The sequence below is a fragment of the Oxyura jamaicensis genome, chromosome 3 (genome assembly GCF_011077185.1).
Source record: "Oxyura jamaicensis isolate SHBP4307 breed ruddy duck chromosome 3, BPBGC_Ojam_1.0, whole genome shotgun sequence".
Lineage (NCBI taxonomy): Eukaryota > Metazoa > Chordata > Aves > Anseriformes > Anatidae > Oxyura > Oxyura jamaicensis.
Window position 1 is genome coordinate 20973428 of NC_048895.1, and position 144179 is coordinate 21117606.

Genomic DNA, 144179 nt, shown 5'->3' on the forward strand with positions numbered 1-144179 from the left:
GGAGCTTCTATTTTTCCAGACTTCAAAAGGTTTCCAATCAGTTTCTGATTGTGGAATTTGAGCACTGGGATTTAAAAATGAAGATTATGAAAACACCTTGTAGATTTCCATAAACAACTTCTAAGTCTGCTAAATTTGTCTATCACATTGTTTTATTTTGTTGCTTGATATGTAAAATATTTTCATTTGTTGAGTGCCTTCTCTCTAATTGGACACCCAAATCGTATCTTGGCGCTTCAGTAATTTTTGGATGTATTAAATGTTTTGCTATGTAATGGGTATTTTTCAGTTTGACAGTTTCAGCTTTCAATATACATAGAAGCTTACTTTGCTGTTTTCAAAACATCAATTCTCAAAGTGCAAATGTCATAAAACAACACAGGTGGTGTCCATTTCGAGGATCTGTCTTGTATTTCTTGCTTCCAGAGAGCATGTACCAAAGGATTTTTCATGATCAATATCGTAAAGACTTTGCCCTCCCTCAGTGCCTTCCTGCTATTAATTCCCTTAAGATATCTGTATTTGGTTTTAGTGGTTGCCTATTGACAAATGTGGAACAGAGCTATGTACACTTGGTACCTGTTCCAGATGTATCAGTAATCTTGACACTCTGGAGTTTGGCAAAGTGGATGTTGTACACTTTTTGTCAGAAAATGTATTAGCAAATCAGAACATTTTGCACACAGCTAAAAATGTCACAAAAATGTTACTTTTTTTTTTTTTTTTTTTTCCCCATAACAAACTGTCCTTAAAAAATCCTCATCCCCATGCTGGGAGAAGTGAAAAATTAGAGGAGAGAAAGTCAGCAGCAAAAAAATGTTGGATTTTTAACCAAATGACTTTTACCAAAATGAAATTTTTCTATAAAAATTGATTTTGTTTAACAAGCTATTTTGATTTGATTATTGTTTTTATTTTTCAATGGCAAGTTATTTACTGTTTTCTTTTCTCCTCATTGTGTGGCCCTGGGCCTTATTAAATGTGTTCTATTCAAACCCTGCTCTGAAGACAGAAATATTAATTTCCACATGGGCTTTTCTATAGAACTCATTGCTATGGTAACTGAATGTTTCATAAACATTAATGAACTTATTTTCACTGCACTGCAGTGAGGCATTGGGTGGTGGTATTATCCCCATTTCATGATGAAGAACTGAGGCAGAAAGAGATTAAGTACAAAAGTATTCACTAATTTTAAGTTCCCAATCTGAGATGCATGCTCTGATTTTTCAGAGGACTTTAGCTTGTTATCTGTTCAAAGCACAGCTCCCATTGCTGTCAGCTGCAGCTGTGAGTTCAAATTTCTTTGTGCTTTCTTTAGTGGGATAGAGACTGCTTTAATCCCGTTCATACGTGGCCTTTTAAATTTCTTTCCTCCACGATAATCAGAAAGAACTGAAACTTATTAGGTACTGGCCACATACTCTTTCTACATGTTAACTGAAATGACAATACTTTACATAATTTTATCCAAATACCAATTCATCGCTTTGGTGTTATATCTAAAATAAGAAACAAACTTATTCTAACTTCTCAAAGATTAAAAAAATATTTGCTTTGGTATAGTTCATTTTTAACATTCACAAAAGAGAGAAAAAATCCTGGGAATCAGTTGTTTCGAGGTTAATCTGGAGGCTAGTGATGGAGCTACAAAGAGTTAAATTGGTGTTTGGAATCTCAGATCTTCATCCAGAGTAATTCATTTTAAAAAACAAATTCTGCTATCCCTGAAAGCAAGGATACTACCCGTTTGTGGGATTTTACAAACAGGTGAATCAAATGTTTCAAACACACCTGGGCTTTGGCAAAGTTCAGGTTCACAATCCTTGACCTGCAGACATCCTCTTATATAGGAAGGGGTTTTAAAGGATAGTTTTATGCTTTTAGACAGCAGAGCTTTATAGTGGCTTTGGATATCTTGAAAACCCACCTTTCAATTTGCATCTGAATATGTCATATGGACAAATGGCTACTTATTTAAATCTAATTTTGCAGTCTCCTGTCCCATTCTTTCCTTCAGGCCTGCAAGTATAAACAAAATGCAAAGTTTACTCTCAAATCTTCCCTGAGAGATTTACTTCTGTAGCAAACTTTCTGTAGGTGTTTTTCTGAGGCAGTGGTTTATAAAGCAAGCACTGACCCCATCTTAGCCACGGAGGTGCAAACAGGCTACTGTAATACCATGTTGTTGAATTTTTCTTCCAATGCGGAATGAAAGAGAGCTTGCCCTTTTCCTCAAATCTCTCCCTGATTGAGAGATGAGTGAGCTGGTAACTACAATATCCAACAGCTTCACCAAGTCGAGAATGCGATGTCTGTGTAATAACGCTCAATTTTGCACACTTCAAATCCATTAGTAGCAATTACCTTACCTGAGGTGTTTTGAGTTAGTTTTAGCACAGCATTCTTGCAGTTGGTAGATAATGAGCATAATAATGTATACAGCATTTTCAAGTCTCTGTTTTTAGCTACAATAATGCCATTAGGATTCTATTTAGCAAATGTGTGCTTCATGTAAAAAGTTAAGACTTTTTTGTTCATGTTTTTCCCCCCACCTCTTTCCTTTGCACCTCACGTCCCAGTCTATGCAGTGCTGGTTTTTCTGCAAGAGCAGGAAAGTGTTTTGGCCACCATGTGTGTGCAGAAGCAGTGGGGCCTAGCACATTGATGCAAAAAACAGGACACAGGAGAGCAAGGCCTTGCCCTGCTGCAGCCTCCTGGACACCCCAGGCAAGCTGCATGTCTGTGTTCTGCTTTGTCCTGCTTGCCCATGAAATGGGGATGGTGACATACCTGCAGCACCCCGTGGCAGCTGCCCCGCTGGTGGGCTGTGTGGTGGCAAGAGGTGTAGGCTGAAGCACCTTCCCCTAGGGATGCGGCTTGGTCCTCCATGCTGGGGGTCCTTAGGCACCATGGATGTGCTCCATGTCTCCCCTGCCACACTGGTCTCTTTCCCAATTTGGGCAAAGGATTTATAGCCTAAACAGGGGATTACAGCTGAGAGGAGCACAACCAGGGCTGGGGGATGTACAGGGTGGATATGAACGTAAAGTTGGCTGCAATGCATAAAGTCCCAGGCTTGCCTGTTTCCCGATGTAAATGGGGACACTCGGCTCTGGTTTGGGTGGGATAACCCTGCCCTTGCTACGGGCTGAGGAGCCACCCCAGAACACCTCCATATCCCTCTACATCAGGTAAGTGCCCCTGTCCTTGTATGGATGTAACTATTTTTCAGGTTTGGGTTGGGATAACTGGAACGCTGCAGCGCAGCCAGGGTTTCATTCCCTCTGCCCATGGAATAGAAAAACAAGAGTCCTGATTTTGGCCATCATGCGAACCAGAAGATGCTGCTAAGCTGCCCAATTACCCCTATAGTTTTCTAAGATATAAGATTTCTTTGGTTTTATCTTTCCAAAGAATTCCTCACCAGAGAGCAAGAAAATTGCTGGGGAAATATAATTGATGCCTTTGTAGATGTCACTGATTAGGTCTCTGGCACAAATCGTATCAGCACATTAAAAATCACTCTAAAATGTTACAGTTCTCCTTTTGTATTAAACTGATTTTTATTTATTTATTTATTTTATGTTTTAATGAGCCATGCAAACTTCAGAAGCAAAAGAGTATTTGGGCAGCCACCCAAAATATTTCAGGAAACCAACCTTTATTTGCAGTTGATGTGTTTAGAAACAGCTCATGGTAAGAGCTTGATGAGCCTTTGCTGTTTTAAAAGGGAACTTGTGAACAGGTCTCTGGCAGAAGTGCACCTTCTCTCCAGCTCTTTTGCACTTAGATGCTCTTTTGAGAAAGCCAGTTCATCCTTCCGGCATTGAACTGGTATTTCTCACTCTTCAGTAGCTGGGGGGCTGTGGGGTAGTGTGATGAAGAGGAGCAGAGCTCTGCTGCCGTCCCATTTCCCTGCCTGCAGAGCTGCCTGCAGGCAGTCAGGCCATGACTGTTCCCGGGGCTGAGGTTTTTGCTCACCACCTCCCGTCCCCTTCACTGTGAGCATGACTGTCACCTCCATCCGTCTGCTGCCCCAGATGTCTGCTTACTTGACAGCCGAGCCCAAAAGCTGACCCCATCCGCAGCCTGCAAACCAAAGGGGAGCTGGCGGAGGCAGATATCACCTCTCAGTCACAACGTGCCCGGGCTGCTCCGGGGGCAGTGCAGCAAAGCGCTGGCCCTGATCTCCTTGCGTTGCCATCACCTACCCTGAAATTAGTAACAGCGCATCCAAGGTTAGCGGCAAATTCAGAAACCCAAGCCACAGAGGAGGAGGGTGAATAAAGGACGGTGGCTGCGTACAGTATGAGCGGTTGCCTTAGACAATGCATGACCTCTGAATTAGAAAGACTGGGATTAGCAAAGTGCTTTTTGTGTTATTGGGCCCATTTACAAAAAACGTTAGTCCTAATTGTACGGTACCACAGAGCCTTAACTCGAGCACATATTGGATTTGTAACCCGATCCCCATATAAATCGTAGTCGGTGAGAGCGGAACAATTAGTGCCTTAATCTACTGGAACTGCACAGTATCTTTAAATCTGATTTTTCCTGATCATTATGGGTATTACAAGAGTCAATTAATTTATATTTCACACAGAAATGTAATTAAATCCCACGACAACATAACTGTGAAGCGGATCGGGGGGGACGAGGAGCATGGAGGGAAAGGCTTTTCCTCGTGAAGCTGCCATCAAACTTCGTGCCATTGTTAATGGAAATGAAATGTGTCCTGTTTTGCTTTATGAAGTACAAAGTCTGGTGTGTGTGGGGGTGTGTTTCTAATTTCATATTGAGCAGCAGAGAGGTCACAAAAAAGAGTTTGCTGCTCTGTACTTTCAACTCAGTCTGCTAGAAAATCATATAGTGCTTGCTAACTGGTGTAAGCACTTGGAAAAGATGAAGGCCTTGATGTTGCGGAGAGCCCAGTGCCGGTAGTTGGTCACCTAAGGGAATCCACTTATGACTCTATTACCCAGTAAATTAGCAGAGTGGTTCAGTCAGGTATATTTATCATGAAGAGAACTGAAGATAATTAATACACTGCATTGAATGCAAATTGCACCCACAGCACTTATCTCATTTTCAATTAGCACAAATGTTACAGCACTGCAGGCTTGTTATGGTTTTACCATGGGCTGGGTAATTAATTTCTGTGAGCTACATATCAGACACCTGATAATGCCGTTTATTAATAAATGTCACCCCAGGTATCTGTTAGGAGAGGTAAATAAATTAAATGTTCAGTTGTCTGCCCTGTGCAAATCTATTCTTACACCTCATTGCATCTTTTCACTTGTTTGTTTATCAACGAGAGTGACTACGGAGATTACAACGGCAAACAAAGGAATATGAGGAACAATAATCTGTGCCGAAAAGCGGCGTTGCTCTCCGAGGCAGCCCAGCCGCCGATGGCAGCAGCAGCGCCGTCACCGCGCTTCTCCTGCCTGCCCAGCGGGACCTGAGGTAACCCTCCTGTCAGGGATACCCTGTCCAGCATGGGAGGGAAGCTGAAGCGCCCCCAAATCCTCCATTTTCAAGGAATTTGAGAGGCACATGTCAGTATATGCTGCTGTCTGTGATCTGTCCTCCAGAGCAATTTAACTGCCCCTGCCAGAGGCTGAATTTTAAGCCATAATGGCCGACTTCCACACAGCTTCTCACGCTATTTATGTTCATCATCTCCTGAGGTAATTTAATGTATGTGCTTTTCCTTTTAGTCACAAAACTTGAGAAAAGGAGTGAGGGCGTGGGTGAACCTGCCATCTTGCACCCACAAGCCGGGGCACCCAGCCATGCTGTGTGGTGCCACCCCTGGGCGTGCCATGGCCCTGGTGGAGGTGAGGGCCCCACCATCTGCCTCAGGGCCAGGGCTGGCATGGCACGGGCCGTGCAAGGTGCTTCTGGGGGGCTGGCCTTGCCTCATGGACAAAATAGGATTGATTATAGTGAGAATGAAGCAGCCTGTGTTCTCTGATCTTTTCCATGCTTTGGAAAATGAGGGAAGTGTGAGGTAGAGTGTTTACGGCAGGCTGGTAGAGGATAAAGCTGGGTAAGGCCCTTTTGCAGGAATACGGTAAGGTCAGGAAATGCCAGTTCCCAAAAATCTGGTGGTTTTTTTCTTGTTAGTGGGTAGATCATGTCTGGCAAATTTTATGGCCAACTGTTGCTTTTACGTTTCAACATCAGCCTCATCACCTTTGTGCAGAAAGGTTTTTTCCCCTCATTCGATTTTGAAATTTTAGCAAGTCACACTAATAAAAATAGTTGAAAATGCTCCAACTAACCTGAGCTGAAAAAATACCAACCAACCGAATAAAAATCCCCTACTGAACGTTAGTAAGGCTGTTAGGATTGGAAAATGTACATGGTTGAACCAAACCTGTGGTGCCTCCCAGCTTCTCCACCAGCTTCTTTTGCTTGGTCTGTTCAGAGTATCTGTTGCTGCTTCCATGTTCACAGCAGAGACCTGTACCCCTGGAGATGGTGGTGGCTTTGGTGATCCCTCTCCCTAACGAAGGTCACGAACTGGTACCACTAGTCAGTTTAAGCAAGCTTTACTTAATCTGTCTCAGACCACGCAGGGCTGGTTAAATCATCATAATCCTCGCTGCATGGGTGCAATTCTGCTGATAGATTGCTGCTTTATTACAGTAATTTCTTATTGCAAATACAGAATCAAGGCAAGTAGAGCTGTACAGTGTAAATGCTTGTATTTTGATGTACATTAATGAGTTGCACTAGTCTGAATATATAGGGAAAAGAAATACCTCTAACTGATCTTTATATTAGCAGAAATCTGAGCATAAACTAATCTTCAGTGTTTCCTGAGGACAAACAATAATTATAGCAAAATAACAACAACATAAAGGTGAAATACACCACTCAATTCCATAGATATAGACATACTTAGTAATAGCTCCACTATCAGTGACTTCTAAGTTAGCTGTGGAAAAGGAAGCCTCTAGCAAGTGACTCTTGCCACAATAGTTTAATCAGTATGAATTTCAGCAAACACTGCTCTTAGGCAAAGTGTTTTCGTCCTTTACGCAGATCTTCATTACATTTCATAGTCTTTATATGGTAAATAATTTCCATGTGCTTCTTGGTAGCATGACCTCCCGTCTTACATTGTCGGCTGTGATCTTTTCAAATTGCAGGACTCAGAGATGTGATTGCAGGACTCAGAAGATGAGATTTAAAACAATGCTTCTTTAAAAATACTGCAGCACTTGAAAAAATCAATTTAAAAAAGTCTTATTTAGATTAAGGTTCATACTCCAGAGAAGAATATGTGGCTTTAAAGGCCATATGACCTGCAAACATCCTCTATTATGCTGAGAAAAATATATAAACTCACAGTTTAAACAATTATAATAATATTCATGCTGAGGAGCTGGCAACGTATAGAATTCCTGCAAATTCCTTATTCAAAGAGGAACAAACTACACAATAAAAATGGATACGATGAGCTCACTTTAGTAATTGGGTGCAACACATTTCTTTCTGGACAGATTCAAGTTAACTCCCAGGCATGACAGTGTGGACCCCTGCCCCTAGTGTGTGCCCTGCACGTCAGCTCCCCGTGGGCAGCCACCTTGCCCCAGGAAGCAGAGCACAACTTGTGCCAGGGCCATGCCAAGTCAATCATACTATGCTGGCCAGGTATTGGCTCTGCTGGTGAGACTGGTGCTACCTGCAGAGTGAGGATCTGTCAAGGGGAACGAGCACTGTGGAAAAGTTGTACAAGAAGGGAACCTGTACAATTTGTCAGGGCTTTCAGATGGAATTCCCTTCTCACCTTCTTCCCAAGGGAGAAGTAGATGCAATGGAGCACCTTGTTTTTGTGTTTCTGGTGTTATTATTTATGCAAGTCAGAGAAATATACCTTATGATAGAGGGGAAATTTGGTGATGGTTTGCGTTCCCTGAAGATGTTCAATCCACAGACTGAAGGCTCCGGACAGATGTGTTCGATTCTTTCTGCAGAGACATCATAGGGCTAGTGGAGCGAATCTGTCAAAGGGCTCCTTCGTTGCAGCTTTACACAGCTTGTTAGATGTGACGAGGATGACAAGAATGAAGACCATGAACTCAATTAGGAATTCCATGGGAAGCTGGTACCAGGCCCAATGCCAGGTTTGATATGCCTTTGTCACTGAAGAGATGCATTGCAGCAGTAAATGAAGTTTTCAAAGCATGAATGCTGCATGCTTGCATATTTCAAATGACTATAGTCCAGCTGAGAAGTGACACGGCCATGAATAACTGAGACAAGGTCATCACCTGCCAGGATGGGAGAGAGTCTCCTAGCCAATGGAAGAGAGAGAATAGAAGTGTTGCTTGCAGAGGTTGCTATAGGAAAACTTAGCATCAGTAGCAAATCCAAGAGCACTCCTAAATTATGAAACAAACACCCCACTTGTGGAAATGCAACCTCATGCCAGGCATACTGCACTCGAGTGACAAGCTCTTAAAGATGTTCTCCTGTCTCCCATCCGTCTTACCTCTGTCTTGCTTGGATTTAACCAGCTGCTTTTCTTCCACTGCCATGTTGGTGGTAGCAGTGTGTTTATACACACCGAGATGTAGATACAGCCATATTTCACCTGCCTACTTCTGGCAATTCAATCCGTGTCAAGTCACCTAGCAGCTCTGTGCAGACACAGGGAAGAGCTGTAAAGAATGCAGATCAGAAGTCCCCAGGAGAGAGGAGTGTAGTGCAGAAGATAATGCTTTTTCAGTAGTTACGGGGTGTGTCTCAGCAGGAAGGACTCAAAATAATTTTAGTACATTACCCTGGACTTCTGCCACCTGTCAGACAAGACAGCAATATCTCATGGTTAGTGCTGAAGTCAAGGAGGATGAGGATGGATGGATGCCCTCTCCCTGCTGACAGGAGGGTCTCATCCATCAATGCCATTCGAATAGCTCCACTTCCACATGCTGGCTTGAATCCAGATAGCGCTGGATCTAGAAGATTCACTTCTAGCAGATTTAGCCCAAGCTGCCCTTTGACTAGTACCTGTAGGAGCTTTCTTGGGAGCTGGAAAGCCTGTTGGGTGTTAGTTGGGAAGAACTCATGTCTGTAGTGTGGATTTCCTCAAGGCTGGGTGACGGTCAATTCCCAGAGTGTTGGTAAATCACAGCTGGTGTCCCCAGCTCCCTTCTTGCAAGACTTCAGCCTGCTGGACTGATGGCAGCGTGAGGGAGCCAGACTATCACCGGGTGAAATCCAGAGCAGACAGATACTGAAGTGGGGGGAGTTCTGTGGTGCAGCCACTGCAGCCAGAAGCCCTGTCCTGTTGACACACTGGCAGAGGTCTGTTCCTCCAGCCAGCTGCGTGAGAGTGCTTTTGGGGATTTCAACATGAAGATAAGCTTGGCCAGATGTAAAAGACAGCCCTTGCTTTTTCGTGGGATAAGGAGAAGGGAATGGGAAGCCTGTACAGAAGATAGAACTTGGTCTTTGGATAACGTAGTGCAGCTGGGTTGACTTCCAGGTGTGAGGAAGGGCTGGGTCCCTCCTCTCGGTTAAGTTGTAGGAACATGGCCTATGGGAGGGGATAGCGGTCATCAGAAAGGCTGAGCAGCTCTGCTGGAGGAAGTGAGACTGTACTGGAGAAACAAGCTGTTCTGCTCTATGGGCCAGCGTGTGCTGAACTGCTTTGGGAAGGGAATTTCAGCAAAGAGGGAGTCTGTTAGCTGCCTCCATTTATCTCCCTGTTATTATTTATTGTCCACGTGTGAGCTTCCTTTTGGCTCCTTGGTTATTTCTGGCTGTTAATACTACTAATACTGGATACTGATACTAATTATATAATAATAATACTACTAATACTAATACTGGAGGTCCAGGGTGGAGGTTACCATGTGCCACTAGGCTGGGACAGGCACACTTGGCACTTAAGGAAAATGACCATGAATAACCCAAATATGCAACAACTTTTTCCTCCCTGCCTTGTGGGTTGGTGTCAAAGCCTTTAAGTCGTTATGTTCCAGTAGTTATTCTGTAGCTACATGTTTATATTCTTACAAACATGGATTAGCATTTACCTGTGTTTCAAGATGATTATTGGGTACCAAGCAACTGATTGCACTTGCAGCCAATCATGTGCTATTAACAGTGAAAAATGGCAGGCATTGTTGTTTCAAATCTCGTTTGGTTTGGCAGGGGTACAATAGTAAAAAATAACAGCTAAATCAACTGCTTGAATATACAGTTTTTAATTTTTCCATCCTCAGGCATCTTTCTCAGTTCTGTACACTGACTAGCATATTCCTATTGCCGTTTGAGAAAATTTAATAGTCTGTTTCCTGCTTTTCTCGAAGGGGCAGATTTTAGAAAAAAAAAACCACACAAACACATAATTTTTATATTTAAAGGAAGTCAGTCAAAGTTGAGACACTAATATTTGACCCGCAATCTGAGGAATTATTTGCAAAGTTCAGTGAGCTACTTAGTTTTCCAAATTACAGCAGTGATTATGTTTATTTTACTGAAACAAAAATTCCAGGGAAATATTGTTTGCCCCGCTACAAACAGGTCAGATTTCATAATAAGCCCCCATGTAATGAAGGTAAACTAATATTAGTAGGCAGAAGAGAGGGTCAAATGTTTAATCTGTAACTGAGTTCTTGGTTTAAATATGCAGTTTTCTGTCAAACAAAATGAATCGTGAATTTGTGCTGCTTTTAGTGAATTGTTTCAATTTGTGGAAAAAGGTAGAAAAATGCCAAAAAAGCCTCAGGTTTCATTTCAACATTTCTAAAAGCTCCAAGATGCTCTACAGTGAAATGCATTGATTTTCCATCTTAAGAGATTGTTTAATTTTCAAAATGACTTCAATTTTATTTAAAATAAAAAAAATGAAAGAGATAAAATGTAAATTAAAATATATTGTTTTGGAGTGAATGAAATGTTTCAATGGAATGTATATATACATTTTTTAACAAATAAAACTTCTGGAAACTTGTTTTAGGTCGGGGCGATGAATAATTACATGCTATTTTTTCTTTTATTTAGTTTTGATTCTTTTGGCTGCCTGTACCCACTCAAGCTAGTCTTGTAGGAAGAAACGTCGACTTCAAGTTTGCCGGTTACTAGAAGCAGGTAAAGTGCTCTGATTCTCGGAAGCACGTATGAGAGTTAGTGGGACGGTGGGGACTTCACTGCCTCCGGGGCTAGGAACTCGGCAGTTTAATGCTGCTGCTGTGAAAGTCAATGGAAGAATTCCTGGGTAGGATCTAGCCTGTTGTAACTAATCCTGCGAATCAGAAGTCTGCGTTTCCAGGCACTTTACTGGTCTTCTTGCTAATGAATTTACGGTGTAAGAAAATTACCTTGACCCTGTAGTACACGCACTTCTTTCCTACCGTTAACATCATTAAGGTCCTTGCAATCCTGCTCAGTCCTGTAGATATCATGCTTCACCACTCATCTGTTACCGAAGGACTTGTTTTTTTGGTAATCTTTGCTCTAACAAGGAAGCGAAGGTTGTTGTGTGTGAAGAAGAGGATGGGGGTAGGGAGGATTTTAATCAGCAAGTGATCTGAGAATAAAGAAAGGTTACCTGTTTGTTTGTCAACAGGATGAAGTAAATAAGAGTTAAAAAAATCTGAGACACCAGTCAAAGGCAATCAAATATGTATTTAATTAAAGCAAACATAAAAATTAAAGTTACATGTTGAATCAATAAACAGCACTTTTTTCTACATGCATTTTGAACAAGACAGATCAGAATCTTGCATGATGAAGACATAATGTGTCATAATAATTAGGAACACAGACAAAAGAACAGCTAATCAACATGCAAATTTATGCAGTTCTGGCGATTCAGATGAGGCAGATTTCTACCTCTTTTTTTGCTTGATTCATCTTCATTGCTAATCATCTGAAGGCTGCCAAATGTTCACTGACACTAATGTATTATAGGTCAAGAGAGGCAGGTCTTCACCTATTACCCCCACAAACAATATGCTTTCCTTCCCTGTTTCCTCTTCAGGATTTTCAGCAATTACTGCCAGATGCAATCAGACTCCTTGAATAGGAGCAACTGGGGCTTGTTTGTGGCTTGGATTCATTAGAATCAGGAGGATGAAGAAAGGAATAAATTACTTAATTGCACAAAAAAGTTGCAGCCAAAGTGATGGTGAGAGAAGCTGATTGTGTAGTTGCGTATTAGGCCACTCTTGGAATGGAGGATCTTAGAATAGCTGGTAGTTTGGCCTTCCTGATTCAGACAGATTTGGGTGTCCTCCAAAACAGATGGCTCCACACACCATCTATTCTTCTCTTTGTCAGGTTTTACCATTTATTTGATCTTGTTCATCTATGATGCTGGTTGTATTAGATGTAACACAAATATGCATTCAGATCATATCCATTTAGTCTTGCATCCCAACTTTTATTCTTTTAGCCCTGTTTGATGAGATGATCAAGTTGAACAAAGCCCTTGTTGTCCTATTCTTGCACAACATCTATACATAAAACACCAGGAACCGTGACTAAAGCCTTGTGCAGACAAATAATGCTCCCGTGTCACAGGTTTTAAAGGTTTATTTCTCCCTGGTTTACCAAGCAGCCCCCAGCTCAGACAACTGATAACCAGACACAACAAATAGTTAATTTTTATTTGATCCCTTAGAAACAAACATTTGCATATGCCCAAGCAAAACTGCCCGCCTCCCATCCTTATGCTGAGACCCCTGTTCAGATATTCTCTTCAGGTTCCAGGCCATGTGTTATGCTTGTGGGTGGTCTTAAGATCTTAAAGAAAAGCTTTGCTCTGTGAAGTCATGCAGCACTGTATGTAATTAAGTGGCTTTTTTTTCGTTGTTGTTGTTTGTTTGTTTCCCCAAGCCCCTCTATCTTTCCCAGTTTCGTTGTTGTGAATGATCAACACTTTGTGGAGGAGCTGCCTTTCAGGTAACGGTTAAAATTAACTTATTAAAAATGAGATGTGGGGATAGGGATTCACTTTGCAGGTGCCCCGCCGAGCACAGTGCTGCTCCACAGTACCATGCACGCGCTGGGGTCGGAGCAGTCACTCGTATTTTGTGATCGCTGGGTCTGATGTGCATGTTGCTGTGCGAGTATTTATAGGAGAGCCTGAGCAGCTGCTCTAGGTCTTTCAGGTGGGAGAGATGGGATATTCCTTGTTTGTCTGGTGATCGTGGGGTCTGGGTTCAGTGACGGGCAGGTCTGTATGTAATGCGATGTGGTTCTGGATTGCAATGAACTTTTAGGGTTTGTGTTTGGTTCTGTTCTGGCCCAGTGTCTTCAGTTCTCTGTGATGTTATCCCAACATCTTCTTTACTCTGTGATGGTGTTTAGGTCTAGAGTGTAAAACAGACTTTTTGGGTACCTTTGAGGTTTAAATTGGAATATGTAAAAGGCGCTAACATTTTTTTTCAGTATGACAAGTATGACAAGTATGACAGAACACTGATGGGAATGGCAGCACATTCACAACCCCAGAGGGAGAGCTCAAGCTCTTGTTTTCCACCATCAGAGCTGCAGCCCCCTGACCACCCCATCTTTCAGAGAGACGTGAGATGAGGAGACGCACTGGGACCCACCTCTTGCCAAGGCTGGCATCTAACAGCCATGTGCATTCTCATCTTTGGGGCAGCCATCCCAAGGATTCAGTTTCACTTGCCTCCAGCAGAGTTTTTTTCAGAGGCCATGTGTTGATATGGATTTGTGAAAACAGTGTATCCTTCAGAAGGCAGCTTTACTTTTGGGCTTTAAGCTGATGGAAATTTTTGGCCACAACCCCCATGTGGCTGCCTCTTCCTCCTCAGCCTTCCCCTCAGACCCTCTATGGTGCACAAGCCCCCCTTTGGCCTTGGCGCCGAGATTTCCCTACTCCTCTCTCCAGGTGGTAGAAAAAGCACATCGTGCCCCAGCCCCGTGTGCTATTTTTGTTCCCCAAAGCCTGATTTTTATTCAGGGTGTTTCATAGGGCACCAGTGAATGCATTTTATTGCAAGTCTTGGAGACTTAATTTTACTGCTGTGTCACTAGGGGGAGATTTTGAAGGCACAAGTGCATTTAAGTGCTTACCTGTCCTTTGAAAGTCAGCAGGAGTTGTGCATCTAAAGGGCCTTTGTGTCAGAGGGAAATATTCACCGTGAAATGGGGAGAGCCCACGTACCAGGTGCAAGTGATAAGGAAAGCCAATGGGTGAGGCTGCACACAAGTCTGTTATTTTTTTTATTGTCCTCAGATCCTTCATTTGTCACAGGCCAGGGCATGGCTTGTTACAAAGCACTGCGATACCTCATCTCCTCAGCCAAAATCCTCCGAGATTGTTTTGTGATAAGAAGACTGAGAAAATCCACACAAGGAACTTCTCTTTGTGCAGACGATACCTGGCCGCTTTTCTCTCTGAAGTGATAGAGGCTCAAGAGCTGGTGGTGTCTTACAAAGGCTCCCTCTATCTAAGGTTCCCCCCAGAAAGGCAGGGAGGACCTTTGCTTTGACAAGCTTTGAAGTCTGTGTAATCTCTTGCAGAATGGCCTTTGCTTTCACAGCTCCTCATGTTGCACCATGTCCTGATTTCTACACTCGTGTATGTCACTGAAACATGGCCTGAGCAGCCTGGGTGAACAGCGCTCCGTCTGAGGGCTGCTCACTTCAGGTATTTGCCAGTTTCTATTCTGTTGTGAAGCTGTCTCAGGATATTACTGATATTCCCGGGTGACTAAACTATTCTGAGCGGAAATATGAGGGAAGGTGAGTGATGCAAACGAATCCTCCAGTGTGCCTGGAAGTACGGGAGCACTGGCAAAGCTTTAGACAAGTAAAAGGCTGTTTGTGGAAGTGTTAGTGAAAAGGCTATGGTCACAGCTGGAGCAAAAAGTCCTCTGCATATTTGCAAGTGATGCTTTAATTAGGCCTAAGCACCCACCCTTGGCACCTGTGGCCGTAAGCATCTGCATTTGCTATGAGCGGTGTTCTTTAAATGCTGATGTTTCCTATCAGAGTAAGGCATGGGACTCGGAAAATGGAGCTAATGTTCCTGTGTGGAACAAGCCTGTCTTTGGGCAGACCACCATACTTCACGTGTGTGCAAAATGGAGGTTAAAAAGGTTGCTGTCCCTTTGTGGCAAGAGGGGCATACGTCACCTTGCTGGTCTCCAAAGGCTCTTGAGGAACTTCTGCCGATCAGTGAACTCATTCGTCCTGATGGTCTATTACCTCCTTTGTTTTGACATGTTTTCACTCTCCTCTTAATGTTTCCTGTTTTCATGAATCTTCCCCTTCTGCTGTATTTTCCTGTGAGTGTTTTTTGTCTCCCAGATGTTGTATGGCTGGCTATTTCAGTAACTCTTTGCGTACTACAAACTTGAAAAAAAAATGGAAGTGGAAAAAACCCATGCTGGAATGATACTGTATTTTCCATGCACATGTCACACGTTGGCTGAAACATGTTCATCTGATAGGTTAAAAATTCATCTAAAATACTGCAGTACAAAGTGCTTAATTAGTGGATCCGTTCAGTACATGAGCTGGTATCTGTTATTTCAAAAAGTAAGAGGCTCTTCTAAAATAGCAGTGATTTGCTAGCAATGAAGAATTTGATATTTGTTCAGTGCTTGAACCTGTTAGAGCACAGATTTGTTTCATACAGGCAGGCTAGGACTAAGGCCTTCTGTGGAAAAAACACGATCCGCTTACTAAATGACCAAAAGATATGGATGTGGGGCAGGATATTTGAAGATGCACCCAGTAGCCCTTACTCTGGCTTCCTGATGTTTGGCATTTCTGAAAGTTAGGCTATTTATTTAGGTGCCAAACTGCACATTTCTACACTTAAAGATGCCAGCCTGCGTTGTAAAGTTCAGCAAAGCCAAATGACTTCGCCTACCAAATTCTGTCTGTATCCATGCAGAGTTATCAGGGGTAGGTTCTTGTCTTATATGGTCTAGTTTATATGCAATATACCCTTGTGCTAGTATATAGTGATAGGTATGGGAGCTGAAATGGGATGTCTCCTTAGTTCTGCGTGTCTGTATTGCTTATCTGTGACAGCTGCATGACGAAAACTTTGCAATAGTAAGTACAAATAAACCTGGGTCCCAGGCTCCAAAGGTTTAAAGTGTCAAGCAAAATTTCACACTGGAAATGGATAAGTAATGTAAAAAAGCAGGCCGTTTGGAACAGACAGTGACTGTCTTCATTACAGCTCTGTCAGGAATCTTTACCTTAGTTTTCCATGTGAATGTGTGCTAAGTGAATGTCCTTAAAATGTTTCTTCCCTCACTTCACTTGCCTCATGGATGGGTGTCACTAGCTAAAACAGTTCTAGAGGCTACACGTACACTTGGCAAGATTCCCTCCAGATCCTAATTCTTGGTGTAACCATTTATCCAGTGGATTAATCCCTGGAAAATGTCTGTGGTGCATACCCAACTTTTCAAAAAAATCTGGGGTGTGAAAATCATGCTACCTTTGAGCAAACCGAGAAGATGTGGGCAGCGAGTTGTGTGCTGCTGGAGCGTGCTGTAAGGCTTCTCATGCCTGTATGGGCACAGCATTGGCCGAGTCCAGTAGTGGGGACGTCTGCCCTGTCAAAATGGCAGAATCAAATTCCTCGTTGGCACCTGGCTTGCCTACAGTCTGAGAAATCCTGTCCTGGCCGTTTGGTGAATTCAGATTTAGTTCTGTTAAGTAAGAGCTCTGATGAGGTTTCTTTAGCCCTGCTACTTTTCAGTGTACCTCCTCCTGTTTTGAGAAACTGCCTCTGGTCTAAGCTTGCTGTTCCTTCAGCAGCTTTATAATGCCCTTGTTGGCAGATGAAAACGGGCATAAAGGACTCCTGAGAAAATGTTTGCCACAAGGCAGCATCCCAGAATTTCTTCCTATTCCCTTTCTTCTCAGGTTCCTACCTGAGCACTTCAGGATGCTGGAGATCAGATGAATTCAGTCTATAAATGCAATTCAGTTCTTTGGAGCCATAACAGAGCTGTACCTGCAGCTTCACACGTGCTGCTGACCAATGGTGGCATAAGGCCCTTTCCCCATGGAGCTAATGGGTAACCCCACGGAGCAGGAGCAAGACCTCCAAGCTGTGACGCACTGCTACTCGTGGCATGTGGGACACCTCAGAGCAGCAGGTAGTGTGGCAAGTGTAGAAGTCGGTGAGGGGATTGGCGAAAAGGGCGTCTCTTGATTTAAAACCACAGCTGATGTGGTTTTGGAGGATAGTCTCACCGACGTCAGTCTTCCTAAGCCTCGCGTTACTTTTTGTATTTTGAAAATGCCACCTGATGTTGCCAAGTGGTTGGGGTGCTGTCGTGCAGTCACCTGGTTCCCTTGCCAGATGGGCTTGTTGGCCGATGAGTTACCGAGTCTGGGAGTTTGGACCCTTGATGGCAGTAAAATCTTCTTCGCATCTATAACGTGTTTTCTATGCCCTCTTAAAAGACAATGGTACCTGGGATTTCTTTCAGATCCAGATGGAAAGCTTTTGTTAAAGGGAGTGGTAATGAGGCTTAGTAAGATTTGTTTTTTGTTAAGAAAAGATCATCTGGCGCTTGCTTTTGGAGCTGGTTGCTCATGAAGGTTTCTAATTCAGGGTCTTAATTTTTGTAAAGCGTGAATTACAAGAAGTCAGAAGAATGATGCGAAGAGCATTTAATAATGCACATTCACAAAGAAGTGGTGTAACTACATTAATTAGGCAAGTCTTGCGTAAAGATGCAATGTAATTATATATTTGAGACAGTTAATTAGGGAGCTACTTGGAAATTTCAGTGAATATTAAGGTAATTATACATAAATACTATAACCATTAAGACTGCACCCATAATGAAAGCAATAACTAATTACATAAATAACAGCATACTTATGTTTTTACATTACCAATACCTAACAATACTTCCTCTCTTTCCCTGCTCTCTTTGCCATGCAAATGACAAAACTTCCATTTTTAATTCAGATATTCTTGCAAATTGTCGGGGAGACAATGAACTTTCCTCTTGTTCTCTTTCTCTAGAGAAGGCCAGACAACTGGAGTTATGCACACCTAGCAGGAAGACATCAAGAATACTGCAGATGTCTGCAAGCTACATGTGGCAGTTTTGGTGGCTGCCCTTGGATCTCACGCCCAGGTCTGACAAGCTTAGTATATAAATGATATAACTGTAAAGATGAGGATTTAGACCGTTTAGGCAGCTTTGAGTGACTCAGTAATGAGGGTTAGGTGAATGGCTCTTTTAGAAGTCGGGCTCTGCATTTCATCATGTTAGTCCTATGAACAAATGCCTGATCCTTGTCAAATACTTCTTTCCATTTACTTCTGTCAGGGGTTGGGGTATCTGCTTTCACCTTCATCTTCTAAACCGACCAGCTTCCAATGACAAGTGAACGTGGCAATATTTCATGTGCTATGCACCTTGCTATCCTTACCTTCTGCTGCCACAACAAGATGAAAATTCAGGCTCTCTAAACCCATAAGAACTTCTTCTAAACTAAAAACTTTGTATAAGAAGCGGCCCTACTGCTGAAATAAAGAATTGTTGAATCCAAATATGCTTATTGAATTGATAGTTTCTAGCAACTAAGGATCTAAAAGTGCCTCAAAAGCTCTAACAGAGCTCAGTGTGTCTCTAATAGGTCTCAAAATAAGTCTGTTTTTGTGAACCATCTTGATGGAGACTTTATAGGCGGGGAAGCCGAGTCATGAAGTGATAAGTGACTTGTCCAATGTCATGAAGAACATCAAGATTCCTACTATAAGTCTCTCAGCTGTGTTTTAGTCACAAAATCATCCTTTCTTCTGCAAGAGGGACCTGGCACATGGTTTGGGGTCTAGCAATGTTACTCTTCTCTCACTTTATTAATCTTCTCTGAGTAATTAAATTGACCTGGTGAGGCAGCGGAGTTCAGAAAGGAACGTTATTTTCAGCAATTTGTCCGTATTATTATGTTTCCATCAGACATCACAAGTAGCTGTCTGAAAGGGCCCACAGCAGCATGTGCTCTGTGCATGTCTGTAATATCGAAGTCACCGTTCTGCAGAACAAGGTCATAATTAGAGCTGGGATGGCACCTGGGAGTTCTGCACGCTTGCTAAGGAAACAGTGAAGGCAATTCTATCTCCTTCCAAAAATTCTGTTTCCACGAAGATACCTATGTTAAAGTATAATTCTGGGGCAAAGCCAAGGATAATTTAGGACAGCATATCAAAGTTTGCTATACTCTCTTTGCAGACTCCAGAGCAACTAGCTCTGCACAACTGTTCCCTATTTTCTCAGCTCAACAACAGTGACCAATGAAGATGCCTGCCATAAACTTTAAACCAGTTAGAGGCTGGTGGGACCTTTCAAATTATTTTTATTCTAGATAGATAATGGCATAATTTTGAGGTGGCTAATCCTTTACGTAGTTATAAATAATCCTACTCTTATGGGTTTACACTGTGGCTCATGTCCCAAGGCAAGTGAGGTCTCAAATCTTTTTGTTTGTGTTTAGTACTTCCAGTAACTTTCTAAACTTTTCATTTGTACTGGAGTGGGACTGGGGGGAGGTGACCTTTGTTGTCATTATAATGCACAGGCACTGAACTTTGCATAGATCTGTTGGAAGAAAGATTAATTAGCAAATATTGTAGTAGATAGGTTACCAAGGATAAAGTATGTCAGATTCCTATGGTATCTTTCTCTGAGTTTGTGACCAAGAGAAATATGGTAGCTCTAATTTGTCAACACTTCTGTAAAACACTTAATGCAGTGCTACATGAAAGAAAATAATTTGGTTGGGAGAACATGAATTTTAAAAGAAATGTAAAGAAAAGGCTAAAGGAGGATTTCTGAGAACTGAGTTGAAAGAACTGTCAAGGTACAAGAACAGTAACTATCAGAGTTTATTAACGATCAGTCTTATGACCTATCTTAACATTTTTATTTGTGGCCACAGCAGAAGTGTGCAAATAAAAAGTTTTTAAGTGACAGAAAGCTGGGAGGCCTTGGCAATTCAGAGGAGGACTGACCCTGACAGCAGGAGAAGTGGAAAATGGATAAAATTAAGTACTAATAAAGCACAAGGTCATGCAGATGTTTTTTTGCTCTGAGCAGGAGGTTTATCAGCTGGAAGTAAAAGAGAAGTGTTTTGCTGAATCTCACAATGACTGACAACTGCTGGAGCTCTGCAACAGCAGGGAAGGGAAATATTCTCTGAGATGTTCCCCTGGATGTTGCATCAGGGGAAGCATATCCAGGAAACATGTGGGATTCCTGACTACTTTTGTACAAGGCACTGGGGAGATCCTCGTGAAGTTCAACAAGGAGAAGTGCAGAGCCCTGCACCTGGGGAGGAACAACCCCAGGCACCAGTACATGCTGGGGGCCACCCAGCTGGAAAGTAGCTTGACAGAAAAGGACCTGGAGGTCTTGGTGGACACAGAGTTGAACGCAAGCCAGCAAAGTGCCCTTGCTGCCAAAAAAAGCTAGTAGTATCCCAGGCTGCATTAAGCAAAGCATTGTTCGCAGGCTGACAGAGGTGATCCTTATTCTCTGCTCAGCACTGGCGAGACCACAGCTGGAGCATTGCATCCAGTTCTGTGCCTCCCAGCACAAGAGGGACGTGGTGCTACTGGAGAGTCCAACTAAGGGCCACATAAAGGAGTCAGGGACTGGAGCACCTCTCTTATGTGGACAGGCTGAGATAGCTGGGACTGTTTAGCCTAGAGAAAAGAAGGTTTTGGGGGGATATATCTACCCAAAGGAAGGGTGCAAAGAGGATTGAGGCAGGCTCTTCTCAGTGGTGCCCAGTGCCAGGACAAGAGGCCACGGGCAGAAAGCAGAGCACAGGAGGTGCCCTCAGCACCAGGCAGCCCGTCTGTGCTGTGCGGTGATGGAAGCACTGGCACAGGCTGCCCAGAGGCTGTGGAGCCTCCTCCTTGGAGATGTTCAGCATCCAACTGGACACGGCCCTGGGCAGCCTGCTCTGGGTGTCCCTGCGTCAGCCCCCAGAGGTCCCTGCCAGCCTCACCCCGTCGGAGATGTGTGAAATCCTGAAAAAGATAGAGTCCAGGAAAAGGGTTGCTGAACTGAGATAGGGAATGGGAAATGAAGGACTGTGTATTTAGTTTAGCAAAACTAAAACTGAGTAGGGGTATGTTGATCCCTATAAATATATCAAGGGTAAATGGTAAGAGAGAACTGATTAAAGTAGAGGTATACTGAGTGCCATAGGAACAATTGATAGGAACCAGTTCTGAACAAATGTTCTTTGGAAACTAGGTAAAGATTTCTAATAACATGAAGTTTTGGAGCAGCTTTCCACTAGGAGTCACAGGGGCAAGAAAACTACCTGGTTTCAAGAAGAAACTTGAGAAATTTATCAATGAGATTGTGATGTTGTGATATCAATGAGATATGATGTGTCAGACGTAGCAGGGGATGACCTGGGAGGACTCTTCTTGTCGTATTTCCTATGTAAAACTATTCAATAGAGCTCCTGGCCTCCAGAGTATTTTTCTATTAAAAGACTTCAATAGCAAGCAAGGGAAAATGGCCTTTGCTTTGGATTCTTTGTTTGCCCTTATCTATACAGGAGACATGGATCCGATCAAAGTGCCAATGAATCTTGTGGTAGGTTGGATGCAGATCTCTATTATCCGTATGACAATACATCTCAGAGGTCCTGCTCATTACTGGGGCCCAGCTACTTTCCACGACCTGACTTTTGTGATCCCAGTTCATCTCTCAGGTAAATCTATCTGAAGCTGTGTTTCCTTGATAGCCCCTTTAACATTTTATAGGTTTCTTACAGCTCCTGTATTCCTGTAATCTTCTGAGGTCCTTCACAGCAAGCCAAACAATCTCCTGCCACTCGCAGTGCCACCAGCTAGCCAAAGCCATGCAGTAGATTGCTAATTCTCAGAGCCAAGATCAATAGCAAATCACCCTTCTCTGTCCTGAAAAGATCTGACAACTCGGTCTAGTTGTAACAACCGAAAGAACTGTTAATAATGGGCGATGACTGACCAGAAGCATGGTATTCATGCCTGCAGCTTGTTGATTGACAGCCCCGGCAGGTTAGAGGTTACCCATGGAATACAGCCTTGATGGCCTAGGATGAAATGTTCCTTCTGACCCTCCTGTAAGCTAGTGATATACAGCACTGGCTAACATATCATTAACTTGCAACACCATGATGATGGGATTAGGACCCAGAGGGTTTTATCTCTACCTTATTAATGGCAATTAAAAGCTGCGTGACAGTTTTAAAACTTGTTGATGTAAAGAAAGTTTGTACCTGTCTTATAGTAGCACAGTAAATAATTGTCTGGTTGCTTTGCTTTTCGTAATCTGTCCGTGCAGCTGTATATTATCATTATTTTGCTGCAAATACAGCTTTTCGATTTATCAACAAAAGAGCAGGTAAGGCTCTATGTAAATAATAATGAAGGACACTTCCAGGTTGGACTTTTTCCCATTCAGACTGCTGAGCGTGGAAGAAGGAGAGGATTTTCAAAACTAATGACAGTATCTGTTAGAGGTGTTTTTTAAAGCCAAATTATCCAAAAAAAAAAATCAACCAAAAAACAAACAACGTTTTAAACCCAATTTTAGTTACTGCAAACTTCCCCTGGCTAATTCATAGGGCAGGTGCTAAAAATTCTCCCCGCTCCCCTTTATATGGAGGTGGATAGTTATTCCCTGGTTAGGGAATCCTGGAGATATGCTGGTTTCAGGGCAAGAAGTTTCATACCTCTAGTCCTTCTGCATATTCAAGGAAATGTGACTACTCACAGGGCAAAGCTGTGAATGCTGTGAACCAGTGCTAGCTCTTTTACATGCAGCTTCTGTTAGACTCTCAAGTTGTATTGGAAAGAAATGATCAAACTCAAACGCGCACGCTATCTGGAAAGTCTCCTCTCCCTCAAACATTTAGTGTCTGGTCTTGCAGTCCTGTGTATCCTCATTATTTAACTCTTTGGTTTTGGCCCCTCACTTTCAGGGGGCTGTTTCTGAATCACCTTTTCACTCCTGTTTTGTTGCCCAGACATGCCTTGGGCACTGTTTCATGAGAGCTTGCTGTTACGGTGTTGGGGGACCTTGCATCCTAAAGGCTTGGGATGCTCAGTCAGGCTTTGTGTCAGGGCTCCCTAGAACTGCTGGAAGGCAGTTCTCGACTCTGCAGGGTGACAGAGCAAAAGTCATCTGTGAAGCCCCCAAAGATACAGCGAGCCAGGGAGCGGGTCGTGGGTCTACCTCGCTCTGTATTAAGTAGATTTGCTGGTGCTGTGCCCCAGGGCTATAGAGGCTGGAGACCCTTTATTTGGTAAGACTTGGGCCTGCTTTGTTGTTTCTGATAAAGGGAGGGGTCCTTAGCTTTTCCCAACGCAGAGGTGGGCAGCTGCAGCTGCCTGTGCCGGGCCGGCTGCAGGACCCCCGCTGGGCGCTTTCTCCTCCCGGCTCCCCAGGAGCTGTGGGACTGGGAGACGGCGCCTGTCATTTTAGCCCCTTGCCACTCCAAGGCAGAAATTGCCTTGCACTTGTAGTTTATACAGCCCCAAGCACAATGTCAGCATTAAACGTTAATTAATAATAGTGGCTTATATTGCTAATCACATAATTATAAATTATGTGTGCTGGTTATGCCTGCCATCACACATTACTTTGTAGTTCATAGCTATACGCATAGTGTAGCTGGGCTTTTGTAAATCAGCTTGTAGTTGTTCAGTGATACAAAGGCTATGCCAGCATATAAATCCGATGTAAACTGCTAATCATTTTCAAATGAAGACAAAGCAATCTGAGTTTTAAATCCATAATGCAAGAGAATTACAGTGCATGTGCCTGAAATTTCCGAAGAGAACTTGCTTTGCAGACATTTCAATTGTAAGCAAAATTCTGACGTTACGCGCATTACATGGTATTTTACTGAAATCGCACTCAGTGGCAGATTTGCATAAATGAATGTATTGTATTTTTTATAACTGTGAAAGCTTTAATTACCTAAACTCTAATTAGGCTTGCATTTTTCAGAAAACACAAGATATTAGCTTATTTTGTAGTTGGCTCAACTTTAATGTTTTCACACATTTGTAACTCACACGCAACAATATACTATAAAAACACAGGGAAAACACAGAGATTAAGGCATCCCTGGAACTTCTGAAGCTGATTGGTTGTTTCTTTTCTTGGTGTGTGTAAGCCTCGATGCTTTGACATTTTCTTGAATGATGTCCTGGGGCCAAAAATCACACCTGATGTAAATTTGCCACAACTAAATTTGGCAGCGTTGCATCAAGGGTGAATCTAAATGAGTATATTTTAATAACTTCTAGGAATAAAGGTGTTGTGTGAAAGGGGATTATTGATGGCATCCTTTTCTAGTGGAGTTTGTTTGGTATTTTTGGGAGTCTTGTGTAATTGTACAGATATTTTTCAGACAGTGAGGTAATGGCGGTTACTTGGCCTGTTGGGGTTCCAACAAAGATTGAGGCACACAACACAGGCTTTGAAGTATGATCCCTGCTTGGTATCTAGTGAGTCATCGTGGGGCCTTTCATAAAATGAGAAAAATAAAACAGTTAAGCAAAACTACCATTAATCATTACTCCCCCATTTGCCAGACCTTCAAAGGAAGAAGTACTAACGCATCTTGTGTTAATTCTCTTGAATTTTCTCATCTGCTTCCCTCTTAACATTCCTGTTCTGTGTTGGGTTGTCTATATCGTGCCCTCCTCTCTGACACAAACCCGGTGACAACTCTGTGCATTTGCCACTGTGAAGCGAGACTGCTGCAACGTGCTCAAACGAGAGCTACTTTTACAGGCAGTTCAGCAACCTGTGCTGGAGCAGAGCATCCTGCCCGGCGTTTACTGAGGGCGTGCTGCTAAGAGCTTTAAATGTTGGTCCACGTGCTGTTGATGTGCTTGTTGTGGTGTGTAGCCTTCCAGATGCTCAGGACTTCTGCCTTTTCTAAGGAAAGGAAGGTGAGGATGCCTCCTCTTGAAGGACTGGGTTGAGAGAAATTATGTAAGTCTTCCAGTTTTGTTTGAAGCGCGGCTTGCAGTGTTTCCGTCAACTGGAGCCAAACAACACTGCAGCCCTGGCCGGGTCTGAACTGAAATAAAAATAGTAGTAATATTTCACCAATCTTGTTTCTGAGGGTTTGTACTACATCTTGTCAGGAGGAATTAAAAAAAAAAAAAAAAAAAAAGGCAAAGGAACATCTAATGCATCTCCATATTTTCTCCCCCCTTTCTGGTTATAATTGTCGCATGACTTGCAGCTGTCAAAATTACATGACTTGCAGTAGAATGGAGGAATTCTAAAAACGAAGTGGTTGAAAGCAGAGTAAGACATAGAAACAATTAGCATCTACAGGTTACATTTCTTATTTTCATCTCTAACCTCAAGGTTTCTCACCCTTATAACGCTGACTGTGCCTTTCTTTTAATTAAGCATAGTGCTCTGGGAGGCATTCTGCTGTTCAGCGCAGGACTGGTGGGAATGTATTACAGTTTGTGGTATGTTATTGTATTTCTGCTAAGTAACACCAGCTGGAGTGATGACAGCACAGTTTTTAAAACTTCTTTCTGCTTTTCTTACACATTGCAATACTGTCCTAAACATGTTATTTTTGGCCCGAGCAGATACCCAAGGCTGCAAGTTACCAAGCTGCTGTACCAGGGTGGACCTGTGAGCGGATTCAGTCATATGTCAGCTCTGCTAAGAGCAAACAGCCTTTAGAAGGTCTAAAGGTCCAGCAACCTCTGTGTCCCTCCCCCAACCATCTGCATCATGTCTCTGGATATTTTGCAAGCTGGGTGTGCATGCCTACCTGTGGGCTGATGCTCCTGGTGTGTTCCTGTGCAGAACCACGTGTCTGTACTTGAATTCTGAAAAGTCTGGCCTTCAGACAGTGTAGACACAGCTATTGACAAAGTTGATGCTGGATGGTATGGAGTGCACAGGTGTATCCACCTCCTGTTATTTCATGAGGGTTGTGTTCTGCTAGACTCCTCGTAAGGGGCTGTGACTGTAGGCTCAGATACACGTGGACTTTGGAAGCTGGCTGGTGGAAGACCATTGCATGGTGTTTCCCCTCAGGCATAGACTCTTTAATCAGCACTATTTGCTGCCTTTCTCTTCTTGGGATTTTCAGCCTCAAAATCTCTCCTGAAGCTTGATGCTTGGTGTCTGCCTTCCCTCTCAAGAACCAACTGAGAAGGCAGCAGCACTTTATCTGGTACTTTACTGGTTAGCACGTTCATCCAAGACATCCGAGTTCACTTTCCTTTTCTCCTACCTTAATTCCTGCATCTCTTTTCTGACAGGATTGCACATCAACCTATCAGCTAGTCTTGGTCAGGGTGATGGAAGAGGACATTCTTCGTGCTTCTTCCTGAAGCAATTCTTGTCATAAGGTTCAAGATTAACGGGGACAGGAAAAGGATGTAAGAATAGTCCGACTCTGTAGCACCGTGGTTAGCTGTGCTCATTTGGGAAAGGGAGGTTGTGTGGCAGAGACCGTGAAGCACGTGATGGGAATCAAGTGCTGCCATGCTAGGCATGCCTTCCTCCTCTAGCCATGCTGCATGGGAAACAGAGAGCAACAGTGTTTTTGTATGGAGCCTCTTTCAGTAGATGTGTTCCAAAGGTGCCTGCAAGACCAGGCTGTTCTTCTGAGGTAGATGGAGGTGTGTGGATGCCTGCTGGGGCGTAAACACTTGATCACCACTGAGTGATAGAGCCTTTTAAAGACAGCATTTTCCAAGCACGCACGGAAGCAAAATTGTACAAGCTGGGGAATATGTAATGCATCTGACTGATGTGCCAAAAGACTCCTGGGTGTTCTGAGGATTATATCTTTTCCACACAGGCTGGGTATATCTGCCCAAGCCCTGCTGTGGATCTGGTCCAGAACCTCTTTGCACTGGAGTCTTCCACCAGTAAAATGCAGATGGTGTCCTTGTCTGTCCAAGGAGTTCAGATATTCTGCCCCATTATTGGGTAAATATCTAGCATGAAAAGGACAAAGAAAAGTTAATGGTGTCCCTTGCAGCCTGCACTAAGAGGTGGGTAAATACCATTCCAACTTAACGTGGGATGTTTTGAAAGGCAGAGAGGTAAGAGGCCAATATTTCAAAATTGCTGGTAATTCGTGGGGAGGAAAATTTGTGTTTTTCCAAAGTTGGTTCTGGGTGCTCCTGAGAAGCCAGTAGGAACTGCTGATTCTCAGGCTTTCTGAGACCAGCCCGTACGAGCAGTGCTTGAGTCCCCTGGAAATGGAAGCGTCTGAGATTACTGCGAGAAAAATTTTGGCGGACTACCCTATGTCACACAGTAGGCTTGTGCCGAAGCCAGGGCCCAGCATCCTTTCTCCAAGTTCTTGTAACAATAAGAACAACCTCCTCAGCAATTGCCTTACAAAAGGTTTGAACATCAGGTTACCCAGAGACATGAGCAGATAGTAGAGCAGTGATGTACAAATGAAAGTCCTACACTTTGACCTCCAACCACATGAAGCCCCATTACAATAAATATCCAACAACACATCCCTTTCCACACCACACGGATGCTGCCTTAGGTACAAAGGTACTAAAATGACTGTTCCATGTAATAAAACATGGTGGGAGAAATTATGAAGTATAAAGTGAGGTTATTGCCTTCACTGCTAATTAAAGTTTACTGTATCTTCTTGCAGCTTTGTTTAATGGGCTCCAACATATCATGGGGTGTTTCTTTAAAGAATTAAAAGAAAGCTCTTTTTAAGGTCACTCACTTGACCTCAATTCATTGTGTTGTGAATGCGGTATTGTAGCAGCACATATTGTGTGGGGTACAACACCATGTGCTGCTCCAAGACTCCCGTGGTAGCTGAGCACAAAGGGCTGCGTTAACGATGGTGTGTCAGCCTGAGCTTTGAATTTCGTTGCTTGAGTGCTAGTTTTCATTACTGACATACAATATATGGCGTTAACCATTTCAGCGCCAAGCTGTGTGCCAGGGACGCACCACTGCTTGCTCTTGGAAATGGTCATTTCTGAAGTGCCAATGATCTGAGGTACGCTTATTAGTTTATTACTTAACGGCATCAATTAGGGCAAGCATTGTCATCTTGCACACAATGATCCCAGCACCACAGTGTGATATAACTATTACAGTCAGCATCATAGCCTGATACTTATGCCATATTGGGAATAAAAAGCTTTCAGGCTTTTTTTTTTTTTTTTTTTTTTTGTCATAAATTCTGTGTTCTGAGATTTTCACTTTTCTTTTTGTGCCTTCATTTTGTCCTTGGACATACTCTGCAAAGCTCTCTGAGTGCTATTTCTTTATAACATTTCCTCCTATAAAAAATTTATTTGTGGTAACTCGTGTGGCCCTGTCCTCTGGGTATTTTGAATGTCTAAATCCCTGATTATTTTCAGTTTTCTCTTACGCCCTTTTCCCAATATGCTAGCTGAGTCTAGGTCCGCGTTTGGATCATGCATCTCAAGCTGCAGCTGCTGTGGATCCTCTTGTTTGGTGGAACTCTGTTACTTTGGTATCTTGGCTCTTCATCTGGCTCGGGTTGCTTCCTCCTCAATACATGTTCCACTCATGAGGCGGGTGATCCAAAGCCCATTGAAGTAAATGGAAAAATTGCTGTTGATTAAATTATTTCACATCTGCACTCCCTGGCTCTACCAGCTTCTTCCATTGTCCACACATCCTGATTCACAAATGTTTTAAATGACAGCTTTAGGAACATGAAAGCCTTTGGGGCAATGGCCTAAAGACACAGCAGAGGGTAAAATCTGTGAACATTATAGTGCTCTAGCTGTAGTACTCCCATTAATCAGTACTGAGCATCTAACTGAAAAGCCTGCCTAGTCAGGCAGGGAAAGCTGATATTTCACACAATCAGACACACAGGCAGCCCCCGGCCCGTAGCGTAGTTCATCAGGAGGATTATTTGCTTCAAATGCGAACTGAACATGGACTTTGTTTTGCTAGCGGATTTGGTTTGCTTTGCCATTTCCATTTCCCTTTTCCTTGTGAATGGAGGGCAGTAACAACACCCAAGAGCAGAAATGGGCAGACTGGGAACAACTGGGTATGCAATAAGCTCCTGCTCTCAGGGGATGTCAGAGCACAGAGGTGTGGAGAGGTGGTGCTGAAGCAGCTCTGTCACCCTCCTGAGCTCCACGGGGATTGTCGTTGATGGGGCCCAATCCTGCCACTAACAACTGTGTCTAGCTGTGGGACCTATGTGTGTGGTGTCCAGCTGCTCCCTGATGGCAGCTCTGGATGAAACCCAGAGGGCTTCATCTGCCTCTCATCCCCAAATCCTGGCGTTCAGCTGGGGGAAAATCTGGGGGGAAGCCAGATGTGGCTCCAGCCCATGGTCTGCTCTGGGGATCAGAGACCCATGGAGATGGGGTGTGCCTGCCTCTCAGTTAAGTGCTGCTTCTTTAAAGGGACACCCCCAGGGAGATCCTTTGTAGGATGGAGTACGGTTTATACCTGGGTTTCAATGCACTCCTCCAAACAGTTAAAATGGCAGAGATGGGTATGGGTAAACCTGATTTCAGATGTCAGTCATGGAAATTCAAGCGCATTTTTAAAAAGAATGGGCTGCTTATAGACAAAATCATTTTTGGAAGCAGACAGGATGCAATGTACACTTATGGCAACTGTGGGTGTACATTTGGTAAAGAGCATGTGTTTATGTGCTCAACAACTCAGGTATCACCCCCAAAGTTTTCTCTCTCTCTCTCTCTTTTTTTTTTTTAAATCTTTTTTTCCCATTCTCTCCTCCATGCCTATGCCCACCGTCTCTCCGAGCTGGAGCATCATCCCAGGCACAAAGACTGTGAGGTACTCACACACAGCCAAGCACAGATGTGGGGGTAGAAATTCAGCACTGTGAGTGCACCTCGCCTTCGGAGGAAGTTTACAAACATTACAAACATTTAGATGCAGTTCAAAAGCATTTACAAATCTTTTGAGGTTTGCCATCTTCCATTAGGACATGGATTCAGCTTTACCAATGGAACAGATGCTGGTTGTATGCCCGAATTATATAACTTTGTAGCGAACCTTTCTGTTCATCACTAAAAGAATAGCAACGTCATTACTGTTATAAATATAGTTACCAAGGAAACCAGTTTATCATAATTGACGATTTATCCTTGTTTCATTCTTTATCACTGTTTCTTTCCGTTCAGTATCCCGCTGCACCTGAGCTTGCTTCTTTATTTATTTATTTCCAGTTAAAAGGTATGGTAAAATGCTGTTGGGCTGGCTAGCTTGTTAATCTGCATTTTAATAGAGATGGATCTATCTTGCCTGCAAAGCTTAATTCTAGATTTTCCCTCTTCTCTGTCTTTAGCTTTTGGGACTAGCAGAGGAGGCTGTCAGTTTATTTTATTGCTCCCGTACTATTGAAAAGTGACTTGAATTTATAGTATTTCCGAATTTGTATGCTGCCACTAAAAATGTAATGAAGGAAAGAGGAAGGAATTATTGGATGGAATTCCTGATGGAATCAGCTCCCCCAAAATGTTTAAAATCCTCAAGGAAAAGGTGGCATCGTATCCTGTGGCAGAGGAAGGGAAGGACTTGGCTTTCTTTGTCAGGACCTTGAAGCATTTCTTTCTGACAGCGATTGTCTGGGGTTGACTTTGTTGGATGTCTTTGGTCCTGGTTTCCTACCTGTGTGGCAGGTGTAAGGCATGCCCTGGTGTGTTGGCCTGTTGAGATCCCAAACCGAGTGCAACACCCTTGTATGAGTGGTGATGGGAACAGTCCCTTTCCTTGAATTCCCCTGCATTGTCATTTTAAGATAGGTGAAAGCTTTAGCTTTAACCGAATGTCACATCAATTTTATTATGTCTGTAGGCGTCTTTGTTTTTAAAATTCATGACAAGTTCCTTGCAATACATTTTTACTGCATTACAGCCACCTGTTCTACCTTGGTGGGTGGCTGTAAATCTGGGGCTGTCCTTTTGCGTGCGTGTACATGAATGATTGTTTTTTTATACAGCGTATTAGGAGCTTCCAAAATGTATTCATAGCCTGAACCATCCTGGGGAGACATGGCCATTTTGTGGATCAGTTTTCCTCTTCTGCTACTGCAGAAGTGTCGCCTGGGGTCCCAAAGCAAAATCTTCTTGTCCTTCCCATGGGCCAGGAATCCATTTCTGCTCTCTGCAGGGACCCTGCTTCACCCCGGGGCTCAGTGGTGCCATTTGGGCTGAGGTGCTGAACGTGAACCCGGGAAGATCTGCATTCACTTCTTGGCCCCGGATCTGCCTTGGAGCGATCTCGTCACCTTCACGTGCCTCAGTTTCCCGTTTTTAAAATGAAGATCGTGATGTTTGCTGTCTCCTTTTTTCCTCCTGCCACTTCAGTTGCTACCCTTCCTGGTGGTGTTACACCTGAAAAACCCTGTAAAGCTGTTTGTCTCGATATTGTAGCTTTTTAAAGCCCGTGAAAGTGCCAGAGGCCTAAGAAATGGATGCATTTGTTTTATGGGATGAATTACAAACAATCTCCATACATTATTAGGACCCCCGGATGATCTCAAGTAGAGGTTTATTGGCTTGCTTTGTTTGAAGCCAGTGGAAGCTCCTGGGGGCAGAGTCTTCTCTCTCTGTATATGTGCTTGTAAGTGCTGCGAAATGGTGTCATTATGCAGGGGCTGCCCAGTTTCTTGCACAATATTACAGCCCAAATCTGCGGGCTGCATAGAAGGCTCATGATGATAGAAGGCAGTCTCAAGAGTCAATGCTGCAGGCTAGTCTTTTATTAATCTCCTGCAAAATGAGGTCCCACAGCAGCAAATCACACGGCGCTGACACATTTAGTGCTTGTCTTCCCTAGTTCACATAAGGGGAAGAGCTCTGCATCCCCATTTCTGAGAGAATGAGGTGCAGCATGCGCTGTGTCTAAGGAAGAGGTTGGGTTTGCCAAGAGCACCAGATGAGACATTGATGAAATCCTGGGAGCGCCTGTGTACTTCTGGTGGTGGGGATTGTAAATCACAGTAAGGGATGTCGATGCTTTAATTATGTGTATGTGATGGTCTATGTGTTTGTGCTTGTGGGTTTTTTATAAGTACGGTAAATGGAGGAGAGAATCTGGCCTGGCTCTGAGGCTGCTGCTGCTACTGGCGAGGCAGGAGAACATTTTGGCAAAGCAGTATATTTATTTTTTTAAACCTCCCTCCCCAGCCCCTCCTGCCGTACTATATTTTCCTTTTTTTTTTTTTTTAGGATTTTTTTGTGTGTGTGTGTGTTCCTTATCTGAGGTGCTGCTGGGACTGGCCGTGCGCTCCAGCTTACTGAGCTCTTTCCCATTTATCTGGTGTGGTTCCCAACCTATGATTTAGCAGTGGTGTGTGCGACAGAAAGAGAAAAACAATGTTTGATCTGCTAAAACGTACCTTAAGAGCAAACACATACACATTGATGAAGGTATCAGCTGGGTTCTGCCTACAGTTATGTCAAACAAAGTATGCTAGGAAGTGCCAACTTTCCTTTTGTGCTGTGACACCAAGCGCTGCCAAAAGATATTAAAAAGCTTGCGTGAACTAGGTGATGGCAGCTGTAACTATCTAAGTTATTGCCTGGCAGCTGTAATGCTTCTTCAGTGCTGCTGGCTGCTTTTTATATTTGGTTCCCCATTTGTTTGCCCTTATTCTAGCAACCGATACCACCAAAGCAGGCAATCAGTGTGTTACAGCACATGGCCACTTGCTACTGCAAAATAGGCAGCTTAGTAGTGGCAATTGAGAGACTCTCATGCAGCAGCTGATATAAGTCATATTTCTTTTGGAAGAGAACCAACCCAGTGTTGTTTTTTTTTTTTTTTTTTTTTTTTTTTGGTGTGTGTGTGTATGTGTCAGCGTGAATCCAAGAAACCTTAGATGAGTCGATGGCAAAAGGCAAACACACACACACGCACGTACACACGCTGCATGCACACACACACACACACACACACCCCAAAATGCAGCTTTCCGTGTTCTTTCCGTGTTGGCTCTCAGTGTGCTAGAACAATATAGCCAGCTCCCAGCCCCTGCCAATCCTACATCTGCTCTCTAAAACCTCCAGCAAATAAGAATTACTGTGGGGTTGTTTAACCAACGCTTACAATATACACACTTTTCATTTTTCCGCCGCTTCTATCTGTACACTGGTGGCAAAGGTTTGAGAGATAATGGAGAATGATACCCATTGGGCACTTGCTTTTGCAGTGCTGCGAGGTGGGCAGTAGCCACCCAGATCTCTCTGTTGGCATGTTTTGGGGCAATATAAAATGTTTTTCATTGCCATGGGCTTTGGGGAAATTGGCTGCTCCACGGGGGTGGATTTCTGCTGGTTTTAGTTTTTTTTTATTATTATTATTATTTTGTGAGAGGAAGGCTGTATATTTTTCTTTTTCTTTTCTTTTTTTTTTTTAAAATTATTCATTTATTTTTTTCCGTTTCCTCTTTTCAGTCATCTTTTAAAGAATTTCACCAGTTCATTAATGTCATGTTTCTGGGAGGTATGCTTCTTCATTTCTCCTTTCTCTTCCTCATTTCTGACCCAACCTATTTTTGAAAGTACCGTAACATGGTCATATTTTTGTAGTGTGATCAGCCTCAGGTTTCCCCAGCATGGAAAACTGGCTGAAGTAGTAGCTGCATCTTGCGGAGCACAGGGCAGAAGATCCCAGTTGAGGTTTTGGATTTTTTTTCCTTTACCGTTTAGGCTCAGCTGTTACAGAGACCTGAGACAATTGCATGTTGTCTCACAGTAATAAGACACCATAATAATTCTTTCCACCAAAGAGTCCCAAAGCATTCATGAGTGTTTAATTACCTATTCCATTTCACAGATGAGGATACTGAAATGCAGAGCAGTTAAGTGATGTGACAAAGGACACCTAGGTATTCGATAATGTAACTTGAAAAAGAAACAGCATGTTATTAATCTGATTCCCACCACGGTGCGTGGACTGTGCTTTACCATCAACGTGGCTAAAGAAATTTGTATGGCTTTGGAGCCTTGCCTCCAAATTTATTGCTTAACTTTATTATTATTCTTTTTTTCCTAGTGTGTTATGAGTTTAAAATCCCCAATCACTTTGTTTACTTTGTGCTTTTTTCAAGAAGCCTTACTCTTACTTCAGCGCTGAAGAGGATAAGATTTACTGAAAGCGCTGTGAACGGCAGCGTGCTGGTCAGACTGGAGGCAAATTTGAATTTACCCCTAGGCAGCTCACATCTGGCGGTACAGATTATGGCAGCCCTAGGGTGAGTACCATGGTGCTAAGAAAAGCCTGTGCCATCCCTCGCAGTTGTCAACGGATTTCCCTCCGTAAGGAGAGATTTCTGGAAAGCTGGAATTCCCTCCGTTTGTGGTAGAAGCCATACCTCTCTGCAGTACTGAAGAAAACCAAGCGAGAGGGGTTTTGTTTTGAGATTTTAGATGAATTACACTGGTTCAAAGTTCTCTTGCACCAGGTGGAAACCTGCACATGCACAGCAACTTCATGTGGAAGGACCGGCATAGCTTGATGGGACAAAACACCTGTGGGGGCTGCCAAGCTGCCCTGTGCTGGTTAACTTGCTGTCTGTTGCTCTTCCAGAGGGTCTTCATTGCTGAGATAAGCCGACCTGTTCTCTAATTGCCCCAGCACTTGCCTTGTTTCTGTCCACTCTGCTGGGTAGAAAGTGATGCTCATGAGTCAGACACGCTCACAGGCAACAGAGGCTGCAAAGTGAGAGGGGAAGGAGCCCCTGTCCTGCAGACTGCAGCGAGCATCACTCCTCATATCCCACACCTGCCAGCGGGGCTGGGAGTGCCCACCTGTAGGCTCCCTACCCCTTCAGCTAGCAGAGACCTTACTGACCCCAGGGTGTGTCTGGCTGCCTGCAGAAAACAACGTTCATCTCCCCGTTATCCCTCTCATCTCAGAGATCTGGGGCACCTGTGATGCATTTAGAGTTGGTCGGCTACAATCAGTGGCCCATTAATTGAATCTCATCTGGAATGTTTTTAAATTAATATCCTACCATCTATATTAGTCACCTAAAAACTGACAAATGGGGGTGTTTGGTAGGGAGCAGTTACCTCTAACGGGGATGTTCAGTAGGGAGCAGTTACCTCTTTCTTTCCTTTTTTTTTTTTTTTTTTTTTCTCCCCTTCCTGTTTTCTTTTTGGCATGGTTGCTTTTTGTAAGGCCAATCCATGCAACAATCCATAGAAATTTTTCACCATTATTTTCCATTAATAAATGCAAACCAGCATTACTCGGAACCTCTTGTACCTTCATTTATTCTCTCAAATAACAAAATAAAATATATAAATGCTTGCTTAGAAGACTCTCATACCATTTTCAGCCCCCGAAGTATTCTTACACTCTTTTTTTTTTCCAGAGGGTGATTTGAGCTGCCCCTTCCCTCAAGAAATGCGTGCGTGTGTGTAATGGAAATGCTGACAGACCCTTAACTATAACAGCACGAAAGGCGCCACTAAAATAACAGTGGAACAGATGCTGTCACCACTGCCCCTGGTGGGGAAAGAAGATGAAACAGAAGGGCATTAGAGTTGGTAGATGGCAAATTAATCCTATTGTACTAGCAGCTGCAACCACCGAGATGCTCGCATTCGTGCTTAGACACTTCCAGTACACCAAGCTCTAGTAGGGGTGGTTGGAAAGGATGAGGCAACGAAAGGTCACTGGAGCTGTTTTCATCCGAATAGTAATAATTAAAATGTTGGGGTATGTTCTCTACTATGACTGGGCTCTTTTTGCTGTGGCAACCAAATCGGGGCTCTTTCTGGTATTTTGACTCTTGCAGTGTTTCTCAAATGCTAAAATACAATCCTAATGTCATTTGGTTTTCTTTCTTTTTTTTTTTTCCCCTAAGCTTTCAATACTGAAACTCTGATTTTAGAACATGGGTAATGACAGCTCAGATCTCTCTCTTACGCTTATATTAGCAGGCAAAAAATCACTGTTATTTTAAAACAGTGAGTAAGGAAGTTATAATTATAATTCCTAAGACAATCTGGGTGATTTTGTGGGGGTGTTGCAGAAATTGAAACTCAGAAGGACCTGTGGCCTGAAATGGTTGGGTTAAAAAAGGAATCTTGTTTCCAATGAAGGCTGAACGGATGGTGCAAAGCAGAATTTTAGGGGCTCAATTTATCCCTACAAGATTTTTTTTTTTTTTGGGTGAAAACTTGTTGAAGAGAGCTGTGCAAACAATAGCTTGTGTAAGCCAAAGCTGGCATCCAGCAATTCTTAATGTCTGAATGAAAGTGCTTTTTTTTTTTTTTTTTTTTTTTTTTTTTCCTTCCACAGTACATGTTGCCAAGAAAACAAGGAGTAGTTGCTTTAAGCATTTACAAATGGTAATGCACCAACAGCTGGTCTCAATCCAACTGAGCTATTGTAGGGGTATTAAAAAGACAGGCCAGAGTTTGAGATCTACTGCCAACCTCCCTTGCAGAGTTAGGGAACATTTTACTTGGAAAAAAAAGGTCTTCTCTTCCTGCAGAGATCCACGGCTGTATTCTCCTGCAGAGCCTGAGCCCTGCCTGGCAGAGTAGGCAAAAATACATCGGTAGGCCAAATGTTTCATTGACATGAAAGTGTAGAATCCAATAGGTCTCCAGCTAGATTATTTATCTCAGTCTAATATTACAGTCTTCATCTGCATTTTTTTTTAATGTTTTGTTTGTTAGACGAATAGTTGTGACGTGACTATTTCTATGAATATTCTTGTTTTCTGAGAGAAATCTTTACAACTAAGTGAATACAATAGTAATATTAATGAAGTTAAAGCAATTCTTCCAAACTGAAGTATTGTTTTGAAGCAGGGGCTGGGGAGGGGGTGCCATCTGAAAGGCTTTTCTGCTTTCTGCAGGTAGTGCTCACGGTCTCTCCCATCCAGCAGAAACTGTAAAACATTCTGGGGGGGCTTTTAGGTTTGTAGGTAATAATACTAAAAAATATTTCTGTTCTAATATAATTACAGATGAGCCCTGTTTAGAGCAAATCTCCTAGAGAGAGCAATAGAAATTACTATTTTTCATTCTAAAAGCCTTTGTTATTAGCAGTACATTTTATATATGCTGCCTTTTCTGAATGGAAATGCAGCGTTTGGCTTTTCCCTGAAAGATAAATGGCCCTATTTGTTGATGTGCCACACTTGAGCTGGACATTTATGTGAAATAAAAAGGGCTAAATTAATTGTGGAAACAAACAACAAACAAAAACCACCAACAACCAGGCAAATGGGAAAAACGTTACCTTCTTTCTTCCTTGCTACAGATATCTGTATTTCCAGGGTGTTCGCAGATAGTGGCACAGTGCCCATTTGTTTAGGTTTGTGTGTGTGTGTGTGTATATATGTGTGTGGGTTCTCTTTTTTTTTTTCCTTAATCATATGGCTTGGGTCTGTTCTCCAGATCTTGTCCGTGAGCTGCTATTTGAAATAAAAATGTTTGTATCCGTTTCCTCATTAATCGTCTCATTGTAATACAACCTGCTGCAGCTAAATGACAAAACAGATGCAACGATGAAAATTAAAAGTGATGGATACTTATCTTTGGCCATAAAAGCTGCTAACAATTTAGAGAGCTAGAGTGGCTTTTGGAGCTAGAATGTGGCAAATGAGAGAAACAATAATAGGGCTAAAGAGTTTGCTGTTTCTGAACCAGATAACTGCGAGGAAGCTGCATCGCTGTCTAGCACCTGCTTTATGTGGTTTGCCTTTTCTATCACGCAAGATCAAGTGAGGTATCGTTCTAGTGTCAGATAAGCCTTGTATGCCATTGTCGGGACTGGATGTAACCCAATGCCAACAAAACTGCTGGAAACGTGACCTTGCTTTTGTATGATGTTTTGAACTTGAAAATAGGCCTCTCTTTTTTTTTTTTTTTCTCCCTCCACCACACACACTGGCATGGCTTGTGAGCTGTGCTCTGTAAAATGAGTTCCTTTTCTCTAATGAGAGCAGACCTGCTCTGACATGAAACACGGTTTTGACATATAATGCTCAATCTTCCTTATGTTCTTGGCCAAACTATCTTTTTTTAAAATTACTTTAAAAAAAAAAATAAAAAAAAATTAATGGGGATTCTGCCCCTGGAGGATGCAAAAAATACTAGACTTGAAGTCTTATGGTGGAAATACTTACGGCAACTCCTTCCTATGCATTTGTGAACTCCACTGCTCTTGCAGTAGGAAGTATTCTCGCATCCATCCCGAGTTGCTCTCTTCCTGCAGCTGAGATCCGAGCCTGTTCTCTGCTGTGATGTATCTGCAGTCTCTGTGATTTGGCTGAATGCTTCCGCAGTGCCAATATACGCCTCCCAAATGCTGCTGCCAACCAAAACCTTCAGGTGCTTGCAATGATTGTCCGGATAAATCTAATGTAAAAACATGACAATAGCTATGCCTGTACTTCAGACCTATGCTGTGCGTAGTCCCTGCTTGGTTCTGTATGAATATCTTTGCAATGCCCTGTTCTTGCATGAGAAAGATGTACGGGTACCTCCCAGCCAGCCTTCTTGGAGAGAGCTGGAAAGGGGTCTCTGGTATGTGGGGCTTGGGGTAGGTGAGGAAGCAGAGTGAAAGAGGGGTGGGGGGAGTGCAGCTGCGGAGGCTTTTAGGGGTGTGGGCTGAAGCATGAAGTGCATGGAGCAGGACTGCAGGACACAGCTTCCTCCTGACAGCACGCCTTGGACTCTTCTCGCAGCAAGGTGTAGTCAGTAGCTGTACTAACCCTGTGGTGTTTTTGACAGATGTCAGGTATGTCCTGGGCTCAGTCACTGTAGCTAAGAGCAATTGCAGCAGAATGGACGCTCCTCATGTTCTGTACCCAAAGCGTTCTGTGGTGCTGTTGCAAACAGCAATGAGACACATTCACTGTCCACTCCAGAAGGAGTGGTACATCAGCAAGAAGGAAAATAGTGCTGTTTCTTTTCTTAAATCTTATTTATTTCTTACGAGACAGTGTGCCCTAACAGGGGATTAAAGGTGCCATGGCAATGCAAGTCCTCCTGCTCGTTACTTGTGCTCTGTTTCAGATATTTTAGCTCAGTGCATTTTTTTTATCTACAATGAACTCAAGTTTCTCCTGAAAAAGGAAGTGATCCAGAGAAAGAGGAAAGATTTTGATTTCTCTGTAGTCTTTTATCATGATTTATGTTTGCTGCCTTTAATGCTCTTTATGTTTGAGAATAGAACAAGTATTGCCCTGCAGTGCAAACCAGTCAAATAGAGGAAGAGCAAAGTAGATTAAGGCATTTCTAACAGGCTTAGAAATCTTTTTTTTTTTTTTTTTTTTTCTGTAGGTCATTAGTTGGAATCCACCCTGGGGAATCTAAGGTGGTGAGTGTTTACCTGTCAGTAAGGGAGAAGTGATATCAGATACTGAGCAAGGAAGTAAGAGGATGGCGTGCATGGGAAATGATAAATAGGGCAGGGCAACAGGTGATGGAGGATGTGACATGGAGCAGGAGGGTCCTTCTTTTATTTCCCCATCTGTCACTAGGTACCCCACACTGTTTAGATTCATTTCAGATCAGTTCCTAAGTTGCTTATTTCTCCTTGTATAACCTGTGGTCTGTGTGAAACATGCCGATGTTCTGGATACTAAACCTAAGAAAACTGGGCATCCTTCTGGATGTGCACCAGGTGTCCCTGTGAAGGAGAAGTGGAACAGAGAGCTCAGACCCTGCTCTCTGAATGGATGGCTTTTTGCTTCACGTGACTTCCCTATGCATAGCAGAAGTGTTTCATAGTGTCCACCACAGTGTATTATCACAATTCAGTTCACTTTGTACCCTTGGTGGAAGAGGACTGGGTCAGGGAATACCTGAGAGAACTGGATGTTTGTAAGTTCATGGCCTGTGATGGGAGGCACCCACAACTGCTGAGGGAGCTGGCAGATGTGATTGCGAGGTCACTCACAATAATATAGAGGAAAGCAAATGTCACCCCTAACTTCAAAAAGGCTCCCCAGTCCAAGAGGGACATGGACATAATGGAAAAAGACCAAGGGAGAGCCATCAGGATGATCAAGGGACTGGAGCACCTCTCCTACGAAGAGAAGCTGAGAGCTGGGACTATTCAGCCTAGGGAAGAGAAGGCTTGGCGGTGGGTCTTAAAGTATATATGTTTCTGTCTACATCTACCTGAAGGGGGTGTGCAAAGAGGATGTTGCCAGGCTCTTCTCAGTGGTGCCCAGCGCCAGGACAAGAGGCCATGGGCATAAAGCGGAGCACAGGAGGTGCCCTCGGCACCAGGCAGCCCTTCTGTGCTGTGCGGTGATGGAAGCACTGGCACAGGCTGCCCAGAGGCTGTGGAGCCTCCTCCTTGGAGATGTTCAACATCCAACTGGACACGGCCCTGGCAGCCTGCTCTGGGTGTCCCTGCGTCAGCCCCCAGAGGACCCTGCCAGCCTTACCCTGCCTGTATAAAACACCCAGCCTGTGACAGCTATAAAACACAGGTCACTCAGCATCAGCCAGTTCTGACCTGAACCTATTTCTTCATTCACTCTGTTGAACTGCAAACTTGCTGCTTCAGATCTTATTGCAACTAGCAAAGATCAACTAAGAATTGACCTCTTTTAATTTTATTTGTTAAAATAAGTCCAAGTTAAATACATCTTTTGATGCTCAGGGGAATTGTTCCCTCTGCAAGATCTTGATATGCTTTATCCAGTCTCACCATTTCTGGTTACCTACAATGAAGGATCACTCTGAAAATTATTGCCATGTGTAATGCAGCACTACAGTTTAACCTGTCTCTGGCCCACAGAGGAGAATGTTTAGAATACTGTGACTGAAGTTGTCATTTAGTGTTAAGGCTAATGATGTTAGACTGTTTTAGTAGGCATGGGGAGTTTCCAATGAGCCGTGCATTATTTCAGAGGCAAACCTTAGAAAATGTTGTCAAAATGTAAGCCACTTCCCCCTTTTTGGTCTCTGCTCATTTTAACCTTCCAAGTAATTTGGAGTTTGTGTTCAACTATTGTAATTCCCTCAGTGTAAATGGAGAAATTTGGGCTATGAATTACACATAAATCCAGAGTTGGGCTTTACCCCCCTTCAGCAGCAAGTCAGGGCTGAGTTTCCTGGCTTTTAGAGCTTTGGTCCCACTCATAATCAGGCAAAGCATATATTCTTGAGGGCAGAGAACGTCTGTTTCTTATGTGAGTACATGCTCAGCATGATAGATAGCCAGCATCTACTCGTGACCTTTGAGGAACAGCCACAGTACCAGGCAATAACAGCGTTACCTTCTGAAATCCCAGAGAAGCACCCTGAAGATTTCCCCTCTAAGCTTTCAGTGATCAGGGCTTCAGAAATGTCTTAAACCAGAGGCTGCTTTGTATTTAATAGTACCTGGCAGACTTCTCTCTCTGTTAATTTGTCTAATCCCTTTTCAAACCCATTTATAGTTCTGGATTTCACAACATCCTGTGACAGCAAATATCACAAATGGTGTTATGTGAAGAATTTTTCTTTTTTTTTCTCTAAATTTTGCTACCTGATAATTTGATTGAGTACCCCCAACTCTGTGTATAATGGTATAATGCATTAATTCCCTGCTCACCTTCTTAATACCATTCATGCTTTAGTAAACTTCTATCAAATTCCTCTATTTATTTATTTATTTATTTATTTATTTTTTCCTTCCCCCAGTATGATGAGTTACAGTCTGTTTGGTTCCTCACTGGAAAAAACAACAACAACAAACCCTTGTGTGCCTGTGGTCAGGTTTCCCACACTTCCTTATAACATTTCTAGGCATTCCGTGCTCTAAAAGAGACTAGGGGTATTCAAGGTGCTGGTGCATTGTGGATTTATCTAGCAACATAGCCGTGTGTCTTTGTTATTTCCATTCTGTCATTCTCTCAACTTCTTTCCTAGCAGTTTCCAAAAACCCATCTGGGCATTTCTGACAGCAGCTGAGCACTGAGGTGGCCTTTTCTAATTATTCCAAGTGACTCTAAGATTTCTCTCCTGAGTGGTGCTGAGCACTGTGTACCTATAACTATTTTTTTTTCTTCCCCACATGCAGTAGTTGGCATTTACCGCTACAGAATTTCACCTGAGTTCATAACATCCTTCTTCAGCTCTTCACAGCTATCTCCAGTTTTGACTGTTCTGAGCAGTGCTGTACCATCAGAAAGCTTTGTCACCTCACTTGTCCTGCTTTCCCACATTGGCCATGCTCATCGAAGATTTCATTAAATCTGTGAGACGTGACTTCTTTAACAGAAACTGTTGGATCCTTCCCCAGCATGTCTTATTTATATGTTTCTACCAATCTTATTCATTATTGCTGTTTCTAGCAATTTATCTACTGCAGAGGTCAGGCTTACTGATCCGTAGTTCCCTGAGCCTTCTACGGAGCCCTTGGAGGGGGACACAAAGGTCTCATTTTTTTAACTTTTCTTCCTCAAGATACCGAGGTAGAACTTGGGACTTGGTTACAGGCCTCCATCAATGGCTTGGTAACGTCTTTGCTTTAGAGCCCTTGGACATGTAACTTCTAATCCCAGTGACAGGTTACTATTCATTTATTGATTTGTTCTAAAGCCTCTTCAACTCATCTTTCGCTTCTCAAGTTCCTTTAATTATTTCAGGTGAGCTTGGCTGATGCAGCAGCTATAGCGGGTCCTCCGAAGGCCTGGAAAACGAGAGAGATTTTCCCCAATAAACTGAGGATGTTTTAGGCTGTTTCTGGACATCTATGCTTTAAGAGTAGCGATTACTGCAAGTACTTTATTACGCTCAGCAAAGTCTCCTGCTAGCCTTTCTATATTTCTGGGGGAATTTTGTAACCTCACATTCTGCTTGTGCTTTTCAGGAGCAATTACATGTATCACAAAGTGCTGTTTTGTCTGTTATCTAAACACTTCATCTCAGGCTAGAACATAGTCTCTCTCTCTTTTTTTTTCTTTTTTTTTTTTTTGCTTACGCTTTTCATCACGTTGAATATTGTTCTGTATTTTAATGCTTGTGTCTTTTTCCAACACTGCTGGAGAAAACAGTCTTTTGCTTTTAGCAAGCGTATCTCCATTAACTGATGACTGGATCTTGTTTTGGAGTTTAATTCTGTTGCTTCTGTAGGCTGTCTTTACAGAATTATAAACTACCTCTCAGATAAATTACTGTGGCTTGGAATACAGCTCATTTAAATAAACAAGAGATCTGCACTATTACATTTTCTGTATTTGTTTATATTACGCTGATGTAAGATGGATCCCTCTCCAGATGAGCAAAGGGTATTTTTCCTCCCCACTAGTATTCTGCACTTTGCAAATCTAACATCACGTGATGAAAAATAAATTTTTGAAACAAACTCTCCATTCGTTTCAAATTGGCTTCTACAGTTACCTTCACTTCTAAGCAAATGCTGGTAGGATTTAAGTCAGCTGTGCACAATTTTCAGCATCGTCATCTTTATCTTCCCTCTCCCTTTGGGGATCTTAAGGAAATTGCAGCTGGGTGGTCCCCTTGCATATGGCCAGGACCTGATCGTTCTGAATTTTGAAGGTGCATCTTCTGGCAGCGCTACTGATTTAAGTAAACCGTGTTTCTGAACCTGGTGGATTCATGATCCATGTTTTTAAGTTATTTAAGTATCTACTTATAGCTGCACCTTACACCAGGCAAAGTTACTTTGTAACATATCCTTAAAAAAGTGATGAATCCTGCCGAATATTTTATGCTATGATTAATTTCCGTAGATTCCCCCTAATTTTTACTTAATTTGATTACTAATTAAGACATTCTTCACTGAGTAAAAAATCAGGAAAAATTAACATCTGTTGGGACAGTCTTGGACATACAGAAAAGATAGTCCTGTCTTGGACACGAAGAATAAGGTGAGTGACAAGCTTTTGCAGAAGCTTCTTTTTTGTTTTGTTCTGGAAATTTTCAATCTCAAATTAAGTTTTCACAGCCTGTAATGTCACAGCCCATGAAACTTACAGAATAAAAGTATCTTGTCCAACAGGCAATTAAGCCTCACTTAGCTGGTAACAAAGCTCTACATAAAGAAGTGAAATATTTCTGTTTCTCTAGGACTTTTTCACTCAACGTTTCTTACGTGTCTCTGGGCCAGAAAAAAAAAGTTTTGATTGTTGAGTGAAGAGTTTTCTGTGAACATTTTTCAAACCCAAGTAGCAGAAAGGAAATGCTTCTGGCTTTGGTGCAGTGGTACAAGTAAGAAAATAAATCTCCAGCTGGTAGGAGGACTTCCCTGACTACGAGATCTACTTTGAAATTTCTCAGGCTTCCATGAAACATCTTTGGAAACTGAGGTCAGGCCACCTTTTGCCTGCAATTCCTTTTTCTTGTCTTGGTACTTACATATGGAGCTCTTGACAAGTGTCCAAGCATCAGATTTGCACTTTGTTGGCCTTAGAATTTCTCTGCCAGACTTATTTAAGAGTAGGCAACTCTGCCTGTCTTCATACAGACAAAGAATGAAGGGGCATTTAAATTAGCAGGTTTACATGGGAAAATTTGGTGACAATGTTGATGCTCATGGTTTCCTGGCTCTCAATCCTGTGATCAGAGCTGTTTGCAATTCTTTTTCTGTCCTGTAGTTGTGCTATCCTGGTTCAAAATGAGGCCAGACACAAGTCTGAATCTGTCCTCGGACACGGGGCAGTAGCTCGTATGTTCTCTCTTAAACATCTTCAGTGTGATGCAGAACGTGTACAGATCCCTGGAGAGTAACTTGAGTTTTCATTTTCTCTAGTCTTTTTTTAGTTTTACTATTTTTTTCTGGTCAACATCTGAACAGTTTGATGATTGCAGGTCTGGGCAAGGGCTGGAAGAAGTGAACAGAAGGTTGGTACAAACCAGTGACAGTGATTGCAGTGAGAAGGAGAAAAAGTCTGATGATAACTCTTCAGCTGGGCAGCCTTTGAGGAAAAAGAGATGAAGTCACTTTGGCTAAAATGGATGTCTGCAGCTTCATTAAATCTCTCACAAAGAAAAGAAAAAAAACCCTTGCCCGATAGTTTTCACAAAGGCAGGAGCAGCCAGAATGCCAACAGAAAGCTCGGTTCAGTCAGACTTCACTGGTATTTCAGTGCAGAAACCCCACTTTCTTCCTTGTGTTGAAAGAATCAAGAGCAACACAAAGTCTCAGAGCTACAATTCTTTTCTAGTATTTTTTTTTTCTCCTTTAACAGCTTAAACGCAGACATGAGGCAAATGCTGGATTTGAAAATGCAGCTTTCAGTGAGCAATGAATCTGGCATCCACGCACTGCATTGTGCTGCCAGTCCTTTTTTATATTACCAACTCGTGTGCTTCCTACCGCCTTATGAGCTGGGGCTGCCTGTGCCATGATGTAGCTGTTATGACAGTGATATCGCCAGTTGCCTAAACCATCCCATCCCTTTAGATTTGGAGTTCTAAGAAACAGCAGATTGGGAAAAATCAAGTAAATGTCAACTCTCTGGACTTAAAATTAGACCTTTCCTCAGAGCATCTCAGTGAGCGCTGTGCACCCAGGCCAATATTCCTGGGAATTACGGAATTGGATGTTCTCATCTCTTATGCATGAAGCATCACACAGCTGAGCAGCTTGCCTGGGAGCATACCTGAAATGTGTTCCCTCCAAGAACAGGTCCACCTCTCCTTATTCCCACACTTTTCTAGCCTCTAGCCAAGTGCTGGTCTCGTCCTGCAGTGCTCTGAGCTGTGGCCTGATTTGTCAACATCAGGAGGAAAAGTCCAGCAAAATAACTTTCAGGTGCAGCATTGCAGGACAGCTTTTCGGGGGAAAGCAGCTGCCTTTGATAGCTGTGAGACTTCAGATTAGGAGCTCAGGCCTCTGGAAATCAGAGCCTCTGCTAATATAACATCCTGTGCTGAGATACAGGTGGTGCTGGCCTGGGATCCCCACCTCAGCTGTGGAATGATTCACACGTGCTATCATCTATCTGCTCTAACAGTGATAAATGCTCTAACAGGGAGAAAGAAAAATACATTTACTGCATATCCTTTGCTGTTGCCTTTCTGAGCCTGGATGGCAGATCCCACTTTCCTGTTCCTTGCAGGCTCAGCTGCCTCAAGCTGCTATCTCTTCCCTGTTATTTGCAGAATTTGTTCTTCCCTACCCTGCTGGCTATCCACAATTACCTCTGACTTACCTGTCAGGTTTTTTTCTCTTTTCCTTCCCTCCTAGTTCTTCACCCTCTGTCTACATTCAGTTTTCATGTCTCCTCCTTCCTGTGGTTTTATATCTTTTCATCTCTTCTGTGTGCTGTGGACCTCTTCAATCCTCTCTGCCTTCACCCTGGGTATCTCCCCTAATATCCTGTGCCTTCAAGTTGTCTGCTGAGGTGGGCTGAACTGTGGTGAGGGGGCTTCCCTTACACAACCTCCCAGTTACTCAGATGCCTGCCAGCTCTCCATGTGTGTCCCCCCAGGAGAGCTGAGGATGTAGCTGGAGCAGGGGGAGATCTCTGTGAGCAGATAGGCAGAGGTCAGCACTCGTGTAGTAACCGAGTGATGCAAACACTGTAAACTGGGAGAACGCCCACTGAACCCTCACTGAACTGTTTTGTGTTCACGTACTTTCAATGTGCATCTGCTGAAAGTGGGTTGCATAGAGTAGTTTGCAAAAAATGCTTTCAATAAATGAGCTTGTATAATTAGCAAATAAACTTTTCCACCAACTTTCCAATAACCCACTTCATTTCCCTGCAGTGTTTTCTGAGGTCAGTTGCGAAAGAAGTCGTTTCACTTGAACCAGCTCCTGTTAAGCTCTTTTCTCTGACTCATAATAAGATCTGCGGATACAAACTCACATGATTTGTTTTCACCCTTCCCTTCATCTTCTGACTGGTCTCTTCTATTCTTCTTTTTCAGTACAGGCTATTTTCTTGGGTGTTACTGGCAGGGCTGAGTGAAGACACCTGAGTAAGCCTGTTAGCTCAAGTAGTGAAAGCACTATGTTGTCCTTCCTGGACTAAGAAATTCTCAGTTTTTTTTTTTTTAATATATATATATTTTTAAATTATTATTATTTTTTTTTAATTTTTATTTTGTTTATTTATTTATTTTTTTTAGTGCCTGAGCCTGATTGCTAAGAGCTATCTCAGCTATTTCTCTGTGAAGAACTGCTGTACCCCAGTCTTGACTTCATACCCATCTGTGTGGCATCTTTCAGGATATCCCAATGGCTGGCTTCATCTTCCTTCAAAAATCCTCTGATGCTTCACTTCAAAGACCCATGTAGGTGACGGCTTCACTGACAGGTAAAATCATTAACCTACTGATAAAGTAACTAAAAAACACGATAAAACAACACAAAACCCCGACATTTTTTTATATCCTGGGAACAGGCACTGAATCAGTATAACCATTTGCTGATTTTCTTCCTGTAATTCTACGTTGTCCATTCTTGTATCATCTAATCCACATCATGGCTGAATCCATGCTTTTCTCTATGTATTTCTGTGTATTATTAATATGCATGGGAGTCCTGGTAATACAACATGTACATGTATTGGAGAATAAATGCATGTGAATATTGCCTTCCAATTGAGCTACGTCCAGAGAGAGAGACTGGGAAGCAGATCTTCTGCTCCCCCAGCTTGTATGTGTATGCAAAGTACTGGACTGAAGGAGCATCTATATTACTGCTTGCTCAAAGCAGCAGAGACTCTGTCATACATAATACAGAGACATCATTACTAATATAAAACACTGCTGGGGAGAAGGGACACATGGGCGGGCCAAGATGGCAGATGGCTTTTAGTGGCATGCTGCTTTCAGTTCTTCTACCTTTGTAATTTGTGCAATTTAAAGCCTTTGGTTACTGTTTTTAGTCTGCTGTCCATTGGCCCTACTGGGAGCTTTTGTTGTTGTGCAAGAATGCAGTGTATTTTTAGTGAGGGCCACAGCCAATAGTATGTGCTGTGTTCTCCTGGCGACTGGTGTTACAAAGGCAGGCTAGTCAAGAATAGCTTTTACGATCAGCTGGTTTGCTGAAGAATTGATGAAAATAGCAGTTGTCTTGGCCATATAACCTCTGCTCTGCTGTACTGCAGGATTTTGCAGTTGCTCTGCAAGGCTCTAGTACTGAGGTAGAAAGCTCTTTGGCAGTGAAATAGGGAGGATGGAAATAAAATATACCTCAAGGAGGGGCAGTGTCTAAGTGGGGATTGGGACATATGAGAGTATCTTCCTTGATTTTGTGTAGCGGTGGAAAAACTCTTGGTGGGGGTAAGGAAAGTGAAGGAGCCAAGTGGCCCTTCCTGTGCTGCAGGAATGGTGTTCAGGAAATCTGAGGTTGCTTCTAGCCTTGTTGTGTGGGCCAAGGTCACTCAGGTTCCTTTGCCCTCAGCCTCCCATCTGTAAAATGAAAATAACACTTTGCCGTTCGGAAAGGCATTAAGTCATTCTCCATCCCTTCATCCTCTGGGAACTCTAACGCTCTCTGAGACCCATTGATGGATGATGCTGGTGTTGGTATAGGTGGTGCCAACGATGGTTCCAATGGCCAGGACTGTGACTGGGCTCTGTGTAGCTGTGGAAACTTTGTCGTCCTTTTTGCGCAGATTGCACAGGGGCAGTCATGGTCATAAATCCTGCCTTTCAAATCGCTGTTTGCAGGCAGATGCAGTGAAGGAGGCTGACTTATTTTCTATTCCCAAATTCTTTTTTGGCTCACTTCAGAACCATAAAATTTAGCACCTATTACATCTTATAAGGAGAGGGCTCTTCACTTCTAGTTGCTACAATAAATTTCATTTTTTAGATGGCTGAACTACTTTGTTGCAGCTTGGCCTGTAAGTGGAAGCACAGAAGTACTGCTAAGCAGCCCATTGCAGATGGGAGAACAGGAATGGTGAAAATCTTGTCAGGCACCCTTTCACCTGTCAATAGCTACCTGCTTTAATTTCTAGACTGAAGAAACAGAAAGAAGCAACCCACCTTGTGAGAGCTTCTGTGGAGGCTTCTGATCTGGGAAGAAGTCAGAGATGCAAAGGCTGAAATTTTATCTCTCTATGCTTTTCCTCCTCTGTACATCCTTTCCACGTTTTCCACGGTTTACTTCCATCTCTGATTTGACGGGTTTCTGTGAGGCCTTCTCTAATTAGAACAGGTAAAAACAGCTCGGCTGAGCACAAGCTTAACTGTATCACAGTGTGGTTTTTAACTTTATGCAGTACGCTTTGCATGGCAGTTTTAATAGCATGCCAAATCTGCATACGTATAAATTTATATGCATCTGTTGCGAAGTGTGGGCCTCCTTATACTGAAAAGCCAATGCACAAGCAAGCGATATTGCCAAGGAGTTTTGTTGCATTTCTGTAATAACTAGAACTGTGGTTCAGACTCACAGTTCAGAGATGCATTTTTGGAATACCTCTGCATATGTATTTTAGTGCATTTGAGCTCACTAGAGTATTCAGCCTGGGCTCTAAGTACCAGATGAATCCCTGAGATGAGTTGAGGAATTTCTTAGGCATGTTTTGAATTCTTTAGCTTCCTGCTTCCTATATTTTTATCCATTTCCCTATGCTCTGAACATACATTGAGAGGATTTTTTTAATCAGAATGTGAGTGAACATGAAACATGAATGTAGTAACCTATTTTCAACTCTATTTTCAGGAGTTGTTTTCTTTCGAGTTCACAATGCATACAGTAGCTATAAAAAGACATTATATTTTCAAGGTCTGTCATATTATTTACAATGTGTGAACATAAAACCTCTCTGATGTTTCCTGATAAACAGTCAGACCCAGTAGCACAGCTGAACAACAGGCTCGGTACATCAGGTGCATAACCAGCTTCAGGTGGAGTAAGGAAGCCAAGGGTATAGGAACATGCTCTTTCTAGAGGACGAGGGTGTACTCAGATCTCTGCAGTTTCAAATGCTGGCGTATGTGGGTTAACACAAACATTTCTGGTATGTTGTGGCCTAGCACTGCTACCTTCCAGGCAGTCAGTCATCTAAGCAAAATTTCCACATGGGTGGCTGCTGAAAAACACAATGCCCCTTACCCTAGGCTGAATCCTAGTTTTGTTGAAGTCAATGACAAAACGGTCTTTGACTTCAATGGGGTCAGGACTGGTAAAGTCTGACTTCCATTTGAGCTTGGGGTTGGAGATATCTTGCAGGAAAATAAATCTGACTTTCACTCAGGGGGTGGAATCGCTCAGCGGATTTGCAGATCTTTCACCTCTATGCCCAAAGAGGGCTTACTCTCTTCTGGACTCAGATGTCTCTATAGAAGAAATTACTGCCTTCCTTCTGACTCCTTAAGTTGTTTTAAGGGTAAATTAGCCAGCTTAGTTTATACAACTGGAAATTGTGGTTTCAGCTGGGATATTTGACCTGGAGTGAATTAGGGAGTGCTCACACAAGCTGCATAGCCTGCAGAACATGGTAAAGTGAGAACCAGGAAGGAGGTGCAGGGCTGCTGTGAGTGTTAAACTCTTGGTCAGGAAAATAAGATATATATATGTGTGTGTGTGTGTGTATATATGCCCATGGTTTAGATAATCAGAAGAGTGCCACCACCTCATTGCTCCTGCATGTGGTGAACTTTGATCTCTAGGTCTTATATTCATGATGGAAAAGCTTTTCCTTATGTTCCTTTCCAGTTGGTCACCCAGTGATATCTTCTTGCACTGCGGCCTGTGCAACACAAAAGCTGTGTTGCTACAGCCACATGAGACCAGCTTAACTGTAGCTTCTGTTTTCTGCTTGTCTTCAGTAATGCTCCAGAAGGACATGTCAAACAGCAACCTGAGAGGAAGCTTTCTCCATTTACACTTAAGAGCCACCCTCAGGCCCAGTGGGTGCTCACAGAAAAACGGGTGTGCTTACATGCAGACAATGGAAACAGAAACAACACTTAAAATGAGGTGTTTTCCACATGTGAGTGCATGGCCCCTGTGGGCATAGCTGGGTTCGGGTGCTGCTGGATGCTGTGGTGCATGGAACTGAACTGCTGGGTTACTGTCTGGTGTCTGCCTTTTTAGTGTCCCTGCCATATTTTAGTCTTCTGTAAAATGGATGCTGCTGCTCATTGGAGAATGGTACAAATCAGACAAAAATGGAAAAAAAAAAAAAAAAAAGTAAATACAAGTTGCTGGAACAAAACAAAAGTGCTCCTTCAACAGTGATCAGAGCCTTAATTTATTTCACGAGAAAATGACTTTCTCATTTGAGCAGTATTCTCTCTGCTTTCTAAGGGCTAACAAACCCAGGCTTCTTGACTTGCTATTGACAGAAGTGGTTATGTTATGCAGTCTGTGTTGCAGGACTCTGGCGTCAGCTGTTTTACAGAAAGAGAAGGCTTCCCTTCATTTCGTATAGTTCTTCAAAGCTAGAATGTCCTCTCTTTTTTTTTTTTTTATTTTTATTTTTTTTTAATGGTACATACCTTTGTACAGAATGAACAGTACTTGTGGCTGACCATAAACAGCATTTGGTACCTCTGATTTGTCTCCCTGTCTGTGGAAGAAATCTAATCTTATTTGCAGAGAGAATTCTGTGAGCACTTACGTATCTTACAATTTAACTTTCAAAATTATTCCAGAACTCCATAATTCAGACTGTGCCACTTTGGTGGCAGCGTTTCTTTCGCATCTTGTTTATTTGTTTGCAAGAAGGTTCTTCTGGCATTTTTTGAATAATAAGGTGGCAAACAATATTTTTTTTTCCTCTCAACTTCAAAGCGAACACAACAATATTCAACAGCTGGATCCTTGTGGGAAGCCTGCTGACACCTTATTTAGTATCTGACTTTAAATTATGTTAAGAAATCAGAAGAAGAGTGAACTTTTTTGAAGTACTTTGTGCCATTCAAATTTTGACTGTGAAGTCCTATATTCTTTTAGAGCAATAAAAATGTGGTCCTTGGTTAATGCAAGGTGGCTGGGATCTTAGGGGCAGGATGGTAGGACGTGTGCTATAGCCCTCCATTGCCAAAGCACGTGAGGTTTCTGATCCCTGTGTACCTGGGGAGGTCGTAGGGCTTGGGTGGAGCAGGGTGCTGGGGCCAGAAGACTGCAGAGAGGGCAGAAGTGATGGTATGTTTGTTTTTCTTGTGGCTTTTGTGCTGAGCGTGTATAGATCTGCTGGTTAATCTCCAGCACAAACAATCCAAACAGCAAATTCACAAGGGGTGTTTGGTACTCTTCTGTGGGGGTTTTTGAGTCCAAGTTGAACAGCTATCCATCAGAGGAGGTCTAAGTGTAGTTGATCCTGCCTGGCAGCAAGGAGCTGGGCCAGTAGATCTCTTGAGGTTCTCTTTGGCTGTAAACTTCTATAATTTTATTATTATAATGATGAAATTCTGGGCAAGAACAACTGAAAGGGAGACAAGAAATTGTATTAGATGGGCAACAACAGAAATGGGAAATGCTTCTCATTTTTCCTTCTCCTATTAGGTGATCACTCTTAAAAAGGACACTTTTCCTAGTACTTGTCATCCTTTCCATTAAGATTTCGTTTGTCACGTATGGATGTTGGGTCAAAAGATGACCCTAAAAGACTCTTGCAAATCAGTGAGTTACAGCTGGCTTCACTGAGGAGTCAACTTCCCAGCCTCAGGAAATTCAAGGGGCTATTGGGTTGCTTGTTACGCTTGTGCATCTATGGTCGAAGTGCAGCGGAAGGTTGGGCAGCACATCCTTGAGCTGATTAACTTTTGAGCTGATATGTGGTAGGTACTGTACTAGCTGCATGCTTCTGGCAGAGAGCTTTATTCCTGTTCCTTTCCTGCCCCGTTCTGGCCTTGGCTGTCAGGTGCTGGTTCAGGTGTTGGGTAGAGATGCCTTGTGTCTGGATCCTGCCTGTCTGTTGGCACAGAGGAGATGGACTCGAAGGCTGTAATGCATTGTTGCTGATGTGGGGCCAAACTTTGCCTGGGGTGCACTCTTAAACTCCCAAGGTACAGCTGGCACAAGGCCCACTAGCATCCCAACTCACTGACTGCTGGCCCTGGGGGTGAATGCTTCATATGGAGGGGAAAAACAACTCTAAAAAGGAGGTGGTTCCACCCCCCCTATGAATGCAAGGTCAGCCTGATCCATTATCTATTTCTGTCTGAGGTATACAAAAATCCCTTCTTACCGAATGGCAGCATCCATATGGGTAATCAATAGGGGGACCTCTGTGGCTTGTTCCTTTGATGGCTGTAATAGTGTCTTCTCTTTTCTCTCCTTTGATATCTTTATCAGAATAATTCATTTTGACAATGTTTTTAAGTTAGTGAGAACAACCAAGGGATAAATAGTTCAGTCACCTTGGCCTCTTTCTTTTCCTAGTATTAAAAGTGAAGCTAGCTGTTATTATGATATAGTATTTTACTCATTGACTTTCTTTTGAAGGTTCATAATGTGGAAGCTGATTTAAAAAAAAATCGATTTGCATAAATGCTTTTTAATAACAAAAATGTGTTTACTCTTCCTTGACTGATTAATCATTTTCTACATTGCAATTATATATAAAAACTTGAGTGCATGTGTAGATATATACATATATATATTCACACAGACTCATATATATGCACAAAACTTGTCTCCTGTAGCTGGAAACAGTTCAACTGAGAAAAATAATGTGCCCACCAAAACAATTGTAATTTTTCAACAAGATCCCAGTGTTTTCTTTGTAAAAAAAACTAGGATTGGAAAAACATGAGGTTTTCCTGCCAGATTCCATTCATTTTCAGCAGGAACAATCTGCTCCTCTCAGCTGAACGTTTTACAGCAAGAATGGCTGGAACTGAGGAACCGGCTCCTGTTTGGAAATAGTAATTGTTTTTAATGAAAATGCCTGCCTACCATTTGGAGCTAATACTAGAACCACGATTCCACTAGGACAAAGCATCAGCTGGACAAAAATATATAATGCAAAGAGGGCAAGATGTCACGTTACCAGGAAAGCAAAGGAGAAGGTCTTTTTTTCCCCTGCTTTTTCTTTTTCTCTCCTTTTCTATTGGTTTCATCTGTGGTTCCCTAAGAGATACCAGATAATAAAAAGGGCAAGGGCCAAAAATCACCTGGTGGTGACTGGAGTCATGCCAAACCATTGTGTGTTTGAAAACAAAGATGATGGTAAAGGAACAGTGTGTTAGACCTCCCTGATAGTTAGGGTTTGCTTGGAAAAAAATATAACCAGCTTGGCAGAAATAATCTGACGTACAAGGAGATAGATGTGATTGAGAGAACCTGGAGTTCAGCGTTATGCAGCCCTGTCCCCTCACTGCACAAACAAATGTCTTAAGACACAGTAAAGGTTTTTACACAAAGGTAGAGATTCAATGACTTTATGAAAGTCATGTTTGGGTGCAGGTCTTATGATTGGCTGCAGATTAGGAAATCAGAGAAGCAAAATATGTCTGGCTAAATTTAATTCCAGTTGAATAGTTACAAGCAAAATGACTCCCAGACTCAAAGTCTAAGGTGGTGCAAACCCATTAGTGGAAATACCTGGCTTTTACATAACATGCATTGCTTGTCAATCTTAGCTTTCTACCCTATAATGTAATGGATTCTGGTGAGGCATCTCTAATGCATTGCACCTCTTCCCACAGCTTCAATGGTCTGAGTTACCATCACTGGATATGAAAGAGATCTCCCTATTCTCGTCAGAAAGTTAAAACAGTCCCTTTTATCTACCCTTACTGTTTACAATATTTTAAGCATTTACTGTTTTTTTTTTTTTTTTTTTTTTTCTGGTTCAAGCTTGGCTGAGAACACTGGATTCCCCTCTCTTTTACTTTGATTCCACTTTTCTAGAATTCACTTTATACCAAACTGTCAACAAGTTCAGAGTGTGGTCTATTAGCACTACGTGTATACTTACTTTCTCTTATTTCTTTAGATGTTATTTGAAGTGGGAGGAGTATATTAGTTGAAAAGATGTGAAGTATACTGTTAAAGCTGTGATAGTCTAAGAATATTAGAGAGGACTGAGAGATTGGTAGGGAGAGGTCTTTCCTTTATTAGATAAGCCGATATAATAGAAAATAACAGGCAAGGTTTCAGGCACATGGAACTTGCTATTTGACCAAATCAGTGAAAAGCACTCTCTAGAACTTGGGCTTTGATTCAGTCTATTAGGGAAAATAGACAATTTAGATATCTTTAAAATGTCTAATACAATGATGACACTATTTATTTTCACAGCAGGTGCAGGATGGCTTTTGATATCAATGACCATTGGAAACAAAGACAACCAGAAGTGTGAACTCACTCTCACCCCAATAATTCCACTGTGATAACACAGGTTAATGCTGAAAATAATTCAGGTCACTGTGTGAATCTACCAGACCATAGCAGGTTCTTTACAGGCATTTCAATTTATCATGGTGTATTTTAAAAAGTCAGAAAAATGCCCCTTAATCTGTAGCTGGGACAGAAAGCTGTCCTATTGACAAATTTGAGTTTTGCCTACAACTCCTCAACTCGTGTTCCTGTATGTTCAGCATAGCTTGGAAGAGAAGAGAGGGGAAATAAAGGCTGTAACCAGATTTACAAATGCGCATATTTCATACTGCTAAGTACCAGATTGGTCTTATGGAGGAACTGTATGTGCTCTTGGGGTGTTCCAGGGGCCACAGGATAGACAGGTTGTGTAGTTGCAACCCAGGCTGCAGCTGCATGATAGAAGTATGAATGGGGACATGTACTAGAGCATTAGAAACACATTCTAGGTTGTCCTGTTTGTTTAGCAGTCAAACACCTTTTAGCCATTGCAATTAAAATCTGTTGGCAAAGTAGTAGTTATTACCTCGTTTTAAAAACCAAACCAAACCAAAAAAAAAAAAAAAAAAAAAACCAAACAACTACAACTACAAAGAAAAAAAAAAAAAGGCAAAAAAAGCAACCCTGCTGCTTGGTAATAAAGTCTTACTGATCCTAGGGGGAAAATGCTGAAGTTAGTGAGACAAACTGATGCCTTTGCACTGTACTAATGAGCCAGCTCTTCTGAAGAATCGTCTCTTCACTTTCCAGGTTTACTCGCAACACAAAGGAGAACTGTGGGGGTAACTATAGGTACACCAAAGTATTTGTGACTGAATTTTCATAGGGACTTACAGAGCAAATGTCATTACAATTTAGTCCTTACATTTCCTTATGAACCTGACCTGTTGATTGAGAATCCAGACTTTGCAGCTTAAGCCCGTATCTACAGAAAGCTGCTCCCAGGAATCTTTAGATGAAGCTGCTGATGGGCCAGACATACTGTCTAGGCAGGAAGGGCTCAGACGAGCAATGCGCTGTATTGGAGAGAGCTGCTATGCCTTGGATTCAGAAGGAAGACTTTTCAGCCAGGATTGCATCTTCAGCCCTGCACAAATGTCAGCCAGTGAATTTTTGCTGTAAAACCTGGATCCTGTGTTGAAGCAGGATCTGGCATTATGGAATGCACGTTTTGGTTCAGGTACTTGAGGTAGTTCCCTGAGTTTGGATACAGAACACGCCAAGACTGCAAAATTACAGGTCATGTTGTGGGCAACCAGCAGATAATTTCTGGTTTGGTGAACTGTTCGTCTGAAAATAAGTTGTTTTGTGGATAATACCCACCATTCAAGAAGGATAAAGAACATGAAATACAGCTTTTCTAACATTTTCCTTTATTTTTTGTTAATAAATCCCAGTTTATTAGTCATTTCCTGTTTTGCTCTAGAAAAGGCAAAAAAGAATCTATTAAAAGCCTCTCCATTAACTTCTAAATGGGAATTAGAAAAGATGATAAACTGCAATTGCTTCTTTGAGTTGGAGGGATTAGATCTGACACTATTTTCTTGTTTGTGTGGCTTGCTGGAAATGAGTATTTCTCCACTGAGTGCTTAGAGATCTGACATAGCTGAGCATGTTCAGATCCATTAATAATAATAGCGTTGAGTATGGAGCAGTTTTATGTTAAATGGAGTAATCTTATGTTTCAAAAGCTTGTAGTAGATTTTGAGGGAAATAATGGTGCAAAATGACAAGGCTTTATGCATAATTTTCATGCATGTTCTTTGAGTTGTATTTGCCTCTGACATTCTGACACGGGTTTTGAGCATTTACTGCTCCATTGGTTGGGCCTGATTTGATTCTTCTGTTCCATGAGCCCTCTGCAAGATTCATGTAGAAGAGCTTTAATTAGGGAAGCTCAAGACTTTTCAGCTCCCAGCTGTTTCCGAAACAGAACAGAGTAAGGTAGGGTCTTCATGCCCCTTTCTGTGCTAGCCTAAGAAGTGGAAGAATATAGCAAATATAGGTCACAATCTTTTAGTCAGGGTCTTGTTGCCATGTTGTACCTGGATGAATCACAAGTGCAAAAAGGATGTTTGTACTGATGTGATTTTTCCAAAGCTGGCCACGCTGAAGTTAAGCAGGGAGCTGCTTCATGAGGAATATTGTGTGATACTGTATTGTAGGATATAGTACTGTAGGCAAGGTTTCTCCTGCTGGACCTGGGGCTGCTCCCCACATGAGCTGAAGCTTTGACCACAAGCTGACTCCACCCTGGGGAGAGACTTCAGGGCATTGCATCTTCCGAAGTGCTCTGGTTCCCATGCAATGTGCGTAGCTTCTGCAGGTGTGCACCTCTAACCCTCGCATCAGCCTCACTGGGACCAATGCCTGCCCATGCTTCAGCAGATATATGACATTGTACCCCTGAAGAGAGGCAGTATCTGCTCCATGTGTGAATACTGCTCTCTGGTTTTGGTAATAAAGTGCCCCTGTGTGCTGTGCATATAAAGGGCTTTCAAAAATAGATTGGCTTAGCTAAAATACTACTTTCTCTGTTCTTTCCTTTCTTCTCTGCTCTTTCCCTTCCCTCTGTAGCTCAGTCTGTGCTGTCTGTATTGTCTTGCACAGTGTGCTCTCCAGACATTATGCTAGCAGGTGTATTTCTATCTTGGGCAATGACAGAGTGTTTCAGTGATTAGTTTTCCATTGTAACAGTGGGGCCCAACTCTAGGCTTAGAGTTTATGCAGACTTCCTCCACCTCCTGTCTGTAGCACTGTCCTGAAGCTCGCTGTTGTCTTGAGTATTCTGAGGTCAACAAAGGTCCACTTATTTTCTCTTTCTTCTCTGACAGTAGAATTTATTCTGTCGCTAGTGACTTATCTTCCCTTGTTCATATCAGGCTGTGGTTTTATTTAAACAGAGTATTAGGAAGAGATGAAACAAATTAACACATTGAACTCATTCTTATCCAATGGTGCTGATGCACTGTGCCAAAATAGTTCCATGCTAGGTGGTTTAACTTGAAAGAAATTATATGGACTTTGTATGAGGTAGTTTGAGAAGAAAGTATGTGTGTGAACTCGGGAGCTGGAGATCATAATTCTGAAAACATGAACTCTGAAGTATCAGCCCAAATCTTTGTAATTACCCATATGAATTGAGAGTTGTTAGATGTTACATTTGGAGAGTGCGTATTGGTGATAGCACTTTCAGGTCTAGGCAGCTCAGTAGGATTTGTGGAAGGAGTAGCTTTCGTAGCACTTCAGAAATCAGGTACCAATGTCATTAGCATTGGCAGGTACGACTCCTGCTTTTTCGCGTAGTTGTCATGCCTTTTGGCATTTTGCCTTTCTGTCTCTCTCAATGTTCCATAAGCATGTGATTTGTGGTTTTCCATTATTCTTCTGTTTAAGCTGCTGAAAAATCTGTCTTATTCTTATTGACATGTCTATGTTTTGGGGTATGAGATCAGTTGTCTCAATTGTTTCATGTGATAGGACTTTTAGTGCTTCAATCAATTCCTGAAAGGTCTTCTGTGTTACTTGAAGTTGTAATAAATCCCAGCTGTGTGTATATATATATATATATGTATATACATGTATTGAAGACTGACATTTCTTGCAGGAAAATGTTTTTAAGGAATTATGAATTAGTATTGTCATTTTCCTTTGATTTTGTTAGATCGGAAATTTTCATTTCAATTTAAAGTTACATTTTCATAGTTTACCATTTTCTTTATTTCTCCTCTCCTATTTGAGATTTTTTGATTTTCAAATGTAGTTAAGTGAGTAATGCCAGGGATCATTTGATCTGTTTTTTCCACATTTCTAAATTTCTCAGTTTTTGAAATGTTTCAAACGGCAAAAGAAAAAATGGAACCAAGACTTTAAAAATTTGCAGGAAGTTGTGGAACACTGGAGTTCACTGCTTTGAATGGCCTTCTGGAAGAGCCTGATTCACCTCTCTTGATTATATATAGTCTTGGTGTGGGCACATGAAGCTAGATTTTTAAGTTAAACAGTGTAAATCCTTCCCATACTGTTTCACATTTATGGTGAATTCATTTGTGGATCAAAGTTTATGGCCAAGCCCCTTAGCTAGCAAACTTAAAAAAGTTTCTATAGAATAGCAGGTAAAAGAGAGGATATTGTGCTTTTAAAAATATGATTGTGAAGTCTCAGACATCACGGGAAAACTAAAATAGAAAATCCTGGACACAGTCCATTATGCCAGCATGAAATTATGAGAACATTTTCTCAGGTTAGAGTTGATATGGGTATTTCCACATCTTTTCATTAGTCATTATGATGCCCTTCTCTAGGTTGCTTTTACCACTGAATTTGCTGTCTGTGAACTAAATCTTGGTTCATGCTAAGGGTTAGGATGATGATGCCCTTTGTTTTCCAAGTGGCTCTTTGTGGATGGTAGAACAGAGTTTGCAGATTTGCCCTTTGTATTGCAACTAAGCCCTCCGATTGGCACCATCTCTTTATACTCACCTCAGTTGCTATGGGTCAAGATATGCATTTCAAGTTTATTTAACAAGAAATACACACATCCAAGAAGCAATTTGGAGAGTTTAGACAAATATTCCATTAACTTTAGTGTTACGATAAAGCAACATACTTAAATATAATTGCAAAATAGTTGGGAGGACATGGAATTTAGTCTGTTACCCAGCTGAGCAGACAAATAGGAGTATTGTCTTTCAAATCAGCTAAAACTGCTGCAATACTCAGTGCCCTCATCACAACTGTCCTACTAGAGGGCACATGTGCATGGGCACTCTTTGCTGTACATTATATGTCCTGCAGCTTTTTTACCCCCACGCTCTGAAGTCAGTCAACCCTTCTTTAAAGTATTTGGCCTTGGGCGGGTACGAAGTTGTGTGGCAGGTGAGGGGTTAATGGCATGCATGCAGCTGCTAATACTTAGCTTCTGAGGCAATATGGTCTTCAGGGGTAATTCACCCAGGCATGGATAAATGTCTGACATGAGATGTGACATTTACCATCGAGCACTGCCAGGGCCATTGCGCATATTCTTAGGGCTATCAAGAGCTCATGCTGGCCTTCTTCCCCTTGGCCTGCTGTATAGATTTTCATTAACCAGTTGGAGTCTCAATGTTTCTACTTATCCTTCTGCTAGACATCATTGTACCTACTGGTAAATCTCAGCTTCCTTGATTAACTGGAGAAAGCTGATGTTACTTCATGACTTAACTGGATATTGAGTAATATATACCTGAAATGTACTGTGGAATGTTCTTGAAGTAAATTAGAAGGTGTAAAGAAATATTGACACTAAATAGTGAAACGAAGGCTCAAGGACAGGGTTGATAAGCACACTGAGGTCTGATTTGGATTTATTTGTCCAAATCTCTAAATTCATTAGTTGTAAGGGAAGTCTACCGTACTGGTGGCAGAGTAAAGGTGGCCTCTGGTATGACTCCTGTGATGCTGGGCATGGGTGGCTTCCTTGGCCAGATTGGCTCTGTGGAGCAGTGGATTACAGTCTGTTTGTCTGCTTGTATGGGTTCCCTCCACTGCTACTGAGGGATCCTGGACCAAAAGCATCTTTAGGGCCAGGCCTGTGCTGTGTTTTTTAGGGCCAGGCCTGTGCTGTGGGTTGAGGTGGGCTGATACACTCAAGATCACCTTTGGTCTAGCTGGTTTGGATGAAAGGGCTGGGAAGTCTTGGGCTTCGTCTACAGGTGCCAGAACCCTGGCAGCATTATCTGGTGTACGCTGAAGTCTGGCCAGTATGTACAGCTACAGTTATTTCACTGGGAGGAAGGCGAGAAGGCTCGGCAGTCACGCCCCTGACCGCAATGCAGATATATCTTTCCTTATGCCACTATCTGGCCTATCGGTTCTGCTTTCTGCTGCTGTGAGTATAAATCTACAAGCACTCTGACATTCAGTTTGTCATACAGATGAAGAATTAAAAAAATAAAAATGAATTGGAATAAAGGGAAGCAAGGTAATTACACTCATCTTCACAATATTCAATTCAGCTCCATCCAGATCTCTAATTTAAGGTCAGCCCAATAATTCAGTGAACAAAATAGAAGTGGATGCCATTAAAAACTGAATATTTACCAGGCTTCAGTGCTCACTGAACATAGCTGTTCTTTACCTTGGTAACTTTTTTTTTTCTTTTTTTCTTTTTTTTTCTTTTTCTTTTTCTTTTTTTTTTTTTTTTTTCCCAGGCTTAAAACTGAAAAATTCTGCAAATACTATACAAAATATAACTGCAGTCTAGATTTGAATGGCACCAGTGCTGTTTTCTGTTTATTTTCACAAACAAGCTTACCATTTTTGCTTAATAGTCAGAAGGGAATATTCACACTTATGCAAAGGATTTGTTTACTTTTCTCAGGACCTGGATAGTTATGGAATGGATTATGGAACCATAGCTAGTTTACCCTTCTTGTGTACCTGATATTTGTTACGCTGTGTGGTTATTCATTGAGGCAGGTGAATGAACGAGTGGTCTCTGATCAATCTTTAATCTGCACATTATTTTAGCTGCTATCTTTGGTGCTCTCAATAGAGAGATGAAGGGCTAAGCAGGTATTGCAGCAGAAACAGCCTCTTTCTACATTAAGATTTCCTACTGTTACTAAATAGGTCCAAGCACAGCTCCCAGAAGTAAAAGTGATGAATAAGCAAAGCAATGTCATCAACCTGGAAACCAGAAAGACTAGAAGGCATAATCATAAAAATGCTGGCAGTGATGAACATCTTGTCTACACAAGAGCTCCCATCAGCAGTAACAGCAATGGGAAGGCTTTAGGAAAATCTCAATGATATGGAAGCATTATAGTTGGTTCCTGGCTCAGGACTGAGGCATGTTTCTGCAGGGCAATTTCAGACACGATTGCCTTGTTTCTGTAGTACCTACCCTTTGGATAAATCACGTTTGGATTTTCTTTGGTCTGACTCTATGAGTATAGAATCCATTTATAAAGAGTATAAAGTTGTCTATAAACTGATGCAGGCCCTCTCTTCCTACTCATTTGTCAACTCCTTTGGGACTTCCATCTGCAGCAAGGAAGCTCCTTGTCCATCCTGCTGCTGGCACTGGTCATGCTCCTCTCTGTGTTGCACAGGGTTGTGCTTAGGACTGGTTTCCAGTTACTGCACTACTGATGTCTGTGGCAAAGAGTGTGAGTCAGTGTTTGTCCACTGCTTTCCACTGGAGTAAATTCATCACATTCTGAGTCTTTGTGAATGCTGCTTATCTATTTTCCCTGAAAACCACAAACTTGGTTCTCTTGCATTGCATTTCAGGGCCAAGCACAGGCAAGGAGTGTTTTTTGTTGGGATGGAAGGCTGTGGTGGGTATACTTCTCTATGGTGTTTGCACATGTATATAACAGAAAGAAGGTATTTCTGCCAGCTCCTGAACCTTATGAGTCTATGGAAGTACCTTAGAACTTCTAACAGTCACTAAAGCTGGAACACCAGATGCTGGAATGGTTTAGATGGTTGGAAAACAGGAACGGGGTTGCAAAACCTCTAAAGTACTTAAGTCCCAAACTATTTGGGACTGATACTTACTGATGTTTTTATTTGGAGAGATAAAATGAATGCACTAAATCTATACCTTAATAGCATCAGACAAAGTTAAATTATCAGGGTAAGTAGGCAACTGGATGTTCCTTACGCCATACTTGCTGATGAGACTTCTGCATTTCTCTCTGTTTCTCTTTCAAAATGCTGAGACTTTGCTCAGTAGTTGCTATTAATGTGGGTGAAGTTGGCCATATGGCAAGCAGAAAACAGTGCTGGAAGAGCTTTCACACATAGCTATTGCAGTGCTGTCATTGCTAAATGAGGATTTTCTTCCTGAAGTCCAGATTTCACATTCAGATCTCTGGGGTAATGCGTTAAACCACAAACAAGACTGAAGTGTTTGCATCAGCCTGTTTTAATGCCTAGGAGAAATCCATATTCTCCTTCTCTTTCATGATATGGAGCTGTTTTTTAAAACCTCTCTGTTCCAATTGCTGTGGAAACTGGGGGAGGGAAGTATTCTGTCAGATTTGCTGTAAAATCTACAGCATTATCATCAACAACTTCTTCACAAGCATCTTCTCTTAGCATTGTCCCTGAGGAATTTCTCTGAATCCTTCAGTTTTGCTTGCAAAAGTGCATTATGCTACTGTACGTTTTAGATGAATTTTTCCATTTCTCAGATCTACAATGTGTTCCTCTAAATCACCTATTTCAGCCAAAGCATCTGTTCAAGTGTGATTGTGTATACATGTTTTTCTTTGTATGACTTAGTTTGTCATATTTATTTCAATCTCTCTGTGGTATCTATCCATCCATATGTCAAGCTGCAAACCAATATTGATTTCAGAGGCCATATGCTATCCTGATGTCTACAAGCATTTCTCCTGGTAGTATCAATGGGAGCACTCCCTGTGGAGACTGAGGACTTTCCAAGCTTGGGCAGCGCTGTTGGTACTTACTGTGTTGGCTGATCAACTTTTCTTCCTGACAGATTTCTATTCAGGAACAACTCAAACTAAAACTTGCTAAGTCCAATAACTATGTATTTGTTGAGAATTGTGTTTTTCCTTTAAGCAAGCTTTAACCGAGAACTTTATGAGCAAAGCATTTCTCTATGAATATGTAATATCAGTTGATGTAATTAACACCAATATGTGTCTTTTGGCCTGTCCGTATATGGTGCCTGATTTAAGCCTGATGAAATCAACAGAAAGATTCATGTGCATTTTAAGATTTTGGGCTTATTTTTACCTAAAACCTGTAGCTGGAGGAGCAGGGTAGATGGCAGTTGTTTCTTCACCGCACTGCCCTGGTACAATTTGAGCACCCTGTGCTACTTCACTCTAAAATGAGTCTAGATTTATCTCCAAGGGCCCACTAGACATGGGTCTGTCTGGAGGCTCTTGGGCAGGGATGGAGGGTAGGAGGTGGTGCAGTGCTCACCAAAGTCACCTTGATGAAGTTCAGGGTCTGTTCGGTGAGACTGACTCCACTGACTCCAAGAGTTTTTAAGAGGCCCAGCCATGTTGGCTCCCTTTATTATTCAGTCATGAAGTGCAAATGTGCAACTAGGAACTAACTGATTTGGAGGTAACAAAGTAATTGGACTCTTTTATGTAGCCCCTTCCCCAGTTATGACAATATCCATAGAATTATAGACTGGTTTGGTTTTGAAGGAATGTCCTGGTTTCAGTTAGGACAGTTATTTTTCCTCCTAGTAGCTGGTAGGGTGCTATGTTTTGGATTAGGATGAGAAGAGTGCTGATAACATGCTGATGTTTTAATTGCTGCAGAGCACTGCTTACACTATGCCAAGGACTTTTCAGCTCCTCGCTCTGTCCTGCCAGCGGGCAGGCTGGGGGTGCAGCAAAAGCTGGGAGGGGACAAACCCAGAACAGCTGACCCAAACTGGCCAAAGGGGTATTCCATACCATCTGACGTCATGCTAAACAATATATAGGGGTGGCTAACCGGGCTGGGGGGGCCGGCTGCTTGGGGTTGGGCTGGGCATCGGTCAGCGGGTGGTGAGCAATTGCATTGTGCATCACTTGTTTGTACATATTATTATTATTATCATTATTATTTTCTATCTTAATAAACTGCCTTTATCTCAACCCACAGGCTTCACTTTCCCGTTTCTCTCCCCCATCCCAGAGAGGGAGGGGGGAGGGTGAGCGAACGGCTGTGTGGTGTTTAGCTGCCAGCCGGGTTAAACCACAACAAGGAGCCTTAAAGATCATGTAGTTCCAACCTCCCACCAGACCAGGCTGCCCAAAGCCCCATCCAGCCTGGCTTTGAACACCTCCAGGGATGGGGCATCCACAGCTTCTCCAAGCAACCTGGTCCAGTGCCTCACCACCCTCAGAGTAAAGAATTTCTTCCTTATACCTAATCTAAACCTCCCCTCTTTTTATTTAAAGCCATTCCCCCTTGTCCTGTCACTCCACTTCCTGACAAAGAGTCCCTCCCCAGCATCCCTTTAGGTACTGGAAGGCCACATCTTCTCCTGTGGGTGTCTTTGTGCTAAAAGCTGAGTGCTACCCTTTCTAGCTTCAGATGGATACACAGTAGAGCCTGTATACATGAAACTTCACAGTCTCAGAGAGACCTAGTGCTTACTAATGCCAGGCTCTTCCCAGTAGTGCCCAGTGCCAGGACAAGAGGCCACGGGCACAAAGCACGTGGAGCACAGGAGGTGCCCTCAGCACCAGGCAGCCCGTCTGTGCTGTGCGGTGATGGAAGCACTGGCACAGGCTGCCCAGAGGCTGTGGAGCCTCCTCCTTGGAGATGTTCAACATCCAACTGGACACAGCCTTGGGGAGTCAGCCCCCAGAGGTCCCTGCCAGCCTCACTCTGTCTTTATATAACATCATCCTTTCTACACTTACAATATTGCATGTCCTTCAGAAAGTGGTGGGCTCTTAACAAGAGCTCAGGCATGTTTTTACAAGCCTCACTACAGAGTTTCTCTCTATAAATTAGGCTTGTTAAGAAAAAGGAAGTTTTCTTCTGCACGTTGTATAGAGCAAAACACTTTGTTTTTTAACTTGTATCACACTGTTGTTAGTGAAGACAGCTTTTTTATTATCCCACAGCAAATGAATAGAAATATTACCTGTAAGATAAAACTTCCAAAGAGAAGAAATCCCAAGGTACTGCCTTCTGGGTTTCTTCATCTGGTCAGTCATATGCTATGAACTCTTATAGCCTTTATCTATTTCATTTATGCTCTGCACATTGCTGCGGTAGCTGAGCACTCTGTACCACAATATAATAATATTATTAGTGACAGCTAATGAGAAACAAATGCAGACTGCTTGGTTTATTTTAAAGCAGCTTTCAGGTTTACCAGCTCTGTCTGTGGAGATGAACTGAAACCAGGATGAAAAGAAATCTCTGTGAAAGGTAGCACAAGTTCTGTTTGCCTGAGTGAAATACAATGAAAATACAGTCCTGGGTTTGCTTACCTCTGCTTATGTTTTCAGTTCTTTATCTAGTTAAAGAAAGCGAGTGCTGGTGGTGGAGGAGGATGGGATGGGTCTGGGAGGTGGGGGGCGGGGAGCAGACCTTCTGAATAACATGCTCAAGAGCTCTCCTGCACAATGAGATTAGCACGATGTGATCATTTTGGTGCCAAGGTGCTAACACAATAATACAAGCGAGTTTGCCAACTTTTCAAATTGAATGTATTTGATTATTTGCTTTTAATTAGTGTGAGTTTTGGAGTATGTACAGGATTGTTAGAGATACATGAAAAGCCTCCTATGGCAGGAGAGTGTATTCTCAGTAAAGACGGTACAGCATTGTTCTTTTTTAGCTGCGTAGAATGAGATTTAACAGCTATGTTAAATGTTTTAGCCCGTTTCTATTGTGCCTCCATTTCAACCTATTGGCAAGCCCAACTGATGCGAGGAAAATAAACCTCTCATTTGATGTGAATGGTGAGCACTTTGCCATAAGAAGGATTTCCAGCCCACCTTCAGGATACAAAAAATATCACTGCTCTATTTACAGGAGGCTCTTATTCCCTTTTTCTCTCTTAATAAGATCTTGAGTAAACTCATGCTGTCAGTTCTTTTTTCCACGCAGTATTCCCCTTTGTGTTCACTTATCTTGAATGTTTACATCGAGATTGTAGATTTTAAAAATCCCTTCAAATGGCAGAAACAGATTGCAGCTCTGGAGGAAATATAAAAAGACAGAAACTGTTTATTTTGACCTCTTACCTTTTTTCCTGAAGTAAGAAGGCAGACTGGAGGTGTCTTGGGGATTGTTTGATGATTTACTACTGGCTCACTTCGTGACTTGCCAGTCACTGGGAGTAACTCACCTCCCTGGACCAGGGAATGCGTCAGCGAAAGGAAAAGTAACACTCATTGTTTGGCACAGACTGTAAGTCAACATCTATTCCTCAGTTTTGGGCATTACCTGCCTTCACAGAGTTCAGTCTTTTAGTTTTCCGCCTTCTGAAGAACAGGGATGAAAAAGATTTGATGCATTCTGTGTGCAGTAACACAGCCTTCTACCTATCATGTTCTTCAGTCATTTGTACACAGTTATATATGCACACATATATATTTTTTAAATACTCTCCCCTTAAACAATAGAGAAAAACAAATGGTTGACAATAACAATGGCAACAGCTCTCCAACAAAAGCATGCAATTATTACAATTATACTATCCTTGATTAGGCTCCCATGCATTGCATTTCAATGTAATTGATGTTGTAGGTTGACACATTGGACACCAAATATTCTCGCCTGTCCCTTCACTCTTTTGTTTCAGAGCCTGATTTGCATTTTCTATGCTTTTAGTAATGAAGACTTAGCACTTTTCCTCCATTAGAAAAAAAAAGAGAGACACAATAATCTGCAACTCGGCACTTGTTTAAGGATTCTGACCCTCAAAAATACCACTTTGCTTCACACATTAGCTGCTTACAAAGAAGGAAGCTAATGTATCATCTAATTGGGCAAACCACTGCATCTGATTTCTCTCAATCAGACTATTAGCTTCGTAATTACCCATCTGCCTCATGTGGAAAAACGGCAAGGCGAACACCCAGCTAATAACATTCTCAAGAGCTCTCTACCACAATGAGATGAGCATGATGTTGTGGGATATAGTCCCTAACCATTTAAGTGCCAAGGTGGTCTCACAATACAGTGGGAGTCTGCCAACCTTCCCAGTCTGAATGTGCTTAATTATTTGTCTTTAATTAGTCTGAGTTTTGGGGTCTGTTCAGGATTGGTGATGAAAAATGAGCGGCAGGAAAGAAAGCCCCTCGAGCCCCCTGGCAGTCTGTTTTACATCCTCCTGTTGGATAACATAGTGGTGTGGAAAGTGGGATTTATCTCCTGAGCAGCTCAAAGTTTCCCCTTCTATTTCCAGTTCAGTAAAACTTTTCTGGGTACCTAAGCTGAGGAGTAGCCTTGTCAGAATTCAGATGGAGGAAGTTCGATGCAAACCTCAGGCCTGAATCTATATTTCCTACTGTTTTAAGCTCATGACCTTTGTGGGGCTATTGCCAAACTGCACTAGTTTAAGTGAGGAGATGCTTAAATCTGAGATTTCCTCTTCAGCAGGGAGAGGTGCCATTCTCTACTTCCACCCCTCGTTTTCTCCATCCTGGGTAGTTCACGGCATCTCTGAGCATGTCTCCCACTCGGTCAGCTCGCAGACTGCAGAAGGCTGGAATGCCCTTGCTACCTGACTCCAAGGTTGAAACCATATGGTCAAGTGGCAGGTGATTCTCCGAGAAGGGCCCTTGGCTCTGTTTTCACTCCCACATGTGGTTTAGTAAAGCCCACATCTGGTTGCAGGTAGAGCACAGAGCAAGATGCATCTGCCTAATCTGTTTTCTTTTCATTGATTTGGAAGCTCAGTGGAGATTCATTAAAGATAAATCTGATATTGATCTATATTGACTAATTGCAAACAATCTAGTTTCCTTTGTGTGTCCTACCAAAGACTGTGCACTAATTCTTCATTTTAGTGTAATTTATTCTTTTGTCACAGTACCTAGAATACTGGTTACGGGCTTGACCATCCAGGTGCTAATAATCCCAGCAAAAGAATTAAGAACTCTTAAAGAAAAGGTTAGAGGATGAGGAAAAACACCCGCCATGAAATAACGCTTAAAAATTCTTGTAACAGAACTGTCACGTGAACCAAATTCTTCTGCATACTGATATATTTCCAGTCAGAAATACTCACACTTGGCCTTCCTCAGAAACCAGTATCTCAAGCGCTGCCACAGCTACTGATGTCAATATTGGTATAGAGGACACAAATACAACTATTTGTTAGTAACTTGGTACTCCAGCAGCCCTCGCTGTCTGTCTAGCTGCAGGACTAGCGAGATGTGTACACAGCAAATGGAAGCAACCAGATGGTCTTGCAGTTATGACCCTCACTCTCTTCTCTCCCATTGTTTACTGTTATCGCTCACTGTGCTATGGCCAAGCCCTTTTACAGGACTGCCAGCATGGATTGCTGGACAGAGGCCCTAAACTGCAAATTCTCCTCATGCCCATTTCTCATACCACGTAAATGCTAACTGCTTAGGATGACCTGTGAACCTGGTCCTCTACGGCTTACCCAAGGTAGGAGCTCTTTGTCGTGTGAATTGCTGGTTGCTTTCATGGGTGGCTGGTGTGAGTCATGTTGTCCCTGTTGTTCATATAGGCAATGATTACACGCAGGCTGGGTTGGAGGTTTCTCAGCATCTCCGGGCACGCTGGATGCTGATGCCCATGGAGCAAGCAGCCAGGAGAGGCCACGCTGCGGGAGGCAGGGAGGTTGCAGCCACAGGGCTCTGTGCTGTGGGGTTGGGAGGAGTGGAGGCTGCTCCTGAGGGAACCCTGTTCCTCTCTTCAGCAGCAGAAAATGCCCTGGGCACTGAGATAATTTATCCTGGAGACAGAAACCACTGGTCTGCCTTTCTGGAGATCTGGCGTAGCCACAGCTATGCTACCCTTGTTCGCCTCTTTTGCCGATCCTGGTAGTCTGTTGCCACAGACAAATGACTGTGTTGCCTTTGCACAGAAACAGCCCTGGTAATTTTGCTAGGTCTCGTATTTTTTGCTGCTTGCTCATTGTGTTATTAAGTAACATTCTGCAGCTGAATGGCACCTAGCTTCTCCAAGTCCTTCACCAAAATACCATCGAGGGATTCTCAGCTGCGCCTCTGAAATAGCATCCCCATTTTATTGATTGCAAAACTGAGGCAAGGCTTTAGGCAATGCTGTGTAGTAATGCAGCTCTGTCAGCTGCCTCAGTGTTTACCTGTTTATCAAAACGAGCACAGAGCCTTAAATAACGCAGGCCCTCTTACTTAGGCATGCTGTCCTTGCTCAAGTGGCGTTCTGCTCTTCAGGGTACGGCTTGCATGAATAAGGATTGTGAGGCTGTTATTTCGCATGCCCGTGTTCTGCGTGTTTTATCTTCACCTTCTCTCTGGTGACCTCTTTGGGGGAAAGGCTGTGCAATCTTTGGGCAGACACATCACTTCAGCGGAGGTGTTGACTCACTCACAGTTTCAGATTAAACTGTTATGGCTGAAGTGTCACTGCTCCCAGCCACCCGCCCTCCACTACACTTCCTTCTCCCGAGACTGCTGGCTCCAGAGCAGGGATGGCCCAGCAGCTCTTGAACTGTTACCATTTATAGCCCGGCATATTACAATAAACTGACATTGGCTCTGTTTTTCTTTTGTATATTGGCCTGTAAATCGCAGCAGTTCAAGGGCTGCTCCTTCTCTGCTCTGAGGTTATTATTCCCAGTCACAGACTGGATAATCCTGGGGCGAGGGGCAGGCAGGTGTCCTAGGGCAGGAATCACTGCACTGTCCCAGCTGATGGTGTCAGCAAGTGCAGTCCAAGACTGGCTCAGTTTGTTGCTTCAGGGCTGTGCTAAACCCGTGCCAGTAACAGCAGGGATCTATGCTGGCCTTGCATGGGCCTGCTGTATGGAAAGGCCAAAGAGCAATTTGAGGATGACACCATAGGTGACAAAACCACACTGCTGGACCAATAGCATTTTTTTCTGAGTCATTTTATGGACTCTGCTGCTGAATATATACATATATTTTTTCATATATACATGCACTAATTGGCACTAATTCAGTGGGAAAGCTGATGAAGGGAAATGTTTCAGGTGGCTTGAACTGCAGGAATGGTCCATGTTATTGCTGAGCAAATGCTTTACCTTGTACCCTCTGTGCTGAAGGTGAAGTAAACTTGGTACATGAGTGAGGAGGTGACGTTTTAGGAGTGGACATGCCATGTCTTCTCATGTTGTCTGTCAGACCAGAGGGTTCTGAACAGGGAAATGTAAGGCTGTCAAATCATGCTGGTGGTTATGAAAGACTTCAAAGCTGCGCTAATTGGGTTGGGGAAAACAGCTCTTGAGGTCATGGTTTATGCTGAGAACCTGACGGGAACGCTTCTCTCCCTCTTTAGTTCCTCTCTGGCTTAGACGATATATTGCAAGAAAAGTCTTGCGAGACAAGGCTCTGCACTTGGCTGGTAGTTCTGTGTTCTCCAGACTAAATAAAAAGAAAAACAGTTATTTATTTTTAAAAGACTGCTGGCTTTGGGTTCTGACTGAGGTTGGGTTTATTAGGTTGCACTTGGTTAAAAAGTTACAGCTCTCATTCTTCAGCCCCTGACCTGTCTCATAATTCACCTGAAGCATATATCCATCTGTCATCTGCCACATGGGCTTCCACCAGATGTACCGCAATGAATTTCAGAAGCTTGTTCTGACGCTTCATGTGAGGTCAGTAACTTTGGTGGGGGCTGTCAGCTGGGGAGAAGAGGGGACAATGACATCTTTTAAAACCTTGCTGCTGATTTAACCACAGCTTGTTGGTGAATTTCAGCAGCTCTCTTCATTCAGATTTATGTAGGCATAGAACAGTTTAATGAAACCAATCCCAGCTCTTGTCTAAACCACATGGATCTTCAGAAGCCACTTCTGTTTGTCACATGCTTGTTTGAAGTAATCTAAAAGCTAAAGGAAAATGAGACTGATTTCAGACCAGAATGACAGTTCACAACTGGCTTGACTTAGTGAACCATGTGCAAGGCAACCTGTAAATGATGTAGGCAGTACTATGTCGACAGTGCACACTACAAAAATGACCTCACTACTAAAGAAACTTTATTGCAGTTTTGTAAGGGCAGAATGGTTGGAAAATATGGAATAGGAAAATATTATAGGGAATTCTTAAAAAGCTTACTGGAAGAAGCTCAGCAACACATTTCTTCCTTCTTAAGGAGGAAGGTGCTCTGAGATTTTTAGAAAAGTTTTCTAAGCAGTTAAGATTTCAGTTTTATTTTCTCAGAAATATGTCTGCTATCGGTGGGACTTTCTTCCTAGAGTAGGATTGAGCTCTTCCACTCTGTCTGGGTATTAGAGGATCTACATTGCAGTCCCATTCAAGAATTTAACATTCCTTAAAAAATGTATTATTTTCCTCATTCTTTCCTGCCTTCAGGATATTATTATTATTATTATTTCCTATGAATGAATGAGGAATGGTCTGGCTTTTATAATTGTTTCTTAGCAAGGCAAGGCAGAGGCTCATCCTCTTCTGGCACTGAGTTCCCTATTAGTTGTTCCCCGTTGGCCATCAGTATTTCAGGTATGTCTGACCTATTCATTAGGGCTCCTCAAACTTGATGGTATGGTTCAATTCCCTGTTTGACCGCAGTGTTTTTGGTGTTGTCTTGGGCTCTACACTTAACTCTTTGTGCAGCTTAATAGAACTTCTCTACTTTCTTGGGATGGTACATGATTCATAAAGTTGTGAGCTTTTCAGATGCTGAGGTGAAAGGGGCCCTAGAAATGTGTAGGATGGGTGTAAGCGGGCTCTCTTAAGAGGTAATTAATGCTAAGGACAAAATCTGAAAGGGACAGGGGTATGGTGTGTATATTAATGGAGTCCCTCATCTCTGCTGTGTTCTGCAGGATTGCAGCACATTTTGTAAATATGGAGCATCGCATAGAGCAGCTTAGATGACTGAGCATCCTTATTGGCCCCAAATTTTCAAGGGATCAAACCATCAGCAGATCCAGTGGTTGTTCTTGAGTAGTGAGACCCCCACAGCACACAAATGTGATAAGGAACATGGTCAAATAGAAGTTTTTCATTATTCCTCTTGCAAAAGAGCTGGCAGGGCAACTGTCCAGGTGATGTGAATCAACGTACTCAATGATGGGAAGCCATTTCTTTCTTTTATTATTTTTAATGTTAGAAACTCTTGGTTAATCAGGCTGAAATACCAAGTGGGCAAGGAAAGCAGAAGGGTGTGTTGTGACTTTAGGCAGAGCAATCTGGGTGCTGTTCCCAGGCAGAGATTAGCAGCTCTCTTGCTGAGAGATTTTGGTGCATAGCCAGCTCTGAACAGCCCGTACCACATGCAGCCACCTCTGGAGTGGAGGGAAAGTGAATTTAGAAGATGAGGCCAGGACAAATCTCTATTCTTATGAGTCACATGAACTGTAATACCAGACACAATTTATCTGTGGTGTCTTATCTAATTCAAGAAACTATTACAGGATTGAAAAAAATCTTTGCTAAGATTTGAACCTTACTAAAAGTGTTAGAAATATCAGACTTAAGCAACAGAATAACCCTCCTCTGCATCATTTGACAACACTTCCTTCCATGATTTAGGTTTATTTTTTAAGAGCTGCTAACAACCAACCAGTTTTGTCTGAATACACAGGATCTGGTGTATTTCACTGAACTTGTGTTTCAGTGCCAGGGTACAAGGTCATGTCATAAAAATAGGGCACTGTCTCTATCATAACCTTGGCCTATTTACAATTCACCCCTTTCACCTTGGCTGCAAAGCTGTTTGTTCTCATCATGACATAAGCTGAATATTTAGAATAATGAGCCCTTATTGAATGGTGGTGTCCAAACCCGTGGTATTACTTGCAGCAACACTTGGGGTAATGAAGAGTTCAATATTATCAGTCACAGACTTGGTTTTGATAGCAGTGTACTGACTTCTGCTATGTGGAGAGACTAATGTAGCTGGACTGAAAAGGACTTTATAAACAGCAGTTTTGCTTAGGGCATCAGCTGTCAATCATTTACTGTGAGAGCTTGCAAATGAGGTTAGTGTGCTGGGTACACGTTATCTGTTGTTTAATCAAGTCCTTGATGCAATCTTCATGGTCTTTCCAGATTTCTGGAGGAGACTCTGGACAGGGATCTAAAAAAATTGTCAAGAAGTGCACCTGGAGTGACAAAGAGTGATAGAAAACTCTAGTCAGATGACATCCTTAGAGAGGTTAGCAAGCCTGACTTGGTGACAGGTGAACTGAAGGATGATGTCTGAGTTCAAAGAGAATGGCTCTTAGATTTTTTTGTCTGACAAAATGAAGTTGAATGAACTGGAATTTACGACAAATATTTTTAGAACATTATTTTAATTAGTAATGAAGTTACCCGTTCCATTAAGTAATATTTCAACAGCTTACACTACAAATGGGCTCTCCTATTCAAACTGCACCACTAGGTCATTAATTAAAGTGTGATGACTTTTATAGTGTCTAAGTTCAGGAGACCTATGTCTATACATATTACAGTAGCAACTACTCCCCTCCTGGCTGTTAGACCAACTGATTGCTTTATGATACAACCTCGCATGCTCAAGGCCAGCCTACCCCCTGGCAAGGGGGAAGCCTTCCTGTAATGCTTTCTCTTCTTCCAGCAGACAAGGCAGCTGCCGTTGTACTGAAGGGTGAAGAAATACCCAAGGAGTTTGCCAGTTAGGTCCTGGGAGCCTGAGAGTAAATAGGACATGAAGAGCCCAGTAGGAAAGTGGGATTTTCTCTCTGTTTAATAAAAAGGGCTGAGCTTTCTCTCTTCATCTCCTTCTGCCCTAGTGCAATGTCTTGATGAGATTTTACTTGGATGCACAGCGAAACCAGCCTTTTGATCTTCAGTGAGACCCCAGGACCTTGCATATTAAGAATCACTTTTTAAGCTCAATGTTCAACAGCAGGATGCTGTCTCCAAATACAAAGGATTACTCACTGGGAAACAAAAATGCATTTGGTCCCACTTGGGCAATGACTCAGAGTCACGGTGTGTCTGGTGCAAGTGGAACAACCGAGAGCGGCAACCTGTGCAGTGGCTGTGCCGCCACCAGCATCCAGGGAACCGGTGGGTCTCGGCCCAGTTTCAGTGGACAGGTGTCATTTCCACACAATGCAAAAAAAACAGTCCTCTGAAGCAGGTGCTAATTGGCCCCCTTGTTGGCAATCTCAGCAGAGATGCCAGAGTGAATGGGCATGAAATCCTGCTCAAACCCTCTGTGGTTTTCTTCTCAGGTCAAGGTTGAGGTGCTTTGGCAGAGAAGTGTGAGGAAAGCTGACACTGCTGCTGTCAGTCTCCAGGTCTGTCAAGCTGCCACCTTTTTTAAGCAGTGAAGCCCAGGGCTTTGGGCTTTTAAGGTGTGTTTTTATTACCATGTTAAACTTTGTGCTTTCAGAAGAGTTGTCCTTTGGATGGACTGTAAATGCCAGTGATCAAGGAAAATTCCTAACCTGCTCTTAAGGCAATACACACAGTAGAAATGTATTAATTACCTAGATTCTCTCTTCCCTTATGTCTTAAACACCCACCCTCACAGTCCACCACCATCTTCTCCACACAGAGTAAAAGAGACCCCACTCCTTTATGCGTGGTGTGACCTGGAATAGTTCAGGCCTACATGTTATGCTTTCATAAAGATGCCATACAGCACCTCAGAATTTATCATCTAAATAAAATGGCATCAAATACATTACTTCAGCTTCAAGTATGTCAAGTGTAAAAGCTTTTTAAGGCAGTCTGTTCATTTTGTGGGGAACTTAAAGATATCTGAAAGTTTGTGAATGACAGCATTGATCTATAAAAGGGCATTTATGTAAGAAAGACTCACTGATTCTTCAATACACAGGAATGGTTTGGAAGGAATGCTGATTTTAAAAAATCCTCCAGAAGATTGTGCTGCAGCATCCCCTGGCACCACGCGAAGGCTTTGAGTTTACGAGAGAGGTAATGAGAGTCTGTGGGGACTGCGCGCAGAGCAGCCAGTCAGCAAGACCTGTGGAAGCAGCTTTGGCAGGGCTTGCTTTCATCCCTGCAAGTTACTTCTGAGAAAAGACAAACAATCCATTAAAAACTGTAAGCAACTTGAATACCTTCCTGCTTTCTGAAAGCTTCTGTAGAGTGACTTATAGTCAGTACTAATGCTGTTGCAGTATGGATTTCTGGCCCATACCCTGAGGGCTCTTTACTTGCTCTTGGACTTTATTTATTTTATTATTTATTTATTTATTTATGCAAAACTACAGAGGGTATTAGCTCTGCTGAGAGTAGGTAATGTTGCAGAGGGAACTGTTTTCTTTGTCATTTTCCCCCTTAATGTTCTTTAAAGCTTTTGAGCTGCAACTAGCTCTGGTAAGCACTTTCCTCTGGAGGTTTTGCTAGATGACAGTTTTCCCAAGCTTAGTGCTCTCATTAGGGGACCCATACACTATCTATACTTAATGCTTTCCTGCAGATTTTGCTTGTCTTTTTGTACACTTTATCTAAAATATTTTGTGAGGATCGATTAAGATGCTGGCCTGCCTAGGGAGATGCTGTATCTGCTCAGAATTAGTATTTGCAGGTCTGTAGTGGCTCCGTTGCCACAATAGTGATACAAATGAAATAGGCCTCAAAGCTGCAGAAAGCTGCTTACAAGCTGTACCTATGCAAAGCTGAGTTCCAGGTGGCAGCAGAATCAAACCAAGCACACAGACTTGTGGTTCTTTCCAGCTTCCTTTCTGTTTCTTTCTAGCTGGCTCTTCTAGCAGCTGAAATCATGTTGCAAGATAGTTGGAATGTGCTGAAGCCCTGGCAAAGAAATTGTAGGTTACAGGTGAACAAGCAGCTGACTGCGGCCAGAGGAACAAATCCCTGGACTTGGAGAGAGGGAAAGGCTTTACTGGGAGCAGCTGCTACCATGTCCACTCTGAGGGACCACACTTCAACATGAAGTTAAAAAGGTTGGAGTTCAGAGAAGAGAGACAGAAACAATTACCTGAATGGAAACCTCTTTTGGAATGTGAGGGTCAAGGCTTTTAATATGTGTTGTTCATCAAAGAGAAGGTTAAAGTGTGATAAAATATCTACAGGGGGAAAATACAGGCGGTAACATTGGTGGAAAGATATATGAGTCCAGAGCTGGAAGGTGAAGCTTGACTAATTTAGACTAGATATAAGGCACATTTTTATCAGGGAGGATAATTAACTGTTGGAACAACTTAAGGGCTGAAGTGGTTTCTCTGTCACTGGAAAATATTGCGTATTGTGCTGTAAGATGTGCTCCAGTTTAATGATGGCTTTTGGATTCAAAATGGGAAATAACAGGGATTCAGATGGTATGGAGGAGATGAAAATAAGTGATAACACCACTAATGTGAAAAACTATGAAGTTTATCAAGTCCTACCAATGTCTGATTTACACAATATTTTCACGTACAATTATTGTCAGAAGCAAAATTTCCTTCTTCATTATATCTTTCAATTTTTTTTTTTTTTGTTTTGTTTTATGACATACACAGTGTCTGAAAGAACAGAACTTTTTAAAAAGAACTATTAAAGAGCTGACCTGCTTTAGCGCCAAACAGCTTTAAGGCACCCAAAATGGAGAAAAGAAAATTCTGTTCCAGGAGGATTAAGTAGCAGCTCTCAGTCTTTTTACAGTAAGTACAAAAACACCAGTATGTGTATGCACTATAAATATTGTCAGGGTACAGTAAATACTAATAGATTAATATAACATAAAAAGGGTGTGGAATAAAATTCTGAAATTTAACAGATCCTAAATTTAAACATTTTTGTCTATGTCTGTCAATTGTTAAATTAGTTTTTACCTCATTTAGCATAGGGAAGGTGCCTATGTAGTCAGGTTCCACAGTACACCAACACTAAGGCTCCTTTACTCCTGTTCTAAGTGATCTTTGAGCAGCAGAACGGTGCAGTGTAAAACTTCTGTAATCTATGTTTTGGTCAGAAGTATCCAAGGATATTGTCTAGAAGGTCAGTGAACGTGATTTAAAAGTAGGTGTGACTGCCAGTTACTTGCACTGTGAAACAGCATGAGTACATCTTTGTATTAGTTCTGATAAAACAAATAATCAGGTTTAAAAAAAAAAAAGCAAATGTTTTACTGGTGATCAGTAAGCATTTAAGTAAAATTAAATTTCTATTGATTTAAACAGAAAGGAGATAGGAGTGATATGAATTATACAAGGGATTATAATAGGAATTACACAGCTGCATTAATTTTATGTACTGGTAAATGTACGAAATATAATTTTATTATACAGTGCTGCTGGGTATAGCGTCATGAATAAAACCTCTCCCGCTGCAATGCCTACAAAACCACGCCAGTTGATATATATTTTGGGTTTATTTTGTTTGTTTGCCTTTCATTGTCGCCTCATTCTCTCTCGGCTTTCCTCTTCCCCGCACGTTTACATTGCCCCTGTTGCATCTGGTTGTAACCTGGACTGTAAATTATCTGAAGTAAGAGGCCATCCGTTTAGTAAGTGTGTGTGTAGTGGCTGATAGAGCGGAGTACCACAATAATTACCTCAGTTGTGCTGCAGTCCAAGGGACTGCTAATGGAGCCCTGCCTGGGGAGGAAGGTTTGTGGAGTTTGCTTGTTAATATCCAGCAGAACCCACAGCTGCTGAGAAGGAGCGGCAGGTAATTATGGTAAATATTGCCTGGCGTTTCTAACACTATAGCACTGAGGTTGGTGTAGTATTTACCTGTAATGTCCACAGATGACCTCATGGATCGGGTGCCATGGGAGAGTGCCACCTCTCTGCTTCTCACTGTGAGCTGCTGGTGGGGCAGCCTGAGCTCCCGCACACCTACATCACGTGGGACTGTTCCTTCAGGCAGTAAAAGTGTCAGAGAGGTAGCCTTGAACAGTGACAGATAACTTGAACTGCTGCAAAACTGTGAGTTAAGCCAAGCACCTGGGAACCTGGAACTTTTCCTCATTGAAGGAACAGTGAGAGAGAACAGGGCAGGGACCAAGCAAAGTCACTGACCCAAGTACCGAGAGAGATCGTTTCTGAGGCATGGGAGAATCATGGGATAAAAATATCTTTGGGAAGGAACATTTACAGCACTGGGTGATGCAAGAAAACAAAGGTGGAGGAAGTTTCCAGAGAAAGCATCCTTTAAAAGTACTACAGTTTTTGATGTGATAAACATCATTCAAAGCAAACAGAACAGCTGCAAAATATGATAAAAATAACTTGAAAGTTCATTGATTTTGCAGTAAAACTGTAAGTACTTCACTTTATAGTAATTGTTCCTCTCATGCTCTCAAATCTTGTACTTGAGCTACAAGAGTATTCAGGTCAGGGCTGCATTCAGAAAATAGGCACAAAAAGACAATGAAGCTCAACTAGAGAGATACTTTAATCATGAGCTAATTTACAAACCAAAGCAAAACAAAATCATTTTTGTCTAAGATTATTAGAAGATGCTAATTCTATGCCTAAAATTATCTTTTTCTGAAACCTAAAAAAAAAAAATATAGAAAAACAACTCTTATCTTCCTAATTAAATTTTGTGCCTTGGCTTATATGGTTGGTTGGACATTTTTTTCCTGTCTGAGGACAATGTGCATGTGTTATTCAAATATGAGTACCTCTGTAGTATAAACTCATATAAACACTGTCCTGATGGTACAAAACTAATGACAGTGCTCTTTGTAATCATTTTCTCTTGGCTTGTAGTTATATTTAAAATAAGTGAGCAGCTTTTATGGAAGAGAGAGACATGTGAAAATGGAGCCCTGCTAAGTGTGTGCAGCCTTGTAAAATTTGTAAGAGACTTAAACAAACAAACATATACTAGCAATTTAAAGCAATGCTGGGTAGTAAGAACATTTCTGTGATCATACAATAAGGACACTTTGTGTCAGAGCTAGGCAAGGGAAGAATACTGAGTATTCCTTTGAATTAAAAACATGAATATATCCTTTGTTATCTGTAACCATTTTTATTTTCTGGAAACATTTACCAGAGTATTTTTCCCTATTTAAAAAAAAAAAAAGAAAAAAAGCATCACAGTGATGACTGTGTATGTATGCACACAAATACTTGCACACTATGCTTGCGTGCATTTTATATTAATAAATTGAGGTATTTTGATGTATATTTGTGATTTTGCATTAAGATTTTCTTCAGATATCATTGCATAGCCATCTTATAGGCTTTCCACGTGAAGTCTTTAAGCATATCTTGGAACCTATTAGTAATTTCAGGGTCTTTTGCTCAAGGGGCTATTCAAGTACTTAGCTTAGGCATATGCTTAAGAGCTTGACTGCACTTGGTCTTGTGGCATTGGACATCATCAAATCTGGGACAATAATGACACCATCTATGTTTGGAGACCCTTATGCAATATTGTCAATGGGGTATGGGAAGTTGATAGGCCAACTAAATGCACTGTATACAGGAAGTATTTTGCAGAAAGTATTAGCTAAATCTGCAACACATTGCCACTGCAGTCCCAGTCCTGGCCAACAGGACTAGGGAAGTGATCGTCCCCTTGTATGCAGCACTGGTGAGACTGCACCTCAAGGACTGTGTTTAGTTTTGGGCCCCTCATTACAGAAAGGGCATTGAGTTGCTCAAACACTTGCAGAGAACAGCAATGAAGGTGGTGAAGGGCCTAGAAAAAGAGAGTTATGAGGAGCAGCTGAGGAACAGGGTTTGCATAGTCTGAAGAGCAGGCTGAGGGGAGACCTCATCGCTCCCTACAACCACCTGAAAGGAGGGTGTCAGTCTCATTTCTCGGGTGACAGGTGATAAAATGCAAGGTGACTGCCTCAAGTTGTGCCAGGGGAGATTTAGGTTGGATATTAGAATTTCTCCACAGAGAAGGTGGCCAAGCGTTGGAGCGGGCTGCCTGGGGAAGGGGTGGTGTCCCTGTCCCTGGAGGTGTTTAAGAGATGTGTGGACATGGTTAAGTGGTGGGACTAGGTAAGTCAGGATTGGACTTGATGATCTTGAAGGTCTTTTCCAGATTAGATGTTTCTATGATTCTACACCACTCCTCCCATTTCACGAGCACCTGAGTGTGCTGGCAAACGGAGGGAAATGTGGGTGAAATGACTACCTGAAGTGATTGAGTTTCTGAGCACTCTCAAGTTTTTAAAATCATAAAGCCTGATAGCCACGTGATTGTTAGAGTTTAAAATGCTTGATGGTGTTCAGTTCTGTCCTAAGTATGTAGCCACTTCAAACGTTAATTATATGGTCCTCATTTCAAAAGACTATTCTTGCACCAAGGCAAATGTCACCAAAAGTACAAACCCTTTATTTTTTATTTTATTTTTTTGAATACCTCATGGCATCTTCTGTCAGGCAGCTTATCTTGTTTTGTCCTCCTCTTTGTTTACAGGCTATGCAGCCTGTGCCTGCTGCAGCACTGGTGCTCTCAGTGCGTTATCTCCTTTTTTCCATCACCCAGGGCAAAGATGGACCTAGACCTTGTCCCAGCTGCCTGAGCTGTGGTTCCCGGGGAGTCCTCCAGCTTTGTCTTCTGCGATTTGTTCTGACTGCTGTGCTGCTGGCCAGGCCCACTGGGGCACTGAGCTGATGCTCCACCTTGAAGACTTTCTTTCCCATTGCCCTTTAGTTTTCTCGCTAATTAATGCTCTCTGGGTGTTCTTGTTTAAGCAAGGGGTCCCTAGGTTGCTGATTGTGCCCTCTTTTTGTGTTCCTGGTCAGTTCTTCTAACCGTATGGGTCTGATCACCCTGGTGTAGTCAGTAAAATGCATCTCTCAGTGCTGCTGTTAGTAGTCTGTAATCCTACCATTGCCGGTTTGTCAGGTTTTCCAGGAGCCAGGCCAGTCATGACTTTCTAGTATTTTTTAAATGCTCCTATGCACACATCAGACAAAGCAACAGTGCAAGCAAGAGTATCAGGTGTTGGAGTGTTACTGTTGCCATTTGGAAAACCCAAACTCTCTGTTCCACTTCTTGCCATTTTGACCCCGTGGTGCTGTGCTGAGCACCAAGTTTCAGAAGTCAAAAGCTGTTGTAGACTCAAAAGAATCTTTGCAAAAATGTATTTAATATGATGCTGTTAAATCTGTGTGAGCCTGTGTTTTTATGCAGAGAAGCCAGAGGAAGGGGATTATTATACAAGGTCATGTGTTTATACATCCTTTTCCTCAAGGTCGATCTGCAAACATTTGAGGGCAAGTTTAAATGATGCTGCTGAGCCAATCTTCCCATTTCTTTTATGAAGCAAGGGGTTTGACTGCTCTCAACTAGCATAAAACCACCCTGCGCTGGGAACAGCCAAATACCACCTGGTCTGCAATGAAATCAGAGCAGCAGATTTTTGAGTGTGTGCTGTCATTTATTTATTTATTTATTTATTATATATATATTTTTTTTACTCTGGAAGCTCTCTAATTTCTTCTCCCTCTTAGCACATATTTGAGTTTCTCTGAAGATGACTATTTGTACTTCAAGTATTTTTCCTTCTAATTTGGTCTTAGAATATGAAATATTGAATAATGTCAGTGGAGGAACATTTCCCTATGTACTCCTGATTCTGCTGATAGCCAGTGCACAATACAAATGCTCTAGCTAACTATAGCGTATTGAAGTTTTTGCACCAGACGTATGACCCATGTCTACATTGCTCCTGAGTTGTCTGTCTTGGTGCTATAATAAATTACTTGCCCCAAACCCTGGTATTGTGCTCACATTTCCCTTGCCATTTCCTGCTGCAAGAAGATGGGATTTGTAGGCAAAGCCAAAGCCTGGGCTGATTTTATGATGTCCTTCGAAGGACTTTTTAGTTTGGAGAAGAGGAGGCTCAGGGGATACCTTATTGCTCTCTGCAACTACCCGAAAGGAAGTTGTGGGGAGCTGGGTGTCGACCTCTTCTCACAGATAACCAGTGATAGGCCTAGAGGGAATGGCCTCAAGTTGCATCAGGGGAGGTTCGGGTTGGAAATGAGGAGACATTTCTTCTCAGAAAGAGCAGTCAGGCCTTGGGACAGGTTTCCCAGGGAGGTGGTAGAGTCACTGTCCCTGGGGGTGTTTAAGGAAAGGTTGGACGTGGTTCTTAGGGACATGGTTCAGCGGGTGACATTGGTGGTAGGGGGATGGTTGGACTGGACGATCTTGGAGGTCTTTTCCAACTCTAATTATTCTATAATTCTGTGAAGGGGAGATAAGGTGTAAGAGGAGTTTCTGCAGCCTTCCAAGGACACCAATCTTGCAGAAGGGTGACTCCAAAAGCACAGGACCACCCCAGAGCATTCTCCAGACGTTGCAGTGCAGCTGTGACAGAAACACCTCCAGATTAACAGCCTGGGCAGTAAGTGAACCTGGCCCAAAAGCTGTTGATAAAATACGACGCAATGTATTTTTACACTACATACAATACAATCCTATATTACGTACATACAATCCCACATTGTAATGGCATAGCAGGACACCAGGCTGACTGATGCAGAGACTAAAACCTGTGTTGATTCCATGTTAATCTCACACTGTTCTTCCAAGAGTGGGATTAAGAGTGAGATTTGCAGTTTGAGCAAATGTTGGCTCTCCTTTTCTTTAAAATTTAAAGGTATAATGCAGCTGCTTATTCTGTCTTCTGGAACATTACCGATCTTCCAACATTTGAGAAAACTTGATTTCATGTCTTGGCTTAATCAAAAGCTCTGTATTGTAGTATTTCTGATAGGAAATTATTAAGATTCAATAATTGATAATTTTGTAACTTTTTGACTTAACTGTCACTGTTTTCTGCTGGACTTATTTCTGGATCACTTGTAATTCACAACTGGGTAGGGTTTGGTTCATTAAATTGCAAAAGTTTTCAAGCCAATGCTTACATTGTCCATCAATATCTTGGCAGAATTATCCATGATTCTCCTTAATTGAGGGAATCTGTGAGAATGGGCATCCAATTAGGGCATTCATTGTCTCAAACATCCATTTCTGTTTACGCCTTGTGGAAGCTTTCTCAATGTGCTGTGTTGTACTGGCCTGAGAAACACACTGGTCCTGACCTACTTGGCCTGCTAATCTCACTCATCCTCTGTCTGTCCTTTGTCAGACTTTTGTAGTCTGAAATTCTGCAACAAAATATGTAGATTTCTTCATCCTTTGGCTATTCCTTGAAATGCTGCGTTTCTGAGACTCTAAAGACAGGAACCTTAGTAGGTGAGTGAAAAACAGAGAGCATGGGTCATAAGAAAAAAATCTGCTTGCTGAGGTATTTCTGCAGCAGCCCACTGGTGTGCCCCAAATCACAGCACAGTGCGCTGCAGAGATTACTTTACTGCTTTTGGTGCAGGGGCCTGTTTGCCTCTTTTGCCCTAAATTTTGAATCATGCCTCAGGTAGTTAGGCTTTGCACAGGGCTGTGTGTGCTGCAGGGGTCCCTGCGGACCCTTGGGAACCATCAGTCATCCATCATTCACAGCAGCCAGACAGGCTGGTGGCCACAACAGCATCTCTCTCCATGGGCTCACCAGGATGTAGGGGTGGATGCAGACCTGCCCTCCACACTGCTGCCCATCCTAGGGAGCAAGTGTGGTTGGCCAGGCCTGTCCACGCCCCAGGAGTGACCTTTTTGGTGCTAGCATTAATGTAATGGCACTGCTTTTAACTATTCTACTGCTGTCACAGCATCCTAACTCCTGCGACGATGGGGCTATGGAGCACCTTCTGCCTCATCCAAGTTTGCCACTTCTAAAATCAGCATTATGCCTTTACCACAGGTGTCTTATCTGTTTTTTATCAAGATTCATGGGCTAACAAGATTCACATCTATTTATTCCTTTGATAATAATGATCCTCCTGTGCCACATTTTTAGGCAGCTAATGAAATCACAGCAGCCTGGCATTGCAGTCAGGGAGGAGGAGTGTTGTTAAATCCCAACACGGCCCCTTGCTGGAGAACCCTGACAGACTGTGGCAGGGGCACTGCCTGGGCAGAGCCCTACAGCAGATCAATGCATTGAAAAAGTAGGGTTGACACCATTTTACCTTGCATCCCATGGACCAGGGTATTTTGCCTGGTGTAAAATAGCTGACATATACTCAAACCAGATCCTAGCCCCGTGCAAGTAAAGCTGGATTTGGCCTAACCATGAAAAGGCCGCTATCCACCTATAACCTTGTACTTTAGGATGTGACAACATTCCTGTGTGCAGCTATTTAGCTGTATTTTAAAAATACATCAATTTGAAATGCCCTTCTGAAGTATAGCAAGAGTCCCCCAGTTAAGTGATCTTGGTTTAGGGGAGGAGGATTGATTAGAAATAGTAATAAATTCTGCAGAATATGTGGCCATGGCACATTCAATCTGGTAAACCTCTTATGTCTCACAACCCGATCATGCATTTTCTGTGTCAGTGGGTGTGTAATCACTCTTAATACAATGATTTACAGTTTGTATGCAGACAACAGATATATACACTTAAATTAGGAAGGAGCATCCAGAAAATGTTCCATTTATAATTAAAGAATATACTGACATTATAGATGTTGTAAGAATAAATTCTGTTTGAAGTCAGGAAAACGTGGCAGTAATTTTCATCTGGAAATCTGTATCATTAAGGAATTGTCCAAGATTAGACCCCTACAAGCATTAGCTTGTGAACAGTGGGGGGAAAAAAAAGAGCAACAGCTTTAAGCATTAATGTGGTTAATCCCACGGCGTAGCACTTGGTTGGAGTCAGGATTTGGAATTATAGCTCAAATGGTGATATTTCAAGGGGAAGGTCAGTTTGAATCAGTGATAATACTTTGCATTTTTACAACGCCTTCCGAATAAGAACCTCAGAGGGGTTTATAGACATTAGTGAATTAAGGTTCTCAGATCTCTGCCAAGACTGCAGCTTTATCCCTGTTTTATGGAGGGGGAAGACTGAATCAGGAAGGGTTTCAGTGGCCTGGCTGGGACAACACGGGGTGGTGCCACGGGTGGTGCCCCTGGCTTGGTACGGCTCTGTGGGATGTGTGGGCATGACTGGGGGAATGGGACGTGCCGCTGGTGACAGTGGGATCAGATGGCAGGGAACCTCAGCAGCTTGGGTTTGGTGCTCATGTTTTGTGGCTGAGTTAGCAGTTTGTTTCGACTCATTATCTGGCCATGTGTTGCACTGCAGCTTCTCAACATGGGCTTCTTACAGCTCTTCCCATCCGCTGTGGTTGAGCTGCTTCATGCTGCTCTGTCCTCAGAGGGCCCTTGTAACTTCTGTTCAGCAGTGCTCCTGAAAAGAGATCTTGAGCCAGTGGTGTGTGGTGGGAGATGCGTATTGCCTTCTTTTCGGGTGGGGGGTGGGGTGGAAATGGGATTCTGTCCTTGACAGGAGTGCTCTTCTCAAACAGTGGGAAGGAGCAGTAGGAATGGAGAATATTGCCAGGCTTCCTGCCTCAGAGTTTCTTACTCCTTTTGGGATACTGTTTCCAGTACGTAGCTTACTACACAACTTATTGTTCAGAGTGAGATTCAATTGAAATCAATTGCTAATTAAATTTATGTCTAAATTAATAAATCACAACTATTCAGATCATGTTCATATGAATAATTTCTATTATGGTGAACATAATTATTAGATTCAGCATTTAATGAACCATATTGTTCGATGAAATTCTTGTGACAATTGGGACTAATAGAATATGTTAACCTTTATTCGCCTCAGCTTGACACCACATTAGACCATGAATTAATATATAAGTGCCTAGAAGAGTTTCATAATTAAGTAGCCATTGTGACTCCTTTGGCCTGTCGGATGAGTTACTTATCCCGTGTCCTTTCTTTAGAAAGCAGCATTTGAGGCAAACCAATAAAGGCCCCTGAAGTGTGAACAGGGTGTTCTGTTCTTTGTTGTCCCTCCGCCTGTGCAAGTAGCGTCCTGGGCAGTTTGTGTGCACTCCAGTGCGATTCAATTACACACGTTACCTCCCATAAACACTTCAGCTCGGGCTCCTTCCTCCCTCCCCCCTCGCCACAACCTTGAACGAAGGAATTGCTGGGAGCTTCCAGTCTGTGCGGGTCTTAAATATACGCCAGTCCTAAAAATTACTGCGTGCTAAAAAAATATTGTCCAGGAGCGCATCCATGCAGATGTGCTGCTGCAAGTAAATTCCTGGGTTTAACTACCTTTGCCTGCTTTGTCACTGACATTGCAGAGGAGAAAGCCTGGAAACAGCTTCTCTTTTTTAAGCAGGCTGGAAGGCAAAGCAGGGAACAGGCAAGAGGGAATCCAGGGGATTCTAGTCCCCTAAATGCTGTGCAAATAGGTTTAAAAGGAAGGGAAAGGCTGGTACTCTGGAAGCCAGGTCCCCATGGTGCACAGCTCTGTGATATCCCATGGGCCCAGTGTTTAGGCTTTAAGCCCACACAGCTCCACGGGAAGATTTTAAACCCCACCAGCTATGTACTAAGGGATGTTGACTACGGACTTCAACGTGTCATGTTCCACTCTGAGGAACACAAGCCCTGGTGCTGAACAACTAAAAGACATTTGGTAACTACAACTATATTTCCAAATGGAAATCTTCTTATTCTTGAAAAAAAGAGAAGGGCAACAACAAAAAACCTGACAAAGAAAATGAAGCAATAGTGTTGAGCTTTGTGACCTAGAAAATGAAAGCTCAGGAGCCCACTGGACTTGATCCTCTTGATCAACTAGTCTTGATCAAACCTGTCTCTGTAGTACCTCCTGGCTTCCACCTTGCACACCGGGGTCCTGTGTGCCAGTTTATCTGCTGGGACCAGCCTTTCTCAAAATCTTAAGAGGTTTCAATAAGACTTTCCAATACACGCTATTGCTTCTCTTATTTTAAATAATAATGAGGTGGGATAGGATTATCATCACAGGCACATTTTTATAGCTGGAGAATCAAAGTATTAAGGGACTTGCTCGAGTGCAATAAAAGCTTAACTGAGCTGGAAACAACTCAGGATCTAGGAAGATTTTATATGTTGTGCTTCACAGTGTATCCATGAATTAGGAAGACAGCAAGATATACACTTGTTTATTTTTTGCTTCTTTTTACTAGCCCAGACAAACACGAGCAGTAATATTTTGTGGAAGTTGCTTTTACTCTGTAACAGCAAGTAATAACGCCCCAAGAAAATGATTTGCTAAGTAGAAGGAAGAAAGGCCAAACTTGTTAAGGAAATAATGTTATTTTCAAGGTTCTCAGGGGATATCGGAAACAATGGAGAGTAAAACAAATATTAAAATTGCATATAAAAAGTACTTGACATTTTCTATCTCTAACGGCCCAAACAGCATTACTGCAAAATGCTGTGATGTTATTCTATTGGCAAGAATACAAAAGGGAGCAGGCCTGGGAGATGCCAGCTATTCATTTTATTAAGAACTCAACAGAAAAATGAATAGGTAAATTAAATCGTAATAAGAGCTGAAGAAATAGCAATACATTTAGTTATTAAAGCCCATTTAATAGAGGAACTTTCATAATTAAAGTGACTCACCCTGCAGCTAGGAAGAACACAGTGCCGCTGCATGTGTTTTGCGTGCAAGTCTTTACAGACATGTCATGCTCTTTACTCAGACTTGTCCACATGGGAGATGGAAGCTTTCTACTTGTATCTGTTAACAGTTTCTTCTTTTCCTCTGTTCCTTCAGGTTCTCTGCTTTTGTGCCACAGCTTCTGATTTTGCTCAATAGTGTTTCGTTTCTGAGCCTCTATGAGGTCAGCAGTGGGTGAGAAAGCACCATTTAAAACTGATCTGGTAATGGGTGGGAGCAAAGACCAATATGGTGGTGGCCTTCCTCAGGTGACTTTGTACAAAGGCTGTGAAAGTAAGGGCTCTGGTACGTGTACTGATGCAAACAGCCGTGCTTCTTTAGGGAATGCTGTCCCACCCCCTGGCAAAACAGAGTATTTCACTTTGTCCTGTTCTACTCACAGGTGTCTTAATAACGAGCCTACCTTTACTTGCAGTCCTAGGCTTTGGAGTAAGTTGGGCAGGCAGTGATAGCGAGACCATGTTCAGTATTTTTTTTTTTTTTTTTAACCTTTGACTATCAGTACCTTTCCTTGGAGTTTAGAGCTGGTAAGTGAAGTAAGAAGGGTTTCTGTAAGGCCTTTTGTCTTAGCTTGATGCAGATGCCATGTTCTTTGTGGGAAGAGCAAGGGTTTTGCCCACAGCAGCCAAGCCAGGAGTGGGACAGGAGGGGGTAGGACATAGAAAGCAAGATGCCCTCATCCCCATGCCCCTTGCGTTGGCCAGAGGTGTCAGGCTGGGCATGTGGCAGGGGTGACTGCATGCCGTGAGAAGCAGCAAAATAACTTACTTCCCAAAGTCAGGGAGAGCAGGGTGGAAAACTGACTTGCTGAGTCGCAATCTGCTTTTGGCAGAAAAGTGGTACACAGCACCCCTTGCTCCGAGCAGATTGTACAGTTACCTTTTAGCCCTTCGCTAGTCGTTGACAGAGTTTGTTCTGTTCACGCTGCAATACAGGGACATTAGCTCATGACTTCCTTTAATGTTAAATCCAGAAGTTTAAAAATAGAAGGCAGATGCATGGATTTCATAAATATATTATTATTAATCATATCAAATATTTCTATTATGCAATATAGAATGAAAGGATACTACAGTACGTATGTCTCTGCATAGTCCTAGGGACTTGCATTTGCATGTTTTCCACAGGAGGTGGCCTGACTTTCAGGACAAGTGTTAGTCGTTAATGCTGAATTTCCACTGTCGGTTTAACACGGATGTGGTGAAATGGAGAGTAAATACATATTCAGACCTATGGCAAAACCATCTAGATAACATAGATGGTCCCACTGCTTGTTTCTTTTAAATTTGATTCTCTTTCCACTTGAACTGTTTTGTAATTGGTAATTGCTCACCTTTATTAGTTAAATATAAGCCTCTCTCTTGATTTACCTGTGAACTACTTCTTGGTAATTTATTTTGGACATTGTCTTATTTTTGCATTACAGTTTCAGCCAAAATGTTGGTTGATGATGTTCTACTTAAGCTGTTGGAAAGAAGCTGACTTACCCCAGCTGCAGGGTTGCTTGGCGATATTTCTTTTTTTCTGACTAGTGCTCACCGAGGAGAGGTGATGGCAGTGGTGCACTTTGACTTTGTCAGCTTCTGGCTGATGGCCCTTTTCAGGCTGTGACAGAGGGACAGTTATTTTGGAAATAACAGTGTAAAAACAGTTCTGTTTTTCAACACTGAAAGTTTTTCTTATATTTCTTACTCTTCTATTACTTACTTCACTTAAGGAGAAATGGCTTCTTATCCAATGTGCTTTAAATCAACATCTTGCTGTGAAACAGCTAGTGTTGGCTGAGAATTGAAGAAAACTGCTGCCATTTTTTAATTGGGATTGCTCATTTTGAAGAAAAAAAGGAACTTCTATTTTATGAAACTTTCACCTTCCATTCTCTTTCTCCTTGCACTACAATATGCATTCAACATGTATTCAGTTACAACTGTGAGATGCAAGAGGAAAGGATGGCCACAAATGCCTTTGGCTGCTGAGCAAAGGACTGCAGGGGTGAGAGGAGGGAAGGCCTTCTTGGAGCAAAGAGGATTTACGTAAACCCAGAGACTGGGGTGTCACCTGTAGTTGGTGTGTTTGTTACAGATCTGCTTTGGGATTATCTTGGTTACCTTTGGGGTAATCTTAATTTGATCATTATTGATTATCTTGATTTCTTCTAGGAAAAGGAAAAAAAAATTCACGTGTGTGTGGTGTGCTAATAGAGCTGGTGAGGTTCTTTTGGGTTGACCTTAGAAAGGCCTGAATTCTGATTGTGACTTGGTCCTTATTCTGGGGCCTTCTCCTCTCAGTATCCCACCAGTAGACCTGATGTTAGTTTAATAAATTTCAGATGTTTAAGAAAATGCTTTGAAGAAGACTGCCTCTACTTAGGCAAGGATACTATTCTCACACTGACTTCCTCAGCCCTCAGTTTGGAGAATGCTGGGAACTGGGGTAGAATATAGTCATTTGTTTCACCCTCAAGGTCCCTGACATATTTAGAGGGCTATAGACACGAAAACCAGACACCAATGCCACAGCAGATACCTCCTGCACTCTTGAGGATGAACTGCAAGACATTTTATGTGACTGATGAAATCAAGGACATGCTCCACTTGACCCAGGGTTGATCTCCCTGTGCTCTGTGGATCGCTCACCTGTGGCTTAGCCAAGATCCCATCTGGCAACAAGTTTCCTGCTGCTCTAGGCCAAGACTGCAATTGGTGAATTCTTTGGCCTCTGCACTGTCTGGTTTGCTGTATCCCAGATCTTGACACCTCCAAATCTCCCCTGTGCACGGAGCTGCCCCTAAGCCTGGCCATGAGCTGAGCTGTACACCCAGCTGCTTCTTCTTGCTCGTGATAATGAATTTTCATTGCAGTGGAATTTCGAAAGGAATTGCTCCAATTCTAAAGCTCATTGGTTGCTAATAATAATAACAATAAAAAGAGCCGTTTCTTAAGGACTAAAAACTAATCAGGGCATGTGTAGTTTCTGCGTCTCCTGCAGGTTCGTGTCTTGTGGGGCTGCCAGACCGCCAGACTCACGTGACTGGCTGTCTGATTTCCGACTCAAGCTTTTCATTTCCTAAATGATAACGGATAAAAGATAAAATCTGGCACACACAGGTAATCTTTGCCATCTTAATATTTGTTAAGCTTTTTGATTTACTGAGAAGTTAAAGTCACTGCAGGTCACAAAACCTGCACATTAGATCTGCTTCATAAAACACTGTGAGTGAATGCTTTAGTCATTCATTTCACCATCTTTAAACCAATGTAGCTGAAGAATTGCACCTCCAATTTATAAATCTTTCAATTTATTTCTGATTCTGGTTTATAGGATGGGACTATATCCAGCTTTTCCCAGCCATTTGTGCATAGCTAGAGAAGAAACCTAACATATTTCTTGCATAATGGAGACTTGATCCAGATTACATTTGTTAAATCATCCAAAAGGAAATATTCTCACTAGGAAACTTTTGCACACAGTTATCATATCCAATCTGACCTATGTTTTAAATTTCTGCAGTTCTTCTGCATATAATCTCTCTTTCTCCCTCTCCACCCCAGTACACACACTCACCCCTCCCTTCTGTGAAGGAGAAATATGATTATCACAGTCTCTCTGTCTCTCTGTTTTGCACATCTGCTCCCCACCCTTTTTCTGAAGGAGACATATGATCCACAGAGAAATTAGAGATGACCTGAACCATTTTGGATACCTACTGCTATGGGATGTTTGGAGGCCCATGGGTAGCTCAGGTTTCACATCTGCCAGCTTTTCAGAGGATGTGATCAAGGGCAGAAACAAGCGGATGATGATGATGATGATGCCACGGGAACTAGTGTGAAGGAAATGGGATCCCTCCTTCCGGAAACATGTGTGCCCCCTAGCCCAAGTCAAGATCATTTGAATGTTGTAATAAGGCTAACACAAAGAAAAAAATTTATATATATTAAATCATGCATTATTAAAAAAAAAAAAAAAAGGGAGCCTATGTCTTTAAAATACAGCCTCTGAGTTATGATCTGCTTTAGATTTGGGCACGGTCTTTGACCTTGGAACGCTGACAGAGTAAAAAAAGAGTGAAATGGGTCAAAGAGTCTGTCAGACAAGGTGAGAGATACCGAGCTTGCCTCTGATCTCACACCAACATGCAGTGGTGTAACTCCATTGCCCTCTGTAGATTTATGCAAACATATGGAGAGTAAAACCTGCCCCAGAATGATTCAGTACCAAAATAGACCCTTCTTTTCTATGGCAATGTAAAAAGCCTTACATGAGCAATACACAAGGTTTCAAAGGCTAAAATTTTGGCTTGGATTAATACTGCTTCCAGCCACCCCAATGCAGAAACTTCTTTCCAATTAGCTGACCTTGATGGATACTTTCCTCCTTTTTATCTTCCTCCAACCTTTCCCATATTCCATCTCTTCTTCTCCTTGATCCTCCTGATAAAGTCAGGCTGTCCTTCCAACTGTGATCAGCAGAGCCTTTACCCAGTGCATAGCACTCTCTCCAAGGACTTCTGATGCCAGGGGCTCCTTTCATTTTCTCTGCAAATACTTTTAAACAAATTCACAAGGCCTTATTGGGAAAGGAATGAAATACGTTTGTGTGTAGTGATGTATCTGCTAAACGGTGTGTGCTTTCACCCATGCAGTTCTCAAGGGACTCTGAGGCACATTCAGCAGGCAGAGCACATGGAGTTGTTCAGATGTATTGTCTGTGCAGTGGGATGTTTTTCTGAGAGTCAGAAACCAGGAGAGCATGAGGAACGCACATTATTTTTGGAGACTTGCTTGCTATATAGGCTAGGTTCAGTCTGCCCCGTTTAGAGCCTGACTTTGCTGTTCCAGTACAAGTCAGGTGTCTGTCCTTCACAATGAGATGCAGAGCACTTAAGCCAACCATCAAGACCCCTCCATAGGCTGTGCAGCCAGGGGAGAGCAATTTGTTACGTGGCATCAGTCAGACACTTCTGGCAGTTGATTTTGGGATGAGGCATCCAGCCCAAAGTTCTCCACGTACCTGAGCTGCCTGGTCAGCCAGCTTTCTTTGGATAGTGTGCAAACAGCAGCAAGCAGTAGGCTTCAGGTGTAAACTGAACACTGCTTGAGCTGTAAGAGTTTGAGCAGCTTACAACTCGACCCTCCTGTTGGAAATGCACATTTGTCAGGGTCTCTGGCTTTCAGACTAGGGCCAGTGTGTCAGCAAAGGAATTTCCCCTCTTTGGACAAGAAGAAAGTGGAGGGGGCAAGAGAGGCAAAAACTTCGAGAAATCTTTCAATGGAAAAAAAAAGCATGCATATGTTTGTGCTAGGATATATGCAAGACGGCTATTAGGTATGCCAAATGCCAGGTGTTTTACCCTGCTGAATTGGCTGCTGTACTGTAAAACCACTTTCTATTTTCTTTTGTCCCTACAACATTCAGGAAAGAGACGTTTTGTTTGAACCTCCCCATTTACCTCCGAGCAGTCTAGCTAAGAAAGAAACTCCTGAGAGATATTACAGCACACGCACACAAGGACAAGAAAGCAGGAAATGTACCAGCTGCTGCAGAAAAAAAAAAAAAAAAGAAAAAAAAAAGGAAAAAAAAAAGAAAAAGAAGGAGTGCTTGCAGTCCAGGAAGGGCTCGGTATTTCTGTTCCATGTGTTTATTAGTTCACTGCTCTTTGACATCTTTCCCCCAGCCACTGCTTCCACTAGATTTTTTACCAGTTTAACAGCAAACAATTACCCTTCCCCCAGCTTTGAAGCTATTGTTCCTCGCACGTCTCTGGTTCACAGAAGATTTGACTGTATCTGTTATTAGTCTTAGGTCTCCTGAGTTTTGCTGTAAGTTTTTGTATTCTTCATGTTTCAGATCACACAGGCCAAGCTTGAATTACCCTGGCCTCAGTTTCTAATAAAATATCTTTTTCCCCAAGGTGCTAGGAAGAGAGTCATATCTGGGGTGGAATCATGTGAAATGCGTTCATTTTTTGCATGTCCTTCACCTTAGATCAGAGAGTACTGACTCATGATTAAGTTTTCTTCTATTTCTCTCTGAAGCCCCGAGTTGCCCTCTAGCCTACCTTGAGAAGGTTAAATTCAGCCCTGACATTTGATTACTGAAATGTGGCCCCACTTTCTCTGGAAGTTTTGTAGGCACGACCCAACTTTTCATTCTGCAACAAACCTCCAACCCAGAACTGCCTGCTTTCAGATCTTCCTTCTCACCGGTCTGAGCAGTGCATGGACTGTGCTGAGCATGGGACTTCTGGTCACCGTCATCCTTTCTTCTCTTGACCTCTGACTAGTCAGTGGGTAGGTGGCACTGCGAAGGACCTCACTGGCGTGCATGCCAAGGGTGCTCTGCTTCCCTCTGCCTTGGTTTCCTCCTGTGGTGGCAACGGGGAAGGCTGCTGTGTACCCTGGTGAGAAACTGCTCTGAGCTTGAGCTTCACACTGGGGCTGGAGAGGGAAATCGTCACCAGTCCCTTCAGGCTGGATCACGGTTCAGGGCTGGTGGCTGTTCCTCCTCTCAGCTTGGCCTTGCCAAAGAAGTGGTGGGGGGCGACACGTGCAACCATCATGCTTGCACCTCCCACGCACGAAGCATCTGCAGGGCATCCCCGAGGGTCTTGCTGAGTGAACAGCACGAGTGTCATCAAAATACTTCTGTCTCTATCTGCATGACTTTTTAGTAATATTTCTCTGCTTACTGAGAACACTTCTTGGCCTTCATGAACAAAGACTCATGCTGATTTTTTTTTTTATTTTTTTTGAGATATTTAGTTATACTCTAGAAATGTACAGACACATGACCCGAAGGAAAATCAGGCAGAAACAGTGTTACTCTGGCTTTCTAGAGAGTTTAGGATAGGGCACTAGAGGCAGGCACGAAGATTTAGCTTAGATTTTTTTCACCTTAAAGAGTAAATCTTCAAGGTGGAAAGGATTTTGGAATTTCCTGTGCCTCAGCGTTCGGAGGGGAACTCATCCTTTCTATTACACAGACTATAACTTTTTGTGTTGAACCAGTTTTTCTGAGCTCCTGGTGACTTTCACTCTCAAATGATTTCTGTATGTTACCATCTCAAGGTTTTTCCTCTGCTTAAACATTCTCAGGGACTCCAATGATCAGTAAAATTACCTATCTACCTTCTTCACATAAATGAATAGGTTTCTGCCCCACAAAAAAACAAAAATAAAAAAGGCTGTGCGTTCATGCAAGACCTTTCCAGGTAGCTTTCAAGTTCTTTGTTTTGTGCTTGGTCTTAAGTTGTCAATGTTACTGTTCATTTGCATTTCACATCTCTGAGTAAGACAATGTCCTCAGGGTTCTCACTTGTTATTGGATGCCAGAGCTGAAAAACTGAGCTGTACCTTCATATTCTATTGTATTTGATGAGGGATTCTTAGCACTGCTGTGTCTCTTCCTGTTTGGAGGATATCTCCTTTCCTGACAAAGTTTGATACCTGCTGGTGATCAAGGTGTATCACAGAGTTAACCCTGTGCCTGCCAAGCAAATGCTGTCCTTCCAGTTCATTTTTACGGGGAGGGTCAAAGTGTTTGAAGTGAAGTGTGGGGAATGGACACCTGTCCTGTAGAGAGCTGTGGCTGATGAATTACAACAGTCTGTTCAGGACTTCCTTTCATTGTTAGCATTTTCTCAGGAAAGATTTTATTAGGCATTGGTCTACAGCAGTATGGAGAAACACAGGGTAAGCTTTCTTACACTGATACAAAAATCTTCCCTTTAGGCCGATACCCAGCTTAGCAGCTCTGTAAAAATGTGGTTCTTGCTGCTTCACACCTGTGGATGGACAAGGGCTCCTGCACTGTAGGGTGTACAACAGAATCCATGTAAAGGTCTACCGAGAGACTGTTCAAATCAATTTATTTATTTATTTATTTATTTTTTCAGGCCTAAGTGCCTGAAACAGCTGTGTTAGAATACCAGTTTACTGAGACAGAGGAAGCCTGTGAAGAACTTAAAGCAAATAAACCACAGAAATAACTCATGGAGGAAGGCAGTGGAAGATTTTTGTAAACCTTGTTGGTTCTGCATGCACTGAGGTGCTATGGTTGGTGGGCTTTCAAATCTCTGGCAGTAAAGGGATCATTTACTGCAGTTTCAAGTTAGCAATAGTCTTCCTCTTCATGTCTCTAATAGACGTTTCTTCACTTATTCTGCTATATGTTCCTCAGAATTCTTCGCTTTCATAAACCAAGATTCATAATGAATTGTTTCAGATATTTAGTTCTGCCATAAAAAAGAAGAACATCACCCAATGGAAAATTAGATAAGCAGAAATAATATTGCTCCATCTTTCTGCATAATGAAGGTGAATATTTAGTTCCACCCAACTTTTATATGCATGATATCATTTAATTGTTTAGTCACTAGAAAATCACAGAAGGGAATGTAACCTGTTTTTTTTTGCTTACAGAATCACTGTGATTTCCTCAGTTTGGTTCCTATAATTATTTAATAATAGATGGTTATACCTCAGTTCTGACAAGCTGCCTGCTCACTCTCTCTACCTGTAAGACAGTGAAAAGCAGTGGAAGGAGTGACTGAGTTTGCTGGTTGCCTCCTGAATATCTTAAGGAATCAAATTGCTGCTCATAGGGCAGTCACTGCTCCTTTCTCTCCATACCGTTTTAGAGTAGGATACATTTATAGAAAAAGCCTTTGGTTTCCAAACACCCAGAAATTATGTGTGGAAGTGTAAAATGGAAATCAAATTGCAAGACTAGCATGGACTTTGCCCTGCAGCTGTCCTGGTCTGACATGAAGCTCATCGCTTCTGTCCTGTCTGCAGCAGGCATGTATCTCATTAGAGCAGGGATAGTATTTCACATGCTATAGTGAATACATTATCTGGGAAAAATAGGGGGGAACAAAAGTCCCCTTAAGGTGTCAGTAGGATACTTTCAGTGTGCTGTTTGTTACCTTGTCTTGGGAGGTAGGCCTCGATACTCTTCTTTTGGTCTCTCTTGTCATGGATATCCTAACATCTAAATCCTTTGGATCTTTATTTTACTGTTTTATAGATCATCTATTTTCCTTCATCCTGTCTGGATCCTTACCTTGTACTTGTACTCTCTCATGGTTTACCCAGTTCCTCCCTTATTTTTATTTCAAGGATCTCCCTGACACAGAGGCCCATAACCGAGCATCCTGGGCTCAGAGTCCCAGGAGACTCAGATGTGATTTAAAAAAAATAAAAATCCAAGAACTTCTGCATCAAGGTGAATCTGATTTCAAAAATCCTTGTTCAAAACTTCCCAGTCCCTGCTCTACCACATTTCATTTTTAAAATGGGAGGTACTGTGGTGGTTTGGTGGCTCTTTCTTACATCCACTAGTCATTCCACTGGGGATGTGGAAAACCTCTCCCAATTAAAGTTGCGTAGAAACTGGTACATTTCAGTGAGAAAGGTAACTGACTAATTTTTCCAACAGCAGTGAATTTCCCAATTCTTCATTTGATTGGAAAACTCAGATACCCCAGGGTGAATGTTATGGAGAAAGTGTGGAGTGGCCCGGCACAAGGTTATGCATGCGCTGTGTTTCACTACAAATTAATAATGTCTGATATGTTGCCCTTGAGGAGTGGCTATATGTGTAAACAGATTTAAGAACTTGCTTCTAGTTGCACCTTATTCTGTTAGTCCATACGTTCACACATTCAGTAAGTATTTATTTTCCCTCAGTTGTCCCACGTTGTCACCCAAACTATGATCATGTTGATTTTAGTTTCTTACAATACAGTCAGGATTTTATAAGCTTTTGTTTCTGTAAGGGTAAGCAGAAACATGTTTTTTAGTAGTGTGTTAGAAGAGTCCTGTTACTAACAGAATGGGTTGTATGTATATTTTCCTGGATAACAAAGTTTTATAAAACTGTACCTTGGCTTACAGGTATTTTCTTGATCTTAGAAAAACAATTAAAATAAAAAGTACTGTATATACACTCAACATTAAATATTTTCATTATTAATTTATTGTTTGTAATAAGTCTAACTCTAATCCAATGTTTATTAAAACTGGACAGGATTTATTAAATTGGTTCAAGATTATCAAATATATGCAGATCTTTACATATATTACATTAATTCTTTTTCTAAATATTTGCAAAATTTATTAAGTCTTTGCAAGACTTCTAAAAATGTTACACAGCACTCAAATGGGCCATATTCGTAACACTGACAGAATGGACTGATTATATGAATATCTGAAAAGAGCATCTGAAGAACAAAGCAGCACAGTATCTCAATGGTGGTTAAAAAGATCTTGATGTGTAGTCTTTAAGAAGCGTAATTTTTAAGGGAAGCCTCCTTTTAGACATTTCACTGTGTTCTGAAAAAAAAGTATGAGGAGTCCTTCACAAGCAGGGTGAAGGTGCAGCTATCTGTGTGCTCTTCTTTTTGCCCTCTGTGGTATAACAGGGAACGTTGTCAAAGCCATGGTGCAATTTAGAGGAGCTTTAAGGCTGCTCTAAATCCCAAACAATACTGCAGCCGCGGTGAGCCATCCTGGGAAGCATCCGTGGCAATGTCTTCAGTGAGGGCACTGAACCGAGACTCAGGAGGTCTGGATCCAGACTTTTTATGGGAATCTGTATTAATAATATTTAGCTGACTTACTTACACTGAACATTCAAATACTAAGCTGCTGCAAATCACTAGGAATTTCTTAAAATCTTGGCATTAATTTTCCTGTGCTCCAGTTTCTTCTCCACAAGGTAAGAAAGATAACACAATCCTGTAGGCAGGTGGCATGGAGATGAGTTGATCATTGCTTATCACATTTTTGGATCATGACCATATAAGTACCTCTTAGGTAAAATAGATGTGGTTTTTTTCCCCCGGTAATAACACATTTTAAATGTAAAAGTATTTTAATTTAAAGGAGGTATTGACCTGGAAGTTTCATTTTATTGAAAAGTTCTTGACTTTTACTGAAGCACAAATATTCAATTTGTTGTCCATTCCCCACAGCAACATTTGTATTTTTGTTCATAAGTACAGTACAATCACTGATGTCAAAAGAAGTGTTTTCTCGGGGGAAAAAATGTGGGTGTGTTAAGCAGCAAAAGGTAAAAAAAGTGGCAACATATTCAAAAGCTGCATTTCTCATTAATGACTTATAGTAATATAAAATACATTTATTTTTATTTAATGATAATGTCAAATGAATATATACATTTTTATGTTATTCATAAACATGTTCTTGTTACTTTATGGATGTTTTTGTTCTGTCAGTTCACTCACGCTCTTAGTTTACCTTCACTTCACCCCTGAAATTGATATTCCCTTTGTGCAGCTCAATTAGAAATGTCTATGTGAGGGTACACAAACACGAATAACGATCGCTTGGAAGTCTCAAATCTGTCAGGCGGGCGGGTTCACTCCCCAGATCAGAGACAAAACCTCCGACCTGCGCTTGGACGGCACAAAGGCACGGTCTGGCACCGGCGGTGCGTTAGGATGCGACCTGTGCTGTAGGCCGCAGCCACGCGTCCAGCCCAGGCAGGCCTTGTGCAAGCTGCCACAGTGTGCCCTCAGAGCTTCGTTCACAGCCTCCAGCGGGCACAGCAGTGTTTGCTACTTGCAGTTGTATGTGAAAGCACCAGAGATAATAGTAATTTTCCAGTTGATTTTTTTTTTTTTTTTTTTTTTTTTTTTTTTTTTGCAACCAGGTTTCCCCTGGTGGTATAAACAAGAGGAAACCGCATTAGGAATCCTGAGAACCAGCTCCTGGAAAGTAGGTTCTGGTTCAACAGATAAATGATTGCTGGGAATAGCAACATTCCACTTTTATTTTCTCAGCACATCAACATTATCCCAGAGACAGTCAGAATGCAAAGCTAATTTGTCTTTTCGTAATATTCCTTTTAGACATCTCCATTTAAATACGCAATGCATTTGTCTGAAGTGCACGGGGAAAATATCTTCTGTTACGGACAGAAGATCATTGTCAGATGCGAACTAGAACAGGATTATGGAATTTCATTGGAGCTATGGCAATTGACACTCCTGTGGGTCTGAATGCGAATGTTAATCAATCTATTTTAATTCTGTTTTCTGTTGTATTTAACCTTTGGTAGGCTTGTTAGGTTAGACATTGTATACATCTTTTTCTCAGCTATTCATTTAAACAGCCTTCCACTGTCTGTGTGCATTTTGCTTTGGGCAAAGAAAAAGTGCACTTAACATTTCTGTTCTGAACCATATTTTAAATGAACCCTTTTGTAGTTATGAAATATGTAATTAAAGCTGTAACCCAGTAGAGCACTTAAATGGATGCTTAAGAATCCGTATAGTTTCATGGACTTTCTGGGTAAATTTAGTAAGAATATATTGCTTCTGACCTAGCCTACACATTATTTTCAGTCAGCTGGTACCATGGCACGACAGTTCTCTGGCAAGTGCATATTTTATCCAGCTGTGGGAAAATCTTATATTTTGTTTGAGACTGTGGAGAAGTCTCATCAAAGAGAGTAAGAGTCAAAATGAAATGATGAAGAGGCCAAATTTGGTACAGGATGTTCCTAAGGCTTTTGATGTTGGTATTATTAATCATAAATTGGATTACTTTGGGGTGCATTTTTGCCCATAAGGTGACTGACTGAAGTCTACACTCAAGACCTAGGGCTTTAGCATAAGAAAGATGTGGAGATGCCCAGACATTGATGTGTAATCTCAAAGAATTATGTGTTTAGTTCCAGGAGTGGTCACAGTTGGTACCTGGGATCCAGAAACAGTGTAAGAGGGAGAGAAAGCATCCATCCACTTGCGAGCTAACTTCTGAGAAATCTCAGCCAGCTGGTAGGAGTTGTTGAAGAGATGGTTTGTCTGGAGCTCTGACCTTGGGTATCAAATTCAGAACCACAGGCAGGCGTGTCTGTAAAAGAGGACTTCAGAGCCTTTTTGTTCTCTTAGAGAGGAGGAGGAGCAGTGTTACTTTCTCACAAAAATCCAGTGACTGTGGCGCTTGCACATGGAGAGGAGGGACATGCTCTCTTCTATTCAGGCCCATCAGGAACTGGGGTCACATTTTTTCACATCCCAGGAAAATGCACTAAGCAATAAGTTGTGAAATTTTCTGAGGGGGGAAAAAAAGTAGGGAGTTATGGGGGGTGGGATTTCATCTCTTTTGCTTGAACAAGACTGCCAGACAGCTGAGAACTGAAGATGTGTGGGATCAGACATAGAGGTGCAGAGGTAAAATCGCTCCTGGAGGGGTGAGACTACTTATTGGCTTGAATCCAAAAAATTTTCAGAGGTAAGGGTGAGATCCCTGAGGCTTTCCTCTCCTAGCTGAGTAGCTTAACCATGAGACCAAGTCTTTCTGCCCCCATGATTCTTCCACTCCTGGATGCACATCAGTTACAAAGCTTTCTGTAGCTTCATGGCCTGGGCACTCTCATGGGTTTTGCAGTTCAAAACATTAGGCTAAAGTGTTGCGTTGGGGTTCAAAAGCCTCAAAGTGAAGCCTTATACTTTGACCTCACACTTAGATAAATCCTGTAAGCACCAGACTGTTTGGCCAGAAGTAGGCACCATCACCAGTGTGAGTCATGAGTGTTTGGAATATACGTAGCTTCTCCAGGGACTTGCATGCTAGGTTTTGTCTTTCCTAAATCCCAAACAGCTTTAAGCAGAGATGCCCAGGTGGCCAGCTCATGAAAAGGCAGATATCCTTTGGGACATCCTCTGCAGTGCTAATATAGCCATAGTTCTGTGAGTAAATTCCTGAATGCTTTATTGAACGCTGACCTAAAATAGTGCATTGTAATGTCAGAGGAAACCATTTAATTTCATCCAGTCACTTCTTTATGGAGCCATACAAATTTGTGTTTCGCTAGAACATGTCAGCCAGAACGTCATCTTGTTTTCATTTGAAGGATCTAAAAGATGAATCCACCATTTCATTCAGTTATTTATGCTCATGATGAAATATGCTCCCTATTCCTCAGTTGAATTTGCCTGTCTTTTGTTTGCAGATGATAGGAGCACGGTCTCACGGAGTAGCTGCAGTTGCTTTATAGCAATTGTGTGGGAATAGTTCTTCTACTTAAGTATTTCTTAAAAAATGCAGATCTCTTTGTTTGGCTTCTCTGGAGGTCCATAGCTTTACATGTACAATTTGTTTACTAGAGCATTCGTCTGAGATGAATATCACAAAACAGTATGTGTGACTTAAACGGCCACTAGTGGAGTGGGAAGTTTTTATTAATTGTTCTTCTGTATTTGTTACATTAGATCTTCTGTAACACATGATGAAAATGCATTTTTGGTGGCACATCTTGCCCCAGTTCAAACAGATCAATTTGGTATGTGAAAGGCAGCTTCATTTACTGTCCTTGACATAACTAACCATACATTAACAGGAACGCTTCTTCCTAGCTAGACTTATTATTTCTTCAGAATCTTAATAGATGGGCTTTGTGCTTATAAATTTGTAATGCTGCTTACCCTATATTTTAAGTCAAAGTGGCTCTTTCTTTCTGTTGAGGATTCTCCACCTCTTTTTTTTTTTTTTTTTTTTTTTTTAAAAAAGAGATAAGTTTTTTCATTCACCTTCTGTGACTTACAAGCTATTGAGTAGCACTTGTTGTGTTTGAATGTCACATTATATGTATTATAGCTGATAAAGAAATGCCATTTTCCCTCTGTTGTTAATATCTCTTGAGACACTCTCAAAAACAAGATGTTTTGACACAAAGTGTTTGTCTGGATAACTATATTTAAAACAACATCATGAATTTGTTGGAGAAGATCAAATGGTAGTCAGGTTCCCCTTTCCTACTTGTTCAGTGTGATGATTTCCTTCTAAATTAGTAAACGTCTGAGGATCCAGTGATAAGAAAGTCAGCTGGGCTGGTATTAAAACAGCAACTGGTATACTGAGTCAGACTGAAGATCTTTCAAGCCCACTAAGAGCCGGTAGTGCCAGTGAAGTGTCTGCTGTGCAAGGCACATAGGTTTTGGAGGCTTTGCCTATTTTTCTATATACACATGTATACAGGCTTTATGTATAAATAGGCTCCTAACTATATCCGGGCTCCCTAGGGAAGTGGTCACAACCTCAAGCCTGCTGCAGTTCAAGAAGTGTTTGGACAACTCTCTTAGACCATGGTTTGATTTTTGGGTGGTCCTGTGTGGAGCCAGGAGTTAGACTCAATGATCCTTGTGGGTCCCTTCCAACTTGGGATATCCTGTGGTTCTATTACATGAATCATTGTTAGATTTTGATTTTGTATTGTATGTAAATACAATACCGTGACCATCCCATTACCTGGTTTCTGGTAAACAATGATTTTGAGATTTCTAGAGCTGGAGTTGGCATCCAAACTAGGTAGTGTTTAGGACTTTTTTTTTTTTTTTTTTTTTTTTTTTTGTGTGTGTGTGTGTGTGTGTGTGTGCTTTTGGCTCCCTGCAGTGTCCTGCTGCAGGAGTCCTCCAGCTTGGTGGTGGGGTGGCTGAAGAATTCACCATTCAGAGGTCAAGTGACTACTTATGCACATTTAGGGAGGTCATGCAAGCATATTCAGCCAACTCATTATCAAGAATGAAATATGCTGGCAATCAGGACATCCGTGAATGCCTTCTGTCCTGTGCAGATGATATAGGTGCATGGCCCAAAGCCACAAAGTATGTTTCCTAGGGTTAGACTTCTCACTGCCACAGACATAGCTCATCTCTGAACTTTTGCTGTTTGTCAGATAAAGGTGAAATTTATTATTCTAATTCTTTAGTGTTTCAGAAAGTCATTGAAATTACCCCCTTTCTCTCTTCATGTAGATTTGATTAGGATAGCTTCCTTCGTGGCCCTGGGCTTTATTTTCCACTCTGCTCCCTAGGTCTAGGAATACACAGCATTTTTGCTGATGAGGGGAAGGGAAGGGATTGGCCCAGTTCCCTGGGGCACGTGAAGAGCAAAAACTCAAACAGGGCTAGTGAGGTGAGGCCCGCTCTCTGGGGCACAGGGCAGCTGGATTTCAGTGCACTCCTGCCTCATCCTTTCCTATTCAGGAACTTCTGTCTTCCTGTAAGGAACGGGTAGTGCAGAGTGAGTCATCCTGGCACTTGGCCACCTGGCAATGATCCTTTTTTTGAGGAAAATCCCCTGGCTTTTATAGGGCACTCCTGGGACCCAGCACAAAGGGACCAGAATCTGGCCCAGGAACCATAACACACGCAGCTTACCGAAACTGCTTAATGCTATCCCACAGCTACAACACACCATTGTCTGCCCATCCTATCTTATGGAAGCTCATAGTGATTTTTTCCATGCATCTTATCCAGCTGTACGTTGTTATCAAGTGCAGCTTCTGTTTGTTAGTTCCTTAGATAAAGGCTTCCCTAAGTCTGATCCACGCTCTGCTATTGTGCCTCTTCCTATATCACCACATGTGGTGCATTTCTTCTTTTATGTCTCTTCCAAGACTATCTCAGAGCATCCATCCGTCATCTGGTGATATGATTTGCTCATTGTGATTATTCTTTTTTTCAGAAACAGAAATGTATGGCATACATAATATTTAGCAACACTGCCAAAGACTGCTCCATATCATTAAGAGATTACTGTCTCTTAACTAACGTAATACAATTTCCAATTGCAGCCACAGACAACATTTTCATTAACTGAAAGGTGTATATAGATGTGTCCTGTTCTCTTCTGTGTTTTGCATCTGGATCCTACTCTCTTTCAGACTGATCTGAGCCAAATGTGCTGGAGCACGTGTGTGTGTTTGTGCATGCTTTGGTATGGCTAACAGAGTATTTCCAGGGAAGATCTGGGCACATTTACATGCATACTAGACACCTTAGAGACCCTGATGTGAACAAGCAAGCAGGTTCCCATAAGGTTGCCTTTACAGAGTGTTTCTTGAGTTGTTGTCAGGTTTGATATTATTTATGTTTTATTTGTCAGTCCTCTATATTTTTAGCTTTTTTAACAACTAAAGTTCAGTTACAAACATATCGATATCATAAAAGACTTTCCACTGCTTTTAGTTTCAGGATTTATGATAAAATATCTTTATCTTGTCATGCTTTGGTTCCAATCTCTTCAAAATTTGAATCCTGTTAAACTGATATACACTGGGATACGGTCTCATTGGGCTTGCCCTGGAAGATGTCAGTGTTCTGAGCTTCCTGAGAGCTCATGAGAGTTACAAGTTGAGATATCTAGGAATGAAATCACATACCCTGAACCAACTCCATCTGGAATGAAAGGCAGCAGCATCTGTTTAGCAGCACAGGTCAACATGAACACAGAAGCCTGGTGTCCACTCCCTGCCCTGCCTTTTCAGACCATTACTAGGTAAAATCAGTGAAGAAGTGGTAGGGAAAAAAATGGGCTGTTTCTTAAATACTGCCTCTGGGAAGCCACCATCTTAAGTACATTAAAAAAGACAAAAACACTGAGGCAGAAATGACTAAATAAAAGAAAAAATAATGTTAGGCATGATAGGAATCCATACTGAAATGTTTAATTTTGGTAATATTGTAAACAAGTACAATGAAAACAAATTTCCAGTGAAAACTGCAGCTTTCCTAAAGTTGACACAAGTTGTCTTGCCTATCACATTTGCATATCCAAAACATAACCAAGTCCTGCAGCAGTGAATTGAATCTGTCCATGTTCTTGTCTGCCTGTACCTTATACCTTATTCCCATGTTGTATAGAGTGAAGGGTTTGAAAATAGGCTCCTGGAAATTTTTCTTTTCAGGTTTTCCTCACTTAGGGTCTCAGCTGATGTGATTCTAGAAAGCCTGTGGATCAGCCAGAAGGAACTGATGGGGCTTGGTGTGTAAAATAAGCCACCGATGGTATCTGAAATCTTCTTGATTAAGTTGTAGGTTTTGTGCAGGCTGGGATCAGGAGGTCCCTGCAGCATTTAAATACACGCCAGATTCAGAGAACTGGACCGAAGGGAATGTGTGGAAACTCTCCACACCTCCATACTTGTTAATGAATTAATTATGGTTCAAAACCAGGGTAGGAGATCAGAAACAGGATGAAAAATGAAAGCTGGATGGCCTTGAATTGTCTGTTGCTTGGGAATTAAAAGTATGTGGTCTCATGGCAATCAACAGCCACATACTTAGGCTTTCTTGGCTGGTATATAATGCATTAAGAAAATATTTGCAGAAATTATTTTAAGGAAGAGGATAGCATAAAGGTACATTTTCACTAGGACTGCCTCAGCTTCTCTTTGAATTTTTATTTTAGAAAGCAAGTCCAGGTGTCAGGTCTCTCTGTGCTTTCAGTCAACTTCACTCTCTAAGGGGTTCAAATTCTGGTGTGGACCAGAGAACAGGAGATGCAGGTAGAACCCCAGATCTCACAGCATTTTAATGGTCCCTTTGTTTCTCACGGCGATTTTACTTTTACTGTTATTATTATTTTAACTATGCAGCCCTCTGGGTTGTTGTGGTCTGTGGGCGTTATAAACTTGGTGAGCATTTCAGTTCCTCCTTGGGACGTATATACACAAGGGAAGGGCTCAGCCGACGTATATTGAAGCTAAGCAGCAGCCCAAGTAGCACACAGCCGCCAGCCAGGATAAGCCTTTTTGAAGTTTTGATGGTGTGTTCATTGTTCTGTCTGTCTGTCTGTGTAGGCACACAAACGTATGATAGATTAATCGAGTTAAATATATCCCAAACTTGTTTGAAACAATGCCTATTTAATTTTTTCAAGAGACTGCACAGAAGTATAGCATTGTACCACAAATAAAAGTGTTGCCACAATGCCTGTAAATCAGAGCTTTAAACTATGTTTCAATTATCCTTCTATTATCCAGCTGGTGTTTAAACATGTTTATTATTCAAATCAGTAGAGAATGTGCTGCTGTTGTGTAAACAACTGTCAATTGCTGAAACAATGATTACAAGGCACCATCTCTTTCAGGTGTACTTAGAGGTACTTATACCTCAACCACTTGTATTTAAATAACATGCAAACACAATGCTTGAGTGACTACTTTCACTCCTGTTTCCAATACCTCGTGCCAATTCTATTACATTAAGAGGGAAATCTATTACATTTTTCATTTATACACATCTGTACTCTGTTTTTAACCATTGTATCATTAAGGCTTGAGTTAATATAATAGATATGCCAAGAGATGCAGTACATATTGAGAAATCCTGTTCAAAATAAAAGCCAATTTCTCTGCATTATTTTAGAGTATTTGAAAGCTTTTATGAAAACAATACTAAGAAAATTATTTTCTAAAGAGGAAGCCTGAGAAAAAAAAAGATTTACTCGTGGAACTCTGCTATCCTCAAACCTCTATTCATTTTGATGTAAGCCGAGTACATTACCAGTTGTGGGTTTGGTGGTTTTTTCAGGTCGGCATTAACAAAATATAGGATTGATGGCATTGAACTGTCTTTCCTGTATGTGTGACAGCATTCAGTATCTTTACACACACCTACTGCTGTGCAAAGGTAGTTTAACAAGCTGTGTTTGCAAAGTGAGTTTTTGAGGCAACTCTTAACTGGTTTGTCACAACTGGGGGGTGAATGTTTGAAAAAAAACGCATTTTGGAAACTACCTGGAGGATCCTCAAAAGACAGAATTGAAATAAAGATTTTATGCTAATCTCAGTGTTCTCATGAAGCAGAGATGGTACCACAGTCTTTGTCTTCTCTATTCCTAGAGGAGAAAACCTGGAAAATAAAAAAAGAGGATATTAAAAAAAAAAAAAAAAAAGTGAGCTTCTGGCTAGTGATATTGCCTTTGCTTTTTCTCCCCGCTTTTCCCATCTTTTAAGCTAAATGCTTAAATATAGAGCTAATGGAAGAAACAAACACTACCACAAGGATAAGCTGTTGTAGTGTGCTGATAAAATATGACATTCTTTTTCAGAACTTAATAGAGATGCTTTGACTGTTGTTCTGCAGTCAACAAGGCTGGTCTAATTGGTGGCCATGGCAACAAAATCAGGTCATACAGAGGTTCATACCGAGATCAAGCATATGTAGATCTTCTTGTTCAAATATACATAAAGATAAGAACCTTTAGTGAGAGCCCACAGTGAAAGGCTGAAGATGGATGCTCCCACGCACATCTAATATTACTTAGAAATATTTACCTGTTTGTAACATAACGATGTTTTGCAGAACAGAAATAGAAAAATCCTCCATACCCATTGGAAAACAATAATTTTTTTAAAGTCAAAGTAGAGTGTGTGCATGCACATTGCTTCATAGCTGTTTGTAATTTACTCCCTGGGGTTTTTAGTGTGTCTGACTTATATTTTAGATGTAATTAAGTAATCAGTGGTGTACACTGTAAAATGAATGTTTAGGCTGCTTAAGGTTGAATTTTCACAGCCATAGCAGCTGCGCAGTTATGGCTCCTGCCCCCACCTCCCTTAGTACAATCATCCATTTACAATTATTACTTGAGTTATTTACGTAGTTATGATATTTCATAGAAATAATATAGCAGCTACCTGGTAACGGCTGGCAGCAAATATGCAGTAACCCACATGATTGCATCTCTCTTATTTCCTACTAAGTGTGCACGTAAGGTTTACAAGACTTGGCTAGTTAGCCCTCAAGTAACCCAAGCCTTGCTCAAGGCATCAAGAAGCTGCTACTTGCAGAGCACAGGAGGGTGTCTTTAACAGGTCTCCTCCCTCTGACCAACTGCTTATAAGCATGACTGAGGCCAGAGAGGACCTCTACAGCCTTTCAGCCCCATCACTTGTATTTACAAGTCAGCTTGTAAAAGTCAAAAGTTAACATCTTACCATGCATAGTAGTCCAATAAAAATGAATAGATAGTCTTGGACATGAGCATATTGGACAAGAACAACCCCCCTCCACACACACACACACACACACACACACACGTGCTCAGCAATGTCTAACAAAAGTTCCCACAAAAATGCTCCAGCTGTGGGTTCTGAATCCAGTCGTTACCTGGATGTGGCAACGCAGTGCTCGAAGAGCTCTCTCCACCTTTTATTGCTGAGATGATGCACAGTCGTTACCTACTTTCCCAGCTGGATTCATTTACTCATAAACACAAACTTGTACTTTAAGTACCATTTGCAGTAAGATTCTGAACAAGTTGAATTAGGCACAGTATGGTAGGAACGGAGAAGCATTCTGAAGTAATTTCTATCTTCCGGCCAATTCTTCAGCAGGGAAACATTTTACTGGTTTCCTGCTTCCTACTGATCTTTGCTAAGATACTGGGAAATTGCAGATGCATGGGTCTGTGTGTTACTGATGGAGACTCCCTTGTCCTTCTTTTCTCCTTTTCTCAACCACTTAAACTCATCTGTGATGTTCACTTCTTTCTTGACATTCATTTCCACCACTATAATCATTGCTACTTTAGAAGCCACATGCATAAGTGTTACTCATAGAGCTGAATGATATGTGCATGTGGTTAAATCTTACCTCTGAAGAGGAATGGATGTGTACTCTGAAAAAACAGAGTCTATAGATGACGTTTGGGTTGGTCCTCCACCTGACTCTGGAAATGCAAAACGGAGGAGTGATGTTGGCATGGACCTGTGGCTGGTTTGGATGTGCTTGTGGAAGACCTTGTGAAATAAATGTTAAAGCTGGAACCTTAGGTGGGACATGAGGGAAATACAAGGCTTGCAGAGACTTGTACTTAAATGTCTGGATGGGCCTATGAAAGAGAAGAAACTTGTCTGGTCTAATCCGTTCTCACATGAATGAGCAGATAGTTCCTTGTTCCTCCCAGACACACAGATCTAGGAAAATACACGGTGAAGACCCACAGAAATATTCCAGGCTGTGACCCAGTGTCTGCCCGAGGCACAGAGAGGTGATTGAGCCAGAGGCTGAATGTACTTCCAGGTAATGCTAATTCCTGCTGGGGAGCTAAGCAAGCCTGCAAACTCCCTTGCTAAAGTATTCCTTTTTTGGCACGTAAGTGTCAACAGGTGTGAACAAGTGTATGGAGGTACGAAGTGCCAATGTTTCATTGCTGGCACAGAGTGTGGCCTTCATGCACAAGAGATGACAATTGCAGTGTGGTGCAGTCTGCCCATCAAAAGGCATTGTTGCCTGGCACCTATATATCATTCAACTTGTGAGCAGGCACTGTGCCATCAGAACAGATGGTAGTGAGAGGAAGCAGCCAAACTACCACGTACAGTAGATGCATTAAAGTATAGGTGTGGGAAGTGATTTCCAGCCAAGAACGTCAAAACAGCTCTCTTCGTCTTGAATTTACATGCCCAGAGTTAAGGGGATGGGCAAGCATTTAACCGCTCTCCCAGCTGGATACGGTTCCATACACACACAAAAAGCTTCTACTTCAGCTCACTTCAAGTGAGATTTTGGCCTAGCTGAATTAGGCGGGCTATTGGAAATGGCAGAGAGAAGCATTTTAAAGTGATCTCCACCTTTTCTGGCTCTTTTCTGGAAGTCCCCCTCTATGGAATAAGTGAAAAGAAACTCTCATGGCCAATTGTCGTTTATGGAAATTTGCAGGGTGCTGTAAAGTACTCTTAGCTTTCTAGTGTAAATGTCTTTCCGAAGAAGGCTGCAACACATAGAAGTAATGGCATATTTAGAAAAATAAAAGTATGAAGTGATTAAAGAGCACTGTATTGTGGTTCTACCCTCTCCTATCTGTAGGACTCATATTCAGCAAAAAAAGAATTTTCAGATGAAGATGAGATTGAAGTGTACAGCACCCTTGTCTGGCATACCTGCTGGGAATATCCCTCCATAGTAATAAAACAAAGGAGCACTAATGATATCCTAACACAGAGGGAAAATAAAATAAAATTAAAAAAAAAAAATTAATTTACTTCTTCATGAGCCATTTTACTGAAAAATTGACTCTTAAAATATCGTGTCCTTCTTGTTTGTATCTTTATACTTTTCAGAGCAAATTTACTTAGTTTGTGAATAAAAAGACACTGGGTTTGTTTTTTTTCAGACCTCTTATTTTGCAATATTCTGCCCAGGAATTTAAAGCCAGTCCTCATCTACCATCACCATAAAGAACTCAGGCTGAGTTCTGTCCCCATTTTCATGTGTGAACTGCACAGCCTTTAGATTATGACCTCCTTCACACCTGTAGCCTCATTGTTTTCAAGACGAAATTTTACTCCTTTTTTGTTGTTGGCCTGGATTTGATAGCAGTGTGAAGAAGGGTGTGTTTCTCTGACTAGCTATAGGCACAATAATACTTTCATTTGAGTCTCTAGAGCTCTAATAAGCACAGATGAAGGGAAAGGGGATTTCTTTCAAAAAAGGACCTTGTGTTCTGTGGCTGCCATAAGACTGCTTAATGTCTTTCAGAATCAGCCTTTTAAACTGGCGCTGGCTGGAATTTTTCTTAGTTCCTGAATGTGTTAGGAGTTGGGGTTGGTTTCATCTGTTGAACAAATGAAGTAAATCCCAGTTTAAAGAAAAAGAGTAGAAGGGGGAAATAAATTTTCCTGAGGAAGATCAAGTTGTGACAGAAGATGAACTCCTGCATTTTAAATAATTACAGGAAAGTTACAGAATTGTCAACAGCTATTTTTCTTTCAGTAACTTAGAACTGAAGAGCCCTTATCTTATCATGGGGAAATCCACTGGACTCTTATAGGAAGTTTCTTTCTGCACAGAGTTCTTAAGGGAGATTATAGTTCTCACTGTAAACAGAAAACCTTACTTAGGACATGAGGAACTCTTCAATTCAAAATACCAGTACAATAGATATTTGTACAGTTCACTGATTTCCTCAATATTCAGCTTTCTGTTTTTCATATCCCAACTTCCCATAATATCATTTCAGAAATGTAAACCTGTGTGCTAGGTCCTTCTCTGATCTCCCTACCATCTTGCCCATTTGTTTAAGTGCCAGTAAGCCAGCAGTGAAAGGTAGATTGACTCTGTGTGTTGGAAAGGCATGTGTGTGTTCGGCTTCATTTGTCTGTTCTGAAAAAAAAACACAACCCCATCCGTTTGGTTGGGTGAAAGTGCAGGCATCTTTCTAGTCCTGCCTTTAATCAGGAGGAAGGTGCTCCACTGTGTCTGTGAAAGACCCTGTGTACACCTAGAGTAGGTATTCGAGGTAGGGAAGACGCAATCTAGGCTTTGCTACCATGATCCAAATGGCTGTTGACAACATATAGCTATACCTATATGGTACCAGCCACCATTCTTGGCAAAAGCTATGCTCCTGTGAAAAGCCAATGCCCATAAATTGTCTTGCTCACCATTTAAGCTTTAGGAACACAATAGTTCTGTCCTCCAGCAAAGAAACAGTAAGTCTCAGGAATCAGCATGAACAATATGGTGAATACTTTCTGGTTCCCCTTCTGCAGAACACAAACAATGATTACCTTTCCTTGTCTAAGTAGATCATGAAAACTCCAGAAAAAAAAAAAAAAAAAAAAAAAAAGTGTGTTTAAATTGGGGTTTCAAAGGGAGCTAGTACAGGGGTGTGAACCCTCAGTGCAAACTGAGGCTGAGGCATTAAGGGAAATGAAGAGTGATGTGGTTTTGCACTTGTGTTCCTGGTTAGAAGATGTCTTACAAGTGCACAAAGTAGGCCAAAGTGGTTCCTAGATGATGTACTTCTGCTGGATAGACAAGGCTTCTGGTTCAGCAAAGTGCTTTATGATCTCTGGAAAGAGGCTGCAGTAAAATGCTGAGAATTGGTCCTATCAGCGTGTGACAGAACACTTTTATGGCTTTTTGCCTATTCTGTCTATGTTATCACAAGCAAAGCACCTTCATCCATTTTCTGTATGATTAATAAAGTATATTCACAGATAGGCCCAGGTGCATGCTATCTGAGAGAAGGTACTTAACTGATGTGCAACTATTAAGGGCACAGATACCTGGTTTTCCTCTGTAGTCACTGAAGGGCCATCTCAGAGAGCAATTCACATTTTCAGTAGTTTAAATTGCTCCCTAGAGGCTGTGCATCCACCCCTGCAGAGATGTTGGCTAGAGGGAACACAGGGTGGCTGTAGCCCTCAGTGAGCACCTCCGGTACAAAGACCCTTCATGAAAAACAGTCTACCCAGCAGATTCCCTATCAAAATGAGATGGGAGGAATCTCCGCATCTATATATCTGCTAGCGTTGGCACACTGACTGAAATGAAGCCATGGGTTTCGTTTCCTGACTTGATACCAAGTAGGTATTACATGTATGTTGGTTGTATTGAAAATGACTCAGGACCATCATCCTGTCAGCGTACCTGCAAGACCCATTGGTGTCTTCTCTCTGGTTTGCAGTCAGCCATTTATTCCTGCCCTTTGAGGGTGGAGGAAACAATAGGTACAAGGTTGTGATGGCCAAGCTTCTCAGGTTGGGGTGCAGTTCAGCTTGTCTCTCAGTCAAACTGCTTCACCAAATCCCTGTGATCCATCTGAAGATACTAGGAGCATCATGGTTTAGGTGCAGCTGGGGCAAAGGGATGGCTTTGCCAATTAAATTTTATTGTTTTGACAATACCACTGGTTCAGTAGGAATCTGCAAAGCATTTCCCTTTAGAGGCAAAACGTGGGGTGGCTTGTGGCCCTGTTTTACTGGCACAGTAATTTCAAACACAGTTTTGGATAGATAGGGAAGATAAGAGAAAGATCACGGGACTGTATCTGAGCACACGTGTCCGTACATGTATATGCATCACACAGATGGCAACATAGCAGTATTGGGACAATATGAGCTGGAAAAAAAAACAAACCCTGTATGCTGGATGGTTTTTGTTGAGATTTTAACCTTGACATGCAAATAGGAGGGAGGTATAGTGGGAAGGGAAAAAGAAGTGATTGAACAGAAAACATGAGTGACGGTTACAGGTTAAATAATATTATTAACTTACATTTTATTACTGTGGCTGCTGTGATAGAAGAGGGCACTTTTTAGAGACATACAAGTAATAATAGCCCAGAGAAAAACACATGGTCCGTCAAAACCTTGCCTCTGGCAGCAGAAAACACAAATCACCAGGTATAGTAGATCACCATCTTATGCACAATTATCTCTCTCATGACTGTATGGCTACATTCACTCCCTCCTCCAAATGTGTCCAGCTCCCTCTTGAACTGATATTTACAGTTCCCATCTATTACTGGCTTCAGCAAAGTCCATTTTATTCTGTACAATGACAGTCCTTTCCCAAAAGGTAGTCCATCTGAATTCCACGTCGTGCTTTTTGCAGCCATTCCCTTGTCAATACCAGTCTTTGCGACCTCTTGCTTTGAATGATAAACTTTAATTTGGTAACAATACATTCGTCTCCTTACAGGGTCCTTGGTTTTTCTGGAAAACTTCTCTCTCTTCCGCTTTCTAAGCCACGGTATATTGTCAGTCTTTATGTATAGTTTCTCTACAAAACCACAGATTAGAAAAAAAAACTTTAAAAATGAGGGGCAAAAAAGTAGGTCACTCCTACAAGCCCACCTGAGTGGTTGAATAGTATTCCTCTAATTTCTCATGGATGTTATTGAGTAGAAAATGTGCATTTAATAAAAAAAGGTGTTCTAATCTCTCTGTCCAATTACACCAAAACATGAAGGATAGTAACGCGTTTCAAGCTTCAAATAAAACAAGCAACATTAAGCTAAATGAGATGTTGCTATTCTGCTGCAGATGCCTATGAATTTCTTAGCCCTTCTCACTGTGTTTATTTCCTGAGGGGGACGTTGCAACTGGATGAAATTTGGGTGGTAACTTGGTGTTCTAGCACAGCTGATGGAGAATTTTTGCTACCCTAATAATACTAATGGAAAGCTGATTATGTATGTAAGGATAAGCAGTTGTAGAGAGAGCACTGGAAATGCTACAAAGTGTGCCTGAAAACATGGGGCAATTTGTACTCCCTCCCCCAAATTCACTGACACTGGTGTCTCCATGTCTGTTTCAGCAGCAGTATTCTGCTGGTGAATGCCTTGTGGACTACTGTTGACAGTTTTTTGATGTGTTACAGCTGTATAACAGACATGTTAGACCTATACTCTGCATATTATATAGTATATTAATACTGTCTAGTATTTAAATGAATTCTTTGGGTAAATATGCCTCACACTATAGACTCTTCAAAGTCTGTCCCATTTACCATTTTCTAGGGGTAAGTCTAGGCTAATCCCATAAATCCTCCCATTTGGTTTAAGAGGAAAGTTACAATAAATCTCATCTACTAGGTTCAGTTTGATGCAGTTATATTGTCTTCTTTGACAATATTTTCTGTTGGACTCCTTGGCTTCAAATTTCATAGTCAAAACTGTGGCTGGAGACCATAATGCCATAACCATGCTATGTGGTGCTTGCACGTGTCTAAGACTTGCTTTATTTTGAAACTAGTGTTTTACTTCAAACCCCCCCCCCCCTTTTTTTTTGTCTTACAAATCCATCTCTCTCATAACTTAAATAAAAGCAAACCCTTGCCTTCATTTTCTTGCAACAAAAATAAATGATTTGTTTTAATGGCTTTCATTTTCTTGTTTAGTGAAGGACCCTTGGCATAAGAGATGAAAAATCATTTCAAATAATGAAAATGTTTTAAGTTCAAGGTGAGCTAATTCAACTTACCTCATATTTGCTGAGGAACAAGTGTACATACAAACAAGTAACAAGGGAGCAAGCTATTGTAAATTAGCTGCTGTGTGGCATCTAGACTCTCTATACTCTTACCCTGTCATAAATGCAAGGTAGTTTACTCTGAATTGAAAGATGAGGAAGTGTCCTTACTGTTACCGTGAGAATATACACTGGTAATTACCCCAGAGCAGCTGATACATGGCAGCTGCTTCCCTATGTACACTGCGTCTTGTGATATAAGTGAGATAATTTGAGGGAGTTTATCCCTAATAGGTGAGTCCAGGATCATCACTCCTTACAGCGTGAGAAAAAGTTGTAGTAGATCTGAGGAAACAGAGCCTCTTCTTTGACTATTTTTGTTATTTGCAGGGGGTGGTACGTTGTTCAAATCACTGTACAGTATCGTTCCTTCTCCCTTGGTGCATGTCTGAATTGCGGGTGGCACCAGTTCCCTTGGGAAATTCGGGAAAAATCTTTGTGCTGAAATTCTTGTATCTTTGGAATTTACGGTTATTTTTATGAGTGTGTGGTTCTCACCCAGGGCATAGCAGATAATTATTCATGTGGATTCAGAAAATGATGAAGAACCAAATATCAAGAAAATACTTGCCACACAGGTTTTCAATGACAGATCCAAACCTCAAGACAGAAAATAATCTGTTATCAGAACCCAGTCTTCTGAACGTTAGTATGTGCTGACTTTGGCTCTAATACATTAAATGGCATATTGTTCCTCCATTCATTCATTCATGATGCCTGGGCCTTTCTGTTAATGAATGAAATGCAGTGTTTTCCAACTATGTTCTTTATTTCTACAGAATGGTATTTGTAAATCTTATGAAAATAAGGGAATTTCCTTAGAACGACTATCCGAATCCTCTCTTTAAAAAATACACAGAACCATTAAAACATACAATTTTAAATGTTTTCTAAAAACATTTACGTGGTTGGAGATTTTCGTCAATGAATGGACATCTATCAAGAAATGGAAAACTAAATCGGTGAATTATCTGGAGATTTATTTTTTATTTTTTCCCTAAGCCATTTTCTTACTACCACCACTAATAATGCTAAAGAGAATGACTGTGTTCCTGTACAGCGAAGACAAGAGTTTTGCTGTCGATGTAGTGGAGGACCATTATAGAAGAGAGTTATTTGCACAGGGGAGGGCCATCATCCCCATATCTACGCTTATGTACCTTGTATAACTGACACCTGCATTAACCTCACCACAATCAGGAACTATGCAAAGTGAGTAAAGATATCACAGGCTGGCCCATAATCTCACTAAAAAGTATGGGTTTGACACTAACCCTACAGGCAATATGTTCTAGCTTGGGTAATTAATAGCATTTTACCCTCTTTACTTGGGTCACTTCATGCCTCTTGCATCTGCACTTGCATTCTGTTGTTTGGTGCTGGAAAAAGTTTTTGTATGCCTGCTCACAGGTGGGAGAAGAGAGTGCTGTTAGTCTCTTATCTCTTTTAGACATTGTAAATCTTTGTAATGTACTCAGATTCTTAGGATGAGAAACAATGTAGAAGGGCAAGGTATTATTTGGTTCAAGTTCTGTGGAGTGTTTTATGTTTTTGTCCTTCAAAGAATTTCAGGGCTCAAAAAGTGCATTATAAAGAAAGATAAAAGAATTTTGTAGTACAGAGCCTAAGGGAAAAATATATCTTTTATTACTTATGAAATCAACACTAAAATTATGGTCTTTAGAAATGCAGATAAACACATTACATCCCTAATAGGCCATGTGTCATGGAAAAATATATTGCATTTTGAGAGGTTCTCCCTTTGAAGTCATCTGATAAAGGATTTTAATTGAGATCATTTCAATATGCAAATATGGTCTGGCCATTACACATCATTAATGCTTAGGCTTAGCGTAAATATTCCAGTCTAAAGGCTGGCTTTCTGCATGCTTCCAACCTGCACAGAGAGCGCTTATCACAGGCAATTATCTTACCCAAATAAAAATGAAAATGGGAAAGTTAAATAAATAAAAGAACATTCTGATGGAATCGCATTAATGTGCTTCTTGGTTAACATTAGCCCTGACTTTCGGACAGCTAGATTTGTTAATGCGCTTGTCCTTTGCTTATGAATCAATCCCAGTAAATCTTCCTGTGTTCTACAATGATATATGCCTAGTCAGATCTTTTCTGTTTAACAAACAAGCTACCGAGATAACGAAGGTAGGATCAATATAGGGAAGGAAAATCTTAAGAGAACGTCATCTTGATTTTTGTTCTCGATCAGAAGAAAAATCCCTGAAGACAAAACTAATAAACTGAACACCCTCAGAAATAATTGATAATCTATAGATTTTGGATTCTGTATGATTTAGCAGGTATTTAGAAATCGAGCTCTGTACTTTGCATAAAAAATACATAATTGCATATAGGTGTTTTTTTTCAGCATCCAAAAAAAAAAAAAGCAACAACAAAAAAACACCCCACAAAAAAGGCATCCAGCTCCCAGTGACAGGGGAGTGAGATGCCAAATTGTCAGGTTTGCTGTTGAAAACCTCTCCTCCTGTGGCAGAGTTCACATATGCAATATTGGGAATTTAACACCTGATTTTCTGTCTTGCAACTTGTCCTTAAACTGACTGTAACAAGAAAATCCAATTCTAGGAAATGAAAGCTATTGCAAAAATTGTTCCAAGCTGCACGTCTCATTCTGCATTAGAAGCACACAACTTCTCAAGGTCTCCTAGAGCAAGAAATTCATTCTGTTTGGAAGCTTAATATAGCGCTTGTACCATTCATAACCAAACCCATCCTGTGATTTATAGGTTACTAATTTTAATGTCGATACATTTATTCAAAACACAGTCTAAATAAAGGTTTAGTGTCAATCACATTTACAAACACTACAGTTTGAAATAATTAAAACAAACAGAGGAAAAAAAATACCTGCTAGTTAAATCCACTTATACATGTATTTATTATTATGCAAATTAGGGAAAAACCTTTTCAAATGGTGTCATCTCATCCCTCGGCTGCATTTACAATATCTATATTCAAGCTGGTTCATTCTGGCTGCCTAGGCACTGGGCTGGAAATCAGGAGGGATGCTTCACTCCCTGTTTTTGCTCACTCATCTTCAGTAAAGACAGTTGGTCCTTCAACACCTTCACTTCACCATCTGTAAAATGAGAAATACTGTGCTTTGTAAGATACTGTGAGACCAATTTATTTAAAATAGTCACCAGGCTTCCCATGTCCAAGGTGCTTTCTGAGCTGTTTTTTCCTTCTACCAGTGATGTGGACTGGATCGAGGGAAGGTAGCTCTACCTTGCACTTTATAAAACTTCCGGCTTGGGTAACCATGTCCCATACTTCATATCTACCAGTAAAAGTCTAAGAACACTCTTGATTCAGTGGCAGAGTTTTGTCTTGTGAGTGCATGAGGACATTTGAAGGAATGAATTGCCCATGATCTAAGGCCTGCCAGGAGTAATAATTAGTCCTTCTGACAGGTTTGCTCAGATCTTTCTGTCCTCCTACATCCACTCCCTGTCTCTGCTCTGACTCTGTCCACTTCCATCCTTTTCCACTCCTATCTGTATTTTCTTTCCAGCCATTCTTCAGTGGGTTCTTTCAGAGATGTCTGTTTAAGTATCTCTACTGCTTCTTTTCCTTGGTCTGAAAAAAATTAATGACCTTTAGAATACATTAAAAAACTGAAAATTTTCAGAGCCATCAGGTTTTTTAGGTGGTCTGTGGGAAAAAGAAGGAAAGAAGAAGCTTTCTCAGTTAGAAAACACTGGGAAGTGGTTTGGGCAGTATAAGTAGCCCTGCTTTTTTTTTTTTTTTTTTTTTTTTTTTTTGACTGGGTATACTGAACAGGCCTGCTGGATGAATACAGGTATTTATACACAATTTTGAGTGTCTGGACTCAAGAGTTTGCCCCTAACTTCCTTCCCGTGTGACCCCCTGGTCACACAGGTCAACTGGTGACAGACTTCGGCAGAAGCCCAAGCCTCAAGCTGAGCTTCACAAGCATATGCAGACCCCCTAACCCTTCTGTCCATTGCAGGCAGTGGTTGATATTTAAATTCATATGCTCATCTGGGGGTATGACTGGGGTATGTGGGCACATGTCCCTAGCTGTGGAAAAGTGCATGCCATAGTTGTGCTTGCTGGATGGGCCTGCTAGATACAAATGGGCTGAAAATGAGTGTTTACCTCAAATGTCCATGTAGCATCTTGGTCCTTTCAGCTGTCCCGTACAGGGAATCAATTCACAGGGATCATAATTTTACTGTAGCTATGGTGCTAGTAGGGGTCACATTAGCTCATTTAAAGCCTGCTCAGTTCTGTCTACAGAGCACCAAGGCTATTTGATCCTGTTCATCGTGATGTACTGCATAACAGCAGTTTATACCCAGCGTCAGTATACAAGGGATTTAAAATCTCAGCACCACTTCTCAAAAATCTCCACCCTCTCACAGTTTCTCCCTCCCTTTTCTGACAGAAGTTTGAAAAATCCCCTGGAATTAATGAAATTTTTGTGTGGCTGAAAATTGAAGGAAGGTGTTCCATTTTGGTAATTAGGAAGGAAGGATGCATTTCCAATATATTTTCAAATAACTCATTTTATTTTCCTTCTTATATATTGTAATCTAAATGTCATGAGTCAAAGCGATTTTTTTTTTTTTTTTTTGTGGCATTTCGAAATTTGGTCATTTTGTTCAGGTTCAGAACAAAGCCAGTGTGTGAAATCCAGAACCGGAAGTCTGCCTTCTACCAGGCCTTGCCAACCACCAACCATTGCCAAAATCTGGGAAAATTCATCTGACTCTCACAACTGGACCCGGTTTTCACAGGGCACGGGACCAAAGCTTTAGATACAAGCACCGAATCTTTGAGAATATTTATTGAGGAGAACTGCCTTTCCTGCACTTTTCCTTAAAAATCTAATTATAAATTTTGGAAGAATGTGTGGTCTCTGTGATAGGAAAGAGGTCTGTGTACTGAAACTCAAATTGGTTGGAAATGAGGACTCCTTGACTCAGCACAGAGACCTGCAAAAATTCAATTCAGGTCAAAGAGGAAAGGAAAGAGAGAAGAATAGGCAAGAATAGAAAAAGGGAATCAAAGAATGGGGACTAAGGAAGGACTGGGATAAGAAGAGAAAACAGACTTGAGAGGAGCAGAGAAAGAAAGGGGAAAAGAAATAAGGGGAGAGAAGGGAAAAGACAAAGAAATGGGGGAAAAACAGAAAAAGTACAGAGGGCAGAGAGCAAAAAAGAAGAACTTGGAGACAGAAGGAAAAGCTGCAGGGAAGAGGGTTTATTAGAGAAAAAAATCGCAGCTTGCTGAAATATGGTTGGCGTAGAAGATTTTTATTTCATACCCTGCTGCCTAGGCTCTGATGATTCCTAGGCTGAAGGTATATGACACTGGTAGATAACATACGGGCAGCTTCTGTGCTCTTCTGAAAAGCTTTTTGTGTCCCTGACAACTTGTTCTAATTGCACAAGTTCAAACACTTCAGATGTTCTGTGTGGCTGCAAGCACTTTAGAAAAGGTTGATGTAGAAAAGCCATCTCTCTGTAGTAACTGTGGACTGACTTTTTTCACAAGTGCTTATGTTGATAGTTTAACTTTGTTAATCCAAGCACAGAGCTGACATTGTAAGTATCTTGAATTTAAAAACATTAGATTGCAGGAAATTTGTTGGGGAAAATGAAGTTTGCCTCTATATTTTCAGCAGTACTGGCTGTATCTTTTCCTGAACAGAGAAATATTTGTTCAAGCACTTCCTCCTGTCTGCCTCCAGCACACCTAGGTTCTTTATCCAAACCTAGCTTGGCCACATCAGCCGCTGACTTCACTTTTAATGAGTGATAGAAAATGCTTTGAACCTTCAAAGCCCGGGAGACTACATGAAACTTATTATGGTGTGACCAGGAAAAGAATAGTATGTCTCTCACCTGGGACCTCATTTGAGGTCCTCTTAGGAACTGATTGTGGAAATGGCAGGACTGACTGGAGCTGAAAGAGCAGCATAATGGGGGAAAAAAAAGGGGTTAGCAAGCAGAGATGGGGCTGGTAGATTTTAAGGTTCCTTTCAGTGCTGAGGGGAAGAGTTGGTTGCACAAAGGGATTGCAGAGGTAGGAGTTGTTCAGAACTAGAAAGCAAAGGTTGCAGATTAAGGTGGAATAATGTTCCAAGAGAAAGGAGAGGTATTTAGAGGGGAACAACTATGTACTAGGACTTTGAGTCACTTTAACACTCCAAACTATGTATCAGGTGCATCACCTAAAATGAAAACCTTGTATACAGAAGACTGAGAGAAAACAACCACAGAAAAAACTCCTAAACATAATATCTAGTATGTGTCTTTGCACTTTCTTCTTTGTGCGATCTTAAAAGGATGGCAATTCAAAGGGATTATAATGCAATAGAAATGCAGACAATTGGAAAACAGAGGTCAGGAAAAGTGCTGGGGGTCACAGACCTGGATGCAGCACTCCAAGCAAGACCTCACAAGGGCAGAGTAGAGGGGGACAATCCCCTCCCTCGCCCTGCTCTTCACTTCTCTGCTGATGTAGCCCAGGATGCAGTTGCAATTCTGGGCTGCAGGCGCACACTGCTGGCTCGTGTCAAGGCTTTTGTCAGGGCTGCTCTCAGTGAGTTCTTCTCCCAGTCTGTGCTCATGTCTGGGATTGCCCCGACCCAGGTGCAGCACCTTGCACTTGGCCTTGTTGAACCTCATTAGGTTCACTTGGGCCCACTTCTTGAGCTTTTCCATGTCCTTCTGGATGGCATCCCTTCCTTCTGGTGTATCGACTTTACCACTCAGCTTGGTGTCATCTGCAAACTTGCTGGGGGTGCACTTGATCCCACTGTCTATGTCTTTAAACTATCCTGATAAAAATGTTCTGAGCTACAAGGCTATAGAAGCAGCACTTAGATTTCACCTAGTTTGTGCCATGCTTGGCTATACAACAGTACTTGCACAGCCCAACATTGCTCAGATGGAAGGATTTGGAAGGATTGTTACCCTTTACCATTCCCGGGTATACTGTCACTGGGTATGGTGGAAAAAAAATCATGGGCACGTAATTCACATTTGGGCTAGCCAATATATTCATGATCTGGTCTCTGCTTTGTCAGAGAATTGGAGTTGTATAGCATAAGAAGCTTAGCTTTGGAAGATGTGTTGTCATTGAAAAAACAGTAAAAACCCCATTTTTCTGAGCTGGTGATAGGCAGCCCTCCCTGTGTACCCCGTACCCCCCAAGCTGCAGTCACGGTAGAACATGGGAAACCTATCAGACTACCAGGGTCATGTCCAAGGGTGTGTAGACTTACTCAAGACTGCTGTGGGAAGAAGTGACGAATCCCATATGGGACATGAAATTAGAACCTTTATTTTAGTGCCAGTGAAACAAACCTCCCTCCTTCTTAAACATCTACTAAAATGATCTTTATCTGACACACCAGCACAGGAAAGCTGACTATTCAAACACTGGGGGGAGGATGGAGAAGGAGATGGGCCTGTAAAAGTTAATCTATAGTTTAAACAGCCCCAGCTACTCATAAAATCAAAAGATAATAGCAGCAAGATTTTTCTTCCTCCTGTTTGCATATGTTATGAAAGGCACTACAAAGGGAACATCAGTGGTATATTCTGACAGAGTGCAGCAGTTGGCAGATGTTTTTTAATTAAAAGAATTCAGGTAATGAAACAGTACCAAGGGTACACAAGAGCTACCACATTTGCACACGCCTGCACATGTGCACATCCTCTTTCACACACCCCTGTTCACCAAGCAGCACCTGCTCATACAGTTCTTCTCAGACCATGGTCAGTGTAAAGGAAAAAAAAAAAAAAAAAAAAACATGGAAAAAATGATTTGAGGCAGGTCTTATCCTTTCCCAAGACACCCTGAACACTGTTTGGATGTGATCCCTGCCTGCTAGTGGCCCTTCTTGTCTGAGGAGTCTGGGGCAAGCAGGGAGCCCATCACTGCTTCTTTTAGAGATGTGGCAACCTCTCCTGGCTCAGTGGGGAGGATTCGGACCTTCCGCTGGGGGACCAGCGTATTGTGGCTGCAGGTCGGAGCTGGATCGGGTGATAGTTCTGTTCACCGGCCATGTGAGGCTCGTGGCTGTGTCACAGCAAGCCTCAAAGCAAACTGTGAGATTAAATTTATTGTGTAAGTTAACGTGCTTGGAGACCTTTGCTTAGTACATACTGCAAAGTGCAGATTTTTATTGTCTTGAATTTCTCTGTTCTATAAAACAGATATGTAAGGAATGACTGATGACATGTCTTACTGTAGTTAAACTGGGGGTAGCGTGAAATCAGCTTTCTCCCTGGTTTCTTGCCTCTTCTGTTTTGAGTTCCAGCAAAAATCCAGAAAGGGAGAGTTGTGTTAACATACTCTCCCCTTGCAGCGCAAACTAAATATTTATTCTCTCCTGATGATTTTTACCTTAGTCCAAAGGATTCCATAAAGCAGGTGTCGAGGCAAACTCTGCAGGAAAAATGACTGTTTGTTCACTTCAAGTCATTTTGGGTGCTTACAAATTCATCATTCAACTAGAGGTCAGTTATTTTTGCAACCGGAGCGGAAAGGACTGAAAATGTGTTCAACATTACTAGTGAATGAGTAGCTGTGGGAAGAAAATTCAAGTTTTGCTTACTGCTTGCTGTCTCATAGCCTCTCAACTAAAAGTCAGTATTTCAATTGTCTATAGGAGTCATAGGAATATGCGACTCCTAGATTCTACCTTGGAATATCTGCATAGCCTAAAATTGGTGCCAGTCATAAAATCTAGGGTGGTTAGCAGAGCATGTGGGGGCAATAAAAGGCTGATTTGAAGAGTTTCAGAACATTCCTTGGGACTATTTCTGTTATCTCTGCGGAGATCCAGTGGTAGCTTTCCTGATCTGAAGGTTTAAGATCAGGCAGCTCTGTTCCCCACCACAGATTCTCTGTGCTGTACCACAGCAGAGGAGAGAGCTGAACCTCTGAGTTTGCTTGGAAATGGTTTTGTTTAGGTAGGAAAACTGGGCTAGTATCAATAGGGCACAAATACATCGAGGGAAGGCATATGTACTGTCCTTCTTGGTTACTGAGGCATTGTTAACAGTTCTTGAAACACATCTGCAACCTTTCTTACCTGGATTACTCCAAGCATTGTTCTTTTATCCAGGAAAAAAATTGCATCCTTCATATGCAATGTTTTGTGTCTTTCCTGTCATCTCCCCAAAAGTTAACCTTACAGCAGAGTAAGATGTAAGGTTGTAACTTTGAATGGCTTCAAGGGATTCTCCACTAAACTACAGAAGTAATTTTAGCTGAAGAAAATATTTATATTGAATTTCAGCTATTTCCATGGGTATTTTTCTTACTTTTTTTAATGATTATTGATTTCCCCCCCAAAATATGTTTTCTCTCTTTTTGAAAGTTTGTTCTTTACTAGGTTTGTATAATCACAGTTGTCTATGTTCAAAGCAAGTAAAGGAACATAAGTGCCATGCAAAAAGGAACAGATTTACAATTGCCCTCTAAAGAATTTGGTTTACAGAACTGAGATAAAAATTAGTCCCCAACTGGGTAGCCATGCATGAAAAATTGTCTAAAATGCTTCTGTTTTGTTCTAGTACTATTATTATAGCATCTCATGATCTTAGCCGTAGTAATTTGCATGATACCCCAATGAGAAAAGTGGAAGGTTGGTACCCTAGTTACATGGATGGGGGCAGAGGCCTAGAAACAGTGGCTTCCAAAAAGTACACAGAAAATCTCAGTTGAGTTAAACCTGAGTCAAACTCAGGTCTTCCCAAGTACCTGAGTAGTACTGAAGCCAAAAGAAGCCCTCTGTCGAACAAGCTGGTAAATATTGAAAGAGTTTTCTATTAATTATGTGGGTAGCTTTTCAAAGCCCACATGAAAACATATCTCATTGACAAAGAGCCTCAGGGCTCTTTCACGCTATTCACACTATTTGTTCCAGACGATTATTCGAGTTTAGGATTATCCTACAGCTGAATTAAATCTAAAATTCTGCTGTTCATTCAATCATCCCAAGCATTACTGGTGCAGGACATCAGGCATAAGACAAGTGCATTGGAGGTGAATTTACAGCAAGCTGAAAAACATGACACATCACCATGACATGTCAAACCCTAATTATGGATGAGCTGTTTGCTCTTATGTCCTTCCTCAGACATATATAGGAGACTTTCCAAACTAGGTTTTTAAACATTTATGTTGAATAAGCCTTATGACTGTTCCGGAAGACAAGACCATTCCAAGGGATACTATTTCTACTGTGACACAGACAGAACTTCTTCCCTGCAGATGTATGAGAAGAAGGTAGAAATACAGTCTTTCTGCATTAGCACAACAGTCAATGCACCGGGCTGCAGACTCTGTAGGGACATTGCCGTCAGCACCATTCCTTTCTGGTTCGTGTCCCCGGGTCACTGCTGTGCCATGCCGTGCTGTCTGAACTTCACACAGTAACCATTTTTCACCTTATGCCATGAGTGCTGCTAGAGGGTTTCTGGCAAGTCTTGGAAGTGTGTCTTGGAAGGGGTCTGCCTGAGTAGGCTGCAGTGGCTTCTTTGAAAAAATTGTGGTCTTGGCTGGTATGTCTTAGGGTGTGCTCATGATGCTTTCTGTTTAACCAGTGCATTATAACAAGTGCAGATGAAACATATTCAAAAGTGTTTATATTCATATGTGCTGAGATTCATGTGCTTGTGTTGGAGATTATCCTTGGAGCACTCTTCACCCTATTTAAAAGGTGGGAGTTTCATACAGTAGGATGCAGTTTCCCAGAAGGTCTGTGATATGTGGATGACGAAACAAACAAAAAAATTAATATGAGAAGCTTCCATTTTCTCTTCTCCCCACTTCCTGAAGAAGCTTCATTATGGTCAGTCTACTGCCATCTCTGGTCTGTGGCCCGCTCTCCTATAGGTTACTGTCCAGGGGTAATGGGAAGACTGTGCATGTGACAATTAATGTGGAAAATTTGTGGAAACAAAGTGTTTCATGGCTGTCAGAAATGGTTCCCTAGCATCCGTTCATTTGCAACTGTTTTAAAGCTTTCCATCAAAATATTGAAATGATGCATAACGTGACCTCCACCTTCTCAGGCAAACGTTCACATTTTCTAGGTTCAGAAACTGAATTCTGAGTAAAACTAAAGATAGTTTATGTAAGGACTGCCCATTGATTCCTAGGCAGATGTTGCAATTACATTTTGCAGGAACTATTAAACTTCCTTGCCACCTTACTGTAATTTCAATCCTTGACCAGCATGGAGCATCATCAGTAAGTAAGGCTTTATCAGTAGTGGGATCCATGTGTTCAATGCTTTATGACTGAACAATGAACACAGGGGAGGGAAGCACACTTGTTTCCTATGTCCCACACTGTCCTGGTGTACTATAAACAAGTAGGATGAGGCTTTAAAAAGTTGTCCTCAAATTTGTGTAGAATTAAAAACAATAGAATAGGATTTATAGTTTTCTTAAAATGCTTTGGCAATATTAGTTGCAGAACTTATTTTAGTGCGTTTAAAGTTGTAAATGTCTTTTAAAAAAAAAATCTTTTTCTCTTTCTTTCCTCCTTTTCCTGTCTCTCTCCCCCCGTCCCCAACCCAGTAACTAAAAAAATAAATGTTAAAAAAGACATGGAAATTAACAAATGGAATAAGCTGCTGACAAAACATACATAACAGTTGTGGTGTAAACACCCTGCTCAAAAGAACAGATTTTCCATAATATCTGTCAGTTTTCAAGAAGGAAAAAAAAAATGCTTCACAAAGCAGTATAAATAAATAACAGTGTGATGTGTAACTAATATTTTCAAATTTCATAGGAGCCACCATCTTGGCAATATTGTGTTGCTTAGGAACTAACAAAAACATGTCTTTTTTTGTTTTGTTTTTAATGGTTCCTTTGTGCCCTGATATTTTTCCAAGTTGGCAGCTGTAAGGAAAAACAATGTGATTTGGTTAGATTCAGCCCCTCTCTCACTCAAGTCTGGAACAGAACAGATAAGAACTTGTGTGTCAGAATACAAAGTTTACTCAGCACAAGTCAAAAGCTTTTGATGTTTGCTATCCAATCTGGCCCGGCATCTTTGAAGTTCAGTTACTCATAGTATAGCCCCAGCAGTAAGAAATAGCCATTTCCCCCAGTGTTAGGTAAAACACTTGACAAATAGAAACAGCCACAGCAAAAGCAGCAAAAGATACTGTGAGACCTGATCTAGGCATTTTTATTTCTGTTGGTCAGGAAGAGTGAACATATTCCATAGAGTGTGGGGAAGAAAACTGAAGGAAAATTCTACAGTGTAATTGGGTATCCTGTTCCTGGAGTGAGTTTCTGTTTGTTGTTCATCAATTAAATGTAGTACACGTTGTAGTCATTCTAGAGGCTCTAGAAATATTTAACTGTGTCCTCTCTGTATGCCTATCTTTGAAATTAGACATTGGTCTCATTTGTTAAGAATGAAACTTATTAAATGTGTTACCAACATCAACACATTTTTGACACAGAAAAGGTATTTTCATTGCCCTTTTCTTTTCCTCAGTCGAGGCTTCCAATTCATTGCCAGTGTAAATAGGCAGAGTGCCTTTCAGATCGGTGGACTCATTTACACCAGCTAAGGATGTGGCCCAGGAAGACTAAAATTAAGGAAATTGCCCCCAGTATCCCATCACAGAGCCAGAAATGCAACCCAGCCCTGAAACCCTGTCATGTGCTTTAACTACAAATTCATAATTAAAGCAGGAAAAGCAGTATGATCTGTGGTGTTTCTCTTATCAGGGTCTTTTGAACTATGCAATGAATTATTTAATTGGCATGGATAAATTCCTTTCACTTGAACAAAATCCAGCCACGGTGTTAAATATTACGGATGTCAAATATTAAAATGATTTTCCTGTGCTACTAGTAGTGTTCTTTGAAGGAACAGCGTCTTTGTTCTAGGAAATAAAGCTGTGCAATCAATATACAACTAGTGAAGTCTCACATTCTCTACCTTTTACTGAGTAAACCTTGGACAACAAAGCAGAAACACTCCTCTTTTATCCATCACGGGTTCTCAAGGAGACCAGTGTTTGTGATTTTTTTAAGGCTATTCTAAAGGGTCAGTTAGATTATATTCAGTAGCCAAGCAAAAACTCTACAGACATGAGGAATACCACCACCTTTAATTGGAAATCTGCAGTCTCAACAAATTGTAACAAATCCAACTTCTATTTTTATTATAAATATGCCCTGAGTTAGCTGTTGGGAGGATGAAAGCCCGATATAAAGGATCCAATTGAGTTACAAAGAAAAATGCTGCACAATGGAGAGATCGGTTTTCCAAGCTTTCCTTCTGTGAGACCCTGTCAAGTAACCATTGAGGATTTTTTTTTTTTTATTAACATCTGGGTATTTAGTGTATGGTATTGAAGTTCTTTCTTTCCCCTCTGCTCCCTCTTTTGTCACGTTCTCAGCTCTATTTCATGCCTTGCCTCTTGCCACCCATCTGTTGACCTTTCCCATTAGGAAGGTGTGGAATACGGGAAACGGGTACCAGCTCCTAACCCTGACTGAAGAGGTTGCACAGGGATTGACACATGCATGCTCTACCCCGTGAGGGAAGGAGCTGACTGGTGTCGTGCACTGCACCGGAGATGGATGCTGCCACTGTGATGAAATGTGTGGAAGCTGTTCATAATATGACTCAGAGCGCCTGGAAGATTTTGGCAGGTCTTGAGTTGCTGTAATACTCTCTGGCCTGGGATGTGCTCCAAACACACCCCTTTTTACCTCAGAGCTTGTGGAGAGAACAAGAAGAAAAGCTTCTACCAAAACAGAGAGATCGTGTCTGTTGATAGGCCTACCGTTAAAAGAGAGACATCGGTATATCTTCTAGATTTGGTTATTGTCACATCTCCTTTTTCTCTATGGAATGAAAAACATAAAAAATGGGGTCAACACAGAGGCAGTGGACTATGCTACTGACTTTATGACCTCAAAGCTTTCTATGGGAAGGCATGGATACCCTTCCAGCCGGAGACAGCATTTGTTTTGCATGATCAAAAATGCTGGTATTGCTCATTTCAAAGCAGTAAGGAGTAGGCTAATCTGAGATTAAGCTAGGAATGAAACAAGGGCTAAATCTTGAAAATGATTCTCCTTAACCTGTTGGCCACGTCTCTTGTCTACGTAGACATCTGCGATGGATTTACAAGTCGTGGATGGACTCCAAAGACCTGTTGAACTCCCTGTTCTCCGGGGGCTTGGTGGAGGTGGGTGTACCACCCAGGGAGAGAGTGGAAACTCTGTATAAAAGTTCCTTGTAAGAAAGGGCAGACATGCACATAGGTACAAAGGTACTTCTTTAGCAACATGTTAATCAAGAATGAGCAATGCATTTCAATTCAGTGGGAAGTAGTTTTGCTGGCAGTTGATCTGTCCTGGTAGACATGTTCTGTGCCCTTATCAGAGTGAAAAGAGGTAGCTAATGGGATGCTGGGCTTTTTTCTTCTTACTCCCTGTAGAAAAATACCCATCTCCTGGGGAACCACTATTAACAAACTTTTCTTCCTATGCAAATGGCTGGAAGGTGGTTTTTGAGATACAGACTAGCAAGTGACAATCAGCATAGCTCCACAGATCTGATTTACTGCAGGGTTTTTGTTTTGATCCAGTGGATCTGGTTTGTAAAATGAACCTTTGCCCAACAGAGGATGTGATTTTTACATTGAAAACACCATGTAATCATGTAATCCTAGAAAGATAAACTGCTGGGAGTTTTTATTTCATGTGCGACATGACTCTTTTATGTTGCTTGGACAGTGGAAAGAAATCTTAGAAGCACTTCAGTGTAATTGTGACTGAGGTCTTTGGACTTTAATTCCTACACACGTGCAAACTCTGAAATTGAGCATAAAGTCCCTTTGTGTTCCCAATAATCCACTTTGCTGCAATATAGTTCCAGGCACTGCACAGCCCTGGTGAAACTGTTTTTCCCTATCTATCTGCTGTGAATGTATCTGTGTTTGGACTGTAGAATAGGAAGCTCTGTGATAAATCCACATTTGTCTCTATATTCTCGGCTATACGGCAGATGCTGCGAGTGACTTGCTGCAATGAGACTCGCAAGCAAGTTGTTCTTGTTTGAGGACATGGGGAGTTCATCGCCTGAGAGCAGCTATCATTTCTGGTTCAGACTTTTCATGGCATTTATGATTTGAAGGTATTACGCTGTATAGCATTCTTTTATTTCCCAGATTCTCCTTCCAAAGAGTGGAAACTCGTAGGCTGATGTTTTGACAGTAAAGCAAATGTCGATTGCTCTTTTATAAATTCTGACAAGCTACTGTATGTAACATTTATTTAGTGCTGTGTGTGTGTTGCCAGCAACACTAGCTAAATTTCTTCAGCAGAAATAAAAGGGTTCGATCAATCATATTATCTGGGCAACCTGTATTTATATCTCCGGTGTGTCATAACCTAGTGTTACTTGTCATTTCTTATCTGATCTACAAATATTACAAAAGCAATTTTCTGTCAGACTAAGGCTTGATCACAGTTGACCTCAAACACCTAAGCATATTCACTTGAGAACCTCCAAAGCTCCACGAATATTTACGGGTGTTGTTCTCTCTCTGCCGTACCCATCAGTATCAAAGAAAACCAGCTTGATGTTTTCTACTTAGGTTCCTTCCACCCTCATACACCTTCACATCTCTTACTTTCTGCCACTTCCTAAATGTTCTGGAGACAAAAATAGTTATATCTTTATGTCCTCAGCTGGGCAGCATGTGAGCTTAGAGAGACACCCACTTTTCTTATCTTGCCCTCTCCCTCTTTCCCTTTTCTCTCTCTTACTAGTTTAGTCTTTGTTATTACAAAATGTATCCTTTTTTTTTTTCTTTCCTTTCTTTTTTTTTTTTTTTTTTTTTTTGGAATGTGTACAATGAAAACAGAATGCCAGCTGCATCTTTGCTGAAAGAGCAGCCTTAGTTAGCACAGTAGCTTCGGAGCACACTGGGAAACTGTTGATGCTGCAACCTCTATGACTGTGAGAATATTGCTCTGTGAGTTGTTTTTTATCAGGAACTCATAGCTGTTGGCTGGATGTCTGTGGATTTTTCTGGATTCAAATTTATCCTCCCCCCCCTCTTCTCCCCAATACCAGATTTATCTTTGAAATGTACTCACAGATGGTATAAATCATTTCTAAATGTCCTCGGTACAATGCAGTTTCTTAGGAATTCCTCTTCTCTTGTTTTGCAAATGTTTTTTTTCTTTGGCATATTGAAGTGACCTTGGTGTGTCTTACAACACTCAATATCGGGAGGCTTTATAAAACTCATATCTCAGAAGTGTCTGACATTACATTACAAGAGGATCTGTAAACCTCCGTGAGATGACGAATGTCTTTTTTAAACAACAGACCAAGACTTCATTTAAATTAGTAACATGGAGATTAGAAGAGCTCTCACAGGCTGTGCTGCAGCCATGCCAGGACTCTAGGAATATCAGTCACATGAAAGCTGTTAAGTTTGAGATGGAAATAAATCAAGGAGCCTGTAAAAACTGTCAGCAGGTCAGGGAAGTTTATGAACTCTTGCTGTATCTAATCATAAATCATAAGAATAAGCTAAAACTGAGAAGAAAAATGTCCTCTTTTGTAATCTAATGCTGTCTGTTAAGGCAATAAAACTCAAATGAAATGCATGCATTGCAATTTTTAGTTGATACTTTACATTATTACCAAAGTGAAGGAAGAGTTTCAAAGTTATAAAACTGAGACAAATGAGAGGTGGGCCTGTCTTGGTTGCCTTTTCCAGGCCTGCATCTCCTTGGCCTTCCAGAAACAAAGAGCACTCATCCAGCAAAGCACTTAAGCACGTGTGTAACTGCAGACACTTAGGCAGACTTAATAATGTCAGTGGCACAGATTCACGTGCTTAAAGAAACATATGGGCACAAGCTCTCTGCTGGGCTGGGCCTGAAGGGATGGGTGCAGTGATCAGCCTCGCACGGCAGTACGGCAAGCAAAGGATCAGACCTGGGATGCACGCCTGAGCTCCCAGCTACGGAGAGGAGTAAAATGCAAATAGTTTCTGGAGGAGCCCAACCATTTAACCTTCCAATTTCTCTATGTTGCCCCTTTAAAAACCCTTATGACCAGCTCGCTTGTAAAGTCCTCCAGCTCTGGAAAGTAGAAGCCACTGGAATAGGGCAGACCTGGCTTTGTCAAGTTTTAGTCCCTTTGTGCCACAGTCTTTCCATCCGTGTCATTCAGGAAGTATTCTGCATCTGTTAAGAGCCCCATTGATTTTGGTGATGCTCTGTATAGGGGTGAGGGCTTGTTTGTGGGGATTGGATTACAGGGTGATGGCCACAGGCTGAAAATCTTCCTTGCCTGGCATACTGTTGTAAAGCACACTGAATGTTTCCGACACTGTGGATACTGTTGTGCTGGGGATCCATCTCAGGGTATGGTAAGTGTTCTCAGTACTTTACAATGGCATGCTCGGCACGGAAGATTTTACAATCTGAGGCCCTGACCTTGCAATCTGATCCCCACAGACAAATCCTTACCCCTGTCTGGAGTAGCACTGAAGTCAATAGGACTGGTGGAGGAGTAAAATAGTATTCAGTGTGAATAAAGGAATAGGGAGGAAAAGCCTGATACGGTATGAACAATGCCTGAAAGAGGAAGAGAAAACATCTCAGCTTGCATTTGGCAGAAAACAGAAACATTTGAGGTTAGCTTTTCTTCCTCTGCTTCTTAGCAGGACTGTGTATGCTAGCCTTGAAGTCATCTGGAATGTATTTGCTGCTGAGAAATTTGAAAGGATTATGTGTATACAATTATACAGTATGTACATAGATTGTACACCAGGATGTTCAAACTGAGGGTGACAGAAGTCAGTGTGAAAACATACTGCTGAGGGAAATACATCAGTGATAAAGAAATCTTGCTGAGGTTGTAAAATAACTGCAGACTGAACACTACCCTACTGTAAAAATCAGAGCTGTTAGGGCCTGATGCAAGGTGAAGTTGAGTCACACTTGTTTAAAGAAGAGCATTGTGAATGTCCTGTAGAAACAGAACAAAAAAATTTAACTGGCTCCAAATTGCTTCTTCAGGAGGCACATTCTCTTGCTGTGGTTCTCACGGGACAGGCGGTGAAGCCAGTGTTCATAAAGCTGGGGAGCTGCTCCATCTCCAAAGGAAGGTCCTAGCTCAGTGGCCTTTCAGCGTAAGCACTGGGTGAGTTCTCCTGTCCTCAGGTAGTACGGCCAGATCTTCTTGGTACTGCTAGCATACTAGTTTGATATTGAAAACTAACGATGGTAGGGGAGGGCATATTGTCTGCGGTCAGGAAAACCTGGAAACAGAGGCTAGAGTTTAAAGCCAATAGTAGCCATTGTGAGTGTTTCAGGCTCAGAAGTGTGTTTCTATTAATTAAGATGCCTGATTTCAGGGACTGGCGTGTTCTCGGGCCCTGAGAAATTTTGGTACCTTATGGTAGTTACTGAAGTTTAAGGGTCCCAGTGGGCTCCTAGTCAGATTTCTCTATCCCTGGCCAGCCTCAGCCATGAGAGGAAGGTGGACGTGCCCCTCATCGCAGCCACGTGTGCTGTGCCATCTGCAGAGCCCTGGAGTAAAGAATGACACCAGTCATCAGAGAGCCTCCACTGAAAGCCTTGATTTGGATAAGACACTACAGAGCTAGCTTGGTTTCGTGTCTGCATGTTGAGGGAATTAAAGCTGTGCTGCAGAAATAAAACTCCATATTCAGCCTTCGCTGGGTAGTAAGGAGAGGAAAATCTCCCACCCTGGGAGGGAATTGCACCTCTTCCAGGTCAAACACCTGAATTTTGGTACATTTGGTACATCTGAACACTGAAAGAACACTTCTGCATGTAGTCTTCCCTGACACATTACCTGGCATGCCCAGAGCTGAGCAATCTGGCCTCAGGAGAGGCCGAAATGCCACTGCCCACTCACTGTGGGTGACAGAAAGGCAAAGAGCTGCTGGGTCTGAGGATGGAGTGGGGACTGTGCAGTGCTTTCTCCAGCCCTGGGGGGAGCCCCTCCATGGAGCTGCAGGGCCGTTTGCACAGCCTTGTGGCTGGCGGGTTAAATGGGCTCCTCCAGCAATTGTTCGCACAACTCAGAAGTGATAAAGCCAGGATAATGAGGAGGAGAAAGAGCCAGGGTAGGCCCCCTAAAAACATTTACCCAGATCCATTTTTGCTGATGCACACAGGCTCCCATTTGCTGCCCCCTTCGCTCTCGCTGACCTCCTCTTCTGGCCGCGTGCTCAGCCTGCTCTGTTTGTCCTCCCTGCTTTAAAGCCAGCCAGGGGCCTGATTAACCTCGTGTGTGGATTGCCTGGCGAGGACTAATTACTTGTACTTCCTTCTGTAGCACTGAAAAACATGTTTTATACTTGCCCTCCAGACACAGACAGGACATCAGGATTGGGAAAAGGCTATAAACCAGCTCTTCATTAGTTTCTCTTCATTGTTACTGGGACAGGACCTTATGGCTTCACTTCCTCTGAGAGGGGGTTACTGAGACAGAATAAAATGCAGGTGCCCAGGTGCCCATGACATAGTTTTCCCCTGCAACCAACCTGAATAGCTTTCAAGAGGAGAGATCAGAGACTCTGGCTTTTGTAATGTCAGCATCCTTGTTAAACATTTAGCAATCGGAATTCAGCTGCAGTAATGCCTCCAGCTTTTTTGTTCAATGGACACAAATCCTTTAACAGACTTGTAATGATATTAAAGATGAATGAAGAACATACAATATTTAATTCCTTGTCTGTGATCTTTAGTGCAGAGCAGTTTGATCTGAGTGTTTGCTTATCATACCGAAAGCAAAGGTTTAGTAAATAAGAACAAAAATTCGGTGGGCGGGATGGCGGGGGGAGCAGGGAGCGGGCAGTTTGTGACAACCAGGGAAGGATGGTCTGGGAGGCTGCAGCTGAAGTACATCTCTTACATCTTAGAAATGAAGGCAACAACAAAGTCAATTGGCAGTGGGGGATTTCCCAATGTTCCCCTGATCAGAAGGATAAGGAAAAAAGGTTATTATATAAATCAAAAGCTTTACTAAAAGATCAGTCAAATGCAGACTCAGGGGACTGGCACTGGTAGCAAACATCTTTACACTGTCAGGTCACTCTGCCGAACTGGGTCAAAAGCAAGACTTTTATTAACTGAAGGCTGTTGAGAAGCAGGTGTGGATCAGATTAATGGTCTGGAGCTCAGCTGGCTAAGAATGGCCAGACACAGAAATAGACAAAAATTAACCCCAAACTATTGACCAGGAGCGATGTCAGTGTGCAGCGTGCTTGGGAGAGGCGTCTGGCATGGGGATGCATGAACAGGCAGCGTCAGGAGGGAGAGCTAACCATGGTCTGTCCCAACACTGACACTGTGCTAGCCTAGAAAAGGGAACAGAGAGCTGATTTCAGTCTGAAAAGCTGGTATTTGTTGGATGTCCTCAGGAAACAGGGCCACAACACACTGTGTCGGTACGGTCTGCTGACTATAGAAAATGGCACGCAGTGGGTTGCTTTGGCTGGGTCAGGGGAGACTGGGCATGATGGCAGCGAGAAACACTGCAAGTAATGGCAAGGAAATGTATATGGGAAGGACGAGCACATGATGAATCAGCCTGGTATCACTTCCCATGGCTGTGTGAATCCCCTTGTTGCTCACCTGCACTTGGGGCTCTCCCTGGGAGGTGGCAGGCCACTTCCCACCAGTCACTGCCTGCGCTCTGGACACCCGTGATTTCTGAGGTCACATTCATGAGCAAAGCCAAAGATAACATCATTCCTCAGGCATGTACTCTCCTCTGCTCCTAAATATCTTTCTCTTGCAAAATGTATGCAACCGCCTATGTATTTTCTGAGCTGAGAGAGAGAAGAGTCCTGCATAAGGTGGAGAGAAGCTGCTCCTCAGCATAGGGATGTTTCTCAGTAACATTTGCTGCTCAGGTAAGGCAATGGAGGTGGTAGGAAAGAATAGAAAGAGCTCTTTAATGAGAATGAATGAATGATTGAAGAGATTCAACTTGTCTTCCTTAGGAAGGAGACAGACAAATAACAGGAAAACGTATAGGAAAAAGCATAAAAAATGTAGCGATCATTGCAACAGGATGTTGTTGAGAACATCAATTTAGTGAGATTAAAATTAGAATAGGTTTTTATTTGGCTAGTGAATTTGGTAAAAACTATTAGAAGGAAAGATTTAAGCTGAACTATGTTGTCTCTGACCTGAGATCTACTAACACTGATCTGCTATTAGAGATTCACTGATTCAAGCTACTGGAGTCAGATGAGCTTCAAATCTAATCCAGAGTGGCAGACAGGGCACTTCCCTTCATCACCAGTTCAGAGTCTGGAGCACCGTGGTAATTCCTGTGTTCCTACCTTCAGAGTGCTTTCACACCTCTACAGTGGTACTCATTGCCTGATTGTTACTTCTTTCCAAATACAGTTTAGAGCTGAAACTTCTCTACATTTTTCCCTAGAACTATTTTTCTGTTTTTACATTTTTTCCTTGCTCCTTAAACGGCAAGCCAGTTAAAAGTTATTATTATTATTATTATTATTATTATCAGTGTTAACAGGAAAATGTTTGTTTCTCAATGTCCAAAGGTGTCTTCTGTTGATTATGGTGGCATTTAACTTCAAGTACCTTAAAAACCTCAGTACATTACACTTCAGAAAGGCCCATTTTGATTCTTGATAAATATAATCTTTGCAATTTTGAGGAGAGTGTGTGGTTGCTGTTTTTATGGTTTTGGTTTGGTTTGGTTTTGTCCTCCCTTCCCCCTCCACAGCAGTTCTGCTGGAAAATCTCTCATCTATTACATAATTCATTATTTAGTAATTAAGAATATAACAATATATTCAGATTTGCTGTCAGAGTACAATTGAAAATTCTTATTTTTTTGCCTGTTGCAGAAGAAAGGGGTAGGTGCATTACAGAAACGCCTGTAACTGGGATGGAAGAGAGAAGTGTTCTCAATCTATATGCCCCAGGGCATAATGTGATCACCAGCTGTAGTCAGAAGAGATCACTGTCTCTAGTATTCAATAGGACAAAAATTGTCACATTTTGATGATTAGGTAAAGAGGGAGGGTATGTCTCTGGCTAAGCAAGTATTGAAAAGAGCATCACCAGCAAAATAATTTTTGATCTGAACTGAGCGTGTACGTACGTTATACATTAGCTACCTGCCAGCTAATACATTTCTCAACTTCATTCAAATTCATGTTTTCTGAGAGTGACCATGAAAAGACAATGCTTAAAGTGAGCTCAGGCAGCAGTCTAAACATGACAGTAGACCAAGCAGCCTGTCACTGTTGGTGAAACCAGTAGGAGATTACTTCTTGTAGAGTTTGGGGAATGTGAGCAGTTCAGACAGAAGCTAACTTTCTTCACAGCAAATTGCAGGCTGCTTCCCTCTTCAGTCAGGAGAAGAGATTTTTCTGCTGGAGAACGTGTCCAAGGAAATGTATATTGAGAAAGGGAAGATTATTATTTTATTTTATGTGTGGATTGATTAGTTTTACTTGTAATCAATAGACACAGTACTGTCCCACTAATTTGGAAGGGTGCCACTGGAAAACCCTAACATTATTTTTAGAGATTTTAGGGAAGGAATGGGGGAAAAACATGAGATGTGGGAATTTGACTGGGCTGTGTATGCCATGGGAAGAGGAGGCTGTGCAAAATTCAAATGAACGGCACAGACGGACAAGGGTGTGTAAAGAGTAACCAAGCATAAGGTATAAAACACCAGGGAAAGAAGAAAACTGGACAGACTACAGAATGAAATTAAGAGTGCAATAAAGTGATAAGGAAAGCAAAGGCTGAGAATGAAAGGAAGATTGTACAGGAGGGTAAGACAGATAATGAGAAATGTTTCCAGAGTGTAAGGGCCGTGAGGTCAGTGAAGGGAGAGCATGAGGCCCCTAAGACATCACAAAGGTAATTTATTGTCAGAAAACATTTCTAAATGTAATGTATGCTGTGGCCTGATACTCACAAAAGGAGGACAGGGGACAGATGCCGCAGGCGGACATAAATTTCCCTGGGGAGGATGAAGAAATATGGGGAAGGGGGGAAGGAGTCAGGCTGACACAGGACTGCCCTGTGACCTTTGAAGACTGGCAAACAGTGTCAGGATGGGATATTAATTGAGAAAAATAATGTCTTATCATTGTGCCAGCTGAACTGATGGGACTGAAAGCGAAAACAGTCTGTCATTTCAGGACACTATTAACCCATCTGAGCTGCTTCTGTGCAGCATCCTGTGGCCTCATCGGTGCCCAATTTGTCTGGAAACTGAACTTTTTTTTTTTTTTTTTGTCCAAATGGAGGTGAAAAGACTGTTATGTGCTGCTGAATCCACAGCTAGCTTTAAGTTGTTCAATTTATATGTGTATTGTTTTCCTGCAGTCCTGAAGCAAGGGGAAATAATTAAGTGCTGTGGGGAGTATGTATAAGGCAATGATGACCTCCCATGGTACTGGTAACCACCATGGCTTCAAGCCAAGATTGCTTTATTCGTTGAGAAATTACTGTGACTATACAAATGTGTATAGGAAACTTTCACATGGTGAGAAAGTAAGAAATATCACTCTAAGCTCTAGTCAAAATACCTTAAATATGTTACATTTTGGTATTTGCCTTCTACAGGTGTTCCTGGATATTCCTTTTTTTTTTTTTTTTTTTTTTTTCCCAAAAGGTGTGGGCTAGATTCTTGGCGCGTGCAAGTCAGTACTGCTGCAATGAATGGAAAGTGGAATTTGCTGCAGTACTCTTACTTGTTTTTCTCCCAAGGCCTTTCTCAACTATTGTCTGACAATGTATAGTGAAGGATTTCTCTGAAAGCGGAGAATCTCCAAGGATGAGAGTTACTGGGTCTGCCTCCTGCACCAGGTGAGCTTTCCCTTCCCTGCAGGAGGCAGGGAGTGTCCTGGGACGGAATACAGCTGTGCTTTCTTCTGCCCAGCCACCTGCAGGTGTGAAGCTACTTGCTCCAGCCTTTCCACTATCACAACACAGAATGCAACACAGTTAAGAGAGACACAGACGGCTCCTCCTTTTACCTGAGGCAGCTCAGACAAAAGAGAAATTCAGTCTGGAGTTGAAAGACAACAGGATTTTTTCATGTTCTTCACTGCCATAGGTTGAGTTCATGCCACCGGGCTGTGTAGCCCTTCCTTCGGTGAGTATTTCTTCCCAGGATTATTTGTGTTGCCTCCTGTGGAGTGACATGTGTGAGTAGTGAGTGCGTGCTCACTCATGCGAACAAGGATGATGTGCTCTGTCCCACAAATAGCTGTGTGATTAGTCATCCCTGTAGCGAGGGAAGTTTTAAGTCAGTTGCCTCGGTTGAAGCTAGCACACAATATCCATTCGCAGTGTCGGTTGCCACTTACTTATTTGACAAGGCTTTTAAATTAGAAGCACATTTCCTTGGAGACCTCTATGGGTGTAACCAGCCCCAGCACTCCAAGAACACTCTCACAATCGCCTTTTAAAGCCCTGCTCACTGGTGATGTGAGTGAACAGAACAACCTGTGGATTCACGCTGCTTGATACTAACTATGTGTGAGTCCTGGGCAGGTTGCAGGTAGGCCTTGCTATCCCAGTAAATCAGGTGTGTACCACCAGATCATAGGACCAGGCGCTGGAACCTGTTTGTCTATATGGTTAGATGATCAGAATAAGCTTTGGCTTGGGGCACCTACTATTCTCCAAAGAATTCCCTGGCATGGCTGGGGGTTAGCACAGGCCAGAGACTATTCCCAGTAGGTGGTTTGGATGCAGCCACCCTGTTTTGGAGGCAGGGACTAGTTTGGTAGCGTGGATGTAGCCTGTTTCGTGCCAGTTGGCCTCAGTGTCAGAGCGCGGTCTGAGGTACTTTTAATTTACCAGTGGAGACAAAGCTTTAACTGTCAGTAAACCACATGGCATAACTGTCAGAGGATGGCACGGACAACCTGATTTTTGTTTCATTCCAGACTTACGTTTGTGTCACTTTATGAGTTTTAATAAATTAATTCCTCGTTTGCTACAAAAGAAAAAGATTGTGGCTGTGGAGACGGGTTTCCACAGAGATGTCCTACAGACTAGTGGTCAGAGCATGAACGTCCTCTTGGTCAGAGGTGTCACAAGGTACTATTGAATCTTGCAGTCCGTGATAGGCGTTGAGGAGCTGAGTCTGCTTTTTGCTCCAAAGCTATGGGAGCTCTAATTTTAGCTAAGGGTTATCTCTTTACTGCTGTAACAGGAAGCTTGAAAGCCCTAGAAATCCCTGCTTCAGTCTTAGGGATGTGGGGCTCCCCAGCATGGCCTGCTAGGGCTGACCAAGGTCTGGGAGTACAGAACTTGTGGAAATGATGATTGCATTAAGCTTTCAGAGATCACTTAGGTTTGAAGCAGTTCAGTTATTCCTAAATAATTCTATTTTTCAGAAATTGAGGGTTTTCCTGTGGAGTGGAAATTCCACTTCTCAAGCTAAAAAGTCACTAGCTAAAAGCTGAGAAGGAAATGAAAGGATAACAACCGAATTATGGATCTCCTAGCTGGTATACTAAGTCACTCAGCAGAGTACACCAAAGGTGGAACTAGTGAACACTTGATAGTGCTTGATAAAAACAAACAAATAAACAAAAAATACCCAACTTTCTGGTAGCAGTTATGACTGTGTGGGTGGTTAATTTTGTTAATATAACAAAGGAAACAGACCTAGATGGGTTTCCGGACCCTTGTCTCTCTTAAAATTTCCTATGTAATCTCCATAGACATCTCCTTAGCTGCAAATATAGTTTGGCCAGTAGCCTTGAGGTTTATTAACACCATGGAAAGTAATTATTGCCTTGTCCACACTCCCCATGGCAGTTATTGTTCAAGTATTTCCCTTATCCTGGATTGCAGGAAAACAATCCATTACATAAATCTACTGACAAACAGTTATGCTGCAGCAGCTCGAGAAGTGCAATATTCTCTCTGTGCTAATTTCAGTAAAACAGCACGTTTTTGTAAATGAGCTAATCCACAGAAAGTGACAGAATGTTACATTGCCGAGGCCTGGCTGAGCTAATAGTACAAAATGAAAGAATGTTTTCACTGCCTGTCCTCGGCGTTCAGTTGGCATAATAAAATACTGTTTTCCTCAGTAGAATATATGTCCTTCTACTTTGCTTCTCTGTCATAATAAATGACTGGCCTGAAATTAAATGGGTTGTTCCTGGACACAGGATGTTAGTGATGGGAAAGACCTGTTTGATCATGCAGGCCATCTCTTTGCAAGTACGATGCTCCTTACCTTGCATTTGGCGGTGCTCTTTCAAATTTAGTTTTAAACATCTCAAGTGGCCAACCTTCCAATGCAGGTCTTGTGCTTAGCTTCAGTGTACTTGTAAGCAAAGACAGTCAGGTTACTGAGGCTTAATGAAGTAAGCAGCTTGCTGTAATTATGAGCAAAAACATTAACCTGCCCCAACAGCAAAATATGGCATGGAAGCATAAATTGCAGCTAACATAATGTGGTACTGAGAAGGTCTCTTCTTAATATGATTTGGTCTATATCCGGGGTGGAATAAAAAATCTTAAACAGTCTTTAATGGTATTGCAACCATTGACTGAGGACTGGGGTGACTTGGTCACCTTTGCTTGTGATAGTTGGAAAGTTTCCTCTCACCGTTCGTCTCCCTGGTCTCACCTTACAACTCTCAGCTATATCCCTCTGAAGCACAGGCAATCATTTCCATTCCTGTGGGGTTAATATCTCTGAATAGTCTGTAGACTGCAAAATGACGGAGTTGTCATTCCCCCTCACTGAAGGGACAAGCCCTCTGCTTTGCCAAGAGGTGACAGCCCAGGATTTGGCTCTACCTGTTCTCCCCATCAGTCTGTGCCCTGCAACAGGGCCTTGATTCGGATCTGAAAAAGGATGACAAATGTCACACTGGCTTGACTGTGGTTTACAGCCTCCTAAATCAGGGTTTATCACAGGTTTAAATCATGTTGTGAATAATAAAGGCAGAAATTAACTTCCATCTGGGAATGTATAAGTCTTCATTGAATGCCACATTGTGTGTTGTGAAATCTGCGCTCACATGCCTGAGTGTACACTGTTAGACTCTTAGGTCTAGAAGATGACAGTGTATCTAGTTAGGATTAAAATTTAGAGGTTTTTAAGACAAAAACCAAAAGGGGAAGATGAAATTCATCTAAAAGAGGTATGATTAAGTATATGTCTGGGTATAAGAAGACTCAAGAAGAAACTGAAATGGCTCAAACGCAACCCAGATAAGATGTAAATCTTTGTTAGAGAATCTCCAATTGGTCCAGTGCATGCAGGGCCACTAATAGGCTGGGCTGGCAAAGAGCACACCAGTCAGTGCTTCAAGTTCTCTACCAGATCCCTCTCTGACAGCAGCCGAAGTGCTCTTCCAGAAGACTATGAACAGCCTTGCCAGTCTTGGCTGCAAGGCTCCTGGAAACAGAGCAGTATCATCAAAACTTGAGTAGAACTTTCTACATGCCAGTGTTTCTACTGCCTTTTTTTTTTTTTTTTTTTTTTTGATGTCTTCTCATCAGTCTTATGTAACTTTGGAGTGACTCCAGAGAAAATGATGGAGATGTCTCTTAGTGAAACTCCTGTAAATGGAAATGAAACCCAGTCCCTACACAATTCTAAAACACTCTTTCATTTTCTGACGTAACTCTAATTGTAAAGCAGCATACTGTGGCAAATTTTAATGGAGTCTGATACCTATTTTTAAAGATTTCATTATCGCTATGTACATCACAAGTTTCTAGTAGGATGGCTTTGAAAAGGACAACACATTTAGATGTCTGTTCCTTGAGAGGACTGAGGGACTTTATTGTTGTTCAGTGGCAAATCTGCTACCAGCCTATCTTAGGATTCATGTTTTTGTACATGAGGCCCCTAAAAAACTCTTCTGCCTGTTGAAAAGGTCCCCTAAGCTGATGGACTGAGCATTTTAACCTTACTGGAGTTAGTGGCTATTTTTGTCATCTGTAAGGAACTGCACGGTGGCATTTATTGGACATTTAGTTTTATTTAGACATGTCAGATAACAAGTACTGCAAAAACTTGATTTTTTTTTTATTTTTTATTTTTTCACTCTGAGGTCTCAGTGCAATTATTCAAAGCTCCTATGAGCCCGATGTGGGACAT

At 41.9% G+C, this 144179-nt stretch overlaps 2 long non-coding RNA genes across 5 annotated transcripts; both read left to right on the top strand.

Moving 5' to 3' along the window:
* The first annotated feature begins 36460 nt into the window (after positions 1–36460).
* Positions 36461–75013, top strand: LOC118164909. Of its 4 annotated transcripts, none has more exons than XR_004749734.1 (3): positions 36464–36585; positions 47081–47245; positions 74656–75013. It is a non-coding gene; the product is annotated as an uncharacterized LOC118164909 (long non-coding RNA). The 4 variants fall into 4 exon arrangements; XR_004749733.1 differs by lacking the exon at positions 74656–75013 and adding an exon at positions 48922–50930 and having other exon boundaries at positions 47081–47268; XR_004749732.1 differs by lacking the exon at positions 74656–75013 and adding an exon at positions 48922–50930.
* Positions 75014–80680: 5667 nt separating this feature from the next.
* Positions 80681–81595, top strand: LOC118164910. The gene is made up of 2 exons (XR_004749735.1): positions 80681–80814; positions 81236–81595. It is a non-coding gene; the product is annotated as an uncharacterized LOC118164910 (long non-coding RNA).
* Positions 81596–144179: the final 62584 nt, after the last annotated feature.